This window comes from Copadichromis virginalis, linkage group LG20 (assembly GCF_057382275.1).
Source record: "Copadichromis virginalis isolate Kocher_CV1m ecotype Utaka linkage group LG20, C_Virginalis_male_GT1.1, whole genome shotgun sequence".
NCBI lineage: Eukaryota > Metazoa > Chordata > Actinopteri > Cichliformes > Cichlidae > Copadichromis > Copadichromis virginalis.
Genome location: NC_140637.1, coordinates 25896596 through 26003722, shown reverse-complemented (window position 1 = coordinate 26003722; position 107127 = coordinate 25896596). Strand labels below are relative to the sequence as shown.

The window sequence follows — 107127 nt, the reverse complement described above, 5'->3', positions numbered from 1 at the left end:
AAAATGCAAAATGCTTAGCCATGTCTCTAATAAAACCGCTGTAACGTCAGAGGTAATGTTGATTAATTAATGGTTTTCTTTCGTTTTTGATGTACTGCAGAATATTTTTATAAAATCCCAGGCCAGGAAAATCACCTACATGTTTTTCTGTGTTTTATCTTCAGCTACTTTGACACAAAGGCATCTGCTGTGATGCTCACACCTTGGATAAAGTCTTGAGAGTGTCAGCTTCCTTTTTATAGATACAAAAATATGTAAATGTCCTGATCTGAATTATATCTCTGACTGTCAAAATTTCCCAGATTTAAATCGAATCGAATCGAATTAAATCGAATCGTGGATCGAATCGATTCGGGACCTTGTGAATCGGAATTGAATCGATTCTAGAAATCAGTGACGATACCCAGCCCTATTTCTGGGTCAGACAATCAAACCACAGCCTTGGTGGTTCTCACCTTGGTGGAGAAACTACAAAGTGGCTCAATACACTTTGTGTTGAAACACAGGCTGTATCGAACTTGTCGTTCAAAACAAGTGGTGCACTCATTCTAGTGGTGTTTTCTATCAGACACAGGACTCCACGACTCCCTTTCTGTTGTGTTAGTAGGGATGACTGTTAAAAGCATGTAGATCAGCGCTTAATTTGACTGAGACTGTCCTTTTTTTTAAATTATATTTTTATTGAAGAAAAAAAAAGGGACTTGTTACAATAAAGTGCATTGACATTATTTAGTCAAAAAAAAGAGAAAAGGAAAAAAACAAAACAAAAAACCCCCAAACAAAACCCTTTTTCTTAGTCCATTTGTTTTACATTCTGATAGCAAAAAAAATAAAATTAACTCATTGGCTTGACAATGTGTTAAATAATGCAGCATGTTTAACTTATTTACAAAAACTACATTAGGTACATATTATGAAGTTGAGGGTCAACCTGACATTGTACGACACATGGGAGATACACCAAGATACACCAATTCAGGGCTGGTCTTACCTAAATTCAGGGCGGATGGGGGACACAAAGCTAATCCATTTATTCCATATTTTGTAGAATTTGTCTTTCTGAATTTTTAAAAAGAATGTCAATTTTTCCATTTTAAATATTTCGAAAACCACATTAAACCAATCCTCAAGTGTTGGCGGAGTTGGATTTAACCACTTTCTGGTTATTGATTTTTTGCTGGCCGCTAATAGCCCTTGTAAGAGTTTTGTGTCCCCTCCCCAGACCGAGCCAGCAACCAAGCCCAAGTACAAATTTACAAAATTGATGTCAAATTTTATCTTAAAAACCTCACACAAAGTTTTATGGATTCCCAGCCAGTAATTTTTTAAGTTAGGGCAGTCCCAAAAGATATGATAATGATGTGCCTCTTCTGATCCACATCTTCTCCAGCATTCTGCTGTCCCATTTTTATATTTAGTTTGATCTAATAATGTTCTTCCAACAGTCAAATGTTCTTTATCCAAGATAAAGAACTTGTTGAGTACCAATGAAAATTACAAATCCTCTCCCAGTTCTCGTTTGTTATACCCATCCCCGATTCCAATTCCCATTTAATCTTAACATTTTGAGTAGTATCCTTCCTTGCTTGAAGGAGCACATCATATAGTTTGGAGATTGCCTTTCTCAGAGAACTATCATATGCTAATTTAACTTTCTTAAAAATTTCTGACTCAACCATATTTGGGTTTGGGATATTGCAGTGTTTATTAAAGTAATCCCTCATTTGAAGAAACCTGAAGAAATCTACTTGTCTTAAGCCATTTCTTATTTGTAAAGACTGGAAACTCTGTAGTGTGCCTTTATGTGTGAAGGAATGGAATGTGGGGGCAGCACGGTGGCACGGTGGTTAGCACTGTTGCCGCACAGCAAGAAGGTCCTGAGTTCAATTCCAACATCAGGCCGGGGTCTTTCTGTGTGGAGTTTGCATGTTCTCCCCGTGTTTGCGTGGGTTCTCTCCGGGTACTCCGGCTTCCTCCCACCGTCCAAAGACATGCAACTTGTGGGGATAGGTTAATTGGATAATCCAAATTGCCACTAGGTTTAAATGTGCGAGTGAATGTGAGTGCGAATGGTTGTCTGTCCCTGTGTGTTAACCCTGCGACAGACTGGCGACCTGTCCAGGGTGTACCCTGCCTCTCGCCCTATGACAGCTGGGATAGGCTCCAGCACCCCCCGCGACCCTGAAAAGGATAAGCGGAAGCGAATGGATGGATGGATGGAATGGAATGTTGTTAGTCCACTCTCTATCCAGGACTGAAATCTATTATCACTTTCATTTGGTCTAAAAACTGTGTCATAAGCACACCATCTAAATACTTTTAGTATTCGTTCACTACCACATATTTTAGTCACTTTATTCCATATTTTTAAAGTGTGGCTAATCCATGGTCCTTTATCTTCTAAACGGTCTGCCAATTTTTTATCTGCAATTGAGGCTTGTAGTTGGAATTTAGGGGTTGTATTGAATTCTATGAATTTCCACTTAGCTTTCAAATTCGGGTTACACCATTGCAGCAGGGGGATGACCTGAGATGCATAATAGTAGTATTGTAAGCATGGGAGCATTGCCCCCCCCCCCTTTTTTTGCCTTGCTTAACGATCTAAATTTAATTCTTGGTTTTTTCCCATGCCAAATAAAGCGCGAAATCCATTTGTCCCATTCCCCAAACTGTGTTTGACTTACTTCAACAGGCAAAGTTCTAAATAAATAGAGGAGTCTTGGGAGTACATTCATTTTCACTGCTAATATCCTTGATTTTAAATTTAAGAAAGGCACCAGATTCCACCTATCTAAATCAAATTTTATGGCCTGTGACAAGGGACCATAATTTACTTGTGATAGATTAGAAATATTCTTAGTTAGAATTATTCCCAAGTATTTAAGTGTTTCAGCTTCCCAATTTATATTATAATTATCTCGTAAAGTGTTAGATGCTGTATAGTTTAGTGTCATTACCTGTGTTTTGTTTAGGTTTAGTTTATAACCAGACAGTTCTCCAAAAACGGAGAGAGAGGACATCAACTCCTCAAATGATTCTTCAGGTTCCTTCAAAAAGACCAAGACATCATCTGCAAACATTGCCACTTTTTGTTCTTCCCCAGCAACTACAATACCTTTAATTTTGGTATTGTTTCTTATAAACTGACCAAGAGGCTCAATATAAAGTACAAATAAAAGTGGTGAGACTGGACAACCCTGCCTGGTCCCTCTTTCTAGAGTAAATGATTCAGATAAATCTCCATTGACTTTCACGCGAGCCCTTGGTTTATCGTAAAGGGATTGTATTATTAAAATGAATTTATTGTGAAAACCAAAAGTCTTCAGTACCCTATAAAGAAAAAGCCATCTGACTGAATCAAAGGCTTTCTCAGCGTCCAGTCCCACCAACATTGCCTGGACCCCATCTCTGTTTATTTGTTCAATAACATGTAGGGAACGCCTTATGTTGTCCAGTGTTTGCCTTTGTTGGATGAAACCACACTGATCCAGGTCTATTATGTCAGGTAAGATTTTTTCTAATCTCCGTGCCAGAATTGCTGTAAATAGTTTATAGTCCAAATTTAATACACTAATCGGTCGATAACTGCTACATTCTGTCCTATCTTTACCCTCTTTGGGAATGATGGAAATAACTGCTTCCTTCCACGAAGGGGGTAATTTACCCTTTTGCATAATCCAGTTGAATGTATTCAATAGAATAGGAAGCAAGTCCTCTTTAAGGTTTTTATACCACTCTGCAGTGTACCCATCCAAACCCGGGGTCTTGCCTTTTAATTTAGATATTGCCAGGTGAAGTTCTTTGGTTGTTATTGGTTGGAGTAAACTTTCGTTTTGGAGATTCGTTAAAGTTGGTAGTTTTAATTTGTTCAAAAAATTATCAATTTTTATTTCATCCGTTGTTTGTGGTTGGGTATACAGTTCTTTATAGAACAACTCTAAGCTCTCTTGAATTTTCTCTAATTGATTTTCCATTATCTTTGTTTGAGGATTTTTTATTTTAAGAATTGTGTTTTCCAATCTCTGTTTACGCAGTTTATAGGCTAAGACTTTAGAGGATTTGCTTCCTATCTCATAATATTTCTGCTTTAAAAGAAAAATTTTCTTTTGAGTTTCTTGTGTATAAATTTCATCAATTTCGACCTATATTTTTTAAATTTCTTTTTTTAATCTCAGAATTACCTTTGCATCCATCTTCCCGTTGTAGTTGTTTTAACTTTGCCTGAAGGTTGACTAATTTTTGAAGCTTTATCTTTTTCAGATGGGAGGTCATTGAAATTATTTTTCCTCTCATTACTGCCTTTAAGGTATCCCATAATATGATTTGCAACACTTCCCCGGTATCATTTAATTCAAGAAAATCCTTTATTTCTTCTCTTAACTTTTGTTTTAGTATGGGATCGTTTAATATGGTTGAATTCAGTTTCCACAGCACCTTCCTTGCTTTCTTCTCTAAACTCAAAGACAGTGAAATAGGGCTATGATCTGAAAGATCTATCGTTTTAATTTGACATCCCTTTACTCTAGTACATTCATTACTGAACATAATGAAATAGTCTATTCTAGAATAAGTCCTATGGGGACAGGAGTAGTGGGTATAGTCCCTGCTTTTAGGATGTAACTCTCTCCAAACATCAATTATCCCCAATTCTTCCATCAATTGATTAAATTTTTTTGTAAGAGCATTTGAGCTAATAGATGCTCCAGACACATCTAGTTTAGGATTCAATCTAATATTAAAATCACCTCCACAGATTACCAGACCTTGTGAATTCACCATTAAATCAAATATTTGTTTATATATTGTCCAGTTACTTCCAGGAATATACACATTTATAAACGTCATTTCCTGACCTTCAATTTTACCCGTAATTTTTATAAACCTTCCCTCCCCATCCTGTAGTTCTGATATATGTTCATTATTAATTGTATTTGAAATAAGTATAGCAACTCCTCTCCTATGTCCTCCCTTGTATGAAGACGAAAATACGTTTTTAAAACCTTGTCTTCTCAATTTATCATGTTCTGATTGACTCAGGTGGGTCTCCTGGAGGAAAGCCACCTGTGCTTTTTCCCTTTTTAATTTAGACAAAATCTTACTTCTTTTGACCGGATTTAGAACTCCATTTACATTGAAGGATATTAATTCAATTGGTTCTCCCTGCATTCATACCTTACAATTTCCCCTTTTCTCCCCCACTTCATATAAGCTGCTGCCTCGTAAACACAGTAAAACAAAAATTGCCACCAACAAACTAACAAAAATAAACAAATAAATAAAAATAAATAAATAAAGTTGTGAACACTTAACAGTTCTCCCTCTTCTGACTTCCACACGGTCCTCTTTCTGACCTGTAGCAAGTCCGAGGGAAAGCATCCAACCCAAAATGAGTTGCAGGGCCCTCTACTGTGGCAACAGTCATGATGGTCCTCTCCCCTTTTGTCCCTTTACTTCGATCAAATTACTTAACACATTTATGTTAAGTGTGGCTCTTTATCTTGTCTTAACCGTCGATTATCACTACTAAAGTCCATTTGTTATAGTTAGGATTAAGTTTAACCTGTATTATCCAGTGATGAACGTCTGAACGCTCGCAGTTTGTCTTTGAAGCTGCGTGGCTTCGCCGCCTCCGAAGTACGCCTTGTTCGCACGGGCTGCCATGCTGCTCGCTGAATCCTCGCTGAATCCTCTCCTCGCTGAATCCTCTCCCTCTTTGGTTTTTCAATCACTTTTACCGGCAGTCCCCGGCTCGCCATGTCCGCCGTTGCCTCTTCCACCGTGTCTTTCCATCTTCATAATGTACTCTCAAACGGGCTGGATACAGGGTTTGGAAACGTATCTTGTTTTCCTTTAATGCACGCCTGGCTTCAGCATATTCCTTCCGCTTTTTCAGAATTGCTGAAGCGTAGTCATGGTCGATGCTAATTAGGTGATTATCCATAGTGAAACCTTTTTTCTGCCATGCCAGACGGATCACCTCTTCCTTCATTTTAAAACTCTGGAATCTAACAAGGATAGATCTGGGCTTCACGTCTGGTGGAGGCTGTGGACCCAGGCCCCGGTGCGCTCTTTCAATGTGCATCTCCATTGAGGCAGGGATTCCCAAATTTTCTTTCAGGACTTTCTCGATAAACGCTACCATTGCTTTTGCGTTTCCTTCTGCGCCCTCAGGTATTCCATATATTCTCACATTCTCTCTCCTCGAGCTGCCCTCCTGGTCTGTTAATTTCTCTTGTAGCTGCTCTTGCATTCGCAGCAGGCTTGTTAACACTTCTTCTATATCTTGTAGTTTCTTCTCATTTCCCTCAATCCTGCTCTCAGCTTCATCCAATCTAGCATTTGTCTTTGTGAACTCTCCCTTAATTTCTTGTCGATATTCACGTAGTTCTTTAAGTATTAATTTGTTCGTCACTTCTTCCTCCGTGTTAGCTTCACCAGACATGTCTTCTCCGGAGCTAACAGTAGCGGCATCATGCGCTACCAAATTTGCCTCTTTTGTCATTTGCGTAGTAGTCTTCCTGCTTTTTTGTTTCGTGGCCATCGTTCCCCTATCCAGAAATTCACTAAGACTATTTTTGTCGTAGTAAATTGACTTTATGGGGTGATTCCTGGATTTTGATCGAGAGACTACGGTCTAAGCTACCATCGCTTAGTTGCCCCCCACATGTCCAAGCCCTGTTTGCGATTACCAGTTACCCTTTGCCTCAACCAGCATTCCAACTCTCTCCATGCACTTACTTACTCTGGCGCTAAACAAAATCTCACTGATACTGAATTAGCTTAAAAACGAACCCTTCCTCTAATAATGCTAGATCCACCAAACCCTGCCACCGCATTAAACAGTGACATTTTGCCAAGATTACCCACCAGACCGACCCTGTCAGATTTATATCCTCTAGAAATCACTGGGAAACCATTACGTTTCCCTCCTCAGGCACCCCGTGGATTCTTGGCTATCCCTGGTTGGAGAAATACAACCCTTATATTCAACCCTTATATAAAATCAAGAGTTGGAGTCTGTTTTGTCTTGCTAACTGTTTAGAATCTGTGCTAACTACAAGTTCAAGCAATTCTCCCTCTTCACTTACACAACCGCCGTACCTGTCCACCATCCTGGAAGAATAAATTGACCTTCAGGAAGTATTCAAAGACAAGGCTCTCTCTTCCCCCACACAGACCCTAAAATTGTGCAATTCCCTCTTCTGTAGCCCGGCACCCTTTGAGTTGCCTTTAAAATCTGTCATGGCCATGTATTGATTACCGAACAGTGAAAAATAAATACTGATCCAGTTTTGCTAGATGGGGATCGGTCCGCCAGGACCTCTGCTCCTGGCCGCCGCCCAGCTCACAATGCACCCTACCCCTACAGTGCCTCCTGTGAGTAGTGGGCCTGCAAGAAGATGGGCCCCTGTTCTGTGCTAGACTGGGCCCCATGGACTAAGGCCCAGCCACCAAATGCTCGCCCACAGGCACCCTCCCCGGGCCTGGCTCCAGGGCGAGCCCCAGTAACCCTATCCAGGGCAGAGTGAACTGTTCCCTCGATGGTCTTCTTATAGGGGTCTTCTGAATCGCTCTTTGTCTGGTCCCTCACCCAGGACCAATTTGCCACAGGAGACCCTACCAAGGGGCAAAAAGCCCCCAGACAACATAGTGCCTGGGATCCCTGGGACACACAAACCCCTCCACCACGAAGGTAGCAATTTGTGGATGATGTGGTTCTGTTGGCTTCATTGGGTGATGACCTCCAGCTCGCTTTGTGGGAATGAGAATCAGCACCTCCAAATCCGGACGAGGCCATGGTTGTCAGTCGGAAATGGATGGAGTGCCCACTCTGGGTCAGGGACGAGTTTCTACCCCAAGTGGAGGAGTTTAAGTATCTCTGGGTCTTGTTCACGAGTGAAGGGAGAAGGGAGCGGGAGATCAACAGACGGATTGGTGCTGCGGCTGCAGTGATGTGGTTGCTGTAGCGGTCCGTTGTGGTGAAGAGAGAGCTGAGTGTAAAAGCACAGCTCTTACCGGTCGATCTACGTCCCGACCCTCACCTATGGTCACGAGCTGTGGGTAGTGACCGAAAGAATGAGATCGCGGATACAAGCGGTGGAAATGGGCTTCCTCCAAAGAATGGCTGGACTCTCCCTTAGGGATAGGGTGAGAAGTTTGGCTATCCGGGAGGGGCTCAGAGTAGAGCCGCTGCTCCTCCACATCGAAAGGAGCCACTTGAGATGGTTCGGGCATCTGACAAGGATGCCTCCTGTGCGCATCCTGGGTGAGGTGTTCTGGGCATGTCCCACTGGGAGGAGGCCCGGGGCAGACCTAGGACACGCTGGTGAGTTTATATTTCTTCGGTGGCCTGGGAATGCCTTGGTGTTCCCCCAGACAAGCTGGAGGAGGTGGCTGGGGAGAGAGAGGTCTGGGCTTCTCTGCTTGGGATGCTGCCCCCACGACCTGGCCCCGGCTAAGCGGAAGAAGATGGATGGATGGAATAAATACTGATTACCTCTCATCAGTTCAAGTTTTGAGTCACTTCAGAGGGCCACCATATTCACTAAGCTTGAGCTTCATAACACTAACCATTTAGTCTGATTCAGGGAAGTGGACGAGTGGCTCCTTTAAGTCACTATGAGTATCTTATAATGCTATTTGGTCTCACTACTGCCCCAGCATTCTTTTAGGCTCTCATTAAACATGTACTAAGAAACTTTTTGAACTTATTAATTTTTGTGTATGTGGATGACATATTGACTTTTTTCCAAGTCCCTGGAGGAACACAGGATTCATGTCTGCATCATGCAACAGTAACTCCTGGAAAACAGACTGTACGTAAAAGCTTCTAGGCTACATGCTGGCAGAAGGGTATGTGAAGCCGAACCTGGTAAAGACGCAAGCAGTGATTCAATGGCCAACCCTACATCCCGGAAACATCTTCAGCTCTTCCTTGGCTTTGCGCTTCATTTGTAATTATAGCCATTTAGCATCAACACTCACCTTCCCACCATTCATTAAGCTGAAAGAGGTACTCACCTCTGCACCCATTCTAGTTCACCCTGACGTCAAGAACCAATTTATAGTCGAGGTGGATGCATTCAATTTTGGGGTGGGACCATTATTCTTCCAGCGTTTGGGCCTGAAGGTAAGCTACAGCTTTATGTTTTTTTCTCTTTCTCCTTAATCCCCATCAAATGTTAGTATAATGTAGGAGACCATGAACTACTGCTACTGAAGCTGGACTTAGAAGAGTGGTAGAAAGGGTTGGCAAGCCTGTTGGTGTCTGTTTTTTAGTCATTTCAACTTCCTATGGCCCAGGTTAATATAAAATCAGATGCACTCTCTCGCCAGTTCTCTACCAATGCCAAGTAGCCCATAACAGAAAACATTCTCCCCTCCATGTGCAAAGTGGGCTCCGTCACTTGGGACAGAGAGGAGACCATTCGTTGAGCCCGACTGCTCGAACCAGACTCTGGCCCATCTGGCCAGGGCCTTTCTGTGTGGAGATTGCATGTCTTCCACATGTCTATATGGGTAATCTGGCGTTTTCCACGGCACAAACTGTTTTGACAAACTGAACATTTGACAGTATTTCCTGAAAACCCTCTTGTTAATTTTTTAAATAGCATTTAAATTTACAATAATGAATTTCACAGCAGTGAGAAATTCATTTCATTAAAGTAGTTATTGTTCTATAAAAGCTGTAACTAACTTTAACGATATAATTCTTCCACTTCAGTGCCAATACAGAGCAGAGCGGCAACCTAAACTCCACTCCCACAGAGGTAAATGATCTCATTAATAGTATCACATCCTCCCTGTGTATGACCTTGCATACTGTGGCTCCTTTGAAAAAAAGAGCCTCAAATCAGAAGTGCTTGACTCCCAGGTATAACTCTCAAATGTGCACCTTAAAGCCATTATCTGGAGAGGAACTAGTGTCACGAATGTTGCAAATCTTCACTTAGCCTGGAAAAAGTGTTTGTTGCTCTATAAAAGCCCTCCATAAAGCTAGATTCATCAGAAATGAAGAAAATAAGAAGAAACATTGGTTTCTTTACTGCACTGTAGCTGGCATGGAGAAAGAGCAGTTGTAAAACAGCTAACTGATCAAAATAAACATTTTTGACCAGGATATATGCTTCAGTCTACACATTAAACATATATTTTTTTCATGTGTACAATATCAGCACAAAGAGACTTCAAGGCAGTTGCCACAGTGATTCTACTTTAGAATCATGACCAGGTAAAAATGGAGGCTGCAGTTAAAGATCAGAGTCTGGCTGCTGAGCTGGGCTTAGCATTCACTGAGCTTTATCATCACTCGGGGTTCCTGGGTGGCTTAGTATTAGCATGTGGACTATGCATGTTCTTGTGCATTCATCCTTTTGTTCAACAATAATAAAAGTATTGTCCAGATCCATGCTGGAGGCTGCACCACTGTTTACCTACTCTGGCACAAAAACTAAAAATCAACTGATTTTTACAATAAGTGCAAGTGAAACCAATAAGTGGGTTAACAGGCAAGTAGATTAACAATTCCAAAAAAAATTAACTAGTGGAGACCGTTTTTTGATTCCCATGCCTAAGGGCCCCCATCTTATCTAAAGATGTCCCATATCACCCAAAGTAGAATGGGAGGCAGAGCCTTCAGCCTTCAGGCTCCTCTTCCCTGGAAACAGCTTCCAGTTTGTATCTGGGAGACAGACAGCCTCTCTGCTTTTATAAGATCAGGCTTAAAACTTTTTGATAAAGCATATCGTTAGGGCTGAAGCCCTCAGGCTTAGGCTGCTGGGGGGGTCCCACAGTGCACTCATTGTTTCTTCTTCACTCACCTTAACCCCCCACCCGCACTTACTATCTGTTTATGCATCACACTACATGCGACCATTAGTTATTATTAATGTCTTGCTTTCCTGCCCTCGTGTGTCTCTTTTCATCAAGCACTTGTTGTGGACTCTTGTTGTGATTTGGTGCACTCTAACTAAAATTCAATTGAAATTAAGTTGAATTTTTAATTGGTGATTCTAAATTTCTCCAAGGAGTGCGACTGTTCCTCTGTCTCTGTGTATGAGCCCTGCCACAGACCGACAACCCGTCCTACCCCATGGCAGCTGGCCGAGAGTCCAGCCACCCCAACATGTGATAAACAGAAGAAAATAATGTAGTGAGATATTCACCAGTTGTTTTTTACAGCCCGTGGGAATGGACTTGTGTGTACTACATGCTTTATCTGACATTTAAGATGAGGATGTTTTTTTCCCCCCATAGGCAGTATCAATAGTAATTTGTATTGGCTTGCTTTGTTGTGGGCTCTGCCATTAAACGCCACCAGAGAACTTATTTTCTTTATTTTGCCACATTTTGTAAATGTTTAGGTTGTTCTTTCTCATTTCACATCTTGTCCTTGCTGATATTAGGGGATAAAAAGATTCTCTTCTGTGTAAAGCATCAAACATATTCATATTTCAACCAACCGTATCTTGTGTGTCCCTGTTCTTGTTCTCTGAGCTACAGTATGTGTGTCTGAGCTTTTCTTTGCTAACAGGAGCCAACATTTTTCTGAAAAGTTGCCTTGTTAGCCATGTTCACAAACAGAAACTTACTCCTCTCATGGCCTGGGGTCAGTCACCTCTTCTGTTATTCATTATCAGCCAGTTATCCAAAAGAAACTGCACAACACCTCAGTGTCTAGGTGAAGATGTGTTCATTTCTCACCAGAAGCTGTTGACCTGTTTGGTTGACTGATCCCTGTGAAACCCTGTTTCAGGATGTCACATGATTTAACACCTCAGATTTCCTCCTGTATGATTTATTGTGTGGTTTCAGTGATTGAAGAGACCAGAGTTACTGCAACTCAAGAAGAAATGTCTGCAGAAACAAACTTTTTGGTGCTAACTTTTGAAACTATAACATGGTCCAATCTAAATGAAATAAATGAGATAAAAAAAAACATCCATATTGAAAACTTGTTTTATTGTTTTCATCCAGATGTTACTTGAGACCAACTCCAAAAGGAAGTCTGTTCCCGCAAAGTAAAATGATCAGTTTAATCACATTAGTGCACATGTTTATAGTCTTTGACAAAAGAAATTAGTGATGGGTCGTTCGCGAACGAAATGGCTCTTAGAGCCGGCTCTTTGACGTGAACCACGCGAGCCGGCTCCTTATCGCGAGCCGTCACGTGGTTTTTTTTTTTCTTTCTCTCAGCCTCTCTCTCGCACTTTTTTTCCGCTTCACTCTGCACGCGAGCCTTGTGCTTTACACTGGGCAGAGGGGGGAGGGGCGGTAGTTACACTCAGTAGCACAGGAACAGAGCCAGAGAGAGAGAAAGAGAGGCAGGGACAACAACATTAGAAAGGTATAGTAATCATCCACAACTATTTTCAGTTGCAGATGATAAATGATTGAGAAAGTTTATTCATGCAGGTCCATATGACAGAGAATATGCATGTTCTTTTAGTTTTCATATTATAATTTATATTTAATTGTGTTGTGGTTTGCAGTGTTTTGTGTTCTTTTCACTTTAAATTTAAGAAAGGAAAAAGCTGAAAATTTAAATAGTTAAAACTTGAAATGTGAATAGTTGATTTTTGTATTATATGATTTATTTATTACATTTTATGTGGAGTGAATAAATAAAAGTATATTTACGGTGGCCCCTAGAGACAAAGCACATACAAACTTCAAATCACGTACGAACTCTGAAGCATGTACAAACTCCAAAACACGTAAAAACACGTACAAACTCCAAAACACGTAAAAACACGTACAAACTCCGAAGCACGTAAAAACTCAGAAGCATATAAAAACTCAAAACACGTACAAAAGACAACAGAAGTGCTCCAGGATGCTGGGCGCAGTGTTGAGCCTTTGTTATCTAGTGGCTACACAAGCCAGCAAATTCAAATTCAAATTCAAATTTTATTTGTCACGTACACAGTCATACACAGTACGATATGTAGTGAAATGCTTGGACAACTGCTCGTGACCTAAAGAAAGCAAAAAAGGAAAGGCTATGAATAAGATAGGAAATAAATATGAAAAATTAAAAAGGGTAAATTTAACTAGGAAGGAATAGAATATAAATTAAGGTTAAAAATGAAATAACTGTACAACACAAATTAGAATGAAGGGTAAATTTAACTGGGAAGAATAAGATAAAGATAAATATATAAATTAAAGTTGAAAATAAAATAACTGTACAACAAAATACACAATACACAATATAGAACTATATAAGAATGTATGAAGAAGTCTAAATCTAAATAAATATATACACAATAACAGCAGCTGTACAAGTATTAACCGGAAATGAAGAATATAGTGACCAGTGTTGTGCAAAACCAAAGTCCAGAAAGTCCAGTGTGTGTGTAAGAACTGTATGTGTGGGTCAGTACTGTGTGGTGGTGTGATTGAGAGACCGTATCGCCTGCGGGAAGAAGCTCCTCCTCAGTCTCTCTGTGTTGGTCTTCAGGGAGCGGAATCGCTTTCCTGACCTCAACAGAGAGAACAGTCTGTTGTTGGGATGGCTGAGGTCCTTCACGATCTTCAAGCAAGTACCAACGACCGGATTTGGTGTGTGGTAATAACAGGTAAATGAACTTTTTTTTAAATTATTTGAATATATATATGAATATATATATGAGTGCCTGTGTATAAATACACAAACAATACACACATGCTTTCAATTGTGTAATTTAAGTGATCTAGTAGCTCGGCTTTGGAAGTTCAGTTCATGCTAGAAATGTGTTTTGGAGTTTGTACGTGTTTTGTCTCTAGGGGCCACCGCATATATTTATATATAAACATATATAAATAAAACCACTTGTTTTTATGTTAGTAATTCCTTTTGTGCATAATTTTATATTATTGTTAATAATAAATTAATTAAAGCAACAAAACAACCTGAAGAGCCGGTTCGGAGCCGAAAGAGCCGGCTCTTTTTAGTGAGCCGAACCGAAAGAGCTGGATCTCTAAAAAGAGCCGGAAATCCCATCACTAAAAGAAATGGTTTTGGTTTTTCCTCCGAGTTGGGGGAATATTTTTTTCTTTTACAAATCATCTCTCTGGATATTGTAGTTATATTTTGGCTGCTGTCAGGTGACATGAGGCTGAGAGAGAGTGAAGTACCCCCTGGTCATCACAGCTAAGAGGGAGTAAAAGGCGTTAACATCCAGCTTTATGTGATTAAAAATGAGCAACGTGCTAAACAGACCTTTTCCCCGTTTTTCCTGTGATTTTTCTGTGATTAGATGTTAATAATGTGATTGGATGTCCCCGGGAAGGAACAGTTCAGAAGATTGGATGTAAGTCGTTCACAAATCACATCAGAGATGCTTGACCCAGTCCGACCTGTGAACCTACAAACTGGTCGTATATTTTTGGCTTTCCTCTCTGCTCATTTTCCCTGTGTTAGATGGTTAGTTCTGAAGGATTTTGGTTTACATCATACTTCCACAGTTCTCCTGTTGGGTGATTTTCATCAACTCAATAATCATCAATATTTTATTTCTATAGCACATTTAAAAAGGACAGTGTCCATCAAAGTGCTTCACACAAGGTAGCAAAGCAGATTACAAAGGCAACAAAAACAGTTAACAACAATTAAAAACAGTTGTAGTTACAGTCACATAGCACAACTGCAGGCCAGGTGGAAGTCCAAACTAATTTGCTTCAAAAGCTAGATGGAACAGGTGAGTTTTTAAGCGTGTGTAGCAGCACGAGGTGGGAATAAAGTAAATACTCTTCACAGTTTAAAAGACAACGCCACCCTGGGAATTTCACCCAGAGAATACTGGAAGTAACACTAATCACCAAGAAGGCACTTAGGTTCATTATACTCAGTACGGAGACAAAGTTCAATGATAAAACAATTTATTAATAATTATTTAAAACAACATATAAAAGCACAATCATAAATATCAATGTACAAATATGCTTAAAAAAGGTATTCAGAGCCGAGGCTTACCAGTGGAGGGGCAGGGATGCCACGCACAAACTCAAAAAAAAAAAAAAGAAAACACACCAATACACAAGTGCAGCACACTCTCACTAATAAACTAAAAGACAGGTGTGTAACACTCAAAAGTTCCCACCACCAAGGCGCCCCCAGTCTCCTCCACGTCAGCCCTCCGCATCTGAATAAAAGAAAAAAGAAAATTATAATATATTACAACAAAACTAATATGCAGCGCTGGGGGATAACCCAACTGCAGGACCACACTGGTGATCTACAGCTAGAAAAAGGGCCTCCTACCAGTGGCGTGACAAAAATCCAAACTACAAATCAAAACAACAGAAAACATACAATCTAGATAAAACTTTAAAATCTGGAGCAGACGGAATCGCCGTATTGCTTCAACTTGCCGTCTGCCCGACTATAAGTTAATCATCCAGTCAATCAATGTGCACGCCAGCCGACTCCAGTAGCCGGTGTTGTGCCAAAAAGTGATTGTCTGCCAAAAAGTGATTTCCAATGTTTCTGTGTATTTTTTATGTGTAATATCTTTACGTATGTTCGTAAATAGACTTCGGTGAATAGGGTTTACAAAGGGGTTATATAGAGAATTAAAAAATTATCAGTTTTTCAAGTATCTTTACAACTCTGTGTTATTGTACTTACATTATAACCAATCCGGTCCTTTATCCCCACTTAAAATATTTTTACAGAACTATTGTAATATTTGCTGCCATTTCTGCTGTCCTCTTGGCCAACTTACTCTTACAAAAGACATTTTTAATGTTAATGAGATTTTTTTAACTGCATAAATAAAGGTTATATAAAAGTCACTGCCAAAAACTGATTGCGGCTTCTACCTTGTTACACGAATGTTGTTTGTGGCTCAAGATGACTTTATGTCATCCATAAGGGATGCATTTGACATATGTTTCACATATTATAGCCCAACAAGTTACTTATAGCAGTTTAAATACAAGCAATCAGTTTTTGGCAAATACCGGAAATCAGTTTTTGGCAGACAATCACTTTTTGGCACAACACCGGCATACATATGGCCGCTGTCCACGCCGACGTCCACTTTAAAAGGCTGGCAGCAGAAGGAAAAGAAACCTCGCAACAGGAACAGACGGTAAAAGCAAAGCAGCAGCACTTCAGTTAGTGTAGCGTTGTTTAAAACTAAGGCCCACACTTCCTGCAAAGCATAATAAGTATTTACTATAAAAGAACAATGAAAGGCAGAGATCGTAACAAACTGAATTACGTACAGAGTAGTGATGGGATTTCCGGCTCTTTTTAGAGAACTGGCTCTTTCGGCTCGGCTCACTAAAAAGAGCTGGCTCTTTCGGCTCCGAACCGGCTCTTCAGGTTGTTTTGTTGCTTTAATTAATTTATTATTAACAATAATATAAAATTAGGCACAAAAGGAATTACTAATGTAAAAAAAAAGTGGTTTTATTTATATATGTTTATATATAAATATATGCGGTGGCCCCTAGAGACAAAGCACGTACAAACTCCAAAACACATTCCTAGTTAACTGAACTTCCAAAACAGAGCTACCTAGATCACTTAAATTACACAATTGAAAGCTAATGTGTATTGTTTGTGTATTTATACACAAGCACTCATATATATTCAAATAATTAAAAACAAAAATGTTCATTTACCTGTTACTACCACACACCAAATCAGGTCGTTGGTACTTGCTGGCTTGTGTAGCCACTAGCTCACAAGCTCAACACTGCACCCTAGCATTCTGGAGCACTTCTGTTGTGTTTTGTACGTGCTTCAGAGTTTGTACGTGCTTCAGAGTTCATACGTGTTTTGGAGTTTGTATGTGCTTTGTCTCTAGGGGTCACCGTAAATATACTTTTATTTATTCACTCCACATAAAATGTAATAAATAAATCATATAATACAAAAACCAACTAGTCACAGTTCAACTTTTAACTATAAATGTTCAGCTTTTTCCTTTTAAACCAATTTAAAGTGAAACAACACAAAACACTGCAAACCACAACACAATTAAATATAAATTTAAATATGAAAACAAAAAGAACATGCATATTCTCTGTCATATGGGCCTGCATGAATAAACTTTCTGAATCCTTTATCATCCACAACTGAAAATAGTTGTGGATGATTACTATACCTTTCTAATGTGACGATGTTGTCCCTGGCTCTCTTTCTCCCTCCCGCTCTGTTCCTGTGCTACTGCGAGTGTAACTACCGCCCCTCCCCCCTCTGCCCAGCGCAAAGCACAAGGCTCACGTGCGAGTGAAGTGGAAAAAAAGTGGGAGAGACGACGCAACGACCGAGACTGTCCGAGCCGGGGCTCGAACCGGCAACCTTCCGATTACAAGACGAACACCCAACTCTTGAGCCACGATCACCCTACACATCAGCCCGGCAACATCTTCAACAGGGGACACATGATTGGATGATGGGGTCAGGTGTGGTGTCAGCCTCCCCTGACATCACATCATAAACCCACTGCTCCACCCTCCCCTGCAGCTGAGCCACAAACCACACCCCACACATATTCTTTATAGATATAGCTCTTACAGGTTACTCTAGTGTTTTATATTATAACATATGATAACTTTTCCCCAGAGTCCTGCTGTCCAGAACTCTGAAATCCACCCAGAAATTACAACGCTGTGATCAACAGGGGAACTGCAGTTAACAGGCTGATAGAATTCGACTCATGTTTGCTTATCTTATCATTGTGAGCAGGGGAGACACCTCGCCCAGTACGTCCCCTCACCCACATCGGATCCATCTGAACTCAGCATTAACTACTGGGTAAGGCTCATAGGATCTCATAGTTAGGACCTTTTAATCACAGAGATGAAGCAGACTTCTTTTATAGGGGTTGTTGGCTCTGCAGATCGACACTCCTTTGACTAGTGTCCTGACAAAAAGTAGCTGGAGATGACTGCCGTCTACTAGCCCTCACCTCTGCTACTTCATCTCATTAGACTACAGGGAGTGCAGAATTTTTAGGCAAGTTGTATTTTTGAGGAATAATTTTATTATTGAACAACAACCATGTTCTCAATGAGCCCAAAAAAACTCATTAATTTCAAAGCTGAATGTTTTTGGAAGTAGTTTTTAGTTTTAGCTATTTTAGGGGGATATCTGTGTGTGCAGGTGACTATTACTGTGCATAATTATTAGGCAACTTAACAAAAAACAAATATATACCCATTTCAATTATTTATTTTTACCAGTGAAACCAATATAACATCTCCACGTTCACAAATATACATTTCTGACATTCAAAAACAAAACAAAAACAAATCAGCGACCAATATAGCCACCTTTCTTTGCAAGGACACTCAAAAGCCTGCCATCCATGGATTCTGTCAGTGTTTTGATCTGTTCACCATCAACATTGCGTGCAGCAGCAACCACAGCCTCCCAGACACTGTTCAGAGAGGTGTACTGTTTTCCCTCCTTGTAAATCTCACATTTGATGATGGACCACAGGTTCTCAATGGGGTTCAGATCAGGTGAACAAGGTGGCCATGTCATTAGTTTTTCTTCTTTTATACCCTTTCTTGCCAGCCACGCTGTGGAGTACTTGGACGCGTGTGATGGAGCATTGTCCTGCATGAAAATCATGTTTTTCTTGAAGGATGCAGACTTCTTCCTGTACCACTGCTTGAAGAAGGTGTCTTCCAGAAACTGGCAGTAGGACTGGGAGTTGAGCTTGACTCCATCCTCAACCCGAAAAGGCCCCACAAGCTCATCTTTGATGATACCAGCCCAAACCAGTACTCCACCTCCACCTTGCTGGCGTCTGAGTCAGACTGGAGCTCTCTGCCCTTTACCAATCCAGCCACGGGCCCATCCATCTGGCCCATCAAGACTCACTCTCATTTCATCAGTCCATAAAACCTTAGAAAAATCAGTCTTGAGATATTTCTTGGCCCAGTCTTGACGTTTCAGCTTGTGTGTCTTGTTCAGTGGTGGTCGTCTTTCAGCCTATCTTACCTTGGCCATGTCTCTGAGTATTGCACACCTTGTGCTTTTGGGCACTCCAGTGATGTTGCAGCTCTGAAATATGGCCAAACTGGTGGCAAGTGGCATCTTGGCAGCTGCACGCTTGACTTTTCTCAGTTCATGGGCAGTTATTTTGCGCCTTGGTTTTTCCACACGCTTCTTGCGACCCTGTTGACTATTTTGAATGAAACGCTTGATTGTTCGATGATCACGCTTCAGAAGCTTTGCAATTTTGAGACTGCTGCATCCCTCTGCAAGATATCTCACTATTTTTGACTTTTCTGAGCCTGTCAAGTCCTTCTTTTGACCCATTTTGCCAAAGGAAAGGACGTTGCCTAATAATTATGCACACCTGATATAGGGTGTTGATGTCATTAGACCACACCCCTTCTCATTACAGAGATGCATATCACCTAATATGCTTAATTGGTAGTAGGCTTTCGAGCCTATACAGCTTGGAGTAAGACAACATGCATGAAGAGGATGATGTGGACAAAATACTCATTTGCCTAATAATTCTGCACTCCCTGTAGGCCTTTTCACTCAGAGCAATAACTCACTGGGGAGAAGCCAAACCTGTATGTAAACGTTCCTTTGAGCAACTCCTCAGTGGACCACAGTCCAGCCCCTTTCCAGGAGACTGGTTTCAGAACCAGAGTTTAAGGTGCCACTTCGCCACATCTGGCAAGTATTTGTCAAAGTCACACATTAGTTCCTTTCCCACCAGAGAAGTGTCATTCCATGTCCCTGTAGCCAGTCACAGAAACTGGTCATAGACCACGAGGGCCTTCGCCCCCGACTGCTGCACAGGTCACAGAACATTAGTATCTCACATCTCAGTAATGAAGACAGGCTTAGATGTTACCAGGTTTAAAAGTGACTCATGTGGCAAAGTTTTCTTTTTATATTTCCATTTTCAATTTTATTTATATCTGTCACCTCATTCATACTGTGAGGTAAAGACTGGACAATAATACATTTTGTAGTATAGATTTGTTTAGAGGCAGAAAAAAACACTGTGTTTTGTGATAAAGCAGTAGTATTGTGAGAGTTTTTGAGCTCTCCCACATGGAAAAATTAAGTGCTATACATAAGTCGTGACAGTGACTTCATGGGGGTGGGAGCCAGCTCTCACTTTGTTGCTTCCACTCACTGTCAGCACCTGAGAGCTACATCACATTACTGAAATATAAACAGGAAAACAAAAGCAAATGATGCAAAAAAATATACTTCATATACTTATTACAGTTCTGGTTGCTGCCATAGCAATGAAGACACATGGTTGAGAGTGAGAGTGCTGTAAGGTCGCATGATAGAGAGTGATACAAAGAAAAACTGAATAATGGAAGGTAACAACAAGCACGGGGCCAATAGGGCTGTACTACTGCAACCAGAGTATGTACAGTTACATTTTTAATGCTAGACAACTAGAGGCTACCCCTCTCTGAGTCTGTTAGACGTCTCTTCCTGTTAAAAGGGTGCTCTTACTCCCCACTATTGCAGTGGATGCTCATATGATTGTTGGGTTTCTGTCTCTTATACTATATGATATTTGTGTTGAAACAGTTGAACATGACTGTTGTTGTGAGCTGATAAATGAAACTGAATTGAAATTTAATTAAGTACTCTGCCAATTAAGTATATTTGATAGCTATCAGTGAACAACAGATATAAAAATAATGTGTCAACTCACATTCAGCTGTCAGCTCTCCACATGTGTCAGTTTATCAGTAAATCATTGTGTTTCATGTAGTAAGAAACGTCTTAACTTTTTAATCTCTTAATCCTTTTGACTTTTTAGCCCATCCATCCATCCGTCCGTCCGTCCGTCCTCTTCTTCTGCTCATCCGGGGCCGGGTCACAGGGGCAGCAGCCTAAGCAGAGAAGCCCAGACCTACCTCGCCATGGCCACCTCCTCCACCATGTCCGGGGGAACACCAGGGTTTTCCCAGGCCAGCTGACAGATATAATCCCTCCAGTGTGTCCTGGGTCTGCCCCGGGGCCTCCTCCCGGTGGGACATGCCCAGAACACCTCACTGAGGAGGCGCCCAGGAGGCATTCTTGTCAGATGCCTGAACCACCTCAACTGGCTCCTTTTGATAATGTAAACAGAATTGGTCCTAGCACTGAACCCTGTGGAACTCCATAATTAACCTCAGTGTGTGAAGAGGACTCTCCATTTACATGAACAACTGAAGTCTGTTAGATAGATATGATACAAACCACTGCAGTGCAGTACCTGTAATACCTACAGCGTGCTCTAATCGCTCTAATAGAATATTATGGTCAACAGTATGGAACACTGCACTGAGGTCTAGCAGGATAAGCACACAGAGATGAGTCCACTGTCTGAGGCCATAAGAAGATCATTTGTAACCTTCACTAAAGCTGTTTCTGTGCTGTGATGAGCTCTGAAACCTGACTGAAACTCTTCAAATAAGCCATTCTTGTTAAGGGAATTTAAACAGGTGGATTTAGTGGCAGAAACACACACGGGTTCGGGATAGCGGTGATGCAGATTTATTTACAGTGATAGGGGAATATTTACAAGGGATGGGGCTATACGGGTGGCTGTAGCTCAGGTGGCAGGGCAGGTCAGCCACTAATCAGAAGGTCGGTGGTTCGATCCCAGGCTGCCTCCTGGCTGCATGCCAAATATCCTTGGGCAAGATACTAAGCCCATGTTTGCCTACTGGTGGTGGTCAGAGGGCCCGGTGGCGCCAGTGTCCGGCAGCCTCGCCTCTGTCAGTGCGCCCCAGGGCTACAATTGTAGCTGTGGCTACAATGTAGCTTGCCACCGCCTGTGTGTGAATGGGTGGATGACTGAATCTAGTGTGAAGCGCTTTGGGGTCCTTAGGGACTAGAAAAGCGCTATACAAATGCAGGCCATTTACCATATACAGTGACAGGGTAAATGTGCGAGGAGACAGGGCCGAGGGGATGAGCTGAGGTATGCGGGAGGATAGATGGCGCACCGGAGCTACCTGAGGACGAGGGACAAACAGAGTTAGGGGATAACGTCGAAAGTCGAGAGTTAAACTTAGGTGGACGGGGAGAGTTGGAGAGCTTACTTGAAACACAGAAATACAGGTATGGGCAGTGGTCACAGGCCGGTGTGAGGTAAATCTCCGTCACAGATCCAAAGAGGCCAACACAAAAGAAACAGGCAGGCGAGCAGGCGGCGAGACAGGCTAGTGCAGAGGGAGAGCAGGCAGGAGACAGATCTTAAAACATGCAGCTCAGGAGCTCATTCATCTTGCAAAAACACGTTACCACTTGTGGAAACGACAAAACTCCGACACCAGACATCCGTCACACACAACTCCATAAATGCTCCCACTGATGACGTCCGATGCACCACAGGTGTGCCGGAATGCCATCAAGCACCGCCCCGCCTACCTGTGCCGAAAAGGGAAACAAAACCCAGGAACAACACACATGCCCAGCAACTCCTAATAATCCCTCTGCAGATGATCTGTTAGCTGTTTGACAACTACTCTTTCAAGGATGTTTGATATGAAAGGAAGGTTGGAGATTGGCCTATAGTTAGCCATTTCCTCTCCAGCTTACGAGTCATCTGCTTTAGGCTACGTGTTTGAGAATTATACCATGGAGTCAGGTACTTCTGATTTGAGACCTTAGTTTTCACCGGAGCTACAGTATCCAGAGTCGTACGTAGTGAGGAGGTGAAATTTTTAACAAGATGATCGACCTCTGTTGGAGTAGCGTTCAGGTAGCTGCTCTGCTCTATGTTGGTACAGGGCATTGAAGATAATAACAGTGGGTGGATTATATTCTTAAACTTAGTTACAGCGCTTTCAGAAAGACATCTACTGTGATAAAGTCTACTCCCCACTGCTGTGTAATCAATTATTGTAAATGTTATCAGGAAATGATCAGACAGGAGAGGGTTTTCAGGAAACACTGTTAAATGTTCAGTTTCTATGCCATATGTTAAAACAAGATCTAGAGTGTGATTAAAGTGATGGGTGGGTTCTTTTACATTTTGAGAGAAGCCAACTGAGTCTAATAATAGATGAAATGCCATGTTGAGGCTGCCATTATTAGCATCTACATGAATGTTAGAATCACCCACAATAATTATTTTATCTGAGCTGAGAATTAAATCAGATAAAAAGTCTGAGAAATCAGACAGAAACTCTGTGTAAGGCCCAGGTGGACGATAGATGATAACAAATAGGCCTGGTTTTTGAGTTTTCCAGCTGGGGTGGACAAGGCTAAGCATCAGGCTTTCAAATGAATTAAAAGTCGGTCTGGGTCTTTGGTTGATTGATAGGCTGGTGTTGAGGCAAGAGTAAGGCAAAGTAAATCGATTTGTTGAACAATTATTAATTCATGTACTAACAAAGACTTGGAAGAGAGAGAGACCTAGTGTTTAATAATCCACATTTCACTGTTTTACTCTTTGGTGCAGATGTGGATACTTTTTGTTCTTTCTTTGTGATTTTTTTTTATGTTTAAGTTGTTTCTCCTCACAGGAGAGGCTGATGGCTGATGACAAAACACACAGACAAAACACGGACAGATGGGACAGCTAGATGCAACAATGCATCTTAGATGATGTGGAGTAACAGAAAATGCTAACTTTGGGGCTTTAAAATGCTGAGTCAAGAAAGCATCATGGTGGCTTTATCTGTCTTTTATATTTTGTTTATACAGATACAGATCCAGCTTTTCACTGATAATGAGGACCGAGATAACTGCCAATATCCAGCAAAACTTTATATTTTTGTTGTCGTTTTAATTGAGAGATTACATCCATGTGAATGTAACTATGGGCAACCTATAGCCTTAACCATGTTTTCTTTTATTGCGACCATAGAGACAAGGGTCTGCAAACTGTGATAATGGGCTTATTTAAAGCCAAAAATGGGCTTTACTCAAACCCAACTGAGGAGCATTTGTTCCTTCACCTATCAAAACTTTTCCATCGTCAGAAATGGTTTTGTTCTTTTGATTTCAACAGGAATTTTAAACACTGTATATATGGAACATTTGCAGCCTCTCTGCCATAAACAAATAATGCGTGATTGTTTAGGCTGGAAGACTTTAAATTATGGTGTGTTGTATTTTTCTGAGCCAGTTTCCTCCATATAGACAGCCTATCTCACTCATTTTGCAAAAGACATTAGTTTTCTTCTGGATTGGAGTTTTTTTAATTACATTTTTGTATTGCATATTAATGAAATTATATTTTGTGTCATTTTTCATGTATCCACTGGTTAAAAAAAAAAAAAAAAAAAATCAGACATATTCAGACTCTGTAGCTGGACAGAAAGTGTCTCATCTCAGCTGTCTTTTCAGGGCAGTGTTCACAAGCCTTTATCACCTCCAGTTAATCAATTCACTCCAGAGGAAACTCCAGACAAAAGACACCAATAGACAAGCATCTCTCTTTCTCCATCCATGCAGTTCTACATTAGCAGTACTGGCCTTCAGGTTGCCTTGGTAACGCAGGTTGTAATCGTGTCTGAGTCAGAAGCTAAAGTGAATGTCCCTGAAACTTGTAAAAGATATTTATCCGGAAGGAGAGCAGTGAAAAAAAAATACAGGCAGAACTCGGCTCCAACACAAAACCTCTGAAGGCAAACAGAGGAGCAGAAAGAAGGCAAGGTCAGACCCTTCCCCCAACGCCCCCTTCCACCCCACCACCGAATATCCACCTCCACATGCTCACGATTTTTAAACACACACACACACACACACACACACACACACACACACGAGTTTGAATGTGCGGCTCTTTAAATCAGAAACGTAAACTGTTACATCAGTGCATTGTACTGATAATGAATTCACGTTGCAAGTATATCACCAGAGATCTTTAGGGCCACTGCACATGAGCTCCAACTCATCACTTTTATCTCCAAATAGAGACTTATCGATAAGTGAGTGCTTGGAAGTGTCATTTAGAGCATATTTTTCCAACTCAGCCACAAGAGGTCAGGAGAGAATGCTGCTTTTCAAGTGCTCGGACTAAAGCCATTGTAATAAAATGTCCTACATTATGTGCAATGTGAAACATTTTTTATTACGCTCTCATTATGACGAGCACAGCGAATCCTTATTTAGAAGCACTAAAAGAGGAATAGTGCTTCTATCTATCTGAGTTCAGAATGATTGTACAACACACTGTTTATGGTGCTGGTTAATGTTCAGTTCAATTCAATCAGGTTTTATTTATATAGCACCAAAAACTACAGTAACACAGAGAAAGCAGAACAATTAGACGACCCCCTATGACAGGGGTCGGCAACCTGCGGCTCTTTAGTCCTTATAGTGCGGCTCCGCGTGGTTTGGGAAAATAAATTAGAAGTATTTAGCTGAAGTGTAATTTATTTATGTTAGTTCTTTTTTTAACTTGCACTTCTAAGTTGGAAGATTATTGTGATATTGAAATATAAAAATACAATTATATTCTATTATTTTTTCATCGCTCAAAATAAGCGTCACACTCGCGGAAGCCGATGTACCAGCCAAAACGCCGTGCATTTATCCAGACTTTCAACCCCAGGTAGGCCAATTATGGATCCACATTATGTCAGCAGCTATTCTCCTCCGTGAACTATGTTAAAAACAAACACCGCTCACGCCTCACAGATGACAGCTTACAGTCCTGCGTAAAGATAAAAGTGACTTCGTACAGCCTCGATTTGCAGACACTGTGCGCAGAGGTTCAGGAGCAGAAGTTCCATTGTAAACATATCACGGCAGACCCGACAATGTTTGCATGAACACGCTTTTTAGCATCTCTCTATTGACCACTTTTCACACACGGTTGCTGTACGCATACAGCCGGCTGTAGCTTTTCAGCTCACAGCCCGACACATACCAACACAACAGCAGAGATAGCACAGACGTTAAGGCGGCGAGGCGTGATTGCGGGTGCCGCTCAGCTGCGTCCGCCTCCCCTGCAGCGGCGCGGCAGACGACGCCCCGCCACACATATTAACCAGGTAAAATACATATTTAGGCAGAATTTTGCAAATATCTATTTTTCATCTTTTAGCAGCATAGTGCTTTTTTTCCAATAATTTTTTTTAAAAGTCAGGTCAAGGCTCCAAAAGCCCAAAGGGTGGCAGCTCACAACAGTTTTTGTTTGCTGGATCATTTTAGTTCAGCTGGGTGTCTTTCCTTTTGTTATATTTCTTTAAGAGTTCAAAATGTGTTAATTACAGAAATAAAATGTAATTTTCTCATTAGCACTTCAAGGATTTCATAAGCAACACACCTTAGTTGTTCACACAAAGCATAAATATCGCGCGGTGCCCCGCGCTTCACTCGGACTTTCTGACCACGTCATGATCCACCTAATCCCTGCGTACAGACAGAGGCTGAAGCTCTCCAAACCTGTCATGAGGACAAAAAAACTGTGGAGCAATGAGGCCGTGGAGGAGCTTCGCACGTGTTTGGAGTCCACAGACTGGGACACAATGAAGGCTGCTTCTAACAGCTTGGACGAGTTTACGGACACTGTCACCTCCTATATCCACTTCTGTGAGGACAGCATTGTGCCATCACGCACCAGGGTGAGTTATAACAATGACAAACCCTGGTTTACTCCTAAACTCAAAAAGCTGTGGCTGGAAAAGAGAAAGGCGTTCAGAAGTGGAAACAGGGACTGCTACAGAGAGGCCAAGTACAGGTTTACTAAAGAAGTGGACATTGCTAAACATCAGCACTCTGAGAAGATGCAGCAGCAGATCTCAGAGAATGACTCGGCCTCTGTGTGGAAAGGTTTTAGGAATATCACCAACTACAAGCCTAAAACCCCCCACTCCACTGATGACTTGCTCTTGGCCAACACCCTCAACGACTTTTACTGCCGTTTTGACGAGCCATCAGGCAGCCTTCACACCTCCAACGGCCCCAACAATAGAGGCACTTTGGACACTAATTCCCCCACCTCTCCCCCCTCCATAGAGCCATCACCACCTTCAAACTGTTCACCTACAACACCCCCCTCCTCACCCCACACAAAAGAGGATTTCACACCACCTCCTCCCACCACAACTCTTCATATTCATGAAGCAGATGTGAGGAAGCAGTTTAAGAGTCTGAATGCTCGAAAAGCTCCCGGCCCAGACGGTGTGTCTCCTGCCACCCTCAGACACTGTGCAAACGAGCTGGCCCCAGTGTTTTCTGGCATTTTCAACTCCTCACTGCAGGCATGTCATGTGCCTGCCTGCTTCAAGTCCTCTACCATAATCCCTGTCCCCAAGAAACTTAGGATCACTGGACTAAATGACTACAGACCCGTGGCTCTGACATCTGTGGTCATGAAGTCATTTGAGCGCCTAGTTCTCTCCCATCTCAAGACCCTCACGGCCCCCCTCCTGGACCCCCTGCAGTTTGCATACAGAGCCAACAGGTCTGTAGATGACGCCATCAACATGGCCCTACACTTCATCCTGCAGCATCTGGACTCCCCAGGAACCTACGCCAGGATCCTGTTTGTGGACTTCAGCTCTGCCTTCAATACCATCCTTCCAGACCATCTCCGAGGCAAGCTTTCCCAGATGAATGTGCCTGATCCCATCTGCCGGTGGATCACTGACTTCCTGACGGACAGGAAACAGCATGTGAGGCTGGGAAAGAATGTCTCGGACTCCCGGACCATCAGCTCCCCTCAGGGCTGTGTTCTTTCTCCTCTGCTCTTCTCCCTGTATACTAACTGCTGCACCTCCACCCACCAGTCTGTCAAGCTAATCAAGTTTGCAGATGACACCACCGTTATTGGACTCATCTCGGACGGGGATGAGTCTGCCTACAGGAGGGAGGTTGAACGTCTGGTGTCCTGGTGCAGCCACAACAACCTGGTGCTGAATGCCCAGAAGACAGTGGAGATTACTGTGGACTTCAGGAAGCACACAGCCCCACTCCTCCCCATCATCCTGACTGACACCCCCATCACCTCTGTGGACTCATTCCGCTTCCTGGGTACCACCATCACTCAGGACCTGAAGTGGGAGCCCACCATCACCTCCGTCATTAAGAAAGCCCAGCAGAGGATGTACTTCCTGAGGCAGCTGAAGAAATTCAACCTGCCAACACGGACGATGATGCAATTCTACACTGCAATCATCGAGTCCATCCTCACCTCCTCCATCACCGTGTGGTACGCTGGAGCCACTATCAGGGACAAACAGAGACTGCAGCGTGTTGTGCGCTCTGCTGAGAAGGTGATTGGCTGTAGACTCCCATCTCTGCAGGACCTGTACACCTCCAGGACACTGGGGTGTGCAGCTCGGATCTCAGCTGACCCTTCTCACCCTGGATACAGTCTGTTTGACCTGCTCCCCTCAGGCGGGAGGCTCCGGTCCATTCGCACCAGAACCTCTCGCCATAAGAACAGTTTCTTCCCCTCTGCTGTTGGACACATGAACAATAAACGTACGACTGTTCCCACCACTAACACATGACCCTACGCTGTGTTCACTGCATCATTCCATGTTTTGGCACTGATCACCACCTGCACTCATGTATATATCTTTCTACGTAGCACTTTTAATTCTTATTCTTACTTTTATTTTTTCATGTCTATTTAAGCGCAATTTATAACAGTATGGTTGCACTGAAGCACCGCAGCAATTTCCTAATGTTGTAAACCTGCTCAACATTTGGCAATAAAACCCTTTCTGATTCTGCTTCTGATAAAGGTCAAAAACAATATATACAGTGTTATCTTCATTTTAGATGTCAAAAAGTATTTGCGGCTCCCAGTGTTTTTGTTTGCGTGGAAACCGGGTCCAAATGGCTCTTTGGATGTGAAAGGTTGCTGACCCCTGTCCTATGAGAAAGCACTTTGGTGACAGAGGAAAGGAAAAACCAGGATCAGGAAGGGGCGGCCATGGGCCATGACCAGTGGTGGCTGAGGGGAGGGAGACAGGACAAAAGACCCTTTGTGGAAGAGAGCCAGAGATTATTAACTATTAATTTAATGGAAAGTGGTGTATAAACACATGGTGTTATACACATGAGGTGAGAGAAGGAGAAACTCTCAGTGCATCATGGGCCTGGCTAACTTACATTAACCAGAGTTAATCAGTACTAAAATGTAACATTGGCTCAATCTGGGAATGGTTGTGTTAGCCCTGCAACAGACTGGGAACCAGTCTAGGGTTTTCCATGCCCATGACAGTCACATTTACATTTACTCAAGTACAAATGGAAACAGTAAAATTTGTGTTGTTTTGAAAAACGCTGAAAAATATTTCATTGTGTGATGTTTTTCTGTTTCACAGACAGGGAGCTCCTGCCAGCAATCTAGCCTACCGTAACAAGCACATTAAGCACCAGTTACTTGGGAATGGCATGACTGTTAGTGTCCAACAACAGGATCGTTTTAGAGAACTGCACTGAAATATTCTTAAATTTTTCAAAAGTCTCATGTTCCCATTCTTGAAACTTAATAATGAACAAACAACATAGCTGTTTAAAAAGTGACATCATCCATGTTTAAATTACAGCATTATTCACCTGTTTATATTTCATCTGTTTAATTTCCTGGTGGGATTCAAATTTTTATTTGTAGTTTCTGACTGCTGAAGTAACACTGGTGTAGTAATCTAATAGTCCTGAGCTGTCTACTAGAGAAATAAGCCTTTTGCACACCGGTCACATAAAATCTGCAAAATCTCTAGCCTCAGTAAAGTTTTTGTGTGTAAATCTGTGATTCAGCTTAACCGATCTTTCTTGTGACTAGTTTTCCCGGACCCGTAACCTACCCACTGTGTGGACGTGTGTGGAGAAGAGAGCACGTGTGAGGAGAGAGCTTCCCCTTCCCGGATTTCCCCCCCTGGACCCTAGGAACCCCCAGATTCCCCACTGTATATATTCTGCACCTGGTAATTGTGGAAATAAAACTCTGGTTTTGGAACTGAATTCTGCTCTGCACTTGAGTCCCTGCCATCGCTTGTGACAAGATCACTACATTTGGCAACAAGTGTGCTTGTAACAAACTGTGCACCGGGACTGAATATACAATGAAGTGGAAATTGTAAAATAATGTTATTTCACCTGAAACACACTGCTAGATGCTACACCTGGCCAGCTGGCTATCGAAAAATAATTCTCTGCCTCCTCAGATGTGGTCTTAACTCTGCCAACAAGAAAACCTGCCCTGCTGACGTCTGATGTCAAATATAGCCATGAGCCATGGATTCTCCCTGCTGCTGCCTTCTCCTGAGAACTGGGTGGACCAAGAATCTCAGATTCTTACTTTTGTTGATAGAAACATCAAAGCCAACTCATCATGGCTTTTTTCCCCCCACAGTACAGTTTTTGAGAATGAATTTTCCACAAAAGTAATATTGATTCCACCAGGGCCCTAACACCTTCCTCTGGTCCAGGAGGGATGAACAGCATTCCGGTAAGTTGCCAAGGGGAATACGCCAGGCCATGGTGAACTCTGAACCTTAGTCCACCAAACACCAAACCATCTGTGATGGCGAGGGACAGGTGACAAGTGAGTTGTGATGCTCGCATGGTGTCACGGCTCAACGGCACGAGGGAGCAGGGATGGACACAGGCGCAGAAACCAACCCGGAAGCGAGGTGACAGAAAACAAATGATTTATTTCCGCCCACAGGTAAACAAAGGTGAAACACAAAGCGACGCCACCACACTAGTGGCGCGTAGGATTCGTCGGTGATAATGAGGGCGACCTAGACACCTCTAGGAGACGGCTGAACAGCGGGGACAGCGGGGAGGTAGAAACAGGACTAGGTAGGGGCCGGGGGCACTGGAACAAGAGGAGATCACGATCAGAGGGATCCAGCAGACAACCAATAATCCTCCGCAGTTGAATTGAATTGCCTTACTTGGTTTCAGATGGAGGGGACAGGTGGAGCGGAAAACCCGGAAGCGGTCGAGGCGTGGGGAGGCAGGCAGGTGAGCGGTGGGCCGGCAGGCCACGTTGTGTAAGCAGCTGGCGGCCCAGGTCCAGGAGGACGGGAGCGAGGGGAACAAGATCTCCACTCCGGGTGCTATCGCTGAGGACAAGAAAAGACAGGTCAGTCATCACACGGCGTTAAGACAAGGTTTAGGATGCTCCACTGAACTAACATGGGAATAGCAGATACTCAGGCGATGAGTGGTTGAGAGCGCAGGTCTGATATACCGCTGGCACGATTGCTCACAGGTGGTCAGCCAGGGAGGGGCAACCGGACTCCGCCTAAAGGAGGAGGAGCCGCTGTCTGAGACCTGCAGGTGCCCAACCAGACCATGACACATGGAAGAGGAACACACCCAGTTGCTTGTGAAAAAAGCCGTCGAGAAATTCTTTCCTTATCCATGATTGGTCGTATAAATTCCATAAAAATGGTCTCTCTTCCTAGATTTTTATATATTTGCCAGAACCTTCCTATTTATCTCACTTCCTCTTTCTCCAAGGAATTGGACTCGATTATCACTTCTTAGATATGGAACAACAAGAATCCTAAGATTTTGAAACCAAATGTACACAAATCCAAACTGAAGGGAGATCTGAGTTTACCAATATTCAAACATTATTACTGGGCTGCAAATCTACGAGCGTTGTCCTTCTGGCACCAGACGTCCCCAGACGTCTTAGTAATTCTAACAACCCCCTTTGGGTTAAAATGGAGGCTGACGTAGTAAGGGACTCCTCTTTAGAGGCCCTGCTTTTCTCAAGAGTGCGGGAGGCTGACAGTTTTAAGAAAGTTTTGTTCCAAAACAATCTGTGCGTATTTTGAACCAAATTAGAGGTTTCCTTGAGCTGCTAAACTCACATTCACATTTTTACCGTTACCTACAAATTAGGCATTTTGTGCAATCCAATATCAAGAATTATCAAGATATTACAAATGAACATAACTTTTTAATGTGCTCCTGGGCCCTCCTTACTTCAAACATCTGATTTCTACAGTTGTACATTTGTTTGATGACAGTGTTGAGGCGCGGACTACGAGGATAAGAGATGCTTGGAGGGAGAAACTGGATATAGAAATATCAGAATAAATGTGGGACAAGTGCTTATCAAAAATTCATTCCTGCTCTGTTAACAGCAGACATCAATTAATACAATTTAAAGTTGTCCATCGGCTGCATTACTCCAAGGCTTGACTACACAAAATTTACTCTTTGACTTCCCCCATATGTGACAGATGTAAAATATCAGATAGCACACTGGCTCATGCTTTTTGGCATTGTCCCTCATTGACTAATTTCTGGTCCAGAATATTTGATTGGTACTCTAAAGCTTATGGAATCTTCATCCCACCCAATCCAGAAATTGCAGTTTTTGGCTGCATATGTTTCAGAACTATTGCTGCAACTACGCAGGTGCCAGTCAAACATGTACCATGGTGCTGCGGTTTCTCTGTTTGTTACATATTCATGATATTTGATTTACTCTGGATACTGGTAGTTCTTATTATTACTGTGCTATTTCTCGTCTTCTTGTCTGAGCACCTGAGCTGTATTTGTTTGTTGATGGGGTTTTTCTGATTTGAAAAATGTAAATAAGATATTGCAAAAGGAAATGTTTTTCCATGTGCCTCACTAATACACCATGGCGGTGTATATGAGATATGAAAAAACTCTGGAGCGAATAATGACCTGAGTCGGGGGATCTGGGGGAACGTGTGCCGGTGGTGAGCGTCCTGCCCTGAATGGTAAACGGACTGATTCTTATATAGCGCTTTTCTACTCTCCTGGAGTACTCAAAGCGCTCTATACAACATGCCTCATTCACCCATTCACACCCACTCATACAAGCACTTCTAAACTCAAGTGCAAACTAAACTACATTCACACACATTCATACTCCGATGAACGCATCAGAGGGCAACTTGGGGTTAGTATCTTGCCCAAGGATATTTGGCATGCAGACTGGGGAAGCCAAGGATCGAACCACCAACCTTCTGATCAGTAGCTGATCTGCTCTACCACCTGGGCCACCCCTAGCTGGTGAACCAGCAGGCCATTCCTAAAGTGCCCACTACCTTCCACTGAGGTTTCGTTGGAGAACATTTGCATGGAAATCATTTGGCCATTTCACCACAGTGCAAAGGGAAATAATTTTTTTGTTATTTCTTGTGGTTTATGCAATGCAATATTCCCAAGCAGTGCCGCTGAGCAACATCTGTTGTTCACACTGTGGGAGATGCCCCAGGCCTCCATGGGATTGTCTCCCTTTGAGTTACTGTTCGGCAGGAAGCTGCAAGGGGTGTTGCACCTAATTAAGAAGACTGGGAGGAAGGCCCAAGGACAGCTGAGAATGGATTTCAGTGTGTTCTGGACCTGAGAGCAAAGCTTGGGTAGGTTGTCATGGCAGAATGTTCTCCAGGCTAAGGAACGGCAGCAGTGCCCGTAATACAGTGGGGCTAGACTCATTTTAACAGGGACATAAAGTACTAGTATTGCTCCCTTCTTCTAGCTAAAAATTACTTGCCAAGTGGCAAGGACCCTTTGTGGTCACACAGGGAGTAGGGGGCATTACTACAAGGTTGTGCAGTCAGACAAAGGAGGAGCCACACAGGTATATCACCTTAACCTCCTCAAAGTGTTCTTCTCTAGTGAGCCTGGTGAAAGAAGGAGATTAGGGCCAGAGCTGGCAAGTTCCACCATTTCTGCCTCCCTCCATCTCACACAGACCCACAGAGTGGATGTTGCTGCACTGCAAAAGCAATTTGTAGACATGTTCTCCGGCCTGTCTGGTCACACCAACCTCATAGAGCACCATTGTGAAGCATGCCCTTGTGCAACTGTCACTAAGCACAGATCCTCACAGGGCTGCATTCGGAGCCTCTTATTGGAGCGTACACCAACCCACCCAACCAACCAACGTCATTGTCAAGTATACCGATAACATCACCATGTCTGGGATCATCTCTGATGGAGATTAGACAGGGCAGAGAAAAAATTGTCCTGTTGGTGCTCAGAAAATAACCTAATGGTGAACGTCCTTAAAAGAAAAGCCATAATGGTCTTCAGGAGACACAAACTCAAGCTACTCACACACACACACGGACTCTAGTCAGACCAAGTCTTTTTCTTTGCACTACTTCCAAGCACTTTGCAACTTTTTCTCTAATGTCTACCTTTCTATTTAAAAATCATCTCTGTTTTTGTATATCCCTTTTGATTCTATATATTTCTCCTGTGTGCTATTCATTCCTGAGGTATTCAGTGAACACATTTGTACTGCTAGACGCTCATGGAGTGCAGTCAGCTTTTTCAGCTGGTGTGAATCATGCTGGGGGCCTGGTGCTGCCCAACTCTTCATACTGGAGAACCTTTCTTGGATGTCTGCCACTGTGAAGTTTTATGGAGGTTGCTGTGGTCTGCGGCAATGCTCACTAGCCACTGAGCAGTGCCGTTATGGGTTGCGTCCTTCTCCCATATGCTCTTCCAGTATTGCTTTGTCTCCAGCCTCGGTGGTGCTGTTCTCATCTTGTTCTCCTGCCCCTGAGAGTACACCTTGGATGGTTCTGTGGAGAACAAGAAAGAAATTGTCAGAATGGGCAAAACACTAACTACTGGTAAAAGCAGTTGCTTGGGGCTGTAAGATCAGAAGAAGAAGAAGAAGTGTAGTCGGATGGATCACCGCAGATCACGCCCCACCACACCCATTAAATGGCAACACGCTTATAAAGAAAATGCATTTGAACAGAAGAGTTGAGTATTTGTGTCCACTTGTCAGATCTTTTCTGGCAGTCCTGAAAAGCTCATTCTGCCACTGGTGCTTCGTATTAGGTGGCCAATGTGCTGCTAATCAGGTAACTGATTGGTGCATGATTAGCAGTATCTGTAAGCATGGACTCGGCTACAACGGTCAGTTGGTCTCAGCTCCAAACATGCCACATTTGACTGATCTGGGCCTGTGCCACAGGATGATTTCACACAGGTGTTCTTCAAACCAGCTTGATGTAGGAATATTTAGAGTGAGCACTAACATTTGCTCCAAATTGAAGGACAATATAATTAGGAATGTCAGAGACAGACGGTGAACATCCCATGGAAACAAAACCACAAGAAGACTGTTTCCTCACCCTGTCTGCATTTAGGAACTGTAAGCAGTTTTCTACAGATTTGCAGTCAAGGTTTGCTGGACGATGTGGCAGACATTTCTCTACTCAGAGAATCCAAAGATTAGGATGTAAATAAACAGAAAAATAAAATGCAAACCATATAACAAACCAATCAGGCATAAAATTATGACCACTTGCCTAATATTGTCTGTCCTTTTGCTTCCAAAACAGCCCTGAGTCATCGAGGCATGGACTTCTCTAGACAGCTGAAGGTATGCTGTGATATCGGGCACCAAGATGTTAGCAACAGATCGTTTAAATCCTGTAAGCTGCAAGGTAGGTATTACAATCACATGGTGAAGGCAGATGGTGTGTATTTTTGTGAGGACCACAGGAGGCAAAAACTGGGAAAAACTAAATAAATAAATGCAAAACCCGAAACACAAGAACACCTTGGAAGCCAAGGAAGGATTCACAAGAGAAACACAGCTGCACCGACCAAGGCGAAACTGATGCAACATATACACACAAGAGGGAGATCAGGGAAGTGGAAACACGTGGAGAAACAGCTGGGACCAATCAGGTGCGACGACACAGTGGGAAGCAAAACTGAGCACACTGAACATGGGACGCAAGACTGTCAAAATAAAACAGGAAACATGGGGACATAGACCTGAGACACACAGGCTTAACACAACATGAACAAACAGAGGCAAAAGATGAGACACAAGGTGATGAACAGGGGAAGACACGTAAGAGAAACAGTGACAGGACTTAGATACAAAGGGGGAGAGGGAGAGAGACTGAGGGACAGAGAGACAGGTCACACTGGCGACACAGGAGTGAGACAAACACACAAGAGAAACCTCACAGAGAATAAACCACAATCTGAGCACATACATGCGTGTATTTACATATATATTCATATTGTAAATGCAAGTATGTGTACTTGTGTATATATTGTTTTTTTGTTTTTTTTCTGTATATGTCTGAAATAAAGATACAATACAATGTGAGAAAACCACGTTAATCCATTGGATTGAGATCTGGGGAATTTGGAGGCCAAACCAACACCTCAAACTTGCTGTTTGTCCTCAAACCATTCCTAAACCGTTTTTGCTTTGTGGCAGGGTGCAGTATAACTTTGAAAGAGAAAACCTGGCTATCTATTTAATGTAAAAGAAAATGTGATTTATCAGACTAGGCCACCTTCTTTTGTTGCTCTGTGCTCCAGCTCACAGACACATTGTGGACAGAAATCAGCATGGGCACACTGACTGGTCTGTGGCCATGCAGCACCATACAAACTGTGATGAACTGTGTATTCTGACACCTTTCTATTATAACCAGCATTAAATTTTTCTCTCAATTTAGGCTACAGTAGCTCATCTGTTTGATCAGACCACACGTGGAAGCCTTCGCTTCCCACATGCATCAGTAATCCTTGGCAGCTCATGCACCAGTCACTGGTTCATCTCTGTTTCTTCTTTGTACAAGTTTGATAGATACAAACAGACTGAAGACTGAGAATAAGCCACAAGAGCTGCAGTTTTGGAGATGTTGTGACCCACTGTTTTAGCAATTTGGCCCTTGTTAAACTCACTCAAATCCTTATGCTCGCCCATTTTTCCTGCTTCCATCACATTAACGTTGAGGACAAAATGTTCAGTTGTTCCCTGTAACACAGAGGACCTGCCAAGACTCAGAAGCTTGTGTTTTGCTTTTAATTTCATTCACCATGTCTCTGTGGCTCTTCACTGTGCACTTCAGCACGTTGCAGTGCTCTCTGCTCCAGCAGCTCTCTCGTCCTCTCTGCCCCAGCAGTAACTGAAATAGCGAAGGTATGATTAGATGATGCTCGCCGGCTGCGAAAACCAGCCTGGTCTTCAGCAAGTTTTCTCAAAGTTTTTCTTTGTTTATAGATTTGCAGTTTTTGGTTCAAGTCATCATCAGTATGTGCAGGGGAGGGCAGGAAATAGGTAAAACAGTGATTGTCTAGTGACATGTGGAAACCACGGTGGAGGCGCTGCCAGTGGTATTGGGGAGCTTGTCAAAAATAATGGAATTATGAACACAGAAAAGTAATGTTGAAGTTTGATCCATTATGCAATATCATCTGGGAAGTACCTGATTGGCAATAGCTTAATGTTTTTGTCTGAAAATGATCCCAAACACAATGTCAATACAGTTAAAGCATACATGTGCAGAAGAACACACAGCAGAAGACAGAGAATGGCCTCCCCAGAACCAGGACTGCATTTTGATTGAAGCAGAATGAGATCATCTCATGACAGAGAATAGAACAAAAGGCAGCCAACAGTACTGTCATTCAAGAAGCTCGGAGAACTATTTCTTAAGGCTGCTTAAAGAAATTATAAGAAAGCTTGCCTAAAAGAGTTCATGCTGTGTTGAAGAATAAAGCTCATTAGAGTCAAAGGAGCTTGCAAAGAAAAGCGTCTGGACTTCTTTAAGTTGCTTGAAGACGTTTCACCTCTCATCCGAGAAGCTTCTTCAGTTCTAAGGTCAAATGGTGGAGAGTCCCAGATATAAACCTAGTGGGAGTATCCCCCCACAGAGGGACAAAAGGACCCCCTGATGATCCTCTAATCGCCTGAGCCAAGGTGTGAAACTGGGCGTGGGTCCCAATCAGCCAGAGTTTCGGGTGAGTTCATTGTGAAACCTGGCCCCACCTTATCATGCGAATTCCTGAGGTCAGATGGCCCAGGATGTGAGTGGGCGTTAAGGCGTCTGGGAAGGGATCTCAAAACTGGATTATAGATGGCAGAGAGTTGGTGTCATAAACCCCCGCCTCTGTTCAAAGATGGTCGCTCACAGTGGACATAGATGGCTTCTTTCACTCCTCTTTCAAACCATCTGTCCTCTCTGTCCAAAATGTGAACATTGGCATCCTCGAAAGAGTGTCCTTAACGCCCACTAGGTTTATATCTGGGACTCTCCACCATTTGACCTTAGAACTGAAGAAGCTTCTCGGATGAGAGGTGAAACGTCTTCAAGCAACTTAAAGAAGTCCAGACGCTTTTCTTTGCAAGCTCCTTTGACTACGATGACCTGGATGACTGAGAACCTTCACAGACAAAGCTCATTAGAATTCTGCAAGCTTTGTTTTTTCCTTTGTTTTAATGTATGTACTACAAGTGAAAAGTTTGGACACAGCTTCTCATTTAATGGTTTTTCTTTATTTTCATGACTGTTTACATTGTAGATTCTCACTGAACGCATCAAAAATATGAATGAACACATATGGAACTTTGCTATAAACAAAAAAAGTGTGAAATAACTCAAAACATATTTGATATTTTAGATTCTTCCTAACAGCCCCTTTGCTTTGATTCCTGCTTTGCACACTCTTGGCATTCCATGAGCTTCATGAGGTCGTCTCCTGAAATGGTTTCCAACAGTCTTGAAGGAGTTCCCAGAGATGCTGAGCACTTGTTGGTCCTTTGTGAACAACTCTGCGGTCCATCCCATCCCAAACCATCCCTGGTTTTAGGTCAGGTGACTGTGGAGGCCAGGCCATCTGGGCAGCACTCCATCACTCTCCTTCTTGGTCAAACAGCCGTGACACAGCCTGGAGGTGTGTTTGGGGTCACTGTGCTGTTGAAGAATAAATGATGGTCCAACTAAATGCAAACCAGATCGGATGGCGTGTCACAGCAGGATGCTGTGGTAGCCATGATGGTTCAGTGTGCCTTCAGTTTTGAATAAATCCCCAACTGTATCCCTGCAATGCAACCCCCCACACCATCACACCTCCTCCTCCATGCTTCATGGCGGGAACCATGCATGTAGAGACCATCTGTTAAGTCTAATTGTTTAATGTTGCCATTGTGTTTCTTAAATTTGTATAGTCTTAGTTTAAGCAGTAGGATCAAAGCTATTCCTTTGATCCTGACCACCTCTCCAACCACTCTGTACTGGGGGAGGTTTTATTGTAGATACATCCTATCTGAAAGATCTGTTTCTTTTGATGTAAGCTTCCTGCGTTTACGACCCTTTGGTCAGCAGGAGGTCTCACATACACACACACACACACACACACACACACACACACACACACACACACACACACACACACACACACACTCTTACAGAAGTTCACACATATACATTTACATACAGTGCCTTGTCTTTGTAACCAAAGGGGGTTGCAAGGGGAGGTGTTTTGTAAACTATTGTTTGAAGTTTGTCAATAAAAGGCAGTGAGAGGAGGCCATCATCGTGGTCATTGTCGTGCGGGACACAGATGAGAGGCCTCCCTTGCGCAAGTAATGGATCGATCGACTGTCTTGTTTTCTTCATGATGAATAAGTCTCTAGAATTAGCGGGGTTTGTGGAAACACAGACCCAACACCATCTGTTCACCTTTTCTCCTCTGAACAGCTGATGTAGAGATGTGTCTGCTACTGGAGCTCTGTGTGGCATCTATCTGGGCTCTAATCTGAGCTGCTGTTAACTAGTGATTTCTGAGGCTGGTGACTCAGATGAATTTATCCTCAGCAGCAGAGGGGACTCTGGGTCTTTCTTTCCTGGGGCGGTGAGACAGTTTCATTGTAGCGGTTGATGGTTTTTGCGACTGCACTTGGGGCACATTCAAGTTTTCCAGACTGACCTTCAGTTCTTAAAGTAACGATGGACTGTTGTTTCTCTTTACTTAGCTGATTGGTTCTTGCCATAATATGAATTCTAACAGTTGTCAAATAGGGCTGTCAGCTGTGTACCAACCTGACTGCTGCACAACACAACTGATGGTCCCAACCTCAATAAAGAAGGCAACAAATGAACCCTGACAGACACACCTGTGAAGTGAAACCATTTCAGGTGACGACATCATGAAGCTCACTGAGAGAAGGCAGAGGGTTTGCAGCACTGTCAACAAAGCAAAGGGCGGCTACTTTGAGGAATCTGTGATATAAAACATATTTAGAGTTTTTACCAGTTTTTTTTTTTGCTACATAATTCCATATATCTTGCTTCATATATTTGATGTCTCCAGTTTGTATCTTCAATTTATTAAGTAGTACAAATAAAGAAAAACATACATTAAATAAGGAGGTGTGCCTAAACATTTGACTGGTAGCGTGTATATATATCTATAACTTAAACTAACATTTGAAACAGTAGTAGTATGATGGACCGAGTTGAAAAAGCAGGAGTACCAGAAATTAATAGAAAAATAGAGTTGCCATTTATTTAACCCCAAAATTATATTTACAAAAGTAATAAACTTAAGCTCATAAAAGAAACAAAAAAAAACTAAACCCAGGCAAAAACTGCAAACTTAACAAAACAAATCACTGCCCAAACAAACATGACTGACCTAAACATGAAATGACACACAGGGGTTTATATAATGGCTGATCAGACCACTATGACACACGAGGGGGTAACTAAACAAAACACAGTCGTAAACAAACAATGATGTACAGTCTGGTTTGTTAACAAACAAAAGATCAAAGAAGAAAATCAAAACTACTAAACCTTAAACTCAATATTTAACTAAGTACAAATACTGTGTTTTATTTAAAGAAAACACACATTCTCCCCTTCAGCAAGAAGTGGTGGTGCGCTTCGTATTTAAGGGCTTTAAACCCTGGCCGCCACGTTTTGTCTGGCAACTCCCAGGGATCGTGGCAGGTAAGAGGAAAGAAAAACAAAGGTAAGTCAAAAATCAAAGTAATGAACTGGTATGCATACAAAAGTAAACTAAATGTGCACGCTTACAAATAGAACAAATATATCCAAACCAAACAATAAACTTATTGGAAACTAAAGTGTGTTATTGTGTTCAAATGAAAAAATACATAGGAGTTACCGACTTTTAGAGCGTGGGTTTGGCCATCACAAGCAGGCAATTTAAAAAAATAAAATGCAACGTGTAAAAATCAACCCAAAAATGGAGAAAGACTGTAGACAGCTGTCAGATATGTAAACGATATAAGAACAAATAAACGATATCGAATTAGGAACAAGTAAAATAATGTAATTGTTATCTCACCGCCTAATCATCCAGAGTTATACATGACTCCAAAACTGCAAAAAAAAAAGTTGTCAAGGTGTCACGATCCTGGGTCTTATGACCCAGTGTTTTGAGTTTTAGTTCTTTTGATGTTTATAGTGTATGTTTAAGCTTATTAGGTTTCCTATGTTCATTTGCTTATTAGTTCCCCCTTGTGTTTTCAACCCCTGTGAAGTCTCCCTTGCCCTTCCTGTGTTTCATGTCTGTTTGTCTTATGTTGTCATGTCTGCGTCTCATTATATTTCCTGTTTTATTTTGAAGGGGTCCTGTGTTCCTATGTTCAATGTTTTTAGTTTTACTCTCTCCTTGTGATGTCGTTATGTTCATGTGTGTCAGCTGTTTCTCCATGTGTTCCCACTTCCGTCATTATCCTCCTGTGTGTATTTAGTCCGTGTGCTTTCAGTCATTCTTTGTCAGGTTGTCTGCTCATCCATGTACAGCTCCCAGTTTAGTTTCACCAATGCCCTTTTGTTTGTACCTTTTTTGCTAGCCTCAATAAACGGCTAGTTGTTTGCTAAATCCACGCCACGTTCAGTTTTTGGTCTGCGTTTGAATCCTCTTTTGCAAACACATACAGTCTGCCCCAGCCAGACTGTGACACAAGGGTATTTGCTGAGACATTGTAAAGTTGTTTTGAGTAGTCACCAAAAAAGGAATAATAAAATGAAGTTGTTATTATTCTCAACTCAAAGAATACAATAATTCTTTATTTTCAGTAAAGAATTTTTAAATCATGTTAATTAAAAAGCCATGTAAACCATGCTTCTGTTTTGTATTTCAGCCCAAGGAATCGAACAAGAATTTTCTCCTTTTTCCTTAAAAGCGAGCAAACTGCGATAGATATGGAATGAGATTCTAAATTGTCTGACTTTAGATTTTTTTCGCATTTCCATGCAAACACTTTAATTTCTCAGAACTAACCGAGCACTACCACTGATAGAATGGCTGCAAGGCTTTTGAGGGTTCAATCTCAAAACCATAATAACCCCGTTCAGATAGTAAACTAGATAAACGTGTTGGTTTTTTCATCTATGCTCAGTTCGTGATAAAACATAAACTAGCGAACTGCCACAACACGGAATACTCATGCGTGGATCTGCCACAGGGTCCCTCTGTATGAGTAGGGCGAATAATTGAAGCTCACGGCCTTATCAATAAGCAGCCCCACGCGTGAGTACCGTCCCATCTGAAAATAAAAACAAATCCAGCATGCTGGCTCAATCTCCGCGAGCTACTTTCTCTCCCCACCAATCAGCGCGCCGCAGCTGCACGCTAAGCCACGCCTTCTGTTCTCTCGAGCTGGAACATTTTGTTTATCGTGCCAAAGAAGTTGTTACAGCTTCGATGTGGCACGATTGTGTTCACTGTTAACACGCAGACTTTTTACATATCAAAGCACGCAGATAGAAGTAAGGACGTCGTAGCGTAGTGCAGGGTTAGAGTAATGACAAAGAAAGACGTCCAGCCTCCATGCTTACTTTTAACAAAAAAGAAGTTATGGATTCTAACGACGGTAGGAAGAGACGCAAGGTAAGCGGCTTTGTGCGGGGCTGCAGGCGGAGTGTGGCCGGAAAGATGAAACGAGAGATGAGCAAAGTCCTGCGCTCCATAGCGCTGGACGATAACAACCGTAAAGAGCTCGTGCAGGGGGAAGAGGACGACTACGACTGCTTCCCTATCAGTTTCCTCCGCAGTGACCTATTGGAGCCCCACTTAGTCGTGGCTCCCCGGTACAGCCTGCTACGAGAGGTCGGTCGTGGAAGCTACGGGGTGGTGTACGAGGCTGTAGCTCGGAAAACAGGGGCCAGGGTAGCGGTGAAGAGGCTGCAGTGTGACGCCCCGGAGAAAGTGGAGTTGGCGCTAGCCGAATTCTGGGCCTTGACGAGCTTGGAGAACCGACACCAGAATGTAGTCCAGCTGGAAGAGTGTGTCCTGCAGAGGAACGGTTTGGCCCAGAAGATGAGCCACGGAAACAAGAAATCCAAGCAGTATTTGCGGCTCGTGGAGACTTCACTCAAAGGTACACACGCTGCTGTTAGCCGTGCAGTATCACCAGTACAGTAATGAAAGTACAGGAGCTGCTGTTGGAGCTTGTGTCGTGGTGATTTTACCGGCCTAAGAAATGCAAACTTTACGGTGCACCGTGTTAAAGCCTCGATGTCTCATCTGAGATGTCTCATTCAAGATCTAAGCAGAATGAGAAACGACAAAAGGCCATATTTAAATACCGCTGAAGTTTGGTAGTTACTGATAGGCAGTGTTAGCAGTATTGTGAGCCTGGTTTATTATTTATTCTATTTGACACAATGAATTTTTACACTCCGTTACAAATAAGAGAATGCTGCTGAGTTCACCAAAGTGCTGTAGACATAAGTTAAAAGGTGCAGGTTTCATTCACTAAAGAGCATTTAAAGCCAACTTCGTTGCAGCCTGCCGTGACGTCACTCCACTACTACCTATAGAAGGCACAGAAAAGTACACGGTGCTGCCCTGCTCACGAGAGAACACAGTGTACTACTTACAGCCTGCCCTTGTTAACTGAAATGTGACATGTTAAATAGCAATATTACAGTGCACTGTCAATGGCAGAGTTGTTACATTTTTAACTTAATATGATCAGTGCAATTTTAACCTATTTATCATATCGTTTGTTTACATTCATCAGCCCAGAGATACATTTAGTGATGTTTAAATGTGTCTTCAACAAACTGAAATTTAACATCATCTAACATCTTAATGCTGATGTTAAAAGCTGGGTTCTGAACAGGCCCAGTTTACAGTCTTGTTTTCTTTTAATAGCTTGCCTGTTATGTAAGTGTCACCACTGAGGCTCTCTGAATAAAATATTAATAGGAAATATTAATCCTAAGCTGGGATCTCTTGGATCCATCAAGCAATGACAAAGAACGCTTGTAGATTTGAAACATTGAGAAGGATTTGATTTGTATCTTTTTGGCCCATCAGCTTTTGTCGTGATCCACCTAACAAGTTTTTCAAATGCAGTCAGTGATCATGACACAAGCATGATAACTGAGTGCAGCCTTTGCTTAATGCCTGTGAAAATCTAGCAAATTCAATGTTATCATTGTGGACAGGTAATGGTCTTTGAAGTGATGAGAAAGTAAATAACTCCCAGTGTCAATAGGAGCATGATTTGGTAATTTACCAGGACCTGTACAGAATGTCAGCTAATACTGGTGTATGGCAGCTACAGTATATTGATCATTTGGGCATTATGTAAACTGATAAGTCTTATCTGTCTATACTGTAACAATTCTTTAAGAACTAGAAATACAAGATTTTGTTCAAAGTAGTTTTCAAAAACCTCTGTACCCAGTTTGATCTGGCTTTAATAATGTTCATACAGTACACATCAGTCCTCATAGGTCCCCATAACTAAAAGATTAGAAGTTTGAAACCTCAAGCACAGCTTTATTTTGAGTGGCGCAGCTAAATGTGTCAGCAGATTGTGATCTGTTGCATGCAATCACAAACCAGTGACAGTACTTTTCCCTCCCTTCCTCTTTAAACGGTCCCACAGTGTACCATAACAGTAGCTTTTACAGAATCTTGCAGTTGACTTTTAAAATTTTCTTTCCTGGAGAAAGAAATGGCGTGACTTGTTTGAGTCAATGACGGATTTTTCTTCAATGCTGGTCACTGTCACGGCAGGGAGCACGACCGGGTTTAACTGCTCAGCAGCTGACTTCATTTCGGTGTTTGACAGTCTTCATCCCACTGTTCATATCTGCTCCCTTTGTTGTTGCAGGAGAACGTATCCTGGGCTACTCGGAGGAACCATGTTACCTTTGGTTTGTTATGGAGTTTTGTGACGGTGGGGACCTTAACCAGTACATTTTGTCCCGCCGGCCTGATCCCCAGACCAACAGGAACTTTATGCGCCAGCTGACCAGTGCTGTGGCTTTCCTGCACAGGAACAGTATCGTCCACCGCGACCTTAAACCAGACAACATTCTTATCTCACAGAAGTCTGGTTTTCCTATTCTTAAAGTGGCTGACTTTGGACTCAGTAAGGTTTGTGCTGGTCTGACCTCCAGAAACGGTGAAGAACATCCCATAGCAGGAGCAGGTGCCAGAGGGAGCATCCAGAACAGCTCGGTCAACATAAACAAATTCTGGTTGTCATCAGCCTGCGGCTCGGACTTCTACATGGCTCCTGAGGTGTGGGAGGGTCACTACACAGCCAAGGCTGACATCTTTGCTCTGGGCATCATCATCTGGGCAATGATCGAAAGGATTACTTTTATTGATGCAGAGTCCAAGCGTGAACTGCTGGGTACTTATGTTCGGCAAGGCTCGGAAATTGTCCCTGTTGGGGAGGCTTTGCTGGAGAACCCCAAGATGGTGCTCCATATTCCTCAGAAGGCCAGAAGCTCCATGTCTGAGGAGGAGAAGAAACTCCTCCACGAGATGCTTGCAGTAAACCCTCAGGACCGACCGGACGCCTTCCAGCTGGAGGTGCGGATGGACCGAGTCACATGTGCTGTTTGACAGACAGCACCTCCTATAACCTCTTATTTCCCTTACCACTCAAAGAAGGGACCTTTCAACTTCCCAGGTAAGATTCATGTCTTTATAAACCATGACCTCATCTGTCTGTTAGGAAAGGAAGCACATTAACAAAAAAATGTTGTAACAGAAGAACTGTAATGCCAAGATTAATTGTTGTTGTTATCATGTGGTTAAATTAAACTTAATTTGTTAATCAGAGTTCACCAGAGGCCTGGCAGAGGTTAACATTTACTTACCTAATACATGCTGTGGGAAAGAGACGGTAAAGTGCTTAAATCGTATAGAATAAAGAACTATGAGTCGATGATTACATGTGGTTGGGAGTTTAAATTGCTGAGTGGTCAATAAGGCCAGAAATGCCAGTCCATTTCATACTGAAGGTGAGCTTACTTATATCTTGGTTGCTACAGTACACAATCCTTCAGTTAAGAAATGTCCATTTCTTAATGTCCATTAATGTGCCGCTCAGGTGCGTCTGCCTCCCCTGCAGACCACACCCCGTTACACACACTAACGTGGTAAAATACATATTTAGGCAGAATTTTGCAAATATCTATTTTTTATTTTTTAGCAGCATAGTGCTTTTTTCCTATTATTCTTTTTTTTTAAAAGTCAGGTCAAGGCTCCAAAAGCCCAAAGGCGATATAAGGGTGGCGGCTCACAACAGTTTTTGTTTGCGACATGGATCATTTTAGTTCAGCTGGGTGTCTTTCCTTTTGTTATATTTCTTTAAGAGTTCAAAATGTGTTAAATAAATAAAAAAAAGTCATTTTCTTTGTAGCACTTCATGGATTTCATAAGCAACACACCTTAGTTGTTCACACAAAGCATAAAGGTAAAAAACAATATATACAGTGTTATCTTCATTTTAGATGTCAAAGTATTTGCGGCTCCCAGTGTTTTCTTTACATTGAACCCGGGTCCAAATGGATCTTTGGGTCTTAAAGGTTGCTGACCCCCTGTCTTAGAAGATTGATCGAGTAGATTGTGGACCATTTCTGTGGGACGAAAGACAAATTAGGCAGCATCTGATTAAAAATAAAATAAAATAATGAATTCATAATTTTGTCTTTGACTTAGTTATTTGTCACAATGTATTTGGCAGTCTGCAGAGGGCAAACTATTTTTGTGCCACATAGAGCTGGGCGATATATCGAGTTTTTAAAAAATATCGATATATTTTTATACGAGATATAAGATGTGACAATATCCTTTATATCGATATAGTCTATGTTACGTTATAATTATACTTGTGGAGCCGCAAGTTTGCCTCTTTCGTCCACTTTCGTCTTTACGCAACGTTACTCGGCCTCGCCTCTCCTTCACTGAACACAACTCCCCCTCCTCCCCCATCGCTTCACCTGCAGGAAGCGACAAGATGGACACAGCAAATCTCCGTTAACGAGTTACTGCGCATCGCCCCGTGCGTGGGGCTGGACGGCGTCAACGTGTTAGCTAGCTAACCACGCTAACGAGCTAACCACGCTAACGCCATGCAGCCCAGAGGTGCTGCACGGACTAAAATCCTTTCATTTTCTCAAAAGTTGACAGCGCGCCTTATGTATGAATTCTGGTTGTGCTTGATGGCCGCGAACCGATTTTATGTGGAACACGGCGCTCAGCAATCTGTCAAAAAATGTTTTAGTACGACTTTAGTAAGCTATGGAGCTGCACCGCTTGATGGATTGCGGCATTACGGCTGAGCCTCGCGGAGTGATACGTACTGTGCTTCAACGTAATATTACCCTACTGTGTATAAGGACCATAAATGGCACCTGTTAAGAGACGTGGTTGCGAAGCGGATTACAAACTCCAGGCTGTCAGTCACGCAGTACAAGTTGGGAACAGAGCAGCTGTGAAATCTGTCTTTGTTATTGTGCTCAGCGTCTTTTAGTTTACATTTTGACTGCACAATTGTGAGCTTTTTGTTATGCACAAAAACAACATTGTTTTCTTTTATTTATGGAGCATTATTATTTAATAAATGCTCATTTATTTTTGAGTAAATTTTATGTACATCTGCTCTATGTTAATAAAAGTGCCTGTGTGACATCTGGGACACAGCTTTGACTAAGAACTCTCTTTTTGTTCTTACTTTATGGCTTTAAAAAAATATATCGAGATATATATCTTATATCGCCATCCAGCTAAAAAATATCGAGATATGAATTTTGGGTCATATCGCCCAGCCCTAGTGCCACATACATATAGAAAAGTTTCCCTGTCAGCATTGTTGATATCATTGCTTTGGTACAGCTTGCGTTTGTCATACGTAACATAAGGGTCACCAACATTTTTATCTGTGATGGAATTTTGTTTGACTCGCCATTAAATACGAATTGACGAATTTGGGGAAAAAAGCACAGTGGGCTTGGGTACAGGCTTTTTGTTACTAACTATAACCCAAGAGCCAAGTTATAATTAATTATAATGACGCGTTTGAAAATGAATTAGAAAAGCAGTTATCTCTGTCCTCTGCTGATCTCTTGATCCATGGGAACCAAAGCCTCAGGTGACATCCTAGACCTGTCCCTTCACTTCACATACACCCAACTTCTGCTGACGTCTTGCCAGAGCTTCGCACGTCACTGCAGGATTAACTGAGGTAAAAATATCTCCGTATTCAAAATGAGGGATTCATTTTAAATGATTGTGTTTGACAGAACAAGTCTTGCTTAAAATGAACGAACAAATACAAAAGCGTTTATGGTAGGTGAGAGGAGGCGTGTCCATGTCCTCAGGGGAGAGGAGAGGGTGGTTCAGGAAGACTGCTGCGTGATCAGTACTGGGAACCAAACGGGGTACAACCCTGGCCTGAGGGCAAACAGCGTGTGTGTGTGTGTGTGTGGGAGGGAGAGGGGGGGCAGTGTGAGAGTGAATCAGAAAGCGTTGAATAAGCCTTCTGGATCTTTGGCATTTGTACAGTAAATGTGTTTTATGTGGTTTGTTTTCACACCTGACAGTTTTGGAAAACACTGACTTCAGTTTTTATCACCACAGAGACTGTTCAATAAACCTCTCGTGATACACAGCCTGGCTTATTTATGATCAGTGAAAACTTGGCCTGACCTTATGCTCAGTGTTGTTCTGAAGAGGGTGATATGTAAATCTCACTTTGGATTATTCTGAAAATGATTAAAAACCCCACAATGTTCCCTGCTTTAGCCCTAACTCGTACCACTTTACCCAGCTCTTTCATACTTGGTTATGTGCCTTTGTGATCAGTGTGCAGTGGGAAACACCAGGGCATCAAACAGATTTTAATATTAGACAAAGATAAGCCAACAACTAATGTCTACAAATGAACATAATTCAACAATAACAAAGAGACTGAGCAAAAATCGCAAAGCTGAAAACCACTGTAGACCAAAAAGAATGCAAAGGCTCATCTCACATTTCCAGATGTTTCTTAATAAAAAAACATCTGGATGAGCCACAAGATATTTGAAAATATTTTGTCGACTAATAAAACAAAGGTTGAACTTTCTAGAAAGTTTTCATCCCATTAAACCTGACATAAAAACGTACATAGCATTTCAAATAAAGAACACCAACAGTCAAACATGGTAGTAGCATGGTGCTCTCTACCAGAACATCCTGAAGGAGAATGTGCAGCCATCTGAAGCTCAGTTTTTGCAGCAGGGCGATGACACCTGAAGTCTACCTCAGAGTGACCACCCCCCCCCCCCCCACCCCCCAAAATAAACCCCCTCAAAATATAGATTATAGTCAAAGTCCAGCATTAAAATCCTATTGAAATGCTTTGGGGTGACCTTAAACAGGCAGTTTATGTTAGAAAATCAGTGTGGTTGAATTTAAAAAATTCTGCAAAGAAAACTTGGCTAAAATTCCTCCAAAGTGAAAGACATTTATCGCAAAAACCTTGATTGAACTTCTGGTAGCCAAGGTTTGCACAACCAGCATTAGGTAGTTACTTTTTCATTTAGGCCAGGACCAGTTGCGTTGGATAAATCTACATCCTGGACCTAGATATAGAAGCAGAGGAATGGTCAAGGGTGCAGCTAGCATCCTGGTATCAGTAGCACAGTTGGATACGTTAAGCTGTGTTGTCAGGCTGCTGAAAGCTGATGCCTCTCGTTTTAGGGCCCACTGTGGTGGGGCTCCAATCCAAGTAGAAATCCTTGACTGTTAATTTTCAGGGGAACTGACTGGAGCATGAGAGTAGTGATGTAACTTCTGAACCCAGCACCAAGATAAGCCAGCTTTTCAGGAGACTTGCCTGATTTGAGGGGTGGTTTTGAAGAGGGGAGGAGTAGAGCCAACGAAGGAGCTTTTGCTGGTGGGTAATCTTCATTTATTGAAGCTTATAAAGTTGCAATTTTGACAAGATGGCAAGCGAGTGACTGGAGCAGAGAGAAGAAATGTGCAGAATGAATGTGACAGACCTGATTATTGTTTGGTAGTGCCAATGGCTGCCTAATGGTCCTGCAGCATGGCACGTGGTGTTTGGTGTTGTGCTGTAACCATCCAGACAGCCTAAAGTTTGTTAGCCTTAAGTATTGACTACAACGTTTAGGCAAAATTTTATGCAAGTTGTTTTTCTGGAAAAGGGATAAAAAGTTTAAACATTAAAATTCAATTTTACTTGGATTAATCAGAAAATTGGCCTGAGATATTTCTACAAAGAGGTACAGAACAGTATCAAGCTTCCTAAGCTTGGTAATCCTTATCAGCCTTGTTTTTTTTCTAATCCTACAACCTGCTGATCCCTACTCAGTAGCTGAATCTTTGTGACAGTGTTTGTTGTTAGCAGTGTGGAGAGATGCTTAAACCTTAACTGGAAGACACTCATTCACTCACCCATTCAAATAACTGAATTCAGGTGTTCCAGTCACTTCCATCACCACAGGTGTGTAAAATCAAGCACGTTGGATTGTAGACTGCTTTTACAAACATGTGTGAAAGAATGAATTGCTCCCAGAAGCTCAGTGAATCCTAGTGTGACACTGCGCCACCACCTGTGCAACAAATCCAGCTGTGAAATGTCTTTGCTCTTGAGAATTTCAGTCAACTGATTGTTGTTATTATTACAAAGTAGAAGCAACTGGGAACGCCAGTGCCTCAGCCACAAAGTGATAAGCCACGTAAAATCACAGAGCGGGGTCAGGCGATGTTACGGTGCATAATACGCCGAGGTCGCCAACTTTCTGCAGAGTCAGTGTAGCTCAGGAAGTCAAGCAGCTCGTCTACTAATGCGAAGGTTTGACTGCTTCAGTTCGCATGTCAGATATTTGTGAATGGTAGATAGGAAGCACTTACTCATTGAAAAACGCATGTTTGAATGGGTGTGACTAAGTGGATGTACAAAGAGCTTTGAGTACTCATGTAGAGTAGTGCCATATAAGAACCAGTCCATTTACTCGCTGCAGACTTCCACACTTCAAGTGACCTTTATATTAACTGAAGAACAGTGCATAGAGAGCAGCTGCATCAAGCCTTACCAATGCACTGCAAAAGTGTTGGAGACTGTAGTTTAGTCTCACTGACTGCTTTGTTCTTCTTTGTTTGTTTTAATACGAAAGCTTACATGAAAAGGAACAGACTGTGTTTTTTCCTGTTTTGGAAGTGGATAACATCCATATTCCTGCCCTGTCGTGCACTGCAAACAGGACAGCATTGTAGCCTACCCACTGTAGATATATCAGGACAACATTGTTAAAATTATGGATTATTTTATTCATAATATCAGGATAGAATAACTACTTTTGCGGCAGTGTGTGCATGAAAATGTCCTGGTGAGATTGTTTAGAATGAAAACCTTTTGTAGTGCATCAAATGGCTGTTCAGGCGATGCTCAGCGACCTAAATCATTCTCCTGTTTGTTTGAACTTGAACTCTCCACTTGCCTGGATTAAGCATTCAGCTCCACAGTACTGTTCGCTGTCACAGACCTCATTCTGTGACGTAAGGTCTCTCAGCTTCCTGTCGCAGACTGGCCTCATTCTCTCGTGTCATGATTGGATAGCATGTTACGCAACAGGAACGGCTCACAGCATGGCTGTGGTTCAGTGGAAAACCCTGAGGGATTAGTGTTTGTAAGCACACAGAGAGAAGGGGAGGCTGTAGTTTTTGCTGCTTGTGCATATTTACTGGATATCAGGACATGTTTGACTGAGGGAGAAACCATCACACTCACCAATTTCAGACCAACGAGGAAAAGCACAATGTGTTGAATCTGTGGCTATCTTATGATCTCTCATCCAGTCAGCACGACGATGATGTCTTATTTTCTATTAATGAGATGTAGAAAGAATAAAAAGCTTGTGTGTGTGTGTGCGCGTGTGCGTGCGTGTGTACAGGTAAATGAGCTTTGCAATGTGAGCTCTGGAAAACTGAAAACTGCATGTGCCTGTATACAAGTCATTTGTACTGAGTGATGAGCACAGACTTGGAAAGTAACTGAGAGTAAACAAAAAACACAAAGTAAAATTACTGCTCAGCGTTTTCTTACTGAATGAGTTCATCTGGATGCAGCAGTGTGGTAACTGGAGATCATAGAGGAGGAAAAAATGCTCTTGATGCGACTTAAATTTTCTCAACTTAACAACAATATTGTTACAACCACGTCGTGTTTGACGCACAACATGGTTGTAAATGAAGGTTGGGCGATTGGACGATATATCGATGATAGGCTGAGCGTTTCACTGATGGTTTTTACAAGAGATTTATTTATTTGCCCATGAGTAAATTTGCTAATAATGTTGGTCGAAGCTAACCGAAGCAGTCGATGGGAAAAATGATAGCGCTGAAGAGTGCGCCCAAACGTTTGTTTACTTAAACTCACAACAGAAAAAAAGAACGGCAGCAGCCTACGTTCAGAAATAAACAAAAAGATTTTATTGAAATAAAAACCCACAATGGTGCGGAGGGAAACAACGAGAAGCTTTCTTCTTTTTTCCACTCTAACCTTATCTGCTTACAGACCAAACAACAGATACAAAAAGTCAGTTAAAAATCAAAATATTTATCACCAATCGTCGGTTTTTGGACTGACGACTGTCGGTTGGAAAACTGTTACATATTCTCCAACCTTATAGTAAATACCTGGGAGGCTCACTTAGGCTGCCAGAAACTGGAAAGTCCAGGCTAACAAGCCACCAGCTCAGTCATGTGTGATAGGCAAATCACTCCTTGTGTGATTCAAATGAGCATTTTCTTATGTGTGCAGTGAGTCTTCTCATTTGTGATTACACTGACAGTCCAGAATACAGTCTGTTGGCTGTCAGATACAAGGAGAGATTCATGGCATTTTCCTTCTCTTTAAAAATGCTCCATCTTAGTACTTTGTTTTCAGTTCTGTTGTTACAGGTGGATAAAATCAAGCACGCTTACTTTTACAAGTTGAGAGGGCTGAGTAACAACAAAAACTGAACATCAGGAACTTTATGGCTGGACTGCTCCTGTGAGTGTAATGTGTAGGTGGCCCTTTGAATCTAAATTCAAAGGTTTAAGCCCTTTATATCTGGTTTTCTTTATGTGCAATTAATTACTTTCATTCTAATTCTGAGCATTGTGTGGCGTATGACATTTCAGAATACTATAAATCATCATTATAGGACAATTTAACAAATATAGATTATTAAATATTATTATAGTGCAGGCTTCTGTCTTACAACATGATCATCACGTTCTCCAGTTTCCCCTGAAGGTGAAGTAGAGCAGCTCGCCTGCTAAGTGGAAGGCTGGCGGTTCAGTGCCTGCATGCCAAACATCTGTGGGTATGAACCCCAAGTGAACATTAGGTATAGAGAAAACATGCTTGTGTATATGAGGCGCTTTGCATGCATGTTTCCTTGTATAGAGAAATGTGGCGTATGCAGAGAATGATTCTGATTTACTAACATGCACAAGGCGGGTGTGTAAGAATGTTTCCACCCACGTGTCATTTGCGCTGTGGTCAGTAACATACAACATGGATACATGTGTTTTTGTGTTGTCTTCATAAAGGACATAGTTTGAAAGGTGGCATCGGATGGCTGGGGTGGAATATTTAGTGACATGAGTCAGCATTGATGTCCATGTGCGTTGTGCGTGACATCCCCTAATCCACCCCCACCCGCTCCTCTGCTGGACAATGAGATGAGAGTGCTGCTTTTGGTTGATGGCTTATGGGAGCTTTGGTCAGGAACATTTTGTCTTCTTGTGTGCAGCCGTGTGTCACTGCTATCCAGTCCAGAGCAGTGTAAGCTTCTGTACTGCACACACGTACGGTCCTTACTTTCAGGAATTCTTTTGATTTCATATGAGCTTTTTCAGCATGTTGTCCTTGCCACGGACACAAGAATGCTTATGTGCTATAAAGACAATGCGTTTGATGCTTTCACTCTTCATATGGCTTTTAGTACTCCAAAACAGAGAGGATGCTGATTGTGGACAGCAGCCTGAAGGCACAGTATGCCATGTTATGTACGGGCTCAGAAAGCGTGGGCTATTACAGGGCGGCTGAGAAATGCTGAGAAGCAGTCTTTACGAGAGTTTGGGAGAAAGCGTGATGAGCACACTGGTTTGTTCTTATGTAACATTGTTGTAAAAACAGGCTAGCTGAGTGGCTGCAGCGCTTGTAAATATTTCCTTTGGGTCCTCGGGGCTCTGAGGAAGAACTGCAAAAACCAGTTCTTACACAAGTGATCACAACGAAGCACCTCACCGTGTTCTGTGGTGTATTCAGAAGCAAAAAGACTAAAAGCTCAAGCCAACCCCTGCTTCTAGGCTTGGATGTCTATAATTTACGATAGGCAACCTTCCTGTACAGCCCAGCAAACCACCTTTTCTCACAGTGAATAACATAGAGCCACATCTCTTCCACTCTGCTGTCTCCATTCACAGCAGCTGTGTTGGATCTAATGGTGTGTAAGCTCTTTACATGATGTTAATCTGCTGACAGTCTGCATGCCATCAACCACAGACTCACAACTCTGTGGTGGCGCTGTCATGCTTTGTTCTCCTGCTTATTTCTCTTTGGTTAAATGTTGCCAACTGTGGCTAACTTCATTTTGACTTGTAAATAGGGCTGCCACAAACGATTATTTTGATAGTCGACTAGTCACCGATTATTTTTGCGATTAGTCGACTAATCAGATCATCATCCATTAGACGTAAAACTACAGCTTATTGCACCAGCAGCATCTGCTCTTATATAACTATCATTAGCTTACAGCTTTAAGTGTTTAAGGTCTGTGCTAACTAAAAATAAAGACAAGATGATAGTTTATTAAATTTTAATGAAATTTGCAGATTGTTTCGGTGAAGTTTAATAAACTCCTTGCTATCTAAAATATAACAGGACACTGGAGTATATTCTGGAGCATCTCACACTTCTGATAATCAGTTGTCTGCTTGACGTTTATTCAGCTGTGTAAAAACTATAACTTTAATCTCAGACAAACTGATTTACTCAGGAACAAATAAAATACAAAAAAAAAAAGCCAAACAATAACATTTTAAGTTATCTAAGTGACTCATATATATTTAACCTGAGTAGCGAAAGACGGCGGTGGGTTTGAAAACGATTTGCGGGGAGTCCGGTGTTCTCAGGGCGCTAGTGAGCCTTGCCCCCGGCTCGCTAACGAGCTAGTGGGTAACAGATGTCTCCGAAAACGTCGGAGCGCTTTTGAAAATATGTGGTGTCCTGATAAACTGAGCAGATATTTGAGGTTTACACAGCTACATTCTCGCCTGAAAATATGTTAAACGTTTATTTTGTGACCCAGAAAGAATAATAAGAGTAACATTAAAACTAACTAGCTGCCGCCATTGTTGGAAACTGCGCTGGGCCGCGCTATGAATTCTGGGACACAGCTGCTTCTTCTTCTTCTTCTTCGGGGTTTAACGGTAGCTGACATCCTTGTACATGCAATGCTGCCATCTTCTGTTTCAGTCCGTTATTACACTCTTAAATCCTGCCACTTATTCCTGCGTCTTTTGTGATCTTACAAAGTTTCAAACGACGCGTCGACTATTAAATCAGTCGTCGACGATTTTGATAGTCGACGTAATCGTGACTAGTCGACAAATCGTGGCAGCCCTACTTGTAAATAATAAATAGAAACAGTTTGATCAGCAGAAAGTGAGGATTTTGACCAACAGGAAGAGGGTTTGACATGGTTTGATATCTTTGGGTTTTGAACCTTTGTTGGAACAGAACTATACATATTTCACAATAAAATAACAAACAATGACTGTAATACCTGCTGTAAGGTGGCTGAGGAAGTAGAGTAGATCATCTGCCAATCAGAAGGTTGGAGTGTTCTTTTCCCAATACTTCATATGAAAAAAAGCTTTGGGTGATCAGTTAAAGTAGAGGAGTGCTCTATAAATACTAGTCCATTTACGATTTGTCATGTTGGGATTGCACACTGGAAACCATGTGCTTCTTTTTCAGTTTCATCCATAGCTGTTGTTTGTGTCCCCTCATTCTTTGTGTTGTGGCACAGTTCCTAACATTTGTCCTGACATTTAACAGGGTTGCAGCATTAAAGGTCAGATTAGCATCACTCACATACTAAATATCTGCTCATGAGAGAACAACATATTTGTTGTGGTCAAATCATGGTTCAGTGGTTAAAACTCTCACAGCAGAAAGCTCCTGGTTTGAACGTTGGCCATTCTGTGTCAAGATTTCATCCAGATACGGCAGTTTCTTCCCACACCCCATAGATGACGACATTAATTTGAATATTCTATATTTGCCATAAATGAGATTTAGATAAGGTGTGCAGGATAAAGCAGTGTATGAATGTATGGTTAAATCTGGCTTGTAGTCTAAACTGCTTGGAGTGATAAGTAAGAGTAGAAAGTTGCTGTGTGTGTTTGCTGCCTCTGGCAGTCCTACCACTTCCTGTAAGATACTGGTCTCCACTGCTGCTTTTTAATGAGGCAGTCTGCCTTTGAGTTATAAAACAAGAGGAGGCAGCAGGCCGTAGTTCTGTCCAGGATATACTGAGCTTCCACCTGGCCTGTTTTCTTTATTACACTTGCTTATAAAGAACGTTAAACAGAATAATTACATGTTGAATTCAGTGAAAGTGGAGTTTCACATTTTTAACCTTTTTAGTTTAACGACGGCTAGTTTCAGGACGAGAAAACACGACTAACTAGACTTAAAGCGTTGATTTCTCTAATGGTAACACAATGTGCTGTTTAAAACTAGCGATGCTACCTTCATTTGACTTCCAGTGTGGATTAAACACACAGGGAAAACCTCTGTGCAGCACCTCATGCTCCAATCAGACAGCGAAGAAGAAAAAATACACTTAAAATGCTAAATATTATATAAAAACATATTTATACCAAAAAATGTTTACAGTATATTAAAATATGACAAATTAACATCTGAAAAATAAATGGCGACTGAAAGTGTTGCACATTGTGCCGGGCATTATGGATGCACATTGTTCTATGTTCCATTATGCTATTTTTACTCCCGTAGTTTTTGTGAAATATTTTCTTTCTCTATACAAAGTAAAATAATTTAGGCATCTTAAACTTAGCACTGTGTGTTTGTACTTGTCTATTTTCCCCCATTTATACCCTTTGTATTACTACATTTATTGCTCATGTCAGACGTGTGCGTCCTGCTAAGCTGATCCACTTTTGTCCATAGCGTGTGCTGTGATGTTATGCAACATATGAAAAGAGGAACAAAGCGCTGCCAGCCTGAGCTGTTGCATGTCAGCCGGTGAGCTATTATTAGAGCAGTTCTGAACCAAACATGGACACATCCAACAGCAGGAAGTATGGCTGTGTGCGGCAGTGCTGTCATTTTTACTGCAGGTAGACACATACAAATGTGCACCATTCTACTTTTGCACCCAGTGACCTCAGTGCCTTTGCTATAGCATCCCTGTGCAGTGCACATTTCTTTTCGTTATAGTAGTTTGCAGAGCTCTTCAGACGAAACGCCTCTGTTATAGGGTTTGATTCAGAAGAGATCTAAATCATTTTGCATGCCACATATTACAGTGAGAGAAAATAGTTGATCTGCTGCTGAATTTGTAAGTTTGGTCAAGAAATGAATAGTCTCTATATTGATAGTTTCATTTTGATAGAGAGGGACAGAATATCAATCAAAAATCCAGAAAACATCTATTTTGAAAGTTATGGATTGATTTGTACGTCATTGAGTAAAATCAGTAATTGATCCTCTATAAAGTAGCCAGAGTTCTGATTGGCTGTGTACCCATGCAATACACAGATTACAGATTGTCAGTCAGATACTCCTGATCTCAACACATACGTTGAGATCAGGAATGAACATTAGGGATAAGAGACCTGCACAATGCTGGAATGGGCTACAGACAATTAGCAAGATCTGTTGGTGCGAGTATTCAGAACTGGAAGAAATACACTGCTCAGAAACATTTTAATCAGATTCTAGCTTCAAGTCAATGAAATGTCTGAGATATTGATCTCATCAATTAGTTCAGTTGTATTTATATAGTGCAAAATCCCAGGAGGAGTCGTCTCAATGCGCTTTATATAGAAAGGTAAAGACCCTACAATAATAATAATAATAAAACATACCACCAAGGCAACAAAGGTGTGGTTAAAGAAAATTAATGTCATCGAGTGGCTTAGCCTCCCCCTCCCCCAGGAAATCTGTGGAGGGAGGTGATGCTTCAAGTTGTCGAGTGTAATCCAAGAAACCAAATAGTCTGGCTGACATTCTGTCTCTACTACTATAAAATTAGAGACTGTTCTTTGGAAGTAAGCAAAGTTACAAATTCAGACGAGTATCAAATAATTTTCCTCTAGTGGATTCATTATATTGGAATTATACTCAAAAGAAAACGAGTCTTACCTGGCGGGCTTGACTAAACTAGTTTGTGTTTTCTAATTTTTTTCCAACCTGTTCTGGCTGTGCGAATAAATATGCGAATAAACATGCAAGGCAAGGCAAATTTATTTGTATAGCACAATTCAACAACAAGGTGATTCAAAGTGCTTTACAGAGACATTAGAAACAAAAACAAATAAAAAGCATGATTTAAAATTGATTAAAACAAGCAAACAAACAAACTAACTAAACACACACATTTCACACCTGTTCGCGCGATCTGAACCGTTTTCGTAAGGGGAGCTACCAGTCCTTCTGTGGACGAGCTACTTTCTATTTTAAATTCCCTGAATTTAAAATACTCTCTAGACCCAGTCTAGACCCAGCTGGGGAGCTACCCAGAGCTCTAAACCCACTTAACAAACAAACAAACAAACAAAACAGTATATAAAATCAAAACAGATAAAATCAGAACAGTAGATAAAATCAAAACAGATAAAATCAGTAGTTAATGTAAGTTTTTAAATTTAAGCTTAACAAACAAACAAAACAGTATATAAAATCAAAACAGATAAAATCAGAAATAGATAAGATCAGTAGTTAGTGTAAGTTTTGAAATTTAAGCTTAAAAGTGTGGATTTGGTGCTTTATTCAAATGCAGCTGAGAATAGGTGAGTCTTCAACCTGGATTTAAATAAACTGAGTGTTTCAGCTGATCTGAGGCTTTCTGGGAGTTTGTTCCAGATATAAGGAGCATAAAAGCTGAATGCAGCTTCTCCGTGTCTGGTTCTGACTCTGGGAACTGATAAAAGACCAGATCCAGATGACCTGAGGGATCTGGAAGGTTCATACTGGGTCAGGAGGTCTCTGATGTATTTTGGCCCTAAACCATTCAGAGCTTTATAGGCCAGCATCAGAACTTTAAAGTCTATCCTCTGACGGAATAAACATGCGAATAAACATGCGAATGTTTCAATCTTGTGACCTTTATTGTACATTGTGGAAAAGAAGATCTGGTGATTTCAATAGGTTTGCAGATGTTTAACTTAAACTCACGTGATAGTTCACTCCGCTGTACTTTTTAGATTACAAAGTGATGTTGTATATTTCTGCTGATGACTTAATCAGTATAATTGTCACGGTTTGCACTGGCAGACTGTGTGGAGGGAGAAAGAGGACCCAAATGCAGACACTTGGAACGAAACTATAATTTAACAAAAGGCAAGCCGTCTATTTGTGGCGGGGAAAGGTACAAAACAAAAAGGCAGATGCACACTGAGGCGAAACTAACTAGAACTAAGCTGGGAGAAACTAAACACAACAAAGAACAAAACCTTGAATATGATTAAAAACCTGAGCATGGAAAAACACGGAGGTGTGGACATGATGAGAACTCAGCAGACAACCTGACAACGAATGAATGAAAACGCAGACCAAATGCACACAGGAGATCAGGGGATGTGAAACTAAACACAATGAACATGGGACACCAGACCTCCTTCAAAATAAAACGGGAAACGTAATGAGATGCAGACATGAAACACATGAAGGGTGAGGGAGACTTAAACACCGAGGAATCTAAGAAACGATGAACTATAACAGGACAACATTGGTAATACAGAAATGAACTTAGATAATCTAATGAACGTAAACATAAACATCAAAATATATTACATCTCAAACCACTGGGTCCAGTGACCCATTATGGTGACAGTATTATTACTTTTGCTACTGATTTGTTCTTTCTGAAATGACTTTTGCTCCTTTATGCTGACCTGCTAATTCTTTGTCCCTACATCTGTGTCCTACACAGGTATCGACTCCAGTGGAAAAACGGACCCTGACAAGCTGAATTGTGAGGAATCTTCAATCATAATTTAAGCACAGAGTCACAGACTGCTCACTCCAAAACAGTCTGGACCAGTCTGCAAGTCAAACCACAACGACGCACTTCCAACTCCACGTAGTTCCAACACAGTCACTGTGGTGCTTTGGACTGGGGACGAATGGAGCACATAGTTTCTCTGAGCGACCTGGGCATGAAACTGTGCGTCTGTTTTGTAGTGGTGGACTTTTGTTCCCATCCTTCCCAGTATAGGCCTGTTCTTCCTTAATTGTGTAAGGTCTGTGACTGTGGCACAGGTTACTGTTTGTCATTGCACTCTACTGTACCAGTATTCAATCATTGTACTAATGATAGCAGTAGCTGTAAACGGTTGACATTCACCTCCCAGTGCAACCTTGTGCCTTAACAATGATGTACACCAAGTGCACTTTGATTTCTAAAACTATTTTGTGGGTCGCTTTTGAAAGTTCACACCAAGAAGGAAATTTACTGGAACCACTTTCATCTCATGTAAGCTGAGCAACTGAGTCTTCTGCTTTCAGTGGGGTTTGACACAATATTCCAGGCTGCATTAATATCATATGGGAAAGTGCCCCCCTCTGTCCAAACACTGAAGCACAATCATGAAACTGAAGCTGAGACATTGATTTAAACCAATGACAGGTGAAGTGATTAATGTTGATTACATTGAGGTCAGTTCTACAGCACAGTGAGTAGCACTGTTCCCAACGTCTGGTTTCATGGAGGCCCTCTCAAAACCATCGGGGCCCGAGGCATCCCAACATGCTAATGCCAGACACAACAGGACACCCCCAGAGTTTCTTCCTGTCAGTGTCCTGACAGGTCGGAGGTGTTTCGGGGTCGTGATCAGTGTCGCACTGGAGAAACACTGTGCGCATATGATCAGTTCTGTGCTCTAAAGGAAAAGTAGCAGGCCTGTATCAGCTCCACACAACCCTTCAGCAGGGAGTTCACACTATCCTATTGGCCGTTTGTTCCTGATTAATCCAAAGAGCACCTGATGGAAAAGCGCATCTATGTGGTAACGTGTAGTCATCCATGTTGAAAAGATACTGAGGATGGTTCTGTATTCTTTTGAATGGTGCAGCGTGAATCATGTGTATCGGGTCATATCTAAGCAGCACTGACCTGTTTATGGCAGAAGGACCTCTGATTAGCATCTGGAGACCATTCCCCAAACCAGCCACTGAAGTGTGTTAGACTCTTTGCAGTGTCGAGTGATGCTGTGGTTGGACAGACGCTTGTGGTTGGCTGATCGGAGCCCCTGTAACTCCTGGGAAACTTCTGGGATTTTTGACTTGATTTGTGAAAACTGGTCACTCCAGAAAATGAATAAAGCCATGGGGCTTGAAGGAAAAGAGCAAAATACAACACAGCAACTTTAGAAGGAGAGCGCAGTGTTAGATAGCTCTTCTAGCCTTCACTCCAGCATAGACCCGAGGAGCTCCTTTGGCTTTCACATCGCTGTATTACATGGTAGTATAATACAGTAGATTTTGAGGTGTTTTGTGATGTACCTCTACCTCATTCTCTCCACTCTGAAACCTCTTTCTTAGCTTTACTGTCTCTGTAGCAACCTTATCTTAGTCTGTGATACAAGACGCACTTTGAGTGGGATAGATTTTTACCTCAGACTCAATGACTTATTTTAATTCAACCTCTCACTGATATTTTTTTTTTCTTTTTTTGCTTAGTGACAACGAATCCCATTGTAACATCTACATCTGCAGGGTCTTCTGTCATATATACTGTATAACAGAGCAATAAATATGTTGTCTTTAGTCAACAATGACAGATCCAGCTCAGAATAGTTTTAATGGCAGTTTGTGAAACAGACATAAATTTTAATTGGTTATGGTCATGGACATGAAGATGTGTGGGTAAGAAATAAATTAAACAAATGGTGACAGAAAGTCACAAGTCTACATACACAAACACATAGATTGGATTGCTTAAAGTATTTCCATAAGAACAGTGTTTGAAGGCGGATTCGCCTGCAGAAACATTGAAACCTGGCCAAGCAGTGCGAGTCAGTGTTGTTGTGGGACCTCACAAACATGTTTGTAATGTTTACACACTTATAAACTCGTTGTGAAGCATACTGAGATGTGCACCCATACTAATTCCTTGGATCCATTTCTGAGAGCCGTTTGTGGTGAATGCTAACACAACTTGAATGTGTTATTAAATTTGTGGTGAGTTTAAACGTTTGGAGTTTTGCTAATAGGCTAGCGTAACATAGACGGTCTTCCTTTTAAATTTTTGGGTTGTTGAATCTCTCCTGCTGCTCAGGAGTTTTGGTCACATTCATTTTTCTATAAGCACTAAAGACGAGGTTGATACCAAACTGTTATTCCTAAAGGCTTTACACACCTGCCCTGCTGCCACTTTCTGTACGAGTTAGCTCGTTTAGTTCTCTCGAGACTCGTAACGATTCCACTTTAAAACACTTTACTATGCAAAATGGTTCTGCCACAATGTGAGCACCACACAGAGCCACACCGTTCACAAGCTGTTGTAAGATCTTGAATTCCTCTAGTGCTGATTTCCAGTGAGTGCAGAAATGTTTCTTTGACATGTTGTTACATAAATACTGTTTTTGTAACTAAAGCTGACAGGAGCCATTAGAGAACCAAGAAAGGATTGTTTTTCTGTAACTATGTAACTATTCTCGGAATAAATGGTTAAAACTGTAAATGTCTGCATCATGTGTGTTACGTGTGAACTTTATTTTGTTTACAAAGTCACATCATAGCTGTCTTCCTTATTGGATGAAAATCAGATTCTTTAACAAATGTAATATAATGTTGGGATTAGGGAAATAAGTTTAAAAAAGCATTTTAATTATGGTTGGGGGCAGAAAACTTTCAGAGTGAAAATAAATGTGAGTCAGTACAATGAAGTCATGGATGCAAGCATGCAGTCTGCATTTCCTCAGCTGAACCGTTTGACACTCAGGACAATTTTGTCAAACCACCGGAAAAAAACAACTTTATATATTCACTAGTAATTTAATATCTACAGTGGGGCAAAAAAGTATTTAGTCAGCCACTGATTGTGCAAGTTCCCCCACTTAAAATGATGACAGAGGTCAGTAATTTGCACCAGAGGTACACTTCAACTGTGAGAGACAGAATGTGGGAAAAAAAAATCCATGAATCCACATGGTAGGATTTGTAAAGAATTTATTCGTAAATTAGGGTGGAAAATAAGTATTTGGTCACCTCAAACAAGGAAAATCTCTGGCTCTCACAGACCTGTAACTGTCATGATCCTGGGTCCTTTTGACCCAGCATTTGTTTTCTCTTCGATTTTGGTTCTGTTCTTCCTCTGTTTAGTGTTTACTCTGTTCTGCCCGTGTGTTCCTGTATCTAGTCCGCGTTTCTTAGTTTGTGTCCCTTCATGTGCAAGTTCCTGTTTTATTGTGAAGGTCTGCGTCTTATGTGAGTGTTTTCAGTTGCCTCCCTAGTCTCGTTATGTTAATCACTCCCAGCTGTGTTTTCCACCTGTGTGTAATCTCCCTGTGTTCTCTGAGTGGTTGTATTTTCTGTCTTAGTAATTGCTGGTTCGTCTGTGTTGTTTCCCCTCGGTCTCCCTGCGTCTTCCCGTATGTATTTCCCCGGACCTCCCTGCATCCTCGTTTCTGGTTTGTGTTATTAGTTCTACCCAGTTTAGGTTTTCCTGTTTCATGGTACCCACACCATTGCTGTTTGTATTTTCGGTTGTCAAATAAACACTCACCTGCACCAGAGCTGCCGCATTTTGGGTCCTATTTCATATTCCACACGGCTTGCCCCGGCAAACCGTGACAGTAACGTCTTCTGTAAGAAGCTTTTCTGTCCCCCACTCGTTACCTGTATGAATGGCACCTGTTTGAACTCATCATCTGTATAAAAGACACCTGTCCACAGCCTCAAACAATCAGACTCCAAACTCCGCCATGGTCAAGACCAAAGAGCTTTCGAAGGACACCAGGAAAAGTATTGTAGACCTGCACCAGACTGGGAAGAGTGAATCTACAATAGGCAAGCAGCTTGGTGTGAAAAAATCAACTGTGGGAGCAATCATCAGAAAATGGAAGACATACAAGACCACTGATAATCTCCCTCGATCTGGGGCTCCACGCAAGATCTCATCCCGTGGGGTCAAAATGATCATGAGAACGGTGAGCAAAGATCCCAGAACCACACGGGGGGACCTGGTGAATGACCTGCAGAGAGCTGGGACCAAAGTAACAAAGGTCACCATCAGTAACACACTACAACGGCAGGGAATCAAATCCCGCAGTGCCAGACGTGTTCCGCTGCTGAAGCCAGTGCATGTCCAGGCCCGTCTGAAGTTTGCCAGAGAGCACATGGATGATACAGCAGAGGATTGGGAGAATGTCATGTGGTCAGATGAAACCAAAGTAGAACTTTTTGGTATAAACTCAACTCGTCGTGTTTGGAGGACGAAGAATACCGAGTTGCATCCCAAGAACACCATACCTACTGTGAAGCATGGGGGTGGAAACATCATGCTATGGGGCTGTTTTTCTGCCAAGGGGACAGGACGACTGATCCGTGTTAAGGACAGAATGAATGGGGCCATGTATCGTGAGATTTTGAGCCAAAACCTCCTTCCATCAGTGAGAACTTTGAAGATGAAACGAGGCTGGGTCTTCCAACATGACAATGATCCAAAACACACCGCCCGGGCAACAAAGGAGTGGCTCCGTAAGAAGCATTTGAAAGTCCTGGAGTGGCCTAGCCAGTCTCCAGACCTCAACCCCATAGAAAATCTGTGGCGGGAGTTGAAAGTCCGTGTTGCTCGGCGACAGCCCCAAAACATCACTGCTCTCGAGAAGATCTGCATGGAGGAATGGGCCAAAATACCAGCTACTGTGTGTGCAAACCTGGTAAAGACCTATAGTAAACGTTTGACCTCTGTTATTGCCAACAAAGGTTATGTTACAAAGTATTGAGTTGTATTTTTGTTATTGACCAAATACTTATTTTCCACCCTGATTTACGAATAAATTCTTTACAAATCCTACCATGTGGATTCATGGATATTTTTTTTCACATTCTGTCTCTCACAGTTGAAGTGTACCTCTGGTGCAAATTACTGACCTCTGTCATCATTTTAGGTGGGGGAACTTGCACAATCGGTGGCTGACTAAATACTTTTTTGCCCCACTGTACATTTAGCCTGATGTTTAATCACCCAGGAGCAGTTTGCCTTGGGAGACAATGGCTCCTGGGACACGTGATCCCTTCACCACAGTGAGCAGTGATTTATGCTGCAGTAACACTGTTCTGTTAGAGAGCACCAGATCTCTTAATCACTTACTTGGAATTAATGGTGCAAATTTGTCAAAAACTATTCTACACGCTTATTTCACAGTATGGTAAAAGTCAAATTTATATTCAGAAATGTTCAGTCTTTTGCAATTTGAGGCTTTTTTTCTTAGTGTCTGAGGACTTTGTAGGAGACATTTTTATTGAATCTGTCCCAAATTATAGATCCTGATTCATTCTGATGACAAGAAATACCAGTGAAGATTTGACCTTTAACAGCTTTTCAAGTATTCATGTCCCATACAGAACCAAAATGATTTTACAAGCTCTGAACATTACAGGTTTAAATCCATGAATGCACAGCAGTGGACTGTGCTATGGCTTAATAAAAAGGTCAGTTCTGTTCATAATTCTGATTAATAATAATTGAATGAGTTCTGAATGAGCCTTCTAATGATGCTGCCTAAGGGAAGCATGTATAATGTAAACAGAATTGGTCCTAGCACTGAACCCTGTGGAACACCATAATTAACCTCAGTGTGTGAAGAGGACTCTCCATTTACACGAACAGACTGGAGTCTATTAGATAGATATAGAGCCTGCTCTAATTGCTCTTATAGAATATTATGGTCATAATATTATTCTCACTCACTATGTATTAATAGACCTCTCTGCATTGAATCATATCTGTTATTAACCTCTGTCTCTCTTCCACAGCATGTCTTTTATCCTGTCTTCCTTCTCTCACCTCAACCGGTCGCAGCAGATGGCCGCCCCTCCCTGAGCCTGGTTCTGCCGGAGGTTTCTTCCTGTTAAAGGGGAGTTTTTCCTTGCCACTGTCGCCAAAGTGCTTGCTCATAGGGGTCATATGATTGTTGGGTTTTTCTCTGTATCTATGAAGCGCCTTGAGGCGACTTTTGTTGTGATTTGGCGCTATATAAATAAAATTGAATTGAATCGACAGTATCGAACGCTGCACTGAGGTCTAGCAGGACAAGCACAGAGATGAGTCCACTGTCAGAGGCCATAAGAAGATCATTTGTAACCTTCACTAAAGCTGTTTCTGCCATTCCTCTGCAGATGATCTGTTAGCAGTTTGACAACTACTCTTTCAAGGATGTTTGATGTGAAAGGAAGGTTGGAGATTGGCCTATAATTAGCTAAGACAGCTGGATGTAGTTATATAGGTACCTTAAAGGCCTGTGGTATATACATACTAGTAGGTTGATCATATGTAAAATGAAAGCATTAATCGATGGCAGGATTTCTTTGAGCAGTCTGGTAGGAATGCTACGTTCACACTGCAGGTCTTAATGCTCAATTCAGATTTTTTGATCAAATCCGATTTTTTTGTCTGCTTGTTCACACTATAAATAAAATGTGACAGCAAACGCGCTCTAGTGTGACTCCTCAAAGCGGCCCGCATGCACAAAAGAAGGCATCACACACAACGCGCTCTGTTTAGACCCAGACCAAACAGTATTGTTTGACTGATGGCCCTTAATGTAAATCATCAGATATGTCATCGGATATGGATCCCATAGGGTCAAAAAAGTCGGATGCGACTTTTTCCGATCATATCCGATCATGGTATGACAGTGTAAACAGCACAAATCCGATATTTTCAAATCTGATCTGGGTCACTTTCGTATGTGGTACTGAATCCGATACATATCTGATGTTTTAGAAAGCGAGGCTGTGTGAATGGTCATGTCGCATTAAATCCGTTTTTTACGTCACTGACACAAGACAGACGGCAATTATCAGCGCGGGAGAAGACATCGTGAACGCTTCCTGGCCATCCAGTGTAGATGTCAGTGAAACTGTTTGGAAGACGATGTTGGAGAAACGTAACATTTTATTTGTAGTGTGCACAAGCAGACAAATAAATCAGATTTGATCAAAAAATCGGAATTGATCATTAAGACCTGCAGTGTGAACGTAGCCTAAGAGTAAGTAGTCAGAAAGGAACTTTCACAGGGCAATCTAAAAATAGGCACCCTGCTCACAGTGGTCCTGAGGTACACGGGGACTTTAAGTAATTTATGTATTTTTATGAGTGGCAATGTGAAACTTTTACAGCAATCCCTGTAAATATATTTTCCATTCCTAACTGTTGATTGATTATGAAAAAAATCAGCAAATGTCAGAGTTTTTAAAATCTTTTTGATCTAAAGAAAATGTGTCTGACATAAGTTATGTCCTTTCAGCAGCTCCTTCTCTAATGTGATGAGAGAGACTTTGTATCTGATTTTCCTGCCAGTGTGGACATCATAAGATATAAACACAATGTGCTTAATGGGGTGCTTACATGATAATTAGTGGGCCTAATGGCTTCTCTCTTTTTGTGTGGGCTTCGCTTCTCAAAAAAGAAGTATTGATCTGGGTAAATAATATCTTCACACAGAATGTCGTGTTCTCTAATGACAGCATCAAGGTGTCTAAAAGTTGTTTTAATGAGTCATTTTGTGAAAGGACAGAATCCACAAAGTAACTGATGTTTGAGGGTTTTGTTCTCTTGGTCTGAATTGTGTGTCAGTTGTTCTGTTTTTAGGTTTTATCTACCAGAAAAATCTCTTTTTGCACATTGATGACATCTTTTTCTTCTATGTTCTTTATTCTTTTTGTTATGATCTATTTGAAGCTCTTGTGCATGAATAGAATTCCATTTACATTTCTTTTTCTTCATTTTTAATAAAATCCATTCCAAATCATTGCTTACCACTGCATTACCCTAAATAAAAATAAATTAATATATTTGTTTATTTGCGTTACTTTCCATTTTTTAATATTATCATATAAAATATAATGTTATAAAACAGGGCTGTAAAAATAAATGTTCTTGTACATTTCACTATGATAATATATGAGGTCGTCTCCTGAAATGGTTTCCAACAGTCTTGAAGGAGTTCCCAGAGATGCTGAGCACTTGTTGGTCCTTTGCCTTCACTCTGCGCTCCATCTCATCCCAAACCATCCCTGGTTTTAGGTCAGGTGACTGTGGAGGCCAGGCCATCTGGTGCAGCACTACATCACTCTCCTTCAAATAGCCGTGACACTGCCTGGAGGTGTGTTTGGGGTTACTGTCCTGTTGAAAAATCAATGATGGGATGGCATGTTGCTGCAGGATGCTGTGGTAGCCTTGCTGGTTCAGTGTGTCGTTAGTTTTAAATAAATCTCCAATAGTGTCACCAGCAAAGCCCCCTGACACCAAGTTTGACTTAAGTAAATACTAAACCTCCTCTTTATGTAACTGTCCAGTTGAAGCAAGAAAACAATGTGTGTATAAACATGAAAGGAGTTTTATTCTAAAACAAATTTAGAATCACCTGATTTACAGTAACTGTATCAACTTTTTCTGGGCTGATTTTGTCCCCGTCTCTCTTTCCAGGTACATTTCTGTCATGGTGCTGGGTCTTTTTCCGAGTACTTTGAGATTTTGTTCTAGACTTTTTATTTGTTCCTTTGTATTTGAGAAATGTTCACATTCAAGGTCTGATTAGTTGTTCTTGAGTTTAGTATTCTGTAATGCTTCTAAGTTTGTTATTGTTAGTTCCCTTAGTTCTCTGTCTTGTCATCAGCATCTCCTGTGAAGGTCAGTCTTGTCTCCCCGTCCACTCCCCGTGTCTGTCTGGCCTCTCCGTGTCCCGTCTCTGCGGTTGTCTGGTTCCCTGTCTTGTCTCATTAATACGTATTTAGTTCTGGTTCCTGTGTTTATCCCGTGTTGATCCCGTAATAATCTCTCTGTGTTTTGTCCTTTTGTCTCTCCGGTCAGTCATGCCTACCTGTCTGTTTGTCTCCGATACCTGTATCAAGTTCATGTGTCTTAGTCTGGGCCTTGGTGTGTGCACTACTTACAGTTTTATTTTAATACTTCCTCGCCTCGTGTTTAGTTTTGCTTCAACTGTCTTATGAATCTGTCCAGCTGTGCTCCAGGTGTGTCCACTCTGCATCTCACTGTGGTCTGAATCACCTCCTCACTGATGGGACTGTTCCTACCCACCTCAATTATTGGTTTTGCTTTTCCTCCTTAAAAGCGTTAATAAAGCTGTGACTCTGTCATTTAAACTTGAATAAAATGAAATTAACCTGCTTTATAGTTTGAGTTGCAGAGTGAGGGGGCAGTCTGCAGTTGGCTGCTGTTTCTGCCTCTTTCATACTGGACTGACCCACTTCTTATGTGTCGCTGTCTTGTTCTAGGGCAGCACGTGGCACTGACAGGCAACACACACACACACATTAACTTGCATCAAAGCTGAGATGTGCCTTCTGTTCATCCTAATCTGCTCTATCCAAATCTGTCTGAGTCACTCCTCTGTCTGACTGGAAAGTGGAAATCAAATATACAGTTTTAAACTCATAAAAACAATAATGCCAGTTATTTCCATGTGATTGAAGTGCATTCTTCTAGATTCGATTCAGGGGTTTAAGAAGATAATTATATTAACTTTTTAGAAATTACAGACATTTTTTATTCTTTATTTTTGGCACAGCCTCAAAATTCCAGCTCTGGTGTTGCTGAAGGATCGCGACAGGGACTGAGTTTGGGTTTAAAACTGGTTGTTTGTACTGAATGTTCTCCCTCAGATGCTTCCAGGACATCACAGTAACACTTAGTGACAGTTAATGAGGGAATGATTCAGTATTTCAGTGCTATAGAACAAAGAAAATAAAGAACAGGAAACTTAAGTCATGTGTTGGAAACCGTGCAAATGTGGCTTCACCGTCACTCTTTATTTTTTGAAACGGTCTGATGTAAAAGGAGTAAACTGTCCCACTGCAGACCATGTCGATATTAAAGAGAGGATCTTCGGTCTTAAAAATCCAGGCTTGTGTCAGACTTTACACATAAACTGAAACAAACAAATCCAAGTTTGAAGAATAGTTTTATTGTTGGTTGTTGAAGTATTTAATATTGATATTAATACAGCAAGTTGTATTTTCAATGTAAAGAGATAAACACCGGACATATGACCTCTACCTTGGACTTCTATTGTGTCATTGCTGTCTGCAGTTCCTGCTTTAATGATGCACTGCAAATCCAATTGCAGTTCCCACTTGGAGCCACTGCTACAGCATGTGGCCTGCTTCTCCTCTGACCCAGGTCACTGCTTTATTTGAAACACTTCCTGCCCTCTCTTCTTCCCACCAGCATTTAGACTGCAAGTGTGCACAGGTGTACATAGATCTGACTGATCCTAATCTATAGGGCCTTAATCTCCTGTGAGAATAAGCTGAGGGTGCAAGATGCCGAAGCATGATCCAGGCCGGCCCGCTGCAGGGTGCTCAGTCCAGTCCTTCTCTCTGTGTGTAGAATTAATTATTAATTATTTAATTAATGGAATGATTTACTCTTATTTGATTTCTCATACCAAAACCAAATCCTGTCACCACAATGATTATCAGGCATGTGGTGCAGAATGAACATTGAACTACTGTAATATGTGCATAATGGATGAACACCGACCAATTTACATCTCACAGATACGTGGGTTTTAAAGTCAAAATGAGAATAAACAAAACAAACACAACAGGCAACACAAATCAACAACAAAATAAGAACCTAATTTCAAGGAAAATATGAAGGAAATTAAATTGCAAACAATGTCCAGCTGTGTGTATATTGATGACAGTAAAGATGTGATTACTGATCAGAGGGTTTCACTTTGTAGTGCAGCACACAACGTTCAGTACACAATGTTCTGGCACATTTAGAGCCATGTGCACACGGCCTGGGAACTGATGAGGTGGAGCAGCAGAGAGCAGTGGCGCCCTCTGTCTGAGTTCAGTAGTCCTGCTGCTGACAGTCAATTCAGTTCAATTCCCTTCAGCTTTATTTATATAGCACCGAATCGCAACAAAAGCTGCCTCAGGGCGCTTTTACACCTGGGCCCTGTTTCAGGAAGCCGGTTTAGAAAACTCAGAGTGAAAAACGATACGCAGGGTTGAGTAACCCTGAACTGTCCAACTCGGAATATTCGGTTTCAGAAAGGCTGATAACAAGTAGTTCAGTCAACGCGGAGTTGCTTTAACCCCAAGTGAAGCGCGCGGACGAGGATACATAAAGCCCTGATCAGTGGAGCACAGATTAAGCGAGTCACCATGGAGACGGAGTGAACGAAGGCGCGGTCAATGTATTTTACAGCGCTTGAGGCCGAAATTCTGATGGCAGCATATGCCGATAACATGCAAATTCCGCGGAAAAAAGTAACACAGCCTCAGCTGCAAAAGAAAGTGAGCATGCATGGCAAAACATAGCCGACAGAGTCAATGTGTGAGTGTTAATTTAAACATTGATCTAGGGATTTCCACCCATTTAACACGTTATTTTATCATATGTTATTTTATTTGTTATTTTATACATTTTATTTTGTGATGTGATGTGAGCGCAGGTGCAACCCAACAGGCCCCAAACGTTCCTGGCAGCAAGTAAAAATGAAATATAAAAATATAGTCCAAACAGGTAAGGTGTAATTGTATTATGAGCCATAGTGCTTGGTCTGTTTGTCCCATGTAAATCAATTGCAGTTAGAGGCTACATTAATTTTCTGTCTGTAAGCACTTATTGAAATTATCTGAGCACATTACAAGTACATATTTGCTTACTCTGTATGCTCAAATGTGACCCGTTATAGCCAACAGAAAAAAAGCGGAGGCCCGAAAAACAGGTGGGGGTCCTCCACCACCACCACCACTCACAGAGGCTGAGCAGTTGGCCCTCAGCCAAAACAGTGGGCGCCCTGTGGCCGAAGGCATCTCTGCGGGGACATCCTCTGAGTCAATAACCCCGCAAGACACAAGTGCCTACATAGGGGGTAAATTCAAAATAATACATGATGTGCATACATCCTTTCTTCACAGTCACCTTTGCAGTGCTACTCATTCATCTGATAAACTCTTTACCATAATGGATTATTTTGTAGTGAAGTTATTTTCCTACTGATTTTGCCTTCCCTCAGTCTTGGTTGTCTTTGAGAGCATAATGACAATGAAGTGTAAGGTGATTGGTATGTTTGTTAATTGCCATTTGGTCCCTTGTAAGTTATAAGTGACCTGTATAAACCTCATATTCTATCAGTTGATGGTGATGGTGTACTGCATCTGGTGCAGCCTCCTGTTGAGCCAGACCAACATGCAGTTGTGAGTAATACTCCACAGATTATATGAGTTTACAGTAGAACAGCAATGTTGTTTATTTCTTTACTACAGGAAAATAATGAAGAAACATTGACAGCTGTTACAGAGGAGGAAGCAACAGAGACACTTTATGAGGTTTACATCTTTTAATACTTTGTGTACAGGAAACACAGGTGACCAATAAAGCCAGTTGAACAAAAAATCTGTTTATTCTTCTTTCAACATGTTGAGGTGATGGGTCAAAAGAAATGATTGTGACATATGGTGTCTCTGACTGCTCTTCCATCTTGTATGTCCGTGGGAGGGTCAGGATGTTCATGGTTTGGATCACTGCTGATGTTTGGTTCAGAAGGACAGTGTTCTCCTCTAATTGTGGCAATGTTGTGAAGAATCACACATGCCACAATAATGTCACATGCCCTTTCTGGGGTGACCCTGAGTCTTTGCAGGCACTGGAACCGGGCCTTAAGCATTCCGATAGTCATTTCAATTCTGGCTCTTGTCCTGCAATTAGCCAGATTATATCGCTGCTGTGGGCCCGGTTCAGGGTCAGGGTAAGGGGTAAGCAAATAGGGTAAACATGGATACCCCCTATCACCAAGCAAGTAGCCAGTGAACTCTCCTAAGACAGAAGGATACACTTCAGTTCAAATGTCCCTGAAGCAATTGGTCTTTATATATTTTAAAGTATTTTCAACTCACCATGTCCAAATTTTGTGCTCAGTGTACATTCACGGAATATTTGTGAGTCATGGACAGAGCCTGGCCACTTGGCTTCCACATTTGTGATAATGTTGGCAGCATCACATATGATCTTCACAGTGCAGAGAACACAAATTAGCATCCATTACTATGATGAAATAATTTGTTAGTTTGAAATGCTACAGGGAACTATGTACCTGTACATTAATGCTGTGGAAAGACTTCCTGTTCACATAGTCTCCTTCATTTACTGAAGGAGCAATGATTGGAATGTGAGTACCATCTATACAGCCAATCACGCCTGGGAACCCTGAAAATGAATGTAAAATTTAAGTAGTAGTTCAAGTATCACCACATCATAAATTAAGTTTTGGTCATCCTGATACCTGCAATTTTGTGGCATCCCTCTTTGATGAATCTTGTGGGTCTATGACTGGGGAACACCACAAACGTGTACAGGAGACGTTTCAGTGCAACTGTAACATTCCTGACTGCCCGACAGACGGTAGCCTTGGAAACGTGCTCAGCTTCACCAATATTATACAGAAAGCTCCCGTTTGCAAAAAACCGAAGTGCAATACAAATAATATGTACAGAACTGAGAGCATGTCCGCGATGTGTCACATGCGTAATATATGGCCTGAGGATGTTATCCAAATAACTTATAGATTGTGCTGAGAAACGGTAACGTTCACACAGACAATCATCAGTAAATGATAAAATGTCCAAACGCGCTCTGATCACTCTCTCCCGGCGGAGAGCTCTGCGGAGAATTTGGGCTTCACGATCTACTGGCTCTTCAAGGAAGGGGCACGCCATGTCTGACACTTCCTACTGTCAGGTTTCCGACAAAGGGGCGGAGACAGTCAGGGTTAGTTGTAGTAAACCTGCTAGGGGGCAGGTTAGCTTCACGGCGTGTGTCGTCATAGTGACTCACTCAGGCTTCATCTGAACTCGCTTTGTGAAACCGAAAACCCAGAGTTTTCGTTAACTCAGGGTATACTTACTCAGTTTTTCCACTAAACCGGCTTCCTGAAACAGGGCCCTGGTTAAGAACCAGGTGTAAATGTGGGACTAAGTTAGTTTTAACATTAAGACAAACTATGAATTCCTGCCTGTTGGCTATGATATATAAATATATGGGAAGCTATCGCTCTCTCTCTCTCTCTCTCTCTCTCTCTCTCTCTCTCTCTCTCTCTATATATATATATATATATATATATATATATATATATATATATATATATATATATATTAGGGGTGCAACGATACACAAAATTCACGGTTCGGTTCGGTTCGATACTTTGGTGTCACGGTTCGATATTTTTTCGATACAAAAAAATGTTCATGCATTTTTAATTTGTCATTTATTAAAATTATAAATATATATTTTAACTCAAAAGTACAGTTTTTAAATTTAACCCTAACCCTTGTGCGCGTTTTTTATTTTGACAGCGAATGCGCACCTGCGGACCACTTATGTGCAGCCCTGGTTATTTAGCTCGTCATATTGTAGCCACAGAAATTCTTTTGTCAATGAAACCATAAAGCTGCACTTTCTTTTTGCCTTATAGTCTGATTTGTCATAACTTCTCCGTTTTGTGGTAAGCTTTTCTTTGGCTGTCACTTCTTCACCCTGACCTGTCTTATTTGGCTCAGCAGAACTGAAATGCTTTTACACGCGCACTCACATAAGCTCAGCGATTCTCTGCGCGATCAACCTCTCACATGTTTAAGCTGCGGGAGATTTCACTTGTCATGTTTGCATAGTAAGCTAACGATTAATAAGACGATGTCAGAGGAATTGGTGCACAAATTATCATCACTCACAGATCAGTGCTGTCGCTCTCTATACACAGTTCGCATGATTGCAAAGTGAAAGCAAAAAAACAAGCGCAAATTCAAACGCGACTTCAATATGTCACATATTGACAGTGGCTCACCGATGCCAATGACATAATTACCCAGCTACATTTCTGAAAGAATGCAAAAGCATTGACATATATTTTTCCTACAATAGCCCGACGGGCAGGGAAGAGATAGATTTTGGTAGCCCGACTGAAAAAATCGCTAGCTCCGGGACGTCGGGCTAGCGATATTGCAAGCCCTGTATCTGATTGAGGAATCACTCATCTTTGGAAAAGAGAGTTTATTACAGAGAAATGTCTCTTTCCAAAATAAAAGCTATACTATCCGCTTCTTCTGGGCTATATTCTCAGCAGCATAAGGAGAATCATGTGCTAACAGCTGTCTAAATGACTCGGCTAAAGTTAGTAGCATGCTTGCTTTTTTTTGTCTGCTTCCACTTGTCTTTGCACTAGGATGATGTCGGCGTAAATGTGCAGTCATATTCGTTGTGTTCCCACTAGTGCTTTCAGGTTAATCTCGTTGAAATGACCTTAACGCCACAACACGGCAAATCTCCGTTAACGAGCTACCGCCGATCGCTCCGTGCATGGGGCTAGACGGCCAACACGTTAACGAGCTAACTGCGCTAACACACTAGTTCACACCCATGTAATTAAGCATTGCATGGCACATCCAACATACTGTTTTACTTTAGTCCATGACTCGCTTACCTTCAGGGTCATACGTCACATGAAAACCAAAATAATTCCAAACGCCAGATCTGAATGAGGGTGGGGGAGGTCCATCTTGCAAGGAGAGCTTAACTTCTGTCTCGCTAGCTTGCCCTGCGCTCTTCCTTCTGACTATGCTGTCTGTGTTGAGCGCTCAGTGGATCTGCGCTGGACAGTGCAGCCTAGGCGGAGTAGTCGAACACAGATTCACTGAGCGCTCAACACAGACAGCATCGTCAGAAGGAAAATTGATAAAATAAATTACAAATGTTGTATTGTTCGATACATATGCGTACCGAACCGAAAGCACTGTATCGAACGGTTCAATATCGATACGAATATTGTTGCACCCCTAATATATACACATACAGTGGGGCAAAAAAGTATTTAGTCAGCCACCGATTGTGCAAGTTCCCCCACTTAAAATGATGACAGAGGTCAGTAATTTGCACCAGAGGTACACTTCAACTGTGAGAGACAGAATGTGAAAAAAAAAAAATCCATGAATCCACATGGTAGGATTTGTAAAGAATTTATTCGTAAATCAGGGTGGAAAATAAGTATTTGGTCAATAACAAAAATACAACTCAATACTTTGTAACATAACCTTTGTTGGCAATAACAGAGGTCAAACGTTTACTATAGGTCTTTACCAGGTTTGCACACACAGTAGCTGGTATTTTGGCCCATTCCTCCATGCAGATCTTCTCGAGAGCAGTGATGTTTTGGGGCTGTCGCCAAGCAACACGGACTTTCAACTCCCGCCACCGATTTTCTATGGGGTTGAAGTCTGGAGACTGGCTAGGCCACTCCAGGACTTTCAAATGCTTCTTACGGAGCCACTCCTTTGTTGCCCGGGCGGTGTGTTTTGGATCATTGTCATGTTGGAAGACCCAGCCTCGTTTCTGTTGTAATAGTAATTTTACAATGAATGTTGAAGAGATATTACTGCCCTCTGTTGGTGTGTCTGTGCATTACAAGCAATAAAAGGTGTTCGTTAAAAACATCAGGTTATGGGCCCAGAGGTCGCCAAGGGAAGCTGCTAACACGTTTTCTTTTGGGAGTCATAAACAGAATTGTGGGATTCACAATAGAAGATAGACTGTTTATTGACAAGCTGAGCGGACCGGAGAATTGGGCAACGTGGAAATTTCAACTGGAGCACCTGTTGAAGGCAAAAGGACTGTGGGGTATGGTACAGGAGACGGAGCAGTTAGCTGCGGATGCTAATGCCCAAGCGCGAGCTGAATTTGAACGGAAGAAAGAAAAGGCATTTTCAGTGCTGGTACTGAATGTAAGTACACCCCAATTGTACTTGATAACAAACTGTAAGACCCCCAAAGAAGCATGGGAGATGCTAAAAGCACAGTTTGAAAGAGATACTGTTGCTAACAAGCTATTTCTGAAGAAGAAGTACTTCCGGTGTGAAATGAAGGAAGGAGAACATCTCAATGATCATTTAAAGAGGATGAAGGAACTTACTGATCAGCTAGGGGCAATAGGTTCTGTAATTGAAGAGGAAGATCAAATTGTCACCCTTCTAGGTAGTTTGCCACCCAGCTATGCAACTGTTGTTACTGCTTTGGAGACAAAGATGGACAGTCTGACACTACAGTTTGTTCAACAAGCCTTGATAAATGAGGAACAAAAGCGAGTGCTTACTGACAACACCACTGTGTCCAGTAGTGTATCAGCGATGTCATCTCAGATGCATAGAAATGAACAGAGTGGATCAAAAACAGTGGGAGCAAACAGCTCCGACTCATGGAGATGTTACAAATGTGGGAAGGAAGGACATATCAAGCGTGATTGTCCAAGCATTAAAAAGAAATACAAGGCCCACAAGGCTAAAAGCGTGGTGTATAAGGACAAAGAGGACTCATATGAGGGAGCTTTTGTTGTAAATGAGTCATGTAAAAGTGATGCACAACAAGAAGAATGGTTAATTGATTCAGGAGCGTCAAAACACATGACATGGAATAAAGAAGCTCTACAAAACTACCAAGAGTTTTCAGAACCACAAACAGTGAAACTCGGTGATGGCAGAGTAGTTGAGGCTTTAGGTCTGGGCAACATAACAATGAAAATGTCATTCAGAGTTAGTAATGGAAAAGATGTCACAATGTATGATGTGCTGTATGTTCCCAAATTATCAATGAACCTTTTCTCAGTGGGAGCTGCTGCCAAGAAGGGAAACACAGTGAAGTTCAAAAGGACTCATTGCTACATAAGAGGAAAGAATGGAGCTCTCCATGGAATGGGAACACAAAGATCTGACGGATTGTATCAGCTGGATATTGAGGGAAACTGCACAACCTGTCATGGAGCGTCAACTGCTTCAGTTCCAGCAAGTATGTGGCATCAGCGTCTAGGTCACACTACAAATCTGAAAAAAGTCAAAAACTTGGTAAAAGGGGTTAGCTTTACAAATGAAGAGGAGGACATTTTTTGTGAAGCTTGTGTTGAGGGCAAATTATCAAGAAAACCTTACAAATCAGTGGGAGAAATACGAACAAAACGCAAGTTGCAATTAGTGCATAGTGACGTTTGTGGTCCTTTTCAAACTGAGTCACTTGGAGGAAAAAAGTACTTTGTGACTTTCATTGATGACTACTCCAGATATTGTAAAGTGTATTTCATAAGAGAAAAAACGGAAGTCCTGAGCAAGTTCAAAGAGTTTGAAAGAATCTTCTCAAATGAATGTGGACAGGGAGTAATAAGACTCAGAACCAGTGATGCCGGTAACGCGTTGCTTAGTAACGCGTTACTCCGAATATGACCACTTTTTCAGTAACGACTAATCTAACGCGTTACTATTTCCATAACAGTAGTCAGATTAAAGTTACTTGTCCAAACCACTGTGCGTTACTATTTTTTTAAGCAAAAAGATTTGGTTTCTTCTTTTCGTCTCAGCGGATGACAAACGCATACGTGTCGTGAAACGTCACATAAGCGACAGGTCACGTTTCCCGCTCACAAGCAGCCAGCGACGTAAAAAAGTGTAAACAACAATGGAGGGAGAGAGATGTTCGTTCTTTAGCTGGAAATATGGTCACTATTTTGAGTTTCTGTCAACTAAAGATTTAAATATTAAGGTTCGTTGTACACTCTGTGTTGGCGAAAAAGTGTTATCTACCTTCAAAAACACTACGTCAAACTTAAAGAAACATTTGGAGTCGCAGCACAGCACAGTCAAACTCACAGAGAGAGTCCCACCAAGTGGTCCGAAGCAGAGAGCCGTGACTTCCGCAGAAGGTCCTACACCCCCCAAACAACAAAAGTTGGACTTTGGTGCAAAACCAGTAAGTGATGAAGAATTGAAGAAGTTGGTCGCGCAGTATATTGTAGAAGAAATGCTACCTATAAACACTGTTGACTCGCCCTCGTTTCGTGCCATAATAAAAAAGATCCCTACTTCTGTTAATGCCGAGCTGCCTCACCGAACGACTTTTACTTCTTACTTGGAGAAGGAGTTTACAGAAATGGAGAGAAATTTGAAGGCCACACTGAATGAGATTGACTTTGTTTCAACTACCGCGGATATTTGGACTGCTAACAACAGAAGCTATATGGGAGTAACGCTCCACTGGATCAGTAGAACCACATTAGAGCGTCACAAGGTTGCATTAGCATGTAGGCGAATTCGTGGTAGACACACGTATGATGTCATTGGTACAGAAATCGAAAACATCCACTCCTCTTATGGATTACTCAACAAAGTAGTTGCAACAGTTACTGATAATGGATCCAACTTTGTTAAGGCGTTTCAAGTTTATCATCCTGTCACGGAGTCCGATGATGAGACGGAGGAGGAAGAGTCCAGCCCCAAAGACGATGATGTCACTTTTTCTGATCTGTCAGAAATCCTCTCGGCTGAGAATGAAAGTGATGGTCAGCTGTCTCTTCCCCCGCACCGCAGGTGTGCTTCGCACACCATCAACATAATTTGCACACGTGATGTGGAGAAACATTTAACAACCAATGCAGAGAGCAGGGCTGTGTATAGGAGCAGCACAGCAAAATGCACAGCTCTTTGGACCAAATCGAGTAGATCTACACTTGCATCAGAAACAGTGGAAGAAATCAGCAAAAGAAAGCTCCTAATACCAACATCCACAAGGTGGAATTCCTTTTTTGATGCTGTAAAGAGAATTGCAGAAATCCCCATGGGTGAGCTGAATACTCTGTGCACAAAGCTAGGACTGAAGTGCTTCAAAGATCAAGAATACCAGTTCCTGCATGAGTACTGCATGGCCATGAAACCTCTGACTGCAGCACTGGACATTTTACAAGGCGACTGTCCATATGGAACTTTACTACCAACACTTGAAGTTCTGATGCAGAAGACCCAGGCTGTGAAAGATGACCTCTCCAGGATGACTGCAGGCCTTCCAGATGCCATTGTACAGGTACGCTCTATCTTGAAATTAGTCAGATTTTTTGCTTCATACAATTCACAAACATGGAACAGAATATTAATTATCATTGAAAAATAAGATTAAAACAATTAAAATGTTTACAAGTAACCTAAAACAAAATAAATCCATAATACTGATCTCATATTAGGCATGGTTTGCAAATAATTCAATAACATAATAAATTGTAGGCATAAAAATATCAATTATGTTTTTTAGGCTATTCAGACTCGTTTCGCCGGTGTGCTGGATGACAAAGATGCCCTTCTTGCAGCTGCCAGTTGTCCAAAATTCAAACTCTGATGGCTGAGAGATGCAGGAAGGAGGGAGCGAGTAAAACAGCTTCTGACAGCAGAGTGTTGCACCACTGCTCCTCTGGCAAAAAACCCTGCCAGTGTGCCCAGTGCTACTACATCTAGCAGCCAAGGTGAGATGGACTTTTTCACTTTTGAGGCAGAGCCAGAGGAGGAGACCTATTCTGCAGAAAAAGAAGTCATGGACTACCTGATGTCAGGCTACGACCTTCAGATTCTGCATAAATTTTCAAGCATAAAGACAATTTTTTTAAAGTATAACACTCCAACCCCATCAAGTGCTCCTGTGGAGCGACTTTTTAGTCTGGGAGGTTTGGTGCTCACGCCTAAAAGAAATCGACTTTCTGACAAAAGGTTTGAGAAGCTTCTGTTAATGAGGTACAACCACTGGTTTACTCGCTCCACTCTACTGTTTTCCCCATAACATGCGATGACAACATATACTGAAAAAACAGAGAATGGGGAATCCAATTTAAATAACTATTTACAAGTAATTGAATTAAGTTTATCAAAGTCACTTAATAAACTTATTAAAGTTTTCAAGTTGATTAACTTAAAACAATTACCTGCAAGGAAGTAAGGCAATTTAAGTTGGACCTGCAGTCTCTTTTTTTTTTTTTTCATAAGATTAGTCCAAAGTTACAAAAGCGGACAATAGTGCTTACATGTGGATGGTATAAAAAGTATCTTAAGGGAAGTCAAGAAAGACTCTTTGTTTGTTTGTTTGTTTTTTTATAAAAAGTATTTATGTTAAGTGAAGTAACAAGACTGTCTTTATTTTCATACAAACAAGTATTTCTGTCAGGAAAAAAGTTTTAAGTTCAACTTCAAATGTCAGGAGATATATTGTTGACATTACTGTTAAAATACACTTCCAATAAAGTGAGTATTGGCAAAATCGGTTGATGTTTTTATGTTGAGGCAGTGGGGAGTGTTATTGGCAGCTTCTGAAAGTAACTAATAAAGTAACTAGTAATCTAACTTAGTTACTTTAAAAATAAAGTAATCAGTAAAGTAACTAAGTTACTTTTGGAAGGAGTAATCAGTAGTCCGTAATATATTACTTTTTCAAAGTAACTGTGGCAACACTGCTCAGAACTGACAATGGTGGGGAATACACATCTAAAGAGTTTCAAGAATATTTGAAAGCTCAAGGCATCCACCATGAAATGACTGTACCACACACACCACAGCAAAATGGTGTTGCAGAAAGAAAAAACAGAACTCTAGTGGAATCAGCTAGAAGCATGCTATCACATGCAAAGTTGCCAAACACATTCTGGGCAGAAGCTGTTGCTACTGCAGCTTACACACAGAATAGGCTCCCAACATCTGCTTTAAAGAACGAAACACCCTATCAGAGATGGTATGAAAAAAAACCAGACATTAGCCATATGAAAGTATTTGGTTGTGTTGCTTATGCTCATGTTCCAGACACAGAGAGAAAGAAGCTGGACAAAAAGGCAGTGAAAGTCCGTTTCCTGGGATATGCAACCAATGCAAAAGGCTACCGACTGTGGGATGAGGAAAAAGGAAAAATACTGATTCGACGAGATGTGGTCTTCAATGAAACAGAGTTTAAATGCAAACAAAGTGAAAAAGATCTCGGTTTGGGGAATGAGGTGACACTACACACGGGTGAAAGACAAACAAGTACTGAGGAGACTGTCACCAGTGAGGCTGCAAAAGGAGATCAGCGGATCAGAAGACCTCCAAAGAGATATGGATTTGAGGAGTTTGCTGATGCAGCTACAGTTGATCATTATGCAAACATCTGTTGTGTCACAGAACCAAATACACTAGAAGAGGCTATGTCAAGTCCAAATGCAAAGGAGATGAAAGAAGCAGCTGATTTGGAATATGAGTCACTGCTAGAAAATGGCACATGGGATTTAGTGGATCTACCAAAGGATCGCAAAGCAGTTGGATCAAAATGGGTCTTTAAAGTTAAGCATCACAGTGATGGACAAGTGGAAAGATACAAGTGCAGACTTGTTGCCAAAGGCTATTCACAGATTTATGGTGCAGACTATGATGAAACATTCTCTCCAGTTGTACGATTTGGTTCAATTCGTACATTGTTGTCATTTGCTGTGCAAAACAATCTAAATGTGCATCAAATGGATGTTGTGACTGCATTCTTGAATGGACACCTGGAAGAGGAAATCTACATGGAGCAGCCAGAGGGTTACATCAAACCTGGGCAGGAACATCTAGTGTGCAAACTAAACAAGTCAATATATGGACTGAAGCAGTCTCCACGTTGCTTGAGCAAAGCTTTTACAGAGTTCATGAAAAGTATTGGTTTTACACAGAGTACTTCAGATCAGTGTGTGTTTGTTAGAACAGGTCAGGAGTTGGAAATATTGGCTGTGTATGTTGATGATCTGACTTTGATTACAGAATCAGCAGAGAGCATGAAGACCTTAAAGGACACTCTGAAGAAACACTACAAAATGAAGGACATGGGTGAGCTATCCTACATTCTGGGCATCTCAGTGGTCCAAGACAAGGACAAAAACCATGTTATGCTTCATCAGAGGCAGTATATTGAAAACATACTACAAAAGTATGGAATGGACAGTGCCAATCCAGTAGCAACTCCAGCTGACACAAATGTCAAATTAAGAAAGAGTGATAATGTCAGTCAACCTGTAAACCCAAGCATGTATCAGTCAATGGTTGGAAGTTTATTGTATGCTGCCATGGCCACACGACCAGATATTGCACAAGCAGTGAGTGTGGTGTCAAGGTTCAATGCAAACCCAAACACTACACACCTGACAGCTGTGAAAAGAATCCTGAGATATTTGAAAGGAACTCTAAACCTAGGGCTCAAATATCAAAGAACAGAAACAGGAACCTTGGTTGGGTATTCAGATGCTGATTGGGCAGGTGATCAGGACGATCGACGTTCTACAACTGGAAACATCTTTCTATTTGCAGGAGGTGCAGTCAGTTGGCTTAGCAAGAAACAAGCAACAGTTGCACTTTCAACTGCAGAGGCTGAGTATATTGCTTTGAGCCAAGCTGCACAAGAAGGAGTTTGGTTAAGACGACTACTAACTGAGCTTGGAATGGAAACCACAGCAACAGTGATCCTGGAGGACAATCAAGGAGCAATTGCAATCGCAAAAAATCCAGTCGATCATGCAAGAACAAAGCACATAGACATTCGTTACCACTACATTTGTGAATGTGTGCAAAATGGACAAATCCAGCTGAAGTACTGCTGTACAGAAAACATGAAGGCTGATATGTTAACCAAACCGCTGCCTAGACAAAAGTTTGAGTATCTCAGAGGGAAGATTGGACTGTGTTCAGTTTAAAAGGGTTATCATATGCTTAACATGCCTATACTATGCTTATGTTAAGATGGTGAGCATTTAACTGTAATGAAGAATAATAGTTTTGTCTAAGATGGACACAGTACATTTTTTGTGTGAGTTCAAAACAAAAGAGAAAATTTTTATTTTCTAGTAACACCGTGATATAGGTGCATAATGTTGTTTTTTGAAAGAAATAAGCAATGGCAGTCAAGTAAGTGAACTCCATGGTAAAATTAAGTGGGAGTGTTGTAATAGTAATTTTACAATGTATGTTGAAGAGATATTACTGCCCTCTGTTGGTGTGTCTGTGCATTACAAGCAATAAAAGGTGTTCGTTAAAAACATCAGTTTCATCTTCAAAGTTCTCACTGATGGAAGGAGGTTTTGGCTCAAAATCTCACGATACATGGCCCCATTCATTCTGTCCTTAACACGGATCAGTCGTCCTGTCCCCTTGGCAGAAAAACAGCCCCATAGCATGATGTTTCCACCCCCATGCTTCACAGTAGGTATGGTGTTCTTGGGATGCAACTCAGTATTCTTCTTCCTCCAAACACGACGAGTTGAGTTTATACCAAAAAGTTCTACTTTGGTTTCATCTGACCACATGACATTCTCCCAATCCTCTGCTGTATCATCCATGTGCTCTCTGGCAAACTTCAGACGGGCCTGGACATGCACTGGCTTCAGCAGCGGAACACGTCTGGCACTGCGGGATTTGATTCCCTGCCGTTGTAGTGTGTTACTGATGGTGACCTTTGTTACTTTGGTCCCAGCTCTCTGCAGGTCATTCACCAGGTCCCCCCGTGTGGTTCTGGGATCTTTGCTCACCGTTCTCATGATCATTTTGACCCCACGGGATGAGATCTTGCGTGGAGCCCCAGATCGAGGGAGATTATCAGTGGTCTTGTATGTCTTCCATTTTCTGATGATTGCTGCCTCCCACAGTTGATTTTTTCACACCAAGCTGCTTGCCTATTGTAGATTCACTCTTCCCAGTCTGGTGCAGGTCTACAATACTTTTCCTGGTGTCCTTCGAAAGCTCTTTGGTCTTGGCCATGGCGGAGTTTGGAGTCTGACTGTTTGAGGCTGTGGACAGGTGTCTTTTATACAGATGATGAGTTCAAACAGGTGCCATTCATACAGGTAACGAGTGGGGGACAGAAAAGCTTCTTACAGAAGACATTACAGGTCTGTGAGAGCCAGAGATTTTCCATGTTTGAGGTGACCAAATACTTATTTTCCACCCTAATTTACGAATAAATTCTTTACAAATCCTACCATGTGGATTCATGGATTTTTTTTTCACATTCTGTCTCTCACAGTTGAAGTGTACCTCTGGTGCAAATTACTGACCTCTGTCATCATTTTGAGTGGGGGAACTTGCACAATCGGTGGCTGACTAAATACTTTTTTGCCCCACTGTATGTGTGTGTGTGTGTGTGTGTATACTTTTCTTCCCCTCTCGCCCCTGTGGGCAGTCTATCCTTCAAGCCTGGGTCCTCTACCAGAGGCCTGAGAGCTTGAGTCCTGTGCTATTCTGGACAGAGATCTCCGATGTTGTTCCTATATATATATATATATATATATATATATATATATATATATATATATATGTATATACACACACACACACACACACACACACACACACACACACACACACACACACACAAACACACTTTATTTCTTCATATGTTGTCACATTTATGTCAGCTGCTACTTGGACTGTGTAAAATATAAATTAGTGTTAAATAATCACAGAGGCTCACAGAGTTTATTGTGAAATCTAAACTGGCTCTAAGTGGTTATAAATGTATTTGGCAGCCAGATGACTTTAATGTCACAGTGAATTAAAGTCTTCTGACTGACCTGGTGGCCTCCATACGGAATGTTTCTGTACTGATAACTCTTTGTCATAAAGTACCCCCTGGTGGCTGAGTGTTTAATGTTCCCTGTTTGGTGGATATAAACCTTCATGTTTTATGGTACAGATATTGTACCAGATGGAGTTGCCAGAAAGGCCATACAAAGAAAAGTACTAGTGAACCGATGGATTTAAACCCATCAACCTGTTGCATAATAACATGGTTGTTGTACCAATGTTTGTCTAAATCCACTCCACAAAAACGAGTTTGAAACAATGAATCCAATTCTTTGTCACCAAAGTGTTTTCAGTTAAAACTACATAAGAATGTAGTTTGACTAAAGAATTTTTTTTTTTTTAAATATACCTGTAAAAATGTTTCCGTAATACAGACAAAACAAGACTAAACAAAGCTAAAGACAAACAAAGAAACGTGTTATTAATAGATTTACTTGTTGTTTATCTTTTCTCTCATGTAATTTTGTTCTGTCTATAAAATGGAAATGAGCTGCATTTTTTCATTTGGAAGGAACCGTAACTAATTTTAGATAGTTATCACTGTCGGATCATAAATAAATGATAAATGTTTAGTAAGTGCAGAATAACAGTGACAGCCAACATGTGCCAGTGGTATGATGTACATTAGACTGAAACAAACATATACAGGGAGTGCAGAATTATTAGGCAAGTTGTATTTTTGAGGAATAATTTTATTATTGAACAACAACCATGTTCTCAATGAACCCAAAAAACTCGTTAATATCAAAGCTGAATGTTTTTGGAAGTAGTTTTTAGTTTGTTTTTAGTTTTAGCTATTTTAGGGGGATATCTGTGTGTGCAGGTGACTATTACTGTGCATAATTATTAGGCAACTTAACAAAAAACAAATATATACCCATTTCAATCATTTATTTTTACCAGTGAAACCAATATAACATCTCCACATTCATAAATATACATTTCTGACATTCAAAAACAAAACAAAAACAAATCAGCGACCAATATAGCCACCTTTCTTTGCAAGGACACTCAAAAGCCTGCCATCCATGGATACTGTCAGTGTTTTGATCTGTTCACCATCAACATTGCGTGCAGCAGCAACCACAGCCTCCCAGACACTGTTCAGAGAGGTGTACTGTTTTCCCTCCTTGTAAATCTCACATTTGATGATGGACCACAGGTTCTCAATGGGGTTCAGATCAGGTGAACAAGGTGGCCATGTCATTAGTTTTTCTTCTTTTATACCCTTTCTTGCCAGCCACGCTGTGGAGTACTTGGACGCGTGTGATGGAGCATTGTCCTGCATGAAAATCATGTTTTTCTTGAAGGATGCAGACTTCTTCCTGTACCACTGCTTGAAGGTGTCTTGCAGAAACTGGCAGTAGGACTGGGAGTTGAGCTTGACTCCATCCTCAACCCGAAAAGGCCCCACAAGCTCATCTTTGATGATACCAGCCCAAACCAGTACTCCACCTCCACCTTGCAGGCGTCTGAGTCGGACTGGAGCTCTCTGCCCTTTACCAATCCAGCCACGGGCCCATCCATCTGGCCCATCAAGACTCACTCTCGTTTCATCAGTCCATAAAACCTTAGAAAAACCAGTCTTGAGATATTTCTTGGCCCAGTCTTGGCGTTTCAGCTTGTGTGTCCTGTTCAGTGGTGGTCGTCTTTCAGCCTTTCTTACCTTGGCCATGTCTCTGAGTATTGCACACCTTGTGCTTTTGGGCACTCCAGTGATGTTGCAGCTCTGAAATATGGCCAAACTGGTGGCAAGTGGCATCTTGGCAGCTGCACGCTTGACTTTTCTCAGTTCATGGGCAGTTATTTTGCGCCTTGGTTTTTCCACACGCTTCTTGCGACCCTGTTGACTATTTTGAATGAAACGCTTGATTGTTCGATGATCACGCTTCAGAAGCTTTGCAGTTTTGAGACTGCTGCATCCCTCTGCAAGATATCTCACTATTTTTGACTTTTCTGAGCCTGTCAAGTCCTTCTTTTGACCCATTTTGCCAAAGGAAAGGACGTTGCCTAATAATTATGCACACCTGATATAGGGTGTTGATGTCATTAGACCACACCCCTTCTCATTACAGAGATGCACATCACCTAATATGCTTAATTGGTAGTAGGCTTTCGAGCCTATACAGCTTGGAGTAAGACAACATGCATGAAGAGGATGATGTGGACAAAATACTCATTTGCCTAATAATTCTGCACTCCCTGTATCACATATATCCCAGGATCCAAATGCAGGACTCAGAGACAAAAGATAAACTAAAGGAGGCAAATTTAATTCTGTTACTTAGAAACTCAAAAAGAAATATAAAAATACCAAGGGCAGGGCAGGAGGAAACTAGGAGGGGAAATATGGGACTGATGGACTACATTTGAGAGGACAACATGATAAAGAACAGAGGGAAGCTGGGGACTTAAATACATAGACAGGCTAACAAGAGGATGGACAACAGCTGGGACCACAGCTAGGGCTAATTACAGACCAAAGAGACAGAGGAAGCAAACTGAACACAATGCCCACGGGATGAGAGATCAAAGTAAAACAGGAAGTAACAAACACAGAGACCAGGACTACGACGTGAACACTGGGGCTGGGGATGAACAGGCATGGAGACATAACAGACAGGTGACAAACAAAGAGAGACTGGACATACGAAGGCCCCATCATCATGAGCAACCAAGAACTAGAAGTAAAGAAAAACTCAGAAGCACAAAGAGACGATATTATACTGAATACAAAATAATACAGACGGAACATAAATCATTTTTAAAAAAAAACAATAAGAATGAAATACTGTCACAGTTCGGCTGTGTGGCAGGCAGGAGAAGGACCCAAACGCAAACTCACAGAGTCAAAAGTTAAACTCAAAAAACACAGCTTTATTGCTGGCGTGGAGTGGGACACGAAAAACAATACAAAATAAACTAAACTGAACCGACTAAACCGACCAAAACCAGAGCAAAAGTCCCACAAAAAGGGCGCAAAAAGCCCATGAAAGGCACTAAAGCTCCGGAGACAGTTCTCAAAACTTTCCGGGGGCCGACCTGGAGGGTGACAGCACAAAAGTCCACAGTTAAGTAGTTCAGGGGGCCGTCCTGGAGGTCGATAGCATAACAGTTCATAGTTCAAAGGTTCAGGGGGCCGGCCACGAGGAAGGAGGCAGTGGCGAAGCAGGTATGGCTGGCCACACCCGGGCGGCTCGGCTGGCGGCCGGCGGCGACGTGGACAAGACCCGTCGGGTGGCTTGGCTGGTGGTCGACGGTAGTGTGGATGTGGACGTGACCCCTTGGGTGGTTTGGTGGGTTTCCATGAACAGGCTGTTTTGACAGGCCCCGGAAACAGCCATGCTGGACGTGGCTTGGCAGGCGAGACGAGCAGAGGTGTGGTGTCGACCTCTGGCTGGGCCGTGGCAGGACCAGGCGAGGCAGGACCAGATAATGGTGCTGCAGTCGACAGCGTGGAAGGATGCTGGACGGGCTTGGCTGAACCTCCAGCTGGCGCAACAGGACCAGGCGAGGCAGGGCCAGCAGGTGCGGAGACCTCTGGCTGAGGCGAGGCAGGGCCAGACGCAGCAGAGGCAGAGGCCGGACATGGCGAGGCTGAAGACTCTGATGAGGCCGGACCTGGCGAGGCTGAAGCAGAACCAGGTGACAGTGAGGCAGCCGCAGGTGGTGGCTGGACGGGCTCCTCGGGCCCCCCAGCTGACGTGGCAGGAGGCTGTGTAAGTTGCAGCAACACACAGTCTATAGTGGGTGAGATGAGTTCGTATAAGTTCTCAGACTGAGGTGTAGCAGAACCAGGCGAGGTGTCGTCCTCAGGCTGAGGCGCAGAAGCAGCAGGCGGTAGCGCAGCAGGTGGTGGTCCTGCAGGTGGCGGCACTACAGCCACAGGTGGTGAAGCAGAAGGTGGCCGGACGGGCTCCTCGGGCCCCCCAGCTGACGTGGCGTGAGGCCGGACGGGCTCCTCGGGCCCCCCAGCTGACGTGGCGTGAGGCCGGACGGGCTCCTCGGGCCCCCCAGCTGACGTGGCGTGAGGCCGGACGGGCTCCTCGGGCCCCCCAGCTGACGTGGCGTGAGGCCGGACGGGCTCCTCGGGCCCTCCAGCTGACGTGGCGTGAGGCCGGACGGGCTCCTCGGGCCCTCCAGCTGACGTGGCGTGAGGCCGGACGGGCTCCTCGGGCCCTCCAGCTGACGTGGCGTGAGGCCGGACGGGCTCCTCGGGCCCTCCAGCTGACGTGGCGTGAGGCCGGACGGGCTCCTCGGGCCCTCCAGCTGACGTGGCGTGAGGCTGGACGGGCTCCTCGGGCCCTCCAGCTGACGTGACTTGAGGCTGGACGGGCTCCTCGGGCCCTCCAGCTGACGTGGCATGAAGCTGGACGGGCTCCTCGGGCCCTCCAGCAGTGGAAGAAAACTGCTCCGCTGCTCGGGATCGCTGACGGCGTGAACGCCGTTTTCTCCGGGAAGGAGGGGGAGGAGACGTGCCAGCCCGCGAATCCTCCAGCGGACCGGGCTGAACCTCCTCGGAGTCTTCATAGTGGAGAGGCCGATCCGGGCGGATGTGTACGGTGGAAACGAGGAAGTCCTGGATGAGAGGGTTTAGCGTGCCAAATAGCCAGGGAAGTCCAGAAACCATCCTCTGCAGACGGATGGCTAACTCCTCCTGGTACTCTTCAAAGGGCAGCGCAAACCATTCCTGGCATAGAAACTCCACCGCATAGATCATGTCCTCCCGGAGCTCAGCGGAGGGATTATGAGTTGCTGGGTCCATTGTCTGGTTGCGTCCTTCTGTCACAGTTCGGCTGTGTGGCAGGCAGGAGAAGGACCCAAACGCAAACTCATAGAGTCAAAAGTTAAACTCAAAAAACACAGCTTTATTGCTGGCGTGGAGTGGGACACGAAAAACAATACAAAATAAACTAAACTGGGAAAAACTAAAGCACAAGGAGCCACAGGGAAAAATCACACAGCTATGATGGAGGACGCAACACTGACAAAGAGAAACATGGGGCTTAAATACACTGAGGGATAACGAGGGGGAATGAGCCACAGGAGGAGAGCACAGCTGAGAGTAATTAAGCAGGACAAGGGAAGCAAAACTAGAAACATTAACATAGAACAGACTGTGAAAGTAAAACAGGAAACACACTGACGGAACTCAAGACATGTGGACTTAACAGACTGGGGGAGACAGAACATAGGGATCTGAAACATGGAACAGAAAGGCACAGTAGATCAACATGAACATAACAACGCCACAGGGGAAGAGTAAAACTGAACACGATGAACACAGAAACACCAGACCTCTTCACAATAAAACAGGAAACATAATGAGACGTAGACATGACAACCCAAACTTCACAATGTAAGACACAGACATGAAACACATGAAAAGCAGGGGAGATTTACCATAGTTGGAAACACGAGGGGGAAATAATAAGAACTAGAAACACTTAAGCATGATAACAAATGAACTTAGGAACCTGAAGGGCTTACATAAACTAAAACATCAAAATGAACTAAAACTCAAAACACTGGGTCATAAGACCCAGGATCGTGACAAATACACACACATCAACAATAGATATTAATATTTGTCTAGTCTCAGCTCAGCCCTTATAACCTGAAATAATTATGTCAACAATAAACTAGCAGGAATAAAATGTTATAAAAACAATAGCTTGTATTATATGTTACAATATAACCAATAAAATTATTATAATCAAACAGAACAGCTTTTTGGTGTTATCAATATATTATTTTAGTAAAATAAATATATTCATAAGTTGTCAGTGACTTCAGTTCTTATAGCCCGACGACTGTACAATCATATTTCTTCTCTCCATAGCCTCAGCCATCAAGAGCCGGAGTCATGTGACTGTGTCCTGGCAGCACCAGCTACAGCTGATTTGGGTCCCTAATTTACTGTTTACAGGTGATGGTATCAGTCTTCTTTATGCACCTCCTCTGCATTTTTCAAATGTGCTTCTTTTGTGTTTTCCTCTTGTGTTACAACTGGGTAATGTCAAGGACACCAGCCAGTGAAGCTCCTGAAGGTTGAATAGAAACTACACAATAGAATGACAGGAAGCTTGGATGGGTTGTGGCACTGGCAGGATCCGTCTGGGAACAGGCAGGAGAGGTTGGAGATCTGGGTAGGATGCATTTAAAGCTTCAAATAAAGGTGAAGTCGACAAGATGAAGCCACTGGAGAGATCTGTCTTAGATGGGCCATCCGTGTTAGAGGGGTAGAAGAAAGACACAGGGAGAGCTCAGCTGGAAGTAGGCTCGCTGGGCTCAAGATAGAGCATTGCTCCAGCATGCTCTTGTCATGCTACTTGTTCATGTTTGCAGTATCCAAAAGTATTCTAAATAGTATTTTTTCCCATACAATAGTGTCTTTGGAGTGGCTCTCCGGTGCATTCAGCAAAGTATGAACGAGTGTAAATGTTAGATAGAAAGCACTTACAAAGAAAAAAGTGCTTGTGTGAATGGGTGAATGAGCCAAGTAGTGTAAAGCACTTTGAGTGCTCAGAGTAGGAAAGTGCTATAAAAGAACCAGCCCACTCAGCTCAGAAAATACTACAATAGGTACTCAGTTAGTTATTAACTCACCAGCTAGTGAGGATTGCACTATTCACCACTCGATAGTGGTCTTCTACATGATTTGTTTAAAATGAGGTCCTGGATGTGACGGTATCTTCTGGTCAATGTCAGTTTTAAGAATTGAACTTTATGGTTTTAATGTTACTATTACTGAAAGGCAGCAGTGTAATGAGATAAAATAGCTTATGCTCCATAAAACATACGTACTTCTTTGTACTCTCCACAGTTGTTTTTTAGCCTCCAGTCTGCCTTCCTGTAACTTGGTGGCTTGGAGGGAATCTTTTGACATATTTAGGCTCCCTAAGAGCAATTACATGTGTCTCTTATCTTGACAAGGCATGAGTTTTGCTATTACTACAAATTCATTCTGGAATGTTTATGTTTGAACAACTGTACCATATTTCTGCAGCTACTGTTTATATAGTTGCCTGTTTGATAAAACAGAAAGATATGTTCACAGTGTGTTTTAGACTAAAGGCTAAAAATATTGCAAAATAAACTATAAACCCTGTGTAATCCCAAAAGGACGCGACACGACTGCTGTCATGTTTTGTGGTTTTTATCGTTATCTGCACACAATCTCCTTTGTCACTCTGGCACTTTGCAGGTTATGCTGCCCTGGCTCCGATGCTCTCCTGCAGCAGCAGCCTCCTTCTCCCCGGCCCGGCTGCTACTGAAATAAGGAAGGCATGATTAGAAAATGCTCACCCCTGTCCCGTCTGTAACAACTGAAAATAAAATAAAATAAATAATAACAACAAAGGTCGATCAAATGGACCAATACGGCAAGGCCGTGATGATCCTTTTGGCAAAGTAAATCCATTGGGTATCCTTGTTGGTCTTCAGACAACAATTCTGATGGCTAAAGAACCAAATGGGCCAGGCAAAAAAAAAAGAAAATGCTCACCGGCTGTGAGACACCAGCTTCCCTGACACCACACCCTGAACCCGTTGCTCCATGCCTCCCCTGCAGCCGAGCCACCAACCACACCCTGTTTTCTTTTTTGTTGTTTCTTTTTACACTAGGTCTTGTAATATCGGCAATATTACTTCTCAGTTATATCTTAATGTAAAAGATTGATGTATATGTGGCTGTAGCTCAGGAGGTAGACCAGGTCATAATTGGGAGGTTGGTGGTTCGATTCCTCCAGTCTGCATGCCAAAATCCTCGGGCTAGACACTGTGAATGTGTGTGAATGTGAGAATGAAGCAAGATGTATAAAGTAGAAAAGCGCTCTAAAAGAATCAGTCCATTTGTAAGGCATTACAATTTGTGTGTCTTTCGACATTAAAATAACAACATACCGCTCTGCATAATAGTATCACGCACAGAGGGTTTAGCTGGTGGTGCTACAGATGTCACAGTGCCTGTCATGGTCCTGAGTCTGGGGACCCAGTGTTTATGTTTTTGGTTAGTAATATTCTTTGATTCAGTTAGTTTCTGGTTATATTTCTGGTGATTTCTCATTCTTTAGTTTTGTCTCTGTGTCTCCTTGTGTTACACGTTTCTTGCCTAGGAGAGCCACCTCCATGGGACAAGACTCAGCAGTCCATCTGTATCTAAAGGTCAAAGGTCACATTTTGGACAGATGGTTTGAAAGAGGAGTGGCGATGCCATATCCTCTGATGGAAGGATTCAGGTTACTGCGTTATACTGAGTTACACTGTGGCAGCCACTGAAGTGCTCTTTAAAACTGTATGCTTTCATTTTGGAAAATGAAGTTTGATGAATTAACTACTGGTTACTTTTTGCTGTGTAGCTGTGGAAATTCTGACAGTTGTCACTGGATTATTTTATAGTTGAAGAAATCTTAGAAACTGGAGGATTCTAAGTTCTAAAGCCTCTGCGCTCGTGCACCATCAGTCTGATTTAATGTGATGCTGTAAAGTTCAGGAGCCACTTTAAGGTCAGGCTCTCTCACACCCCAGCCCGTGCTGGGGGGCAGAATCCCTCACTCCAAATCTGCATCAACAACCGTGAGAATTTCACCACACCCGTGTCTTGCATAGACGACAAAGGATCAAAATTTAAGCATGGATTTTTGTGGTCTGACCTGTGTCCAGCTACTGTCCAGGGATCTCATGTGCAAATCAAACATAAATGTGATCTCCTGTCATAATGGCATCACCAAGCTGTAAACAGATTTGGACTATACAAAGGTGAAATACAGCCCTGCCATCCCAGCTTTTGCTTATGAGTGGAAGCTGGGAGACGGGTCTGTGGCAGAGCACTTTGTGCAGGCGGTGAACCATTGTATGTCTCCAGATCACTGCTTCATGGCTGTTGGAGACCTCCACTGTATGTTGCATTACTCCCCACAAGGCCCTGATGACAGATTTGAGGTAGTATGGTGCAACAGAACCTGCGACTGACAGGCTACAGAGGACCCCACAGTGTTATTCTCCCTAGACTAAATACTTACAAGAAATTTATGTTGTGCACATTTCATTGTGTTTGCTCAGTCGAACTGGTGGACACAACGGCTTCACAATGTTTGGTCCAAACAACACACCCTCCAGACTTTATGCAGTCTCACCCACTGCTGGTAGAGGTCCCAGATGGACTGGGCCTCGTTAAAGTATGATATAGGATTGATTAAGATTACAATGGGCTGAGGAAAAGCCATCTGTGGGAACCTGGGAGTTCCTGTCCAAAAGGATTGCCGCGTGTCAATCCAGACCAAAAATGATAAACAATTGTTTTTTCTTTTCAATTCAATTCAATTCGGTTTTATTTATATAGCGCCAAATCACAACAAAAGTTGCCTCAAGGCGCTTCATTTGAGTGAATGCGTGTGAGTGAGTGAATGTGTGTGACTGGACTGATGATGTGGACTAAAGGTTTGACTGACTTGACACTGAGACAAAGACTGGACCAAGTTTAGGATTAGTAAATGTTGATAAACAATTAACCAAGTCGGGAAGAGAAGGGGGAATGCTTTGCTTTGCTTTGTTTTGCTTTTGGCAGGAGCAGGAGGAGAAGAGAGACCAGAGGGGAAGAGTGTAGTTTCACATGAGTGTGGAGCTGCAGACTTAACCTTTTGGCTGCTAATTTTGGGTTGCTGATGTTTGTTTTAAGAAAATTCTGTTTTATTGACTGGGTTTATATTATGGTATTACATTATATTGTTGGGGAAATGCCAAATGCTAATGGGGAGAAAATTTTTGATATAACTCATGTTACCATTAACCAAAGCAGGCCACTGTAGAAGTCAATGAAATTTTATAGAGGAAAACAGTTAGAACCAAAGCAAAATTTAGGAATTATGTAGGGGATTGGTAGAGTTCTTACACTGAAAATACAGTTAGGGGATAACAAACACTGGTCCAAGGGACCGAGGTTTATTCACTTTAAAAAAGTAAATTATTGAAAAGAGTACAATTGGGAAGGGTATGTGATACTAGCTGGCACTGGAGGAAAACAGGAGCAAAGTAAGGAAAGCAAATTCATTTTGGTAAGCTCCTGATTACCATGACACTCAGAGGATCAATGTGAAATTAAAATACAGGAAATTTTGCATGAAGCACATGACTGATAACTGTTCTGTTTTAAGTTTTGTTTCTTATAGCACAGATTGGATCACAGTGAAAGAAGGACAGCGGGGAAAACTGAGTATGAAATGTGAAGTTCAGGTTAACACACAGGTTTTGTTTTTAGGAAGTTCCAAGGATGCAGGCTCTGGATGGAGCCAGAGCTGCAAAAGATTTGACATGGTGATTAAATTGATTTTATTCCTTAAACACAGGTTTGCAGGCCTGGAGCAAATATACCCGAGAGGAGGATCGCTGAGGTGTTTTGAGAAATAATTTGACTAACCTTTTTCTTTTAATTTCCTAAGAGGTGGTGAAACAAGGTGTCAAAAGGGGGAATTTCAGGTTTAATTTGAAATAAGGGGTTATATGACCATTTTATGACTTTTTAGGTGTTTGATAATTTAGGTATGGTAAAACTCACGCATAAGTAATTGCTTATATGCTTACGCTTAATTGATTGAAAATGTCTGACTTCCCTTTGATCTCTTTCAGTAGAATAAACGTTTATAACCATTTTCATACACACATTGCAATCGTGCTCATAGGAGTTGCTACTCAGTCATGTGGAGGTCAAAAGCTTCGTTCAGTGTGATTGTCTGAACTGATATATTGTAGGAATGGCTTAGAGTACGGATGGGTAAATGCAAACACGCTTACATACACATAAATAATAATTAGGCTAATCCTGTTGATTAGAGAGTCCCGAACGTGATAGTCTGAACTAACTATGAATACCTGAACGAACAATTGATGAACACAGTAGATTATTGAGGTGTAGCAGAGAGAGGCGTTTTGTTTTCTATCCTTTACAGGAGAAGATTCCAGAACCAGAGCAAAACTACAAAGGGGTTGGCGAGAATCCAGGAAGGATCAGGTTGAACGGATCGGGCCAAGAGAGAGGGACACGGATGTGATCCAAAAGAAGAACAGAGCACAAAGACACCTATCTGAAGAGTAGTTGTTTACATTGCAAAGAAGATCAAAAGCTCGTTAGACACAGGTTATAACGGGAGCATAAAAGTAATGAAGAGTAATGAGAGGGACTTTAGTAATAGTTTGTAGGATTTCTATGTTATGTAAATTGCCCAAACACAGTGTTCAGGCCGGATATGCGCTACCCGTTAAAGGGGGCGAAGAAACCAGGACTAAGTTGAACTCTATAGAGGATGTTTCCAAAGAATGACAAAAGTAATGTAGGACCTGTTGACAGGAAAACTAATTATGTCGGTTTTTAGTTAACAGTAGTTATTGAGCGAGTCAGTTAATTAGGTTAACTAATAAAATTAGTTCTTCTGGAAGATGATTGAATAAAGAATTATAAATGTTTTGATCACTCCTGAGTCCGGTTTTCTCTGTTCTAGCATGGGGATCAAAGAATCGGGTTTGATAGAAACTAGCCTCACGTGGCCAAATGCACTTCCCCTTGTGCTAATGCGCATTAGGGCTGCCACAAACGATTATTTTGATAGTCGACTAGTCACCGATTATTTTTGCAATTAGTCGACTAATCAGATCATCCATCCATTGGACGTACAGCATACAGCTTATTGCACCAGCATGCATCTGCTCTTATATAACTATCATTAGCTTACAGCTTTAAGTGTTTAAGGTATGTGCTAACTAAAAATAAAGACAGGATGATAGTTTATTACATTTTAATGAAATTTTCAGATTGTTTCGGTGAAGTTTAATAAACTCCTTGCTATCTAAAATATAACAGGACACCGGAGTATATTCTCGAGCATCTCACACTTCTGATAATCAGTTGTCTGCTTGACGTTTATTCAGCTGTGTAAAAACTATAACTTTAATCTCAGCCAAACCGATTTACTCAGGAACAAATAAAATACTAAAAAAAAAAGCCAAACAATAACATTTTTAAGTTATCTAAGTGACTTATATATGTTTAACCTGAGTAGCAAAAGACAGCGGTGGGTTTGAAAACGATTTGCCGGGAGTCCGGTGTTCTCAGCGGCTCTAGTGAGCTTTGCCCCCGGCTAGCTATCGAGCTAGTGGGTAACAGACGTCTCCGAAAACGTCGGAGCGCTTTTGAAAATATGTGGTGTCTTGATAAACTGAGCAGATATTTGAGGTTTACACACCTACATTCTCGCCTGAAAATGTTAAACGTTTATTTTGTGACCCAGAAAGAATAATAAGAGTAATATTAAAACTAACTAGCTGCCACCATTGTTGGAAACTGAGCTGGGCTGCGCTATAAATTCTGGGACACAGCTTCTTCTTCTTCTTTGGGGTTTAACGGCAGCTGGCATCCTTGTACATGCAGTGCTGCCATCTTCTGTTTCAGTCCGTTATTACACTCTTAAATCCTACTACCTGCATCTTTTGGGATCTTACAAAGCTTCAAACGACGCGTCGACTTTTAAATCAGTCGTCGACGATTTTGATAGTCGAGGTAATCGTGACCAGTCGACTAATCGTGGCAGCCCTAATGCACATGCGCATGTCAACCAGACCTCCAGCACACCTTAGCCCCTACGGGGTGTTGTATGGACGTCCTGCCAGAATGAGGGCAGAACCCCCACAATGGACAGGCATGTCCATTGTGGCGTAACAGTGAAAGCAGCCCTGCCCAGACCAGAAGAAGGACCTCTACACCTGTTTAAACCAGGCGACTGGGTTCTGGTGAAGGACTTCAGGCTGAAACACTGGAAGGCGAGGTGCGTCCCTGCTGATACTGCTGGGAGCAGCCCTCTGGTGGATGAATGTGGTAGATCCCAAGCTGCCCACAACACCAGACAACAACGGGCCCAACTCCACACTCACCACACTCACTCCTTTGGAGCCCAGTGGTTGGACAGCAATTCCCAGAGTGGGTTGCTCCTCCACACAAGTGCAGCCATATTTCTCACTGACCAGAGCTCAGGTGAGACAAGATGCAGCCACAGGAAAGGTAAACCCATTGATTCTAACAATCAAAACTGCAACACAAGTTCGTTTCACGACAGATTGCCAGAACAACGATCGAACCTACTTCATCCTGGGCATGCATTTATTACTTCTAGGTTGGACTACTGTTATTGGTATTATCTGGGTGCCTTGAAAAACTCCCTAAAATGCCTTCAGGTGATCCACAATGTTGCAGCAACAGTACTGATGAAACCTTTGTGTCAGAGCAGTTAGTGTAAATAGATCTTATTGGACATTATTTATCAAGTTCAGATCAGAAAGTTTAATAGGAAAGAATATTTTTTAGGCCTGTATAAAATAAACAGAGCTGTATTTTCCTGCTCTAATCCTTCATGTGTTGGCCTTTATGTCCAGAACACATAAAAATGATGCTTTACATTCATCTGGAGAGACTATAAGCCTTTTTGATTTAGGATGTGGCTAATCTTCTGCAGGGCTCCAACAGCTCCCACAGATGGTATTACTTTATCCTCAACCCAAGAGGATGGAAGGATGTTAGATGTCAGTGTATTAGAGGATGTTATTCTGTTATTTTCAATTACTTAACATAACATAAAATCTTTTGTAAATGTTGATTTTCAGTTTCTGGTGAGAAATCATCTCTTTGTGTTGCCACTGGTAAAGATAATCTCATGAATAGAAATAGCTGTGGCCTTTCTTAATTTTCCTCATGGCATATTATCATGTCAAGGTTTAGCTGTATCACTTTGACACATTCGATCTAACCTGGGAAATTCTGGAAAGAAACTGCATTTTCTCTCCAGTGCTGAGGAGCTCTCCAGTATCAAACACAAAATTATCACTGCAGCATCACCACAAACCTCATACAACGTACAGCTCTGGGGTACGTATGAAGTGTTGGGATACTCACAAAAATCATCTTTGTATTACATGTTAATTGTTAATTTTTAAAAAAGTAATGGATTATATTATACAATTTTTTTACCTTACTTTTTCAATAACGTGGCACATGCATCGTCACATATTTTCTGTTTTTTTCCTTTCAGCTGCTTCCTTTAGAGATTGTCAATTCAACCTAGTTTTATACTAACAGCCAGCCAAACAACATGGCAAAAATGCTGTTTTATTTGGAGCTATGTGAATAAAATTGAATTGACTTGGCTTGAATTGAATTAAAAGTGGTCATAATCGTGTGGAAGGAATCATCCAAGGACCTCCTCAATCCCACTGACATGAGACTTTGCCTCCTCCTGTGTCTTATGTTTTACGGAGTCGTGGCTCTGCGAGGACATCCTGGACAGCGCGCTCAAGCTGGAGGGCTTTCATCTGCTGCGCGCGGACCGGCAGGCCTCTCTCTCTGGTAAGACCAAAGGTGGAGGTGTCTGCTTCTACATTAATAGTGGCTGGTGCACAGATGTGACAGTGATTGCTCAGCACTGCTCTTCCTCTCTGGAATACCTTTTTATTCACTGCAAACCGTTTTATTCTCCGCGGGAGTTTGCTTCATTCATCCTGGCTGCTGTTTACATCCCGCCAGATGCGGATGCGCAGGCAGCTCAGTGCGCACTCGCGGAGCAGATACTCCACATGGAGAGGACATTCCCGGACTCTCTCATCATTGCTCTTGGGGACTTTAACAAAGCCAATCTGAGCCATGAGCTTCCCAAATACAAGCAGTATATTAAATGCCCGACCAGAGAGGAGAGGACATTAGACCACTGTTACAGCACGATCAGCGGGGCCTATCGTGCGGTGCCCCGCGCTTCACTCGGACTTTCTGACCACGTCATGATCCACCTAATCCCCGCGTACAGACAGAGGCTGAAGCTCTCCAAACCTGTCGTGAGGACCAAAAAACTGTGGAGCAACGAGGCTGTGGAGGAGCTTCGCACGTGTTTGGAGTCTACAGACTGGGACACAATGAAGGCTGCTTCTAACAGCTTGGACGAGTTTACGGACACTGTCACCTCCTATATCCACTTCTGTGAGGACAGCATTGTGCCATCACGCACCAGGGTGAGTTATAACAATGACAAACCCTGGTTTACTCCTAAACTCAAAAAGCTGTGGCTGGAAAAGAGAAAGGCGTTCAGAAGCGGAGACAGGGACTGCTACAGAGAGGCCAAGTACAGGTTTACTAAAGAAGTGGACGTTGCTAAACATCAGCACTCTGAGAAGATGCAGCAGCAGATCTCAGAGAATGACTCGGCCTCTGTGTGGAAAGGTTTTAGGAATATCACCAACTACAAGCCTAAAACCCCCCACTCCACTGATGACTTGCTCTTGGCCAACACCTTCAACGACTTTTACTGCCGTTTTGACGAGCCATCAGGCAGCCTTCACACCTCCAACGGCCCCAACAATAGAGACACTTTGGACACTCATTCCCCCACCTCTCCCCCCTCCATAGAGCCATCACCACCTTCAAACACTTCACCTACAACACCCCCCTCCTCACCCCACACAAAAGAGGATTTCACACCACCTCCTCCCACCACAACTCTTCATATTCATGAAGCAGGTGTGAGGAAGCAGTTTAAGAGTCTGAATGCTCGGAAAGCTCCCGGCCCAGACGGTGTGTCTCCTGCCACCCTCAGACACTGTGCAAACGAGCTGGCCCCAGTGTTTTCTGGCATTTTCAACTCCTCACTGCAGGCATGTCATGTGCCTGCCTGCTTCAAGTCCTCTACCATAATCCCTGTCCCCAAGAAACCTAGGATCACTGGACTAAATGACTACAGACCCGTGGCTCTGACATCTGTGGTCATGACCCTCACGGCCCCCCTCCTGGACCCCCTGCATTTTGCATACAGAGCCAACAGGTCTGTAGATGACGCCATCAACATGGCCCTACACTTCATCCTGCAGCATCTGGACTCCCCAGGAACCTACGCCAGGATCCTGTTTGTGGACTTCAGCTCTGCCTTCAATACCATCCTTCCAGACCATCTCCGAGACAAGCTTTCCCAGATGAATGTGCCTGATCCCATCTGCCGGTGGATCACTGACTTCCTGACGGACAGGAAACAGCATGTGAGGCTGGGAAAGAATGTCTCGGACTCTCGGACCATCAGCACCGGCTCCCCTCAGGGCTGTGTTCTTTCTCCTCTGCTCTTCTCCCTGTATACCAACTGCTGCACCTCCACCCACCAGTCTGTCAAGCTAATCAAGTTTGCAGATGACACCACCATTATTGGACTCATCTCAGACGGGGATGAGTCTGCCTACAGGAGGGAGGTTGAACGTCTGGTGTCCTGGTGCAGCCACAACAACCTGGTGCTGAACGCCCAGAAGACAGTGGAGATTATTGTGGACTTCAGGAAGCACACAGCCCCACTCCCCCCCATCATCCTGACTGACACCCCCATCACCTCTGTGGACTCATGCCGTTTCCTGGGTACCACCATCACCCAGGACCTGAAGTGGGAGCCCACCATCACCTCCGTCATTAAGAAAGCCCAGCAGAGGATGTACTTCCTGAGGCAGCTGAAGAAATTCAACCTGCCAACACGGACGATGATGCAATTCTACACTGCAATCATCGAGTCCATCCTCACCTCCTCCATCACCGTGTGGTACGCTGGAGCCACTATCAGGGACAAACAGAGACTGCAGCGTGTTGTGCGCTCTGCTGAGAAGGTGATTGGCTGCAGACTCCCATCTCTGCAGGACCTGTACACCTCCAGGACACTGGGGCGTGCAGCTCGGATCTCAGCTGGCCCTTCTCACCCTGGACACAGTCTGTTTGACCTGCTCCCCTCAGGCAGGAGAACCTCTCGCCATAAGAACAGTTTCTTCCCCTCTGCTGTTGGACACATGAACAATAAACGTACGACTGTTCCCACCACTAACACATGACCCTACGCTGTGTTCACTGCATCATTCCATGTTTGGCACTGATCACCACCTGCACTCATGTATATATCTATCTACTTAGCACTTTTAATTCTTATTCTTATTTTTATTTATTTATTTATTTTTCACGTCTATTTAAGCGTAATTTATGACAGTATGTTTGCACTGAAGCACCGCAGCAATTTCCTAATGTTGTAAACCTGCTCAACATTTGGCAATAAAACCCTTTCTGATTCTGATTCTGATGTCTTCTGTAAATGAATCAGAGTCTGGGGACGAGGGGAACGACTCTCCCATCACTAGGAGCGAGGTCACTGAGAATAGAATTAGAATAGAATAGAATAGAATAGAATAGAATTCAACTTTATTGTCATTGCACATGCACAGGTACAGGGCAACGAAATGCAGTTTGCATCCATCCAGAAGTGCTTAGTGATATAGATATATTACAATATATATTAGCAATAATATAGATATGTAAGTATATTACAGAAATGGGTCTATTATGTTATAATGTACACGGTATGAAGTATGTTGTGAATATTCTATAACTATAAGTATGTACAGGCTGTAGTGAGTACAAGCTATGTACAGGATATGGACAGGATATAAATATGAAAAACTATACAGAATATGAAATAAATAACTTTACAGGAATCTGAGATATACAGCTATACAGAAATGGGAACTATGCAAGTTGTAAACAGTTGTAGGGTTAAAAATTATCGTATGTACAGAATGATTGTTTACACAGAGCTATACAGTAGTGCAGTTAAGATAAGTGAGGGTGTAGATAGTTTCTACAGAGGCTATATAAAGTGCTAGTGGTTGTGAGTGGTGGTTCAGTCCATGTTATTATTGTGTGTTTGAGGGTACAGTTGTCCATTGTGTGTGTGTGTGTATGTTCAGTCCATGAGTTAACGTGGGTCAGATGTCAGGAGGCAGAGTTCAGGAGTCTGACAGCTGTGGGGAAGAAGCTGTTCCGGTACCTGGTGGTCTTAGTCCGGAGGCTCCTGTAGCGCCTCCCAGAGGGCAGGAGGGTGAAGAGTCCATGTGATGGGTGACTGGGATCTCTGATGATTTTCCCAGCCCTTTTCAGACACCGCTTCCTGTAGATGTCTTTTATGGCAGGAAGTGGTGCTCCGGCGATGCGCTGGGCAGTTTTCACGACCCTCTGCAACGCCTTCCGGTCCGAGGCAGAGCAGTTCCCGTACCAGACTGTTATACAGTTGGTCAAGATGCTCTCGATGGTGCAACGATAGAAGTTCACCAGGATGTCTGAGGACAGGTGGTTCTTCCTCAGAGTCCTCAAGAAGAAGAGGCGCTGGTGAGCCTTCTTGACCAGCTTGGAGCAGTTGGTCGTCCAGGTGAGATCCTCGGAGATGTGGACTCCCAGGAACTTGAAGCTGCTCACACGCTCCACAGCCGTCCCCTTAATGTGGATGGGTGGATGTGGGTCAGCATTCCTCCTGTAGTCCACGATGAGCTCCTTGGTCTTCTCGGTGTTAAGCAGCAGGTTGTTTGTGTCGCACCACTCAGCCAGACGATCCACCTCCTCCCTGTAGGCGGCCTCATCGTTGTCACTGATGAGGCCAATCACCGTGGTGTCATCTGCAAACTTAATGATGGTGTTGGAACCATCAGCAGGTCTGCAGTCGTGGGTGGAATGAGGCAGTTAAATAACTTCTTGGTGCCCAGGGCACTGGGGTAGATGAAGTTCACCCTGTGTTCCTAAAGGCTCTGGATGTTGTAGGGCTCTCCTGGTTAATATATTGCTACAATATTGTCTGGAGATCTTGGTGGTGCCTCTGGACTGGGAGACTGGGATTGTGGTCTCCATCTTTAAGAAGGGGGACCAAAGGGTGTGCCCCAACTACAGGGGGATCACACTCCTCAGCCTCCTTGGGAAGGTCTATGCCAGGCAGTGTTGGGAAGGTTACTTTTAAAATGTATTCCATTACAGAATACAGAATACATGCCCCAAAATGTATTCTGTAACGTATTCCGTTACGTTACTCAATGACAGTAACGTATTCTGAATACTTTGGATTACTTAATATATTATCATGCTTTTTACAACAACGTGAATGTACTATTGCTGTGATTTATTACTATTACTGAAGGTCCGCGACTCCGAACTGTAGTAAAGGGACCTCTGACTAATACGGCGGGGTCCCTGTCGGCTTGTAGCCGAAAAATAGCTTTACTTTGTTGTGTGGGTCAACTTTTCTTGCGAGAGACAGAGAGAGGCATTGAAAGACTGCTCCAACGGAACTTATTGTTTTCGGAGGAAAACACGAACACGGTGTACAGTCGAGTCTTAATAGCTTACTTACAACTGGGCTCGTCAGGCACTCTTCTTGGCTGAAGTGGTTATTATTATATTTACATGCTTCCAGCTCCCGTTTTTCCTCGATGACAACTCGTACCTTATTCCATTCCCCTTTTTCTCCCTCCTCGCGCTCACAGACCCATAACGTGTATGGCAGTCCATTCTCCCTGCAACACGGACTACACTGCCCATGATGCTACATTCTTTAGAGCTATGCTTGTAGCATTCTGCCTGTTAGCTTAGCACAACAACAACAACAACAAAAAGGCGCTCTCTCACCCAGGAAACACACAGTCGCAGAGAGAGAGAGAGAGAGCGTCGCCCTGTAACCATGGCAACCGTAACGCTGCTGCCTGGAACAACAGACCGTAGCTGTCAAACAAAACCCAAACAGTCCTGACCCGCGACAAAATGAAACAGGAAAGTACCGCAGTGTAATCCATTTATTTCAACAAAGTAACTGTATTCTAAATACCACCTTTTTAAACGGTAACTGTAACGGAATACAGTTACTCATATTTTGTATTTTAAATACGTAACGGCGGTACATGTATTCCGTTACTCCCCAACACTGATGCCAGGGTACTGGAGAGGAGAGTTAGTCCATTAATTGAACCTTGGACACAGGAGGAGCTCTTTTCACCACTTTTCATCCTGGTTGCAGGGTTTGAGGGTACATGGGAGTTTGCCCCTACATGTGTTTTGTGGACTTGGAGAAGACAACCATGTTCCCCTGAAAATCCTGTGGGTGCTTTGGGAGTATGGGCTGTCTATTGCTAAGATCTATTCAATCCCTGTATAACCATTGCAGGAGGTCTGCACTGCAATAAGCTGGACTCATTCCCAGTGTGTGTTGGACTCTGCCAGGGCTGCCCTTTGTGTTCATAGTTTGTATGGATAAAATTCCTGTGTGTAGCCAGGTGTTTTTTGGTGGCCGCAGAATCTCATCTCTGCTTTTTGCAGATGTTGTGGTTCTGCTGGGTTCATTAGGTGGTGGCCATCAGTCTGCGCTTTTCACAGCCAAGTGTGAAGCAACAGAAATAAGAATTAACACCTCAAGTATGAGGCCATGGTCCTCAGCCATAAAAAGGTGGAGTGCCCACTCTAGATCAGGGACGACATGCTCAAGCGGAAAGTAGCCTGTTGAAGTTGCTCGGGAAACTCACAAGGATGCCTCCTGGGTGAGGTGTTTTGGGCATATCCAACTGGGAGGAGGCCCCCGGGACAGACCAAGAGAGGGATTACTCTTGGCTGACCAGCTGCAGGAGGTGGCTGGAAAGAGGGATGACTGGGCATCCTTATTTAGGCTGCTACCCCCTCAAATAAGCAGAAGACGATGGATGGATGGATGGATGGATGGATGGATGGAAGGTATAAAAATGGTTATAATTTTTAAACAGTAATAGAGTACTTTTGTTAAGTCTCTTGAATTAAAGTTGAAAAATGTGACTTCAAATTTGCTGTGGTGGCGTACAGAAGCAAAGTTCCAAAAAGCTATGGATCTAACTTTAACTACATGACCTGATTTCAGTACTTGCTTCAGTTATAATTAATAAAACTATAAAACTCCATCTGTTCATCTTGCCCTGGATTAATCCCTCTTTCTATGCAGACGTCTTTGCAAACCCAGAGACCCAAAAAGTGACAGCACATGCGTTTCTGTCCACGGAGTGTCTGCAATACCATACCGTTTGCCTGGAAATATAATTGACTGTGCTATCCTGTTTCTCATTCATTCTCATTCACCAACTTGTAAATAAACTTTCTCTCCATTTATGTCAGAATAGACCTGCTGACACCAGCCACTGTTCTGACCCCATCTCCCCATTGAAAGAACAGGTTGAAAAGCACGAGTCAGTGCTTAGTGGCCTTGCTACAAATCAGTACGTTCTCCTTCCAAAGGTAAGAGGCTCAGCAGAATGCTTCAACTTTGTTTTGGACAATCTCAGCCGCTCCCCACAACGTTGCATGCAGCTTTCTGTTTGCTCCATCTGCTTTGCCTTCTCCTTCACCTCAATTTTCTTCAATGCAGCATCCTAAGTAACTTTACACATACAGTGTGTATGTGGA

General features: G+C 42.4%; 2 protein-coding genes and 2 long non-coding RNA genes across 4 annotated transcripts; 3 read left to right on the top strand and 1 right to left on the bottom strand.

Moving 5' to 3' along the window:
- Nucleotides 1–17549: 17549 nt before the first annotated feature.
- LOC146684925 (uncharacterized) lies at nucleotides 17550–24179 on the top strand. The gene is made up of 2 exons (XR_014917310.1): nucleotides 17550–17752; nucleotides 20757–24179. It is a non-coding gene; the product is annotated as an uncharacterized LOC146684925 (long non-coding RNA).
- A 6353-nt stretch (nucleotides 24180–30532) lies between these two features.
- LOC146684924 (uncharacterized) lies at nucleotides 30533–31102 on the bottom strand. Its single transcript, XR_014917215.1, has 3 exons — nucleotides 31043–31102; nucleotides 30799–30969; nucleotides 30533–30719 (listed from the first exon to the last, which is right to left on the bottom strand). It is a non-coding gene; the product is annotated as an uncharacterized LOC146684924 (long non-coding RNA).
- An 11215-nt stretch (nucleotides 31103–42317) lies between these two features.
- On the top strand, nucleotides 42318–62905 carry stk35 (serine/threonine kinase 35). Its single transcript, XM_085443199.1, has 3 exons — nucleotides 42318–43028; nucleotides 44778–45587; nucleotides 60151–62905. Exons 1-2 carry the CDS (start codon nucleotides 42479–42481, stop codon nucleotides 45518–45520), a joined length of 1293 nt encoding a protein of 430 aa, XP_085299325.1. The 5' UTR covers nucleotides 42318–42478; the 3' UTR covers nucleotides 45521–45587; nucleotides 60151–62905.
- A 15897-nt stretch (nucleotides 62906–78802) lies between these two features.
- On the top strand, nucleotides 78803–81076 carry LOC146684922 (uncharacterized). The gene is made up of 2 exons (XM_085443935.1): nucleotides 78803–80310; nucleotides 80536–81076. Exons 1-2 carry the CDS (start codon nucleotides 78913–78915, stop codon nucleotides 80617–80619), a joined length of 1482 nt encoding a protein of 493 aa, XP_085300061.1. The 5' UTR covers nucleotides 78803–78912; the 3' UTR covers nucleotides 80620–81076.
- Nucleotides 81077–107127: the final 26051 nt, after the last annotated feature.

What these genes read in the sequence shown, in the direction of transcription:
- LOC146684922 (XM_085443935.1), top strand. Translation starts at nt 78,913, where the DNA reads ATGGAGGGAGAGAGATGTTCGTTCTTTAGCTGGAAATATGGTCACTAT. An exon ending in TTCCAGATGCCATTGTACAG is followed by an intron (nt 80,311 to 80,535) that starts GTACGCTCTATC and finishes TATGTTTTTTAG; the next exon opens with GCTATTCAGACTCGTTTCGC.
- stk35 (XM_085443199.1), top strand. Translation starts at nt 42,479, where the DNA reads ATGCTTACTTTTAACAAAAAAGAAGTTATGGATTCTAACGACGGTAGG. An exon ending in CGTGGAGACTTCACTCAAAG is followed by an intron (nt 43,029 to 44,777) that starts GTACACACGCTG and finishes TTGTTGTTGCAG; the next exon opens with GAGAACGTATCCTGGGCTAC.